General features: G+C 43.1%; 1 protein-coding gene across 2 annotated transcripts; it reads left to right on the top strand.

Annotated features, from left to right (window-relative positions):
- The first annotated feature begins 54,073 nt into the window (after positions 1–54,073).
- Positions 54,074–128,509, top strand: LOC126185814 (uncharacterized). Of its 2 annotated transcripts, XM_049928160.1 has the most exons (5): positions 54,127–54,207; positions 72,848–72,955; positions 102,711–102,856; positions 104,123–104,267; positions 128,059–128,509. In XM_049928160.1, the coding sequence occupies exons 3-5, from the start codon at positions 102,712–102,714 to the stop codon at positions 128,228–128,230; spliced, it is 462 nt and encodes a 153-aa protein (XP_049784117.1). In that variant the 5' UTR covers positions 54,127–54,207; positions 72,848–72,955; position 102,711; the 3' UTR covers positions 128,231–128,509. The 2 variants fall into 2 exon arrangements, with proteins under 2 accessions (XP_049784118.1, XP_049784117.1); XM_049928161.1 differs by lacking the exon at positions 72,848–72,955 and having other exon boundaries at positions 54,074–54,207.
- Positions 128,510–144,179: the final 15,670 nt, after the last annotated feature.

The following is a 144,179-nucleotide window of genomic DNA, read 5'->3' as shown; positions in this document are numbered from 1 at the left end:
CCAATTATGTCATGAAGATGAAATTCAATTATTATTCGGCAGATCCAGAATGGTTTAAATCTAGTGAGGCCCTCAAAGTTTTCGTTGTTGCTACGTTTACCAATAATTTAAGAAGCCGCATTCCCCGTATGTTTTTCTACTTATAGACCAGTAGTATGAGAGTGGAATTTTTGTTGACACGTCAACTGCATGTAGTGATATCACTTGTTTGTCTACGCAAGATCAGAGGTCTCACATGCCGTACCTTGCAGGTTTACACACTTAACCTGCCGCGAGAAAGCTACTGTACGTCGGTGACGTGCTCTCCGTCTGGGTCCACTCCGCCGCTGCTGCAGTAACCACCGCTGCTGCTGGTACGCTCTTTAGACGTATGGTAAGCTTCTGCAGATGTTTAAAATGTATTCTACCATCCTTCAAAAATATTTTATGAAAGTTGTATATAAATCATGTTCCCCAAAAATGAGACCCTGAGAAGTGCAAGTGATGTGGTCCATTTTATGAAACATTATTGAATTATAATGAAATGTTCTTAAATCTTATCTACTCTGACACGATCCATTACGTCTTACTTTTGTAACTCAAAATAAGTATGTCCTAAATTTTCAAGTATGGGGGTAAAGAGGTGCTAAATGAACCATTCCAATTTGTTGGGAACCAAAAGGATAATAAATATTTTACGCACGTTCAATTGTAATGGTGAGTATTTCATAGCTATAAGTTTTGTATGACAAAAGACGCAACGCTTCAAGACCTATTCTTCTTCATTGTAAATAGCGTTGTTTGAAATGTTGAAAACATAAAAAATTTAAAAAAATTGTTGGGCTATTTAATCGTAAATAGTGCTACGCGAATCCTTGTAAACTGTCATTCTATTAAGAATTGTAAACTTACATATTTTATGTAATATGGAAGGTTACCCTTTTTAACTGTCCCAGTAGTTGTTACATGCATTTTTCACAGCGGAATTGCTTACGACCAACAGCCTCCCACAAATATCGTGAAACCACTCCTTGAACTTACTACACTCGATCTATTCCCCTTTCTTCCCAGATCTAAGGTCGTAATATTTGATGTTAGATAAACAACAAGGTACGGTTTCTTTCTCTGTCTTAGCTTCAGGCAATGATGAAGATGAATCCTCTTGTGGATGTTGATTGTTTCTCTGCAACTTTCTCTTCCTTCTTGAAAGACTGAGATGAACTGATGAAGTAAGGTGGAATGCTATTTTTTCTCTCTCCGCTCAAGTGTGATAATCGTGGGTTTCGTTGGTGTTGGCAAGATGATGGGGATGATGTTTCCGAGCTCTGACTTTTCGAATTTCTTGAAGAATACAAGAATTTAAAGATTCTGATATTACTTCTGATTCTATGGAAGAGATGGGGACTTACTATTCAGGAATGTGGACGAAGGAAGGAATTTGTGTGAGGGTATTTTGCTGGGATTGAAAGGGAAAATTCTCCTGTAGTCAGATCCTTTCACAGCATTTCTTACGTCTTGAGGAGACGTGGAAAATGTTACCAAAAACAAGTTTTGTAACGGAGGCTTAGGGATTATTGTGCATAAATGAATTTCCTTCTTTGGTGGAGATAACGTTTTAATGTCTTGTACACAGTTCTGTCCAGCGGCTGCAGAATGTGCGTAGTATGTGATGGGAGAAACCCGAATTCACTGCGATATCACACACAGTATTCCAGCCACCGGGAAGAAAGATGTGAACCGCAACCGTCCGAATTTAAAAGACGTCTGCCTTGTGAACGATGCTCTCAGCAGTGCTGAAGGCAACTCAAAGAAAATCTCCGTTTATGCAGCCCGAATCTGGAATAGAACCTTGTGTAACTGGAGGGTTTCCAGATTGTATTCTTTACGCATTCGTTTGCCTTTAAAGATGATAAACGATGTACGCCCCAGTTTCATTACAAGCGACAACGACTGTTACATTTTCCCCCTTTCCAAACTTGTCAGTGTAAACAACTTCTCTTTTTCCTTTTTTCCCCCACGATTTTTTCAGGCCTATAGTTCATGGGAAATCTTATTTTCTGCACATTATATAAGCTTTTGGGTTTATTTTGTAAATCAGCTTCTTGTCAGACAAATATCAAAACATTGTGGAATTTTTAACTGCTTCCTCGAGCTTTAGAAAGTGCCTCAGGTTTCCTACGAAATGTGTTTTTTGTGTGGTTTCATGAAAGAAAGAAAGAAATCCTTACCAGCAATTTTTGTTACCCCTCCCCATTGCACACTGGTATACTGTTCTTCTAATGCTGAATGTCATAGTCTGAGACCACGGTTAGTTGTACTCTTTAATGTCTCGACCAAATAACACAGTTGGATGGCCCATTTTTCTTCTCGTCTGAGAACTCCCTTGATGGGTTTGCTTCTTTTCCAGTTGGAAAAAGAGTTTCTTACGTCCTTCTGTCGAGTGTCGTAAATGGCACATTACAAAGCCGAGCTGCAGCGGGCATTCTTAGACGCCTTTGTAAGACACTGGTTGTAGAGCGTGCCATCCAGTCTTCTGACCTTTGTAAACGTGAGTGGTTTCGTTCGCTTGTTCTTAACATCTGTAAAAAGAGAGAAAAATCAGAAATTATTGTTGTAATTATTAAATTAATATCTGTTGTTAATTACTATAAATTAAAATGTGACGGAAGTACACTGATCAGCCAGAACATATGACAACCTACCTAGCGGCCAGTATGTCCGTCACTGGCACACCGATAACAGCGGCGAAGCGTCGTAGCATGGAAGCAATGAGGCCTTGGCAGGTCGCTGGAAAGAGTTGGCGCTACATCTGCACACACAACTCACCCAATTTCCCTAAATACCGGGGAGGTGTGCCATGAACTCTGACATCACGTACACTCACACCCCAGACGTGTTCGATTGGGTTCAGATCTGGCGGTTTGAGGGGGGCCGGCACATCAACTGGAACTCGCCACTGTGTTCTTTGAACCACTCGATCACACTCCTGATCTTGTGACATGGTGCATTATTTTGCTGGAAAATGCCACTGCCGTCGGGTAATATGATCGTCACGAAGGGATGTACACGGTCTGCGACCACTGTACGGTAGTCCTCGGCCGTCGTGGTGCCTTGCATGAGCTTCCCTGGACCCACTGATGCCCACGTGAATCTCCCCCAGGACATAATGGAGCTGCCGCCACCTTGTCTCTGTCCCGCAGTGCAGGTGTCAAGGAGGTGTTCCCCTGGAAGACGACGGATTCGCATCCTCCTGTCAGCATGATGAAGAAGGTATCGGGATTCATCAGACCATGAAACGCTCTGACACTGCAACAACGTCCAGTGCCGATTGATATGTTCCAATTTCAGTCGTAGTTGCCGATGTCGTGGTGTTAACACCGGCACACGAAAGCGTTGTCGACTGCAGAGGCCCATAGTTAGGAGTGTTCGGTGCGCTGTGTGTTCAGACACACTTGTAATCTGCCGAGCATTAAAGTCTGATGTTAATTTCGTCACAGTTCGCCGCCTGCTCTGTTTTATCAGCCTGCCCAGCCTATGACGTCCGACACCTCTAATGAGAGGTGGCCCCCCGAACTCACGACGTCTGGACGTGGTTTCACTTTGGTTTACCCACGTGTTGAAGACTCTCCCCACGGCACTCTTCGAACATCCAGTACGTCGTGCAGTTGCCAACAGTTTGTGCGGTTTCCAACAAGTCGTACAGTTTCCGAAATGCTCATACCGAACCTCCAGGCCATCACTATCTGCCATCTGTCAAACTCAAATAAATAGCGCGCTTTTCCCACCCTACACAAGTACAGCACACTCACTGATACTACGTGCACCGTCTGACTAGCAGTGATTCTTCACCAGGTGACATTGCTATCGCCTGGGTGGGTTTATATCGATGTATGTCCGTGGTCATAATGTTCTGTCTGATCAGTGTACAATGATTAGCCTACATGGATAGTTCTATAAAGAATTAATAATACATTCCGATTCAGAAAGCTCTACGAAGACTGATTCACGTAGTTCCATTCGCTTATTATTTAGTAAATGTAAACAGTTGCTCTAATTTATAACAGATATCGCTAGTTCTTCTGTTGACCGGCCTTGTGGATCCTATGCAATTGGTGGCAGAAATATTTACAACAAGCACTCATGTATTTCAACAATAGATATTGCGACATAAGCGATACTGTCTTCTGTTTCCTTCTGGGTGACTGCTGTCTGGATTAAACACATGTGGAAAAATTTCCTTGCCGCTTGTTTATGGCTCATATAGCAACAGCCAAGTAACATAACGATGTCTGAGCTGCGTACGTGGGTTGAGCAGTAAAATATTTTTCTTGCTTTCTATCCTCTCATGATTCAGAAAGCCCCACCCAACTATAATACAAACAGACTTAGTCACTGTGACAACAGAAACTGGTTGCAGATATATGTACATTTCAATTCCTTGCAGCTGGGAAGCCTAATTGCAAATTCGTTCGTAGTTATTATTGCTGCACTCCATGTAAAGGGTATCCCTCCTAAGAGTCGTCCGCTGCATTTTTAATGGTGTTTGAATAAATACTGCAATTTCGTTTTTGCAGTGTGTAGCTGGAGTCAGCCCAAACGAGTACTGCTCATCACGTCTTTGATACGACGCCCTGTGTCGATCTGTTTCACGTTACAAGGAAAATTGATTTTGAAACGGACTTCAATGTACCTAATCCATAGTTCAGTCCGAAATTAGTCTGGTGGGGTATCAATTTTATCGATATTGGGACAGTAATAAACGAAGAGTGACCAGTACTCCAACACCAACAGCACTGCCCTGGCCCATCTGAGTGTTACTGCCATGCAGCAGCGCTACTCAGTCGCTGCTGCAGAATTGGTTACCCCAGCACCATAGCACCGCCCTGGCCCATGCTGACTCCTACAGCCATGGAGCAGCGCTGCTCAGTCGCTGCTGGAGCACGGGTTACTCTTCATATTCTACTGGGGAAAGAGGTGGGGAGGGGCGGGTGGGGGGGTGGGGGGGTGGCAGGAGCGTTTCCAGTTCCGTCATCTATTGTCAACAACAACAAAATATACCACTGCCAACGGTTTTTCACCCAATAAGACCACGAGGCAATAGTAAACAGTAAAAAACGATAATACTCTGTGAGAATTTCTATAGCTTTAGGCTACCAATACTGAAACCAGACAAAACAAATTGCATATTTCTGGTTTGGACGGTTAGATATACTTACAGTTTTCACATTGTGGTTTCAGAGTAGTGAGGAGACTCATATATATATATATATATATATGAAGCATCACTCAGTGACTCACACACACACACACACACACACATTAGCAAATGCAAGGCACATTGTTACGATTATTTTAGAGATCTTACTTTACTGTCTACAATTAAACCATGTTAATATTCGTTAACAATATGAACAATACGTCACAAACACACTTCATTCCAGAGCACTTGTATTTCTGTGACAAACAGAAGTCAGAATACTGGTCATTACTGTGAGTGACCAGTGGAAGTCCTTAGTGATTTCTTACTGTCTTTTTTAAAAAATTCCAGAAAATCGCTTGTTCTGTTTATACAGGTAGTCAGGGGTACCCGTGTATATATTTTTATTGGTGACTGAGAACTATTTGCTGAACAACATTATATCAGTATTTACTTCATTTGCGGACTAATAGTTATAGCTATAAGGAGTGGTATGTTTTTAGTTTCGTCAGTACCTCCAAGAAAAAGAGGCAACATTATTTTAATTAATGCTTTTTTCCCTTGTCGGCAGGTTAGGTGCTGAAGTGAGGACACATGGACACAAAACGGCTTATCTATTGGGACAGGTGTAGTCCATTTAGTGGTTCAGTTATGGCCATACAGAAGTGTGTTTGTCTGAAGACTGTTTGATGCAGAGGAAAACCAACCAACGACACTGATATGTGTACATGTTAAGGTACCACATACAAAAATATCTGCACTTATACCTGTTACACCCTGTGTATCATAAACTGAATTTTCAATTAGTGCCTGACAGAACACAGCAACAGTATTGGTGTTAGAGCTGAAACTTTCTTAGACTGAAGCCAGCTGATAGGTATACCTGCTTAAAGAAGGTCCCTCTAAGGACTCATCTTCAGAGGATGTAAGTTTCCAAGTAGAGAAGGAATTAGCACATTTCATCAAAACATAATGGTTAATTGAGATAAAGTTAGTGAACTGCTTATAGATGTTGACTGTGAAATTATTGGCATATCAGAGCACCACTTAAATAATTTGACAATTCAGAGGCTTCCTTTACCAGGATACAGATTAGCTGGCTGTTTTTCAAGGAGTTCATTTGGGGTGGGGGAGTGGCTATGTACGTAATAACCAGTAGTCCATTTGAGTCCATAGACATATCACAGTACTGCACTGAACAGATATTTGAATGTTGTGCAGGGGCAGTTGAATTTAGTGAAACTAAACTTCTAATTGTTGTTGTTTATAGGTCCCCTAACTCCGACTTGAAGCATTTCTGTTCAAGCTAGAGAGGGTTCTTGAATCACTTTGTAGGAAGTACCAGAAATTAATTATATGAGGTGACTTCAATATAAATTTTGTATATGATGGTGCAAGAAAAAGGATGTTGGTAGATCTCATAAATTCATATGATCTGATGCAGATAGTGTTTTTTCCAACTAGGGTGCAGGAGAACAGTAGCACAGACATAGACAATATTTTTATTCATTCTTCGTTACCAGATGGGCATTCTGTTAGTGAAAGGGTGAATGGCCTTTCAGACCATGACGCACAAATTTAACACTAAAAGGATTTAGTACTCAAACGTCACATTTAATTACAAACTATGTAGGAAAGTTATTCCAACAGCAATAGAGAGTTTTTTAAACCTTGTCAAGGAATAAGAGTGGCAAGATGTTTATAGTGCCGATAACATAGATGACAAATATAATGCGTACCTTAACACATTTCTCATGCTCTTTGAGAGTTGCTTTCCATTAGAACGTTCTAAACGTGGTACTAGCTGTGCAAGGCAGCCTGGGTTGCTGACTAGTGAGATAAGAATATCATGGAAACAAAGCAGGAATTATATCAAAATGTTAGAAGGAGTCACAAGCAAACTACAGTAGCCAATTACAAACAGTATTTTAAGGTGTTTAAAATGTTATTAGGAAGGCAGGGAGTATGTGATATGCAAATAGAATAGCTAATTCTCGTGATAAGATAAAAACCATATGGTCAGTTGTGAAGGAAGTGTTTGGTCAGCTGCATAAGGTGGACGATATAAAATCACTTCGCAGTAAAAATATTTATGTTACTGATAAATCAGATGTATGTACAGTATTTAACAATCATTTTCTGAGCATTGCTGGTGAATTAAATAAAAACTTAGCTTCCACAGGGAATCATATAATTTTCTTGGCAAATGCCTTTCCGAGACTGATATCTGAAATATTCCTCTGTGATACGTCCAAGAGGGAGATTGAGTTAATAATTAAATCACTGAAGACTAAGGACTCTCATGGTTATGATGGAGTGCCTAGCAGAATATTAAAGTACTGTGCTGCAAATGTTAGCCCTGTATTTAGCCATATTTGTAATTTTTCCTTTAGGAATGGTCAGTTTCCTGAGCGACTGAAGTACTCAGTAGTAAAGCCGCTTTGTAAAAAGAGGAGAAAGGGGTAATGTAGGTAATTTTAAACCTATTTCTATGCCATCAGTGTTTGCTAAAGTTATTGAAAAGACTGTGTATGTAAGGATAATTGATCATTTTATATCACACGATTTGCTATCAAATGTACAGTTCGGCTTTAGAAGTCGTTTAACAACTGAAAATGCTATATTCTCTTTTCTCTGTGAGGGACTGGATGGGTTAAAGAAAAGGTTTCGATCGCTAGGCTTACTTTTTGATTTAACTAAAGCATTTGATTGTGTTGATCACAAAATATTGCTCTAGAAGTTGGACCATTACGGAATACAGGGAGTAGCTCACAATTGGTTGACCTCTTACTTCAACAACAGACAGCAAAAAGTCATTATTCACAACATTGAGAATGGCTGTGATGTGGGGTCTGAGTGGGGTACAGTCAAGTGGGAGGTGGCCCAGGGATCGATGTTGGGGCCACCCCTGTCCCTTATTTATATAAATGATATGCCCTCTAGTATTATGGGCAACTCTAAAATATTTCTGTTTGCTGATGACACTTACTTGGTAGTAAAGGATGTTGTGTGCAACATTGGCTTGGTTTCAAATAGTGCAGTTCATGACCTACGTTCATGACTTGACACTGTAAGACTCAATTTTTACAGTTTGTAACTCACAATTCAACAAACCCTGACGTTTTAACTTCACAGGATAGTGAAACTGAACAGTTCAAATTTCTAGGTGTTCAGATACAGCAGATAGTAAGCTGTCGTGGAAAGCCCACGTCCAGGATCTTGTTCAAATACTTAATGTTGCCATTTTTACTATTCGAACGGTATCTGAAGTGAGTGATCGTTCGACGTGAAAATTAGTCTACTTTGCTTATTTTCATTCGCTTATGTGGTATGGTATTATATTTTGGGGTAACTCCTAAATTCTAAAAGGATATTTTTGACTCAGTTTAAGTTTACGAACCTCTTGTCGATCCCTGTTCATTAGTCTGGGTATTTTGACATATATATATATTCCTTACTGTCATTTCTTGTTAACAATATTAGCTTATTCCCAAGAGTAAGCAGCTTTCACACGGTTAATACTCGGCAGTAATCAAACCTGCATTTGGATCAGACTTCCTTAACTCTTGTGTAGAAAGGTGTGCAGTATACTGCTGCATCCATTTTCAATAAGCTACCACTCTAATTCAAAAATCTTAGCAGTAATCCACGCGCTTTCAAACCGAAACTGAAGAGTTTCCTCAGGGGACACTCCTTCTATTCTGTCGGGGTGTTCCTTGAAAAATTAAGCTGTTTCTTGTTGTATTGTCGATTGCGTTTAGTTAAGCTTATGGACTGTTTTTTTTCGGGTTCATAAACATTTATTTTTTATCTGTTATTACTTTTATGTTGTAATTTCATGTACCGACACGTTCCATGACCTTGGAGATTCTTTCCTCAATTTGGTCCTACGAAACTTGACGTGTAAATAAAAAAATAAAAATAAAAAATAAAAACCACTTCCCTAATATTCTTCAGAATTGCATTTTGTTGTTCATGTAGCGGTTTTGGTCTTATTAGGCCATCGGCGACCTGGCGATTTAACACTTAAAATTATTAACATCCATTTACACTGAAACTTTGTAGGTGATCTACTGCAAAAACTGATAACTTTAGAAGTCTGTATACAGACTATTATTTTGATGTCTTCCAAGATTGTACAATGTCGAGACATCTGTTTTGGTATATGTTTGTTAACACCTAAGTACTTGTTGCTAACATAAACTTTTATCCATACGTTCATATTGCACTTTTGCGATTTTGAGGATCTGTATGTTTTCCCACGTATATTGTACTGCAGTTTCTGTCTTGCTTGTATATTATACCTCAGTTTTTATTGCAGCTTGTTATTGGAGTTTCTCATCGTACCGTCTACATCCACAACTATGTTTGTACTCTGCAAGTCATCTTATGGTATGTCGCAGAGGGTATTTTGTGTAACACTGTCACTTTCTCCGTTTCCTGTTCCAGCCGAGAATTTTCCGTGGGGAAGAATGATTGTTGGTGAGCCTCCACATGAGCTGGAATCTCTAATTTTGGACTTTTTGTTATTTTCGCGAGGTATACCTTGGAAGAAGCTATGTACTGGTCGACACTTCTACGAATATACGCCTTTTTTCTAGTGCCTGCTACTGAAGTTGGCTGAGCACCTCTGCAGTGCTATGGTATTTATCAAATGTAACTATGATGAAATGCTCAGCTCTTCTGAGAAACTTCTGCGGTTTCGCTGTCAGTCCTATCTGGCAAGGATTTCAAACTTACAAGCAATACTGAAATGTTTTGCAAGCTTCTTCCTTTGTGGATGGGCAGAACTTTGAAAGGATTCTTCCACGTATCACTGTTTGGCACTCACATTTTAAATCGCTCCCTACACATAGTAGCAGATACTCAATGGGCGCCAGTGATTATTTTGCAGTTCTGTAATCGTACACCAATGGGCCTTTCTGCCTATTTATTAGTAATGAAATACATTATGTTGAGGGTCAATTGCCAGTCCCTACAAGAAGCGCCGATCCTCTGCAGGTCTTCTGCGTTTTGCTACAACTAACTAGTGTTGCGACTTTTTACAACAGCATCATTCGTGAGAAGTCTCATGGAACTTCCAACGTTTCCCACTAAGTCGTGGTTATACATATTGTCAAAAATAATGGACCTATAGCATTCCCTTTGGGTACATGAGCGATTGTGATGTGTGATGTTAAGCTTACCCGGAGAATCAACTGTTTGTATTGTTGTCGGGTGTCCAGCCGGATGCAGTCGTTTTCGTAACACTATGTTTCGACAATGTATCTCGCTGTCATCTTCAGGTGGTACCTGTAGAATGAGCATCTTTGCTACAGCCTGCCTCCTTTATAATCTTATCGCCTCCCCTTCACCCCTCCCTGCACTGCCTGCCGCACGCCGCGACAAGTGGAATAATGATCGAGATTTGTGGGAGTAGGGGGGGGGGGGGAGGGGGGGAGGACGCCGCTGGAAGCCGCTCGAACTCTGGTCCCACAGAACTCCAGTGGCCTGGCGTCGGACGCTGTGGTTCTGGTTGGCTGAGAGCTCGGTCCCAAGCCCCCTGGTGAGAGTGAACCAGTTTCTCTGCTGATCAGCCCATCAGCCACTCGTATTTCACTAGCCTGTTTCAGAACACAGTCCCAAAACGACGAGGACTGTTTCGGCATTCCGTTTCTTCATACTTCTTGGAGTGTCCTATAGCCATGCAGTGTCCTGCAACCGCGGTTTCAGTTGACTGCATAAGTTCGGTTCCTTGCATCTTTCTTCGATTGCCCGTACCGTCTCCCCGATAAACGCCTTACCGCATTCACATAGAATACAATAAACACGTGAGTTACGGAGCCCCAAGTAATCTTTCACCATACATAATACGACACACGTTTTCGGAGGGGGACGGAAAACACGTTTAATGTTACTTCGAATCATGATTCTGCTGGTTTTGTTCGATGCTTCACCGGTTTAGGGCAGGTACGTCATCGTATTTTCCTCCACGTCGTTTTCTGTCTGTTTGGCTTGTACTTTCTGCCTGAAAACACGTTGGATTTGTCTCTCGTCATATCCGTTCTTTTTGAAAAACGTGCTTGAGGACGTTAAGCTCCCTAGGTAAGCCTTCTTCGTCTGATATTGCGCAGGCCCTGTGTACCATAGTACATTGCACACCCTCACGCTGTGAAGGATGATGGCAGCTGGCAGAGTCACTCCATTGTCCAGTCACATTAATGAGACGACGTGTCAAAAGCCTGAATTGCCAACTTTTACAGTGCGGACCGCTGCGACACCTGCAGGAAGAGAGCCATGAGGTTTGGAAGGTAATGTTGGGGATGTGGAGCTATGGCGACTCCAGCCCCGTGGCCAGCTGCGCCAAGTTCCTCAGCTGAGGGTCCACGGCGCAAACAGCCCGATCGATGTGGTGCCGTAGATTTTCCATTGGGTTTAATCCGGGGAGTTTTGTGGCCAGGGGAGACTGGTAAACTCGAGCTGGTGCTCTTCGAACCAAGCATATACAGGGTGGTCCACTGATATGACCGGGCCAAATATCACGCGAAATTAGCCTCAAACGAAAAAACTACAAACAACGAAACTCGTCCAGCTTGAAGGGGGAAACCAGATGGCGCTATGGTTGGCCCGCTAGATGGCGCTGCCGTAGTTCAAACGGATATCAACTGCTTTTTTTTTAAAATAGGAACCACCATTTTTATTACATATTCGTGTAGAACGTAAAGAAATATGAATGTTTTAGTTGGACCACTTTTTTCGCTTTGTGATAGATGCCGCTGTAATAGTCACAAACGTATAAGTACGTGGTATCACGTAACATTCCTTCAGTGCGGACGGTGTTTGCTCCGTGATACATTACCCGTGTTAAAATGGACCGTTTACCAATTGCGGAAAGGGTCGATATCGTGTTGATGTATGGCTATTGTGATCAAAATGTCCAACGGGCGTGTGCTATGTATGCTGTTCGGTATCCTGGAGATCATCCAAGTGTCCGGACCGTTCGCCGGATAGTTACGTTATTTAAGGAAACAGGAACTGTCCAGCCACATGTGAAACGTCAACCACGACCTGCAAGAAATGGATGATGCCCAAGTAGGTGTTTTAGCTGCTGTCGCGGCTAATCCGCACATCAGTAGCAGACAACTGCGTGAGAATCGGGAATCTCAAAAACGTCGGTGTTGAGAATGCTACATCAACATCGATTGCACCCGTACCATATATCTATGCACCAGGAATTGCATGGCGACGACTTTGAACGTCCTGTACAGTTCTGCTACTGGCACAAGAGAAATTATGGGACGATGACAGATTTTTTGCACGCACTCTATTTCGCGACGATGCGTCATTCACCAACAGCGGTAACGTAAACCGGCATAATATGCACAATTAGGCAACGGAAAATCCACAATGGCTACGACAAGTGGAACATCAGCGACCTTGGCGGGTTAATGTATGGTACGGCATTATGGGAGGAAGGATAATTGGCCCCATTTTATCGATAGCAGTCTAAATGGTGCAATGTCTGCTGATTTCCTACGTAATGTTCTACCGATGTTACTGCAAGATGTTTCACTACATGACAGAATGGCGATGTGCTTCCAACATTATGGATGTCCGGCACATAGCTCGTTTGCGGTTGAAGCGGTATTGAATAGCATATTCCATGACAGGTGGATTGGTCGTCGAAGCACCATACCATGGCCCGCACGTTCACCGGATCTGACGTCCCCGGATTTCTTCCGTAAGGAAAGTTGAAGGATATTTGCTATCGTGATCCACCGACAGACAACATGCGTCAGCGCATTGTCAATGCATGTGCGAACTTTACGGAAGGCGAACTACTCGCTGTTGAGAGGAATGTCGTTACACGTATTGCCAAATGCATTCAGGTTGACGTAGATCATTTTGAGCATTTATTGCATTAACGTGGTATTTACAGTTAATCACGCTGTCACAGCATGCGTTCTCAGAAATGATAAGTTCACAAAGGTACATGTATCACGTTGGAACAATCGAAATAAAATGTTCAAACCTACCTACGTTCTGTATTTTAATTTTAAAAACCTACCTGTTACCAACTGTTCGTCTAAAATTGTGACTATTACAGCGCCATCTATCACAAAGCGAAAAAAGTGGTCCAACTAAAACATTCATATTTCTTTACGTACTAAACGAATATGTAATAAAAATGGGGGTTCCTATTTAAAAAAAACGCAGTTGATATCCGTTTGACCTATGGCAGTGCCATCTAGCGGGTCAACCATAACGCCATCTGGTTTCCCCCTTCAAGCTAGACAAGTTTCGTTCTTTTTAGTTTTTTCGTTTGACGCTTATTTCGTGATATATTTGGCCCGGTCACGATCAATGGACCACCCTGTACACTGCTAGCTATGACACGTTGCATTGGCGTCCTAGTAGATGCCACCGTGTAGAGGAAAAGCAACTTGCATGTAGGGGTGAACGTGATCCCCGAGGATAGGTCAGTACTTGTTTTTACCTATTGTGCCTTCCAGATTGACGAGATGACCCGGAGAATGCCACGAAATCATTCTCCAGACCATAACGCTCCCTTCTCCTGTCTGGACCCTGCCGATGGTTGTTGCAGAGTGTTTGCCTTCAGACGTTTGTATCCGATGGAGCATAAAACGTATTTCACCTGAAAAGGACACCTTTCGCCGCTCAATGGACGTCCAGTTGCAGTACTGGCATGCAAATTCCAGACTTCGTTTCCGATGAATAGCAGTATCGTGGTTGTATGAACAAGGCGTCAGCTGCATAGGCCACGCGCAGCAGGGTTGGTTGAGGAGACAGTGCTGGTAGCCTCTTGGTTCATATTGGTGGTCCGTTGTTCAGCAGTTGCCCGTCTATTCTCCAGTAAACATCTCCGCAACTGTCGTTCACCCCTGTCGTCTATGGGCCGTGGTGAACCACAGTTGTCTCGGTATCAGTTTTGGACAGCGCCATTTTGCCATTCACGGTACACTTCAACCACAGGGTCGGATGCAGCTTACAAACTTAGCCGTTTGCGAAATACTTCCACCCTTTGTCCGAAAGTCAGTGATCACTGCCTTTTTGATATCCGTTTCTGCATTACGACAACGACTGTACAGTTTTCCACGTCCATTAGACGCTTCATATACCCTCAGTAGTAGTGCTGACACCTGCCGTCTGTGAGAGGTTACTGCACTTTGATGTCGAACGTAGGCGGTGGGCCCATTACTGTGACTGGACCGTGAAGAGTGTTTATATTTGTGGCTGTATCCCATCTCATTAATTTGAGTATGTGCTTGTTATTACTTTTGGTCACACACTAGCGTATGGATCTAATGGGCGTATTTTATTCGTCTGCTACAGTGAGATAATTTCTTTTGGCTATTAAGCTATTAATTGTGATACTGTCTTGCCTTCTACTGTCATCGTCACACAATTTATGAAGTATTATTTTCTGCACAGTCACACATCGACTACTCCCTAACTGAGTGGTCAGCATGTCTGTCTGCTACGCTGGGTTCAATTCTCTGTACTGAGAAGGATGACTGGTCTGAAAGGGGGTTCACTAGAGATCATATTGGTAACTGATGCGTTATTTGATAGAGAAGTAGCGGATCCAAAGTCTAGAAAGCTGACATCGGCTGGTAGAACGGTGTGCAGAACCGATGCCCCTCCATACCATACCTGAATGACGCCATACGGTAGCTATCGACACTGCTTGGTCCTCTGGGCCTGATAGTGGAGATTTTTTTCCAGTGATTAGATTAGGTTCTTAATGTCGCTCCGGAAGCTTTACGGTCTGTGTGTGCGCGATCGACTCGGAGCCCATGACAGGATGCGGCGTCAGGGAGTATGTGGTACTTCTCCGTTCAGAAAGAGCCAGAACTGTACTATATTAAGTCACTACTGAAAAAAATATTTTGTCCGCTCCTGGAAGCGTGCTCTGATAGCCTAAGTGGTTAAGGGTACGGAAGGCGACAAGCAGGAAATCTGGGTTCGAGTCCTTGTCTCGCATAAATTTTCGTTTCTTCTCAAACATTGTACAGCAGTTAGGGAACCATAATGGCAGTTTGCGAGTTAATTCTCTATTGAATGCGTCTGCTGATCGTTAACGCAGCACTGCACTGCAGTACTACTTAAGGAAGAAGAAATTGAAATCCTGCAACTTGACACTTACTTCGAATTTTATACTTTAAAAAAAATAAAAAAAACCTCAAAAGTTGGTTCAACCTCTAAACTCCGTACATGGAAAAATAAAATTTACTATGGAGAGGGAGACAGAAAGTTGTTACCAGTCTTTAAACTTAGATGTAAGAGCGATGGTAGGGAACTATGCCTAATATCGCACCCATTTTTATTTTTGGGTGTAATTTTGATTACTTTTATTAAGTTGGTTTGTCAATTTTTTAGTAAGGTGGTTATTGCTGTCCTTTATCCGAAATTATTAAGTGAATATCTCATCTAATATATAATTTAAAAAAAAACACACCAAGTACATTTAGGCAGTTTGGAAAAAAGTATTCCTAATATAGCACCAGGTGTTCTCCTAATATCACCCTCTGCGATATTAGAGACACTAGCTCTAACCATTTTAAAAAAGAATTAAGGAATGAAAATAAACTAACTCAACATTTTAGAATGTTATTATACTTAATTACATGCACAATTACAGTTCTGTCAAGCAATTTCACATAGAAAAATGTCATACACTGCATACATTATAGAAAGTTGGAATTTATCCTTCCAAACAGAAATCACAAATAAGGGTTTTATAGTCAGTAGCAAGCACTGGCGGCCGAAGACTTCCGGCATAAGACGTCGCCCTCATTCTGCCAACGGCCTTGTCAAAGAGGGCGGAGGAGCAGACAGAGGTTCAGGGCACCCTCTTGCCCCAGGGGTGGGAAACTGCCCCTAAAGGCGGAAGAACCAGCAATGATCAACGGCATGAGGATGCAGAACGGAATGGAAGCCACTTCATTAAAGACAAGTAACGGGTATCCACAGGACATGTGGCCTGTAATTGAAGAAGTGCCATGATGCTCTCTCCATTGGCAAAGGATTCCGGAATAGTCCCCCATTCGGATCTCCGGGAGGGGAGAGGTTACCACGAGAAAAAGGTTGAATAATCAACGGAAGGATAACATGCTACGAGTAGGGGCGTGGAATGTCAGAAGCTTGAACGTGGTAGGGAAACTAGAAAATCTAAAAAGGGAAATGTAAAGGCTCAATCTAGATATAGTAGGGGTCAGTGGAGTGAAGTGGAAAGAAGACAAAGCTTTCTGGTCAGATGAGTATAGGGTAATATCAACAGCAGCGAAAATGGTATAACAGGTTCAAATGGCTCTGAGCACTACGGGACTTAACTTCTGAGGCCATAAGTCCCCTAGAACTTAGAACTACTTAAACCTAACTAACCTAAGGACATCACACACATCCATGCTCGAAGCAGGATTCGGACCTGCGACTGTAGCGGTTGCGCGGTTCCAGACTGTAGCGCCTAGAACCGCTCGGCCTCTCCGGTCGGCGGTATAACAGGAGTAGGATTCGTTATGAATAGGAAGCTAGGGCAGAGAGTGTGTTACTGTGAACAGTTCAGTGAGAGGGTTGATCTTATCAGAATCGACAGCAAACCAACACCGACAACGATAGTTCAGGTATACATGCCGATGTCGCAAGCTGAAGATGAAGAGACAGAGGAAGTGTATGAGGACATTGAAAGCGTAATGGAGTACGTAAAGGGGAATGAAAATCTAATAGTCATGGGGGACTGGAATTCAATTGTAGGGGAAGGAGTAGAAGAAAAGGTTACAGGAGAATATGGGCTTGGGACAAGGAATGAGAGAGGAGAAAGACTAATTGATTTCTGTAACAAGTTTCAGCAAGTAATAGAGAATACTTTGTTCAAGAATCACAAGAGGAGGAGGTATACTTGGAAAAGGCCGGGTGATGCGGGAAGATTTCAGTTAGATTATATCATCGTCAGACAGAGATTCCTTTTAGATTACATCATCGTCAGACAGAGATTCCGAAATCAGATCCTAGTTTGTAAGAGGTATCCAGAAGCAGATATAGACTCAGATCACAGTATAGTAGTGATGAAGAGTAGGCTGAAGTTTAAGATATTAGTCCGGAAGAATCAATACGCAAAGAAGTGGGATACTGGAGTAATAAGGAATGAAGAGTCATGCAAGTAGCAAGATTTACTAACGATTGTCTCTCTGCCGAGGATATAGAGCCAACTTGGCGTTTATCTTTCAAGGCAGTAACTTCCGTTGTCTTCGGCTGTAGAACTGTCAGACCAGTCTCATCACAATTGTAAAGTCTCTTAGAGTCAAAATTTATCTTTTCTAGAAGGGGTTCGTAAATGACAAAACACTGCTGAACATTTTCCCTGCTAAATTCTCTAATACGTTTCATTGATGTTTATTGAGGTTTTCTTAAACTAAGCTCTGGGTGTCGCCGCATAGATGGGTGGAGCCGTTTCCAGCCAGCAATAGTTGTCTCTTTATTAAAAGGGGTTCGTAAAGAATTTTTTTCTGTCAAATCAAAAGCCATTTTCTTTATATCTTTTGCAGTTAAACCATAAAATCTGGCCTCCATATCCAGGTAATATTTGACAAGGGTTTGCTCTAGCTCAATTTTATGCACAGGTTTTCTCCCAAGTTTAACTGACACTAACTTATTTAAATCAGTATCTCCAGAATAAATTTTATATTTCAAAGTTGATTTTGGAACGTCAAATTGCTTCGGTGCACGTCCCGGTCCCATCTCTCTATTACTAACAGCAATGATAGCACTTTTCATATTTTCCTTGGTCCACTGCTTTCTCTTTCTACGTGGAATCTGTGACAATACGTTATAACGTGTTGCAAATACAAATAGAGTGATGAAATGTTAGAAATGGTATACATAAAAAAGTGAGCATATTATCGCACAGTATGATATTAGAATGACAGTAGAGCTACGATATTAGGAGCAAACGAACAGTCCATTATGGCCCACTCTACTCTCAAAACTGATAATACGAACGACAATATGTCGATGTCTTGTTAAGCTATATTTTTCTGTGGTTCTGTTTCATGCTGCACTGTTTAAAAATTGCTTATCTCTTAAAAGAAACCTCGTGAAACGTCAAAAATTTTGTTGTGCACAAACTTTCTAAAAATTACATATACTGAACGCTGCTGCATGTTCAACCAAAGATGACACAGTACTGTACGGTTACTGTTGACCACGTGATGAACCTAATCCTGCCTGGTGGGAGCACTTACTATGTGTTATTTAGAAGGATACGATATTAGGATGAGGTGCGATAATAGGCAGGGGTCCCATACACTTGGACATTCGGTATTCCGGAAAATCCACTCATATAAACCTGTATTTGCAGGTAACCAGTTACCATCAAATAGAACAAACAATGGACGTTTCGAAGACCTTGATTCATAGAGCTCTTACCATCTCAGATGCCGACAAACTGTAGGCGAATTTAAACACCTCCAAACTCTATTCCTGGAAAAGGAATTTTCATCTCAGCACACATAGAGAGCCCTACAAACATACGAACGCCACAAGAAAGAGGCTGAGGCACTGAAGGCGACAGCGTATCTCCCACACATTCTAAATGTTTATGTGAAAAGAGGAATATTTAAACTTAGCTTTCTTTCTGCATCGAAAAACTTGGTGCTTCTAGGATCAGTCAACGACAGAGCTGCTCTAGGCAGGTGTTTACAAGGCTCCGTGTTAGTGCAGCGAATCATACACTGATAAGCGCGGGCCGGTGTGGCCGTGCGGTTTTAGGCGCTTCAGTCTGGAACCGCGTGTCCGCTACGGTCGCAGATTCGAATCCTGCCTCGGGCATGGATGTTTGTGATGTCCTTAGGTTAGTTAGGTTTAAGTAGTTCTACGTTCTAGGCGACTGATGACCTCAGATGTTAAGTCCCATAGTGCTCAGAGCCATTTGAACCAACTGATAAGCCAAAATGTTATGACCACTGTCCACCGCGGCGTTGAATGCCGCCTTGTGGTGGTGAGGGGAAGTGACTGGGTAGCATATGTATGTAAACAGAGCAAACGGGGACGGGGGATCACCCTAGCGAAAATACGGGCTGCAAATGGAGAAATCCATTGAGATAAGCGACTTTAACAAAGGGCAGATTATTTTTACGCAGAGCCTGTGAACGAGTATCTCGAAAACGGCGAATCTGGTAGAATGTTCACGTGCTACTGTCGTGAATATCTACGGAACGAGGTTGAAGGACAGTGAAACTACTACTAGTTGCTAAGTGGTTGGACATCCACGACCCTTCACAGAACGTGGGCCTCTGAGGCTTCTCTGCCTTGTGAAGCAGGGTAGATGGTGATCTGTGGCATCTCCGCCGAAAGAGCACAACGCTGATGCACGCAAAAGTGTGTCGCAGTACATCATTCTTCATACATTGTGGAATATGGAGCTCCTCAGCAGACCACATAGTGACCCAACGATATCCTCACTATTGCAGTGAACACAGGGCCGTGGAGATTCGACCGTCGACCAACGGAAACGTGTCGGCTCTTCGGGTGAATCATAGTGTTGTACAGTAGGTCTATGGTGGTCTCCACAAACGCCATAATCGAAGTGAACGGCGGCTCGAAACGTGCAGCGCGCCACGGACGCCAGCTGGTGGGAACAGTGTTGTTCTATAGGAGACACTCTCTTGTTCTAGCATGGGGCCTTTGATAGTGACCGAAGACACGCTGATAACTGCGAACCACCTGCATCCCTTCAAGCTTGTTGTCTTCCACGATGGCGATATCACCCTTCAGCGGTATAATTATCCGTGCCTCGGAGTCGGATCCGTGCTATAGCTATTTGAGGATCGTTGTAGTGAACTCACCTTCATGTATCGGCGGCCAAATTCGCCTGATGTAAGTCATATGGAATCTATGTGGGTCGCTATGGCGCGACATCAACATGTACACAAATCAACGGTCCGGTATTTAAGCGAATCACATGACCTATGCGTAGACATCTAATGCTACACACCTCCACAAATCTATCAACAAACTGGCAGTTCCCTCATATGCAGAATCAGTGATGTATTTTGTTACAAAGACGGACAAACAAGCTATTAAGAAGGTGATCATAATTTTTTGGCTACTCAGTGTATTTGGGGAAAACTACGCGCGGTGTTCAGGAGCGTATTGTGGAACACCATTGGCATATTCGCCTCCTACAACCCAGAAAATCCCCTATCGTAGAGTGCTGTTTCTACTGTTAGGTCGATAAACTACAATGAAACCAAATATGTGGTCCATACTTCAAACTTTTGGAACTGGAATTAATGAAAATAAGACAGATGTCGTTACAGTCGAGAAGACCTTTGCCAGATAATGCATGGCATCCTGTCGTAGAAAGACTTCGTGCTCTGCGTATCCGGTGACGTTATGTGATTTTCCTGTGTGAAGACGATCGACCTGACGTCGATGAGGCCAGCTTTCATATCACGGAGTGCGCTCACAACAGTGCACAGACTTGCAACAGGAGTGCACGTGCTCTAGCAACGCATGCGCAGTGTCAACTGCGAACAACCAGTGTGCGCCGGAGAGGTCTTAAATAGGAAGAGCTCGGTGTACTGTCGCTAGAGTATACCTGAAAATTTCCAGAACATTATGCACCGAAATATCGTGGCAACACGTTATTAACGTGGAACAAAATTCCGGTGCATCAGTTACAAATGGGGCTGATACTAGGTAACAGTAGTTCTGAAATGTTTATGATGGTCCTTTCATGATAAGATCGCTAAACTTTGTGAATGAAACTGTCTAAATCTACCTGGTTCTTAGAAGTAATAACATACAACGCCACTAGAGGACCGGATGTTCTTTCTTCGTTATCATTTTTCCACGTGAATTTGACGTTGGTGACAGGTAAGCTATTCAAGATTGCGAAACTCATTGAGATATATCGTCTCAGTGTCAAGAACGATAACTTATCGAGCTGATAATCATCCATTTATATCACGACTGAAAACTAAGGGACACTAGTGTAAAATCTGAAACAACTGCGAAGCACTGTTGGTCAGGTGTATGAAAGTAAGTAAATGAATTGTTGGGTAACATCGTTAAATATTTGCTGGCAATAGTTTAGAATAGCTGCCAAATAAGTAAATAATCTAGACAGTTTTTTTACATTTTATTCGTGCGAGGTTGAGTATTTGGCAAAGAGTGAGGACTGAGCTATTTTCATGTCGTTATATACACTCCTGGAAATGGAAAAAACAACACATTGACACCGGTGTGTCAGACCCACCATACTTGCTCCGGACACTGCGAGAGGGCTGTACAAGCAATGATCACACGCACGGCACAGCGGACACACCAGGAACCGCGGTGTTGGCCGTCGAATGGCGCTAGCTGCGCAGCATTTGTGCACCGCCGCCGTCAGTGTCAGCCAGTTTGCCGTTGCATACGGAGCTCCATCGCAGTCTTTAACACTGGTAGCATGCCGCGACAGCGTGGACGTGAACCGTATGTGCAGTTGACGGACTTTGAGCGAGGGCGTATAGTGGGCATGCAGGAGGCCGGGTGGACGTACCGCCGAATTGCTCAACACGTGGGGCGTGAGGTCTCCACAGTACATCGATGTTGTCGCCAGTGGTCGGCGGAAGGTGCACGTGCCCGTCGACCTGGGACCGGACCGCAGCGACGCACGGATGCACGCCAAGACCGTAGGATCCTACGCAGTGCCGTAGGGGACCGCACCGCCACTTCCCAGCAAATTAGGGACACTGTTGCTCCTGGGGTATCGGCGAGGACCATTCGCAACCGTCTCCATGAAGCTGGGCTACGGTCCCGCACACCGTTAGGCCGTCTTCCGCTCACGCCCCAACATCGTGCAGCCCGCCTCCAGTGGTGTCGCGACAGGCGTGAATGGAGGGACGATGGAGACGTGTCGTCTTCAGCGATGAGAGTCGCTTCTGCCTTGGTGCCAATGATGGTCGTATGCGTGTTTGGCGCCGTGCAGGTGAGCGCCACAATCAGGACTGCATACGACCGAGGCACACAGGGCCAACACCCGGCAACATGGTGTGGGGAGCGATCTCCTACACTGGCCGTACACCACTGGTGATCGTCGAGGGAAAACCGAATAGTGCACGGTACATCCAAACCGTCATCGAACCCATCGTTCTACCATTCCTAGACCGGCAAGGGAACTTGCTGTTCCAACAGGACAATGCACGTCCGCATGTATCCCGTGCCACCCAACGTGCTCTAGAAGGTGTAAGTCAACTACCCTGGCCAGCAAGATCTCCGGATCTGTCCCCCATTGAGCATGTTTGGGACTGGATGAAGCGTCGTCTCACGCGGTCTGCACGTCCAGCACGAACGCTGGTCCAACTGAGGCGCCAGGTGGAAATGGCATGGCAAGCCGTTCCACAGGACTACATCCAGCATCTCTACGATCGTCTCCATGGGAGAATAGCAGCCTGCATTGCTGCGAAAGGTGGATATACACTGTACTAGTGCCGACATTGTGCGTGCTCTGTTGCCTGTGTCTATGTGCCTGTGGTTCTGCCAGTGTGATCATGTGATGTATCTGACCCCAGGAATGTTTCAATAAAGTTTCCCCTTCCTGGGACAATGAATTCACGGTGTTCTTATTTCAATTTCGAGGAGTGTATTTAGCTATTGTAACGAGAACCGTAGTGTTTGACATCATCCTTCATTTTCCTTCATAATGAGTCATCCCCCAAAACTCTTTTTCAAAATTATAAATTGTTTCTGTCTTTCCAACAAAAAGTGGGATCCAAGGGCTAACGTACCCGTTTTTCTAGGCGTTGTTCTTTTATACAGTAAAGATTTTTCACTTAAAAGTGTATTTGGTTAGCAGTTTATGTCGTTAGTTTTGTGTATTGAACCGGGGACCTAGGAACGACGGAGAGGCTTCGTCCCGCCGTAGCCCTCGGTGGTTCTCAACCCCAACCCCACAACAGGCCACAGCAGTCCACCACCCACAACCGCCCCACACCGAACCCAGAGGTATTGTGCGACTCGGCTCCCAGGGGACGCCCCCTCCCCGGCCCCCCCCCACCCAAAAACGTCTCATACTAGACGAGTGTTACCCAAATGTTTGAACGGTAGAGTAATTATGGTGTAAGCGTACGGGCAGACTGTTTGGCTAATGGTTCAAATGGCTCTGAGCACTATTGGACTTAACATCTGAGGTCATCAGTCCCCTAGATCTTAGAACTACTTAAACCTAACTAACCTAAGGACTTCACACACATCCATGCCCGAGGCAGGATTCGAACCTGCGACCGTAGCGGTCGTGCGGTTCCAGACTGTAGCGCCTTTAACCGCTCGGCCACTCCGGCCGGCCGGCATCGTTCTAATAACTCGTAAATACTTCGGTATTCCGGAGAAGAATTACGGAATCTGTGTGACTGGCTAAATGCTTAATAATTGGGCTACAAAGACCGTTCCACGATTTCAATCGTAGCAGCTTCTGTACCATGAGGGAATATATGTAAAGGAAAAAAGTTACAGCTAAATAGATGACTTGTTAGTCAGTGAATAGGAATTGATGTCCAGAAACTCCCACAGCGTAAATATCCGAGCAGAGATGGGCAAACGCCACAGTGATTCGATTTACCCGATAATGAGTTATTAGAATCTATTCGTGCGGTTTATTCTAGTCGGTCACGAAGTATACGTTCTTTAATATACGTGCACTGTTGAACTTGACAGAGAAAGCGTTAATATTGACGAAACAAAAGATAACGTCACATTCTTGGCGTACAACGTCAGCATCATTTAAAACGATTCTTTGGTGTATAAATACATCTAGACGACAATACAGTAAAGCCGATGAGGCGTGTGTACATGGCACTTCACAAATGCCTAGTACTGTGATTTGAGACCCAATTCTGTAACTCCCTAGAACTTCTCGTTATCTTGTCAAGATGAACACATCGCAACAGTGCATCAACCAAGTTTAGATGCCTTAACTCCAGCTGTCTCGGTGTATCCTGAGACATCTATATTTTCACTCTCCATTACTCATGCTATAAATTAATTTTTGACCTGATAGTGTCACTGACTTGCCGAAAATGTAACACTGTTGAGATTTGTCGGGAACATCAGACACCTGACGAAGCACCGAATGATTTATATAAATGTTAGTGGGACGTGTCTCAGAACTTAAAGTCCCCTTCGACAAGGAGCTAACAATAAAAAACTATTCATCTGTGCCAATAGCATGAGTAATTCACGGTAAGGACCTGTCAGTGAAATTCTTTTAATCATCTAAATAATCCTGCTGCTATGGGGAGATAGGGGACGTGCTTGAGAAAGTGAGAGGGGTTTGTGTGGTTAGCACCCATGGGTAATGTCGCTGTTTACTCACAAAAAAAAAGTATTTGAAGTCTTATGGCACTTAACTGCTAAGGTCATCAGTCCCTAAGCTTACACATTACTTAACCTAAATTATCCTATGGACAAACACACACATCCATGCTCGAGGGAGGACTCGAACCTCCGCCGGGACCAGCCGCACAGTCCACGACTGCAGCGCCCCAGACCGCTTGACTAATCCAGCGCGGCGCTGTTTAGTCAAAACACCTCCTAAGCGTGCAGTAACTGTCACGAATAATGATTAGTACGAAACTAATGCACAATCATGCCTCTGTAGTACCCACCATGGTCAGTCGGCAGACTATACATATGTCTAAATCCCGTCAACACTGTTCCTTTCGTATTCTTAATTCATGATAGCTCCGCAATTCATTTTCATGTGTGTCATCATATTCTACTGTAACTACACATTGATATATAAGTTGTTTTTTTCTTTTGGAAACAGACACCGCTACAATTACACACCGTAATACACAGTAATAAGCATGCCTATATTTCAGAATGGAAAAGTGTAGAGACAGCGTGCCACAGCCAGAAAAGAACGGAGCAGCACCAACTGACAAAACCTCGTCAGGGTATCCAGCACAAGCTGGATATCCGTATGGTGGGGTACCAGCTGGAAACGTTGCTGCAGGATATCCTGCACAGCCTGGTATGTGCGAGCACCTGTATTTCACAAAAATGATCTTACTATCCTGTACTAACATAGCGATTTAAATCCTAAATTATCGGTTTCGGACGTCATCTGACAATAAATTATTTTCAAACCAAATAATTACCTGAGTGTCCATTACGAATGGAATGTCTACATCTACATCTACATCCATACTCCGCAAGCCACCTGACGGTGTGTGGCGGAGTGTACATTGAGTACTTCTATCGGTTCTCCCTTCTATTCCAGTTTCGTATTGTTCGTGGAAAGAAGGATTGTTGGTATGCCTCTGTATGGGCTCTAATCTCTATGATTTTATCCTCATGGTCTCTTCGCGAGAAATACGTAGGAGGGAGAAATATACTGCTTGACTCCTCGGTGAAGGTTTGTTCTCGAAACTTCAACAAAAGACCGTACCGAGCTACTGAGCGTCTCTCCTGCAGAGTCTTCCACTGCAGTTTATCTATCAATTCAGTAACGCTTTCGCGATTACTAAATGATCCTGTAACGAAGCGCGCTGCTCTCCGTTGGATCTTCTCTATCTCTTCTATCAACCCTATCTGGTACGGATCCCATACTGCTGAGCAGTATTCAAGCAGTGGGCGAACAAGCGTACTGTAACCTACTTCCTTTGTTTTCGGATTGCATTTCCTTAGGATTCTTCCAATGATTCTCAGTCTGGCATCTGCTTTACCGACAATCAACTTTATATGATCATTCCATTTTAAATCACTCCTAATGAGTACTCCCAGATAATTTATGGAATTAACTGCTTTCAGTTGCTGACCTTCAATATCGTAGCTAAATGATAAGGAATCTTTCTTTCTATGTATTCGCATCACATTACACTTGTCTACATTGAGATTCAATTGCCATTCCCTGCACCATGCGTCAATTCGCTGCAGATCCTCCTGCATTTCAGTACAATTTTCCATTGTTACAACCCCCTCGATATACCACAGCATCATCCGCAAAAAGCCTCAGTGAACTTCCGATGTCATCCACAAGGTCATTTATGTATATTGTGAATAGCAACGGTCCTACGACATTCCCCTGCTGCACACCTGAAATCACTCTTACTTCGGAAGACTTCTCTCCATTGAGAATGACATGCTGCGTTCTGTTATCTAAGAACTCTTCAATCCAATCACACAATTGGTCTGATAGTCCATATGCTCTTACTTTGTTCATTAAACGACTGTGAGGAACTGTATCGAACGCCTTGCGGAAGTCAAGAAACAAGGCATCTACCTGGGAACCTGTGTCTACGGCCCTCTGTGTCGCGTCGACTTATATGTCTGTTTAACTGTATGTACCTGTCAGTAAAGAGAAAAAGACTGACATTTCGCTGTGAAGATACGTTTTATCACATTACTGCTACATTATGTCCAAGGCTCTGTCTCATACACACATGTTATTTTGAAATGCTGTGAACTGTTTGGCTCTGATGAATAATATACGTAGTCTAGCATTCGTATAGCTGACGGTATGTAGTGTAATGATACAAAGTATTGAGGTATGATTGTGATGAGCCGCCCGGGGTGGCCGAGTGGTTCTAGGCGCTACAGTCTGATATCGCGCGACCGCTACGGTCGGAGGTTCGAATCCTGCCTTGGGCATGGATGTGTGTGGTGTCCTTAGGTTAGTTAGGTTTAAGTAGTTCTAAGTTCTAGGGGACTGATGACCTCAGAAATTGTGTCTTATAGTGCTCAGAGCCATTTGAACCCTTTTTTTTTTTATTGTGGTGAATTTCTTATTCCTCAGGCGTCTTTCAACATTTATCATTTGTATGAGATTTCACAGTGATATGTATTTATCCTGTTACAAACGCTTGAATCTTCATTTCCATTTTTGTTATTATTCCTGATGGTACACATTTACACTCCTGGAAATTGAAATAAGAACACCGTGAATTCATTGTCCCAGGAAGGGGAAACTTTATTGACACATTCCTGGTGTCAGATACATCACATGATCACACTGACAGAACCACAGGCACATAGACACAGCGAACAGAGCATGCACAATGTCGGCACTAGTACAGTGTATATCCACCTTTCGCAGCAATGCAGGCTGCTATTCTCCCATGGAGACCATCGTAGAGATGCTGGATGTAGTCCTGTGGAACGGCTTACCATGCCATTTCCACCTGGCGCCTCAGTTGGACCAGCGTTCGTGCTGGACGTGCAGACCGCGTGAGACGACGCTTCATCCAGTCCCAAACATGCTCAATGGGGGACAGATCCGGAGATCTTGCTGGCCAGGGTAGTTGACTTAAACGTTCTAGGGCACGTTGGGTGGCACGGGATACATGCGGACGTGCATTGTCCTGTTGGAACAGCAAGTTCCCTTGCCGGTCTAGGAATGGTAGAACGATGGGTTCGATGACGGTTTGGATGTACCGTGCACTATTCAGTGTCCCCTCGACGATCACCAGTGGTGTACGGCCAGTGTAGGAGATCGCTCCCCACACCATGATGCCGGGTGTTGGCCCTGTGTGCCTCGGTCGTATGCAGTCCTGATTGTGGCGCTCACCTGCACGGCGCCAAACACGCATACGACCATCATTGGCACCAAGGCAGAAGCGACTCTCATCGCTGAAGACGACACGTCTCCATTCGTCCCTCCATTCACGCCTGTCGCGACACAACTGGAGGCAGGCTGCACGATGTTGGGGCGTGAGCGGAAGACGGCCTAACGGTGTGCGGGACCGTAGCCCAGCTTCATGGAGACGGTTGCGAATGGTCCTCGCCGATACCCCAGGAGCAACAGTGTCCCTAATTTGCTGGGAAGTGGCGGTGTGGTCCCCTACGGCACTGCGTAGGATCCTACGGTCTTGGCGTGCATCCGTGCGTCGCTGCGGTCCGGTCCCAGGTCGACGAGCACGTGCACCTTCCGCCGACCACTGGCGACAACATCGATGTACTGTGGAGACCTCACGCCCCACGTGTTGAGCAATTCGGCGGTACGTCCAACCGGCCTCCCGCATGCCCACTATACGCCCTCGCTCAAAGTCCGTCAACTGCACATACGGTTCACGTCCACGCTGTCGCGGCATGCTACCAGTGTTAAAGACTGCGATGGAGCTCCGTATGCCACGGCAAACTGGCTGACACTGACGGCGGCGGTGCACAAATTCTGCGCAGCTAGCGCCATTCGACGGCCCACACCGCGGTTCCTGGTGTGTCCGCTGTGCCGTGCATGTGATCATTGCTTGTACAGCCCTCTCGCAGTGTCCGGAGCAAGTATGGTGGGTCTGACACACCGGTGTCAATGTGTTCTTTTTTCCATTTCCAGGAGTGTATTTTATTAGTTAATACGAATTTTTATCATCGTTAACAGTATCTAGCCTTACATCCAGTGGAGAAATGCAATGCAGTCCCAAACGAGATGTAATTGCAGATAATTTCCACTCATCTGGTATTCTTTCTGTCTCAGATTACGGCTAATGATAAGTAGTCTTGATATTGTTAGGGGAGATATGTACAACATTAACTTGCTGGAAATGCGGCAGGGCGGGTTAGGCTTGTGGCGTAAATGTTTGATCACTGTCTCTCGTCGTACTGTGCACTACACAGTTTCCACATACCTCAGTACGGCGTCTGATCGCCAGTCCGTTTCTCTGCATACGTAGATACTGTCCAGACGATCTTAGAAGCAGCGTTGAAGAGAAACACTGTCAATACTTACGTTTGCAAAGTCCGCGTAAACTCTGGTTTCATACTATTCTGTAATATCTTATAACAATTATCGGATGGAGGGCGATTGCTTCATCTCTCTAGAAAAATGTCAAAATTCTGCAACAAGTTCTTTTATTTCTTTAGGTTCAAAATAAAACTTGCCATCAGCTCGTATTTAATTAACGAATAATATCACTGTCCTGATCTCACAGTTCATACAACCCAGTACACACACAAGGCAGCCGCGAATGTACTTAGTCCAACCCGAATTATAACGCGATTTACAGTCATTACTATGCTACAATATACGAGTTCTACATTCGGTCCTTTTTCAGTGTATATCTAATAAAGAAATTGCTCGCCAAATATTCCATAGATGAACGTGAAACATGCTACGTGGAATTTTACAAAGTCTGAAAGTTCACACGCGGCTCTATTTCCAACAAAACAATTCAAAAACTTCCAGACTTCATAAAATTGTCTGTTAATGCAACTGCTATTACGGCCACACAATATGGACGCGAGAAACCAATTATTTCTTCATTTTACACATAAGAAAGACGGAAGCGTTCAACATGACCTGCACGTCCAATAGCTGACCAACGACTCCTCTTCAGTCTCCTTCTCTCCCAGTATAACTACTCAGCAGTGCGTGGGAACTGCTTAACTGTGATTGATTGATCAAAATGACCAGCCAGTCAGAACTATCCTTCGAGATTATTCTCGCACCAAAGCTGTACTACGCCAGTCACTATTCCCAGTTGCATTTACGTCATTTCAATATGCAAATATTAATATACTGTTTAACAAAACCAAACGAAAGGAAAACTAAACTTGAAATAAATTTAAAAACTACTGCAAACGGCCATTCTGGCTGCCTCCTTACAACGGCAAGTACACCTAGACATACGTCATCAGCAATGTGGGTAAAACACACACAGTTACGTAATGTGTAACATGAGATAATCTTGAATTTTTTCGTATGTCCCACAAACACACTCTCACTCATTCTCATTTACTCACACAACAACACATTAAATAAATACTGATCTTTTCTGAATTTTATATTACGAAAAATGCCAAATAGTTAACACTTTAATTATGAAACTCTAAACAAATTTAATATTTTTTTTTCCTAATGATGGGCAACGGTCATAATATATTTCTTTAAAGTAACTACCGCCATTAGACTGTTTTTTATTTGCAGTGTTACATTTACACGATCATGATTTCAGCTTCAAAGTGCCATTATCAAGTGTTTTCTGAAAGCACATTAGACAATAACAGTGAAATACATTACCAAATACATAAACAAATTGACCTAATGTGCTGTGAGCTTCAGAAATGTTTCCACATGATACTGAAAGACAAAATCTCATGAACACTAACTAACCTTAATCTTACAAGCGTCGGTTTGAGGTGTTTTAGGTAATTTTCTCTAACTCTGAAAGTATGCCAGCTAGAAAGCTGAGATTTTTACACAATCTTCTTTATAATAACAAAGAGCAGTATATTGACTGTTAACTAAACTGAATAATATTTAATATAGTTTATTTAGATTCTTAGGGGCGTGAATATTCTGTCGCTCGAATTGACACAGGTACCGCTTCCCACGGCTAGGCTAGCGACAGGTGCGAATGAGTCACGCTAAGATACAAGCAGGCTGTTTCTATCACCGCCAACGGCTCCAAAGCTACGAGCCATACTGCAAAGTAGTACAATAAATGCTACTGCGTATTGATTCGCGACGTTACAGCACTATATCTTTCTTCTGTTCCCTAGCATATCATCATCTGAAGCACGTGATATAATACCATGCCTACGTTCTAAAAGTACTTCTTCCTGTTTGCTAGGTACTGCAGTTTGCCCTGAAACGTCCCCTTAGAACAATAGTATACGAGACTGTGCTTAAACTGACACACAATGTTTTTAGCGCAACGCAATCTGACTATCAAAGATCCCTGCAAAAGAATGGCCCTGACTAACATTAACCTATACCTTTCACAAATCACTTACCTCACAAAAATCTTCATTACTCGAACTACTGCAATACAGCGAGCGCCACTACTGCCAACTAAATAAAAGATTCAAACTACGGAAGGCACTAACTACTGATAAGGATAGTTAGCAAATGAAAGATTTTAATAGAGAACAAACAATGTATTTACCTTAATAGTCATAATATATATATATATCAGTTCATGACAAATTACAAAACTCCGCCATCTCTCTCCTCACATCCACCACTGCTGGCGACTCACCTCCCACTGCGCAACGCTACGCGCTGTTCACATCCAGCTGCCGCTGCCCAACACTACAATGGCAGACAAAAATGCAAACTAGCCACAGGCTGCGCACAGCACAGCCAGTGATTTTCATACAGAGCGCTACGTAACGTTGCCAATAAGAAAACATAAACAGTCAACTTACATAAAGAAAACATAAACAGCCTACTTACATAGCCCCAGTGCTCCCCACAAAAAATTTTACAAAATATTTTTGGGCAGTGGCCAATAATGATTTGATAAAATTTTTCATAATTACAATAACAAAGATATCAAATGCACACACTTATTAATACAATGTTGGTCAAAAGCTAAAATTTTCTCACAGTCCATAAAGACAGTCCTGATCATTCATCACAGTAAAATTTCAGTGTTATTTTTTCTTTTTTTTTTTTTTTTCAAAGTCTGAGCAGTAAAAGAGGATGCACACGGAAGTAGTAGATTTCCATGCAGTCTTGAAGTAGTAGTGTTGTCCTTCCAATGGAAAGACAGTGCTGACTCTTGACATGCTGACAGGTAATGGGCCACAACAGAGCAAACCCACAGCAGAGTCATTCGACGTTTTGAAGAAGATTGGTAGGTAGGTCATCACAGAGTAGACCCACTGTAGTCCTGGTAGAGATTGTGGTATTGGTGGGCCACCAGATGTGAAGACCCACTGTAGTCCTTGTAGAGATGGTCAGCAGCCATCTGTTGTGACTGTGCGGGTGCACAATCACCATTGAAGAGTCTTGCAGTTAATATAGCAAGTCCATAACCACCGCTTGTGCACTCACATCCTTTTTGGAATTGTCCTTAGAACCAGCAATGCTGTTATCCAGCCCCTTGCTGAATTATCAACACACGTGCAAACACTAACAGTCCCTACTTCTCACATATTGTCCATATACTATGACCAACAGAAACGTGTGCAGTGAAATGTAACTTACAAGTTACTTAATTTGATGAACTGGTGTCAATATTATTATAAATTTACAACATAAGAATACAATTACAAAGGTACAAAATACATCATTAAAGAACATAACAATACAGATAACATTTGTAGTACAGGCTTTACAACAGAACAGAAATAAACATATACATCAGTGTTACAGGAATTATGACATAAGTAAATACATAAACGATCAGAATAATTTTTGAAACATCAACTTTACACATGAGCATTAAAACAAAACAGAATAAATAATGTATAAGCATCTTTACAAGGTAAATAACATATTATTAATGCCAATTATATTTGAGGATAACAGTATTCCTCATCATAGTGAATATAGCTTAGTATTAGAAGAAGAAAAAATTCTATGAAACTACACAGAGACAGGAAGAAAACAAATACACAAGGGTACACAAACACATAGTGGGATTACACAAAAGGAAAGGACAGGGTTCGTTTTCAGTGTAACATTTGGTACTGCAGTCCACCCCAAAACTTCATTCCATACATCTTTCCTCTTATTTCATCCTTTGTTTCCACCAAAAAATCCTATTCAAGCATGCTTTCTGTATTTATTTCATATATTTCTTACCTCATCATTTATTTCCAAGAAAATCCTACCTAAACCTGTTGTCCCTAAACCCTACTTTTTTTTGTTCATATCCTCTTTCAAAATTCTTTTTTTTTTTGTTTTTTGGCTTCACCATTTTCTTATAGCTTCTCAATGCATTTCTTCCAATTCATCATAGTTAGTTTCTTATATAGTCTACCCCTCTTAAGCTAACTTAAATCTACTGAGCTCAGATGCTAAACTAAGGGACGAGGCAATGCAGCAGTACATAACAAATTAACACAAACAGCAATGACAAAACAATGCCAATTTGCAAAGCAAGCAGCAGTAAATCTAAATTAACAGATAAAATGCAAAATTACACCTAATATGAGCCAATGTGCAGCAACAATAAAAATAAATCAGTAGTAAAACTAGCTTAACAGAGCAATACAAAGTGAAATTTAGTAGCACTATACCTGGCAAACAGCAGTAACTTATACCTAAACATGACATAGCTCAAGCAGAAAAAAATATTACAGTAAAATGGCCATGTCTAATACCTATGTCACATCTTAACACTATAGTGATGCATCACGAGAACTTACACTAACAGATAAGTTACCAAATCGTAAAGAAATTATTTATGCAATTCCTGTGAAGGGAAATGTCGATTTATGTGCCCTCGTTTTCTTGGAAGTAGATCATAAATTTCTTATAGACTGGATCTGTAGGCATAAAATAACTATATTAGTACATATATTAAATTTTATTTTAACCAATGCTGCAGTGCAGCTAGAAACTTGATATTAAACAAAATGTGTAAATAAATACATAAAGCAAGCCATATGGCATTTTTCTCAACTAGCAAGACAATAGCCGTGAAATGTTTCTCATTGTTTCATTAGGCATTTCAGTAAATATCATAAATTACGAGCTCCACAGTATGCTTTCAACAAGGAAATATCAATAGCGAGGACAATGGCCTCCCCTTTTTTTCTACCTGTGCTTCTGATGAGGCACTCACACTAATGGCTTGTTCTCCAGGTGTCTGACACAGCTGTGTGCCGACGACGCACGTGCAGGTGGTCACTTAACTTTCTTATGGAATTATTTACGACAGCAGTTTCCGCTACAGTGACAGTCTCATATAAAAATTTCACAGGTCGAGAATTTACGTTGCAAATGTGTAGAAACAAAATCCTATGAATATAACATTGTCCAAAAAATTTTAGCCGGCATTGTGATACATTTACGCATTTCCACACATTTCATAACTCTTAAAGTACGATTCTAGGTTTCCAACATCCTTTTTCACAAGTCAGCGTCCCTAACCACTATTCATTACTCCTTACCTTATTCGTCGACACGTCTTCAATATTGCATCATAACACATAAGTAGCATACTCAAATAACTCATATAGCATCAGCCTATTAATCATAAACATACCTCAGCAGCATAATACACATCGTCATCGTAATAATAACATCATAACACCTCAGTCAAATCTCAAAATCGTCGTAGCTTCCTCCAATAATTTCAAAACCTAAAAAAATTCTCTGCTCATGTCAAAAGTGTCATCTGCCTCAAACGTACTTTAAAATCATGCTCCCTTACCAAATACATCATTCAAAGCTCTCATAGTATCACAATGGTACCAAAAAAAGTCAACAGTTCACAAAGTACAGACAAAAATACAATTTCGTAAGTGTGAAGTTATACAACGGTGTAATTACATAAACATCTGTCACTGACGTAATAAAAAAGTTTGTCTCTCTCAGTTAAATGATCAGATAGCTGTGTAATTTGTGTTAGAGAAATATGGTACCGATGTGTAAAGTTGTATAAGCAGATACCATATTAGCTAGGGCTCCTTGTGCTTGCCAAACACATGGTACACAAAGTAAGCCTGTACCCCCTGAGGATTATTGTAATTATACCCTCAGTTGTTACAGATTACAGCAATGGAATGAAATGTATCACGGAAAACTTCCTTTGTGTTTCAAAAAATCTTTAAGAATAAATGTTTTAAGTACAAAATTAATCACTCAAATACGTGTCCTGTAGCGCTAAATATGCGTCTTGCTGTAAGATAATCTCTGTGGAAGTGTCGTAGTTATCGTCCTCCAAAAGCTAAGTTCTGCAGAAGCCAATGTACTTACCTCATGATAAACAAAGGTGAAACGCTTTGCGTATAGATATCTTACTTATTACGCTTATTGCCGTGATGAAGAAAGTACTGTGCTGTAACGTATTGTTGTGCTACGGAAAAGGCTGTCTCATTGTAGCTATACCACAAAAGTTACTATTAAACATGTTTTACTTTCCAGAAGAATTCAGAAAAACTGTGCAGATATGAAACAGAAACACCGCAAAAGCAACAATGTAAATTATGTCACACATTAGTAGTGTCGTAATATAACCGTGTAGCTGTCAAAGAAACCAAATACTAAGTCATCTTTAATCTCACAGAAAGTACTTTAAATCCCAAATGTATTTTCAAATAAACCAAAATGTTGCATTAAAATCTCATTTGCAGTACTGGTAAATGTTCTAATCGTGCAACTAACAAGCAAGAGTGTACACACACAATTACACTGTGTTGTCTGTTTGCAATAACAATGCATTCGTGATTTCTGTTTAAATAAGTTCTCTTGGTTCTTGACTGGATATTTAACTTCAAACATTGTTGCATGGTAACAGTTTCTAAGTGTGACAATGCATACTAGAAATGTGAAGCGAAACGTTTTATGGCAAAGACAAAGTTAAAAAGCAGATTATCTTTCAAGAAATGGTTTCACATGTGAAATGTGGTGTAGCCCTTTGCTCTTCCTAGTACGCAGTTTCAACTTTAACGCAATTATCATGTGGTATACGTCGGTAAAGAATACTGGAATTTTGCTTAAGGTTAGCGTCAATGTTATTTTTCCCTGAGCCAGCGGGCGCAAGTGGCTGCCTGCCGTGCGAGTCATTGTCTGTTTCTTTGTTGGCGTGCGTCGTTATTGGGATTTGGAGACCTAACTTCCACAAATTCACCGTGACGAGAGGGCTCTGCCCTGTTTAAGGCTCGCCAGTTCCGATGGAATTCAGGTCTGTCGTTTTGTCGGTAGTTCCTGTAGATTCTTTCTTGTCGGTTAAGTGGTGGAGAATTTCTCCCTGAATTATCACTGCACGGGGGACCGTTGCGTCTGAAGTTATTCTGTCTCCCATGATAATAATAGTTCTGGTTGCCATATTGTCTGTTTCTATGATTGTCTCTGTGATAGTCATTACCCCGGAGAGGTGATCTTTCCCTGTAATTATTACTACTCTGCCAATGGTTGTCATATGGGTGGTGTCTGTTTTGATCACGATTTGCGTTGTAAGAATAGCCTTGTCGTGTCCAGTTATTGTTTCTGTCGTCACGGAATTGTGACGTATGTGACCTGTAGTGATTGTTTTCCTGTTCTCGCATCTGGCGACTGTCTGTGTCAATTTCTAATTCTTGTAGGAGTCCCTGAAAAGCTTCAATGTCGTCTTTGCAACGTCCTGATAAAATAATATTTCTTAAATGTTCAGGCAATTTCATTAAGCAAATGCGGATGAGTTCTGAGGGGCTGTATGGGTTTGAAAGATACTGATTCTTATGCAACATGTCTTCAAAATATTTCATAAGACTGGAAAATTCAGATTGTTCGAAACGTTTCATCATTATGATGCTATGTTTTACTCGGTCTTGTGTAGCTTGAGACCAATACGCTGAGAGGAAGGCATGATAAAATTCTCCTTCATTGTGACAATCGTGAATGACCGATCGCATTCTTACAGCTGGTTCATTCTCCAAGTAGCCACACATAAATTCTAATCTGTGCTCCAATGACCAGTTGGGAGGAAATCAATGAGAGAATTGATGGAGCCACGCTTGTGGATGAATGTCGTTGGCAGAGTTCTTAAACGTTTTGAATTTACGTGTAGTAATGAACAGCTTATAATCAAAATCATCATGTCGGCGAGTCGCATGTCGGTCATTGTTACGTCGTTTCGGCGGTTCCATCTCAAAATTCGATGTACCTTGCCAATTTCTTTCATAATTTCCGAAGTGCCTTGTGTTATTAATTTGTGGCTGTTCCGTATTTCTATGTACCTCTTCCCGTATTGGAGCGCGAGTGTCCTCTGAAATACGTAATTCTTGTATTACCTGTGTCAACTGATCTTGTACTTCCCGGATTTCTCTTTGATGTTGCGTATCAATTTGATTCAGATTTTGTTTCAGTTTCCTAATTTGTTCGCTCTCTTCTGTGTCATTAAAGACTACCGGTTTTGCGTCATTCAGATTATCATCTACCTTCGTAGATAAATTATTTAGCTGATCCGAAAGTTCAACTACTTTCTCTGATAATGAACACATTTCCTCAGTGTGTTTTTCTGAACCAAGCTTCAGAGTGTCCATTTGTGTTAAAATCGAATCTACTGTGTCCTTTAAGTTTTCCTGAGTTTTTGCAAGTTGCGTAACCGAATCGGTAGATGCAACTGAGTCAATTTTAGCCCACAAGGTCTCATGATTTTCATGAACAATGGTTTGCAGTTCTTTTATGGCTGCTTCGTGATTCTGTAATGCATTTTCATGCCGCGAAAAAATAGGTTGAAAATGCTCACAAATTTGTGTTTTTACGTCATTACACACTTTCTGACATTTCGATTCAATGTTATGTAACTCAGCAGTTAAATCTTCACGTGTTTGTTCGAGAGTTTGTTCCAATGAGTCTAACTTTTGAAGCTTTTGCTGTGTTTGTCTTTGATTTTGTTCCATTGTGTGTAACTGTTGCTGTGTTTGTCTCTGGTGTTGTTCCATTGTGTCTAACTTTTGAAGCTTTTGCTGTGTTTGTCTCTGATTTTGTTCCATTTGTTGCATTAATTGCAATAATAATGTATTAGTGTCTGGAATCTGTTTCTCTATGCTTTTTGGCAGTGCATTTTCACCGGCAACATTCACATTTTGACAAGCAGAAAATGTGTCTTGACTCATTTGAGAAAACGGTGAGGACGCAAAACCTGAATCTACAGTATTTGCAAAATTGTGTCCTATCATTTCGGATTCCTGAGGCGAGCTGTTGCCGACCGATCGATCGATAATGCTTCCCTGTTCACTACCTGTTTGACTGTCTACACCATTATTTGCCGCCCGCTCCATCTCCCTATGCACAATTACCAAATTACTACTTGGAATGTCTGTTAATTCACTACACAGTGGTGCTGATAAGCTACGCTCGTCGTCACTATTATTTCTCAGTTTGTTTTGAAGCCTAGTGTTACATTTTTCACACGTCATTTTTGTCACAATATTTCACACGATAACACAGAAAAGCACAATTTGAAGAGCAAAAATAAGAGAACACATTAACATAGTACTGAAAATAATATCTAGTTAATTGCAGCTGCGAAATACTTGGTGCAAATCTACATGCATGCCACAACTGTTTTACTCTACAACAATGAAAGGCTGCAACTACAAAGGAGATTCTCTCTACAATTACGCGCTAGCAATAAACAAAATCTACACTAAATACACAAACTACAAGAAAAAATCAGAAGATTCCAGTGAGGTACCCTAGGCTAAGGGTCGACATATGAAACGTCCCCTTAGAACAATAGTATACGAGACTGTGCTTAAACTGACACACAATGTTTTTAGCGCAACGCAATCTGACTATCAAAGATCCCTGCAAAAGAATGGCCCTGACTAACATTAACCTATACCTTTCACAAATCACTTACCTCACAAAAATCTTCAGTACTCGAACTACTGCAATACAGCGAGCGCCACTACTGCCAACTAAAGATTCAAACTACGGAAGGCACTAACTACTGATAAGGATAGTTAGCAAATGAAAGATTTTAATAGAGAACAAACAATGTATTTACCTTAATAGTCATAATATATATATATATCAGTTCATGACAAATTACAAAACTCCGCCATCTCTCTCCTCACATCCACCACTGCTGGCGACTCACCTCCAACTGCGCAACGCTACGCGCTGTTCACATCCAGCTGCCGCTGCCCAACACTACAATGGCAGACAACAATGCAAACTAGCCACAGGCTGCACACAGCACAGCCAGTGATTTTCATACAGAGCGCTACGTAACGTTGCCTATAAGAAAACATAAACAGCCTACTTACATAAAGAAAACATAAACAGCCTACTTACAGCCCATCAGAGTTTGCAGCTCTTTCATGCTGTTATGTCCAAAGAATGTTGTATGAGGGACAGTGAAATGAAAACCCAACATCCGCGAAAACAGGTCCGTGGAAGGTTTCCATTCAAAAGTAGTCACCACACGCGTTAAGGCATTTATCCTTCTGGAAGCTGAAGATTATCAGTTCTTATTTTGTAGAACGTGGTCGGCTGCTGACGGATCCACTTCTGCACTTCCTCGTCCGACCGAAACTGACGTCCATGCACGTCTTCCTTCACGTCGCCAAGTATGTGAAGACCACACAGTGAAATATGCTGGTACTGCGGAGGATTTCGCAGTGTTTCCCAACCAAATCGCTGAAGCACAGTCTTCACCCATTTGTCAGTATGGGGGCGGGCGTCATTGTGTAACGGAATGACTGCGTTCGACAGCTTTCCTGTGCACTTTGGCTTTATAGCGCGTAGCAGTTTCTGCAAAGTGTCTTCGTAGCGTTGCGCATTGCTTGTGGTTCCACACTCGAACACACAGTCGAACGAGGAGGATACCATAACGCCCACCCCCACGCCGCCAATAGGAGGAAGGCTACGCTTCACCGATTTGCTTGGGAAACAGTGAGACATCCTCCATACTGCCCGTGTCTTTCACTGTGTGATTTAACATCTTTGGAGACCTGAAGATAGACGTGCGTGGACATCGGTTTCAGTCGGACAGGAAGTGCAAGAGTGCGTGCGGTTGTGGATCCGTCAGTGGCTGATCTACTTATACAAAATAGAAAGCAATCGTCTTGTCTCCCAGTGGGATAAATGTCTTAACGCGTATGGTGATTACTTTTGAATGGAACCATTCCATGGTCGCGTTGTAGCGGGTGTTCAGTTTCCATCTGACTGCCCCTTATAGTATTCTCTCTTCAAAACACAGCTGATAATATCAATACTCAAGTAACCATACACTTAAAAACTTAGATTTCTCATGGAAGTAAGCATCTACTGTGAGATACTCTTTCTAGTTCTCCTGTTATCTTTCTCTCAGAATTCATTATTTTTTATCAATTACTTTTTTCGCTTGATTGGCCTCTCTATATTGTTGTTCTACTATTCTCTCAGTATCGACTCGAACTGCAATGAAGTTGTTTTTGTTTATAAGCTTTTCTTGGAATGTTAGTGGGTCTCATCTCTTTCAGTCTTCTTTGGAATATTTAAGAAATTTACTTAGGTACAATCTTTGCAGTCGAAACATTAATAAAGGTGCACGCTAATAATAGAATAGTTCGGGAAAGTGACTCTCATTACAAAGCAATGGTATTTATACCATATACGAGATTCAACACAAGCTGCAAGATCAATGAGTGAAAAATTGAAAACTAATTACAGTGGTACATGCAGGAAAGTAAAGGAATAATGACGATTGTAGAGACTTACATCAAATGTGCAAACTCACCAAAGTTGAATGAGGGAGAATGTAATCGATTAGACACGGTAATAAAGTTGTGAATTGTTGCGAAACCTCGGAATTGTTGACCGTCCTGCAGCGCTTAGTGTGTGCCTGTGCTTCTAAAGCAAGAAGTATTTCTTCATCGCGTTTCTCAAATGTTCAAATGTGTGTGAAATCTTATGGGACTTAACTGCTAAGGTCATCAGTCCCTAAGCTTACACACTACTTAACCTAAATTATCCTAAGGACAAAAACATACATCCATGCCCGAGGGAGGACTCGAACCTCCACCGGGACCAGCCTCATCGCGTATCTCATTTCTTATTTTCTTCCTTAATTTACCCCCCCCCCCCCCTTTGACAGTAAGTTGGGAGACCACTGACTCATTTCCTCTGTATTCCTGTCCAGCCGGCGTGGTGATACTGCCGCTGACTGTGGGTCCAGACTCGTGCACTGTTGTATGTCCCACGTGTCACCAAACCGTACAGACAGACGTCAAGGTCGTGTCAACTACCAAGACGCACCTGTCTGCCGTCCTACTAGCCGCCTTTGGGTGAGTATGAGTTACCTGAAGGTAACATGGAAATAAAGTGTGTATGTAGCATGTGATTTAGTTTCTGATTAATGAGTGTAATAGCCGGCCGAAGTAGCCGTGCGGTTAAAGGCGCTGCAGTCTGGAACCGCATGACCGCTACGGTCGCAGGTTCGAATCCTGCCTCGGGCATGGATGTTTGTGATGTCCTTAGGTTAGTTAGGTTTAACTAGTTCTAAGTTCTAGGGGACTAATAACCTCAGCAGTTGAGTCTCATAGTGCTCAGAGCCAATGAGTGTAATAGCAGACCTAAGTGAACCCAGTCGAAGATCCCTCACGTTTTCTGTCTGCCTGTATGTACCTGTTACCTCTTAGATGATTTAATATTTGTTTTTCGTGTGTCCCAGATAATAAGAATAACCACACGATAAATTTGTGACTTGTTATTTGCAGTACGTATCTTGCTTCCAGCAAGAGCGTTAACATCTTTCATCCCTATTTTTATAGTCTGGCGTTATACGACCCTCATATCACTTCAAAATTCATATGTGATATCACTACACGTGAACGTTTTACTGTAGAACACACTTTTTACTGTGAACATGGTTTTATCATAAAATTTCCACTGTATGCTTTCTTTCCAACGATTTGTGCTTCCAATACACTGTTGTATTGGATGGATTTGGTGGAAGAGACCAAACAGCGAGGTCATCGGTCTCATCGGATTAGGGAAGGATGGGGAAGGAAGTCGGCCGCGCCATTTCAATGATAACATCCCGGCATTTGCCTGAAGCGATTTAGGGAAAAAACGTAAATCAGGATGTCCGGACGCGGGACTGAACCGTCGTTCTCCCGAATGCGAGTCCATTGTGCAAACCACTGAGCCACCTCACCCGGTCCCAATATGCTGTCTTTGATACTGGGCACTGATAATGGGCGAGGATTTGTACATCAACCATAGATATACAGGATATCCCAGGAGGAATGGTCGATATCCAGGTATACGACTGGGACGAGGATTCGAAGCAAAATGTCTAGTATAAATGGGCTGTAAAATGCATACGTTAAGCGCTGAGAGCACTTCTTCACCTTCGATGTTGTGAAACAAAGCTTTTCTTCTGTAAACTCTTTGCTTTGCATATTTTTGCCGCGCGGGGTAACCGCGCGGTCTTGGGCTTGTTGTCACGGTCTGCGCGACTCCTCCCGTCGGAGGTTCGAGTCCTCTCACGGGGATGGGTGTGTGTGTGTGTGTGTGTGTGTGTGTGTGTGTGTGTGTGTGTGTGTGTCGCCCTTAGCGTAAGCTAGTTTAAGTTAGAATAAGTAGTGGCACCGATGACCTCAGCAGTTTGGCCTCATAAAATCTTACCACAAATTTCCAAATTTTTTCAATATTTTAGGAGGAAGTAGTATGGACCAGGAAAGAGCTATGAGCACTTATTGTGTAGGAGAGATATGTTTTACAGTAGCGAAGATGAACAAATGCTCACTGCTCTTAAGGGTATTCAGTGCTTCGAATGACCGTTCCCGTGATTTCTCTGTATATTGACCATTCCCCCTGGGACAACCTGAATGGCATAAAAAATGCTGGCAAACATCCACGTGTTTACCTTTGCATTCTAAATTTAGTTCTCAAAACAATTAGGTCGTATTCTGAAAGAGTTACTCTGCCTTCACGGTTCAAGGTGACCTTCGACAGTCATTTTAACACACAGTTTTCTGAGTATGTGCATGTTACTTGAAGTAAATGTGAAAATTCTGCTAGAGATTTCGACATAAGGGTAAAACAAAAAGGTAGGTAGGCGTTAAAGCTGTTCACTTATTTTATTTGTCGTGATCAGAAAAATATACGAATCACCATTTTCAGACACGCACGAGAGAGATGCAGTTTAGTTCCGTCACCAACGTCCAAGATTATGTACCCAGCAGTTCTCGTGATTAGACTATGTGCTACACTATAGGAACTACAGTATACAGAGTGCTGGTCTCATACAATAGTTCGGATTATGTCTATGTTTAGTTCCTCTTACTCGTTGCTGTTGGCCGAGAACAGTACGATAAGCTACTGTGGTGGACCCCACCTTAATCCTCCCTTCTTCTCTACATTTAAACAAACAATACAAAGACAACAGACAACTGTAGAAGCCTCTACAGAGTCACACACACACACACACACACACACACACACACACACACACACACACACACGCACGCACACACACACGCACACACACAAACTTAAGCGACACACTCCGCTGAAGGAAAGGAGGGACACTTCCTTAGAACTGCTCTTATGTCGAATCACCCATAAAAATAACTCAAATGTTTATTAATAACCACAGTCCAGCAGAGTGACAGCAGCTCTCAATTTTCCCAACTGAGGATACCCATGGATTGTTACTTCTTATGTTAATGTATTAACGTAAAAGATAATTGAGTCAAAGACAGTCACTGTATACAATTAAAAAATTATTATAGTTGTTGTTATACAAAAGTTGTTGATGATAGCATCCTGCGCTTTGGATGTAAGCACAGAGTATCAAAATATAACACCTGCTTCATTGGCAGGGATCTCTGAAAAGTCGACTTTTCTCAGCGTAACAGTTTTGGTGTAAAAAAGAAGTGTATAATGCTTATCAGAAGCATGTGTTGGGCTTACACCATTCCTTTCAAATGTTCAAATTCCTAAGGGTCCAAACTGCTGAGGTCATCGGTCCCTAGACTTACACACTACTTAAACTAACTTATGCTAAGAGCGACACGCACACACACACAAACACGCACAAACACACACCCATGCCCGAGGGAGGACTCGAACCTCCGGCGGGAGGGCCCGCCCAATCAGTGACATGGCGCCTCTAACCATTCCTTTACTGTGCATCTTACATGAAACATTTACACTCAGACAACCAAAGTGTAGGCCATATAATATTACTTTATAACGGAAATCCAACTAACGCAGACAGTAAAAGAAGGAAAAGCATTAGCTATTCCATTTCATTTCCCGCCAATGAAATTAGAATATCAGAGTGCCTTTATATAAACCAAGAAGGGCCAACTAGCTATGTACGTATATTTCCACGTGTTCTCAATTTATTTATTTAATTTCATGTGTTTCTATCTCATGTGTACATATCTTTCATAACAAACGCGGTAATGTCTGATGGTAGAACGGTTGTTGAAGACAATTGTTTGTAAAGTTAGAAATTTTGTATGCATTAGGCGATCTTGCCTGACGACGTTTCCCCTCCATCTTATATTAAGAAATTTCTGTTTCAGATGCTGCTTATGCTGCTGGGCCCCGGACTATGTGGACAGCTTGAGAGCGAAGCACCACTACTGTCCGAACTGTAAGGCTTTCATAGCCGCTTACGACAGATAGCTGCCCTGTGAATCTAATTATTATATGCTTTGTTACCAGGAGACGATCTGATAATTTATGACTTCATGAACAAACTACCTCATAATGTCACCGTTAAGAAACGCTGTTATGTTAGGTAGAGACAGCAAAACACTGTATCACTTCAAAACATATCGAAGTAACGATGTGGAAACAAAATCTCAATGGAACTATGATGACAAAGTTCATCTCTATTGAGGTACATACAAATCTCAATGGAAGTATGATGATAAAGTTCATCTCTATTGAGGTACTAACTTAGCAACTGGTGATTGCTGATGTTTACGTGTAGGTCATTTCAATGGCTACTTTCAGCAACATGTGACAACCAGCAGTTGCTTCAGGTGTCATTCGCAGTGTAATAAAGTTTTTTCACAAATTTCTTATATTTCTTATGTGAACAAAGCAACAGTTTTTGATCTTTTTTAGATGTTACTAAACAAAATCAGTTGATTGTTAATATTGTTATACATTTATCACTAAGGATAAAAGCTGTCTTGGTACACAAATAAAATATGCTGATGTATTTATTATTATTGCTATTAAATATTGTGAAATACACTGAAAAAGATCTGCACTTTTGAACGTATATGATTGTACTTTAGAAAATAAGAAATCAGAATTGCCTTATCAGCGATTTTAAACGAAATCAGTTGTTATCGAAAATGGTCGGCCATTCTGTGCGCCATTCTTCTTAACGTAATACCATTGTTGCCATCCCGGTTGGTCGTGCCGTCTAACGCACGGCTTTCCGGGCGGGAAGTAGCGCCTGGTCCCCGGCACGAATCCGCCCCTCGGATTTGTGTCGAGGTCCGGTGAACTGGCCAGTCTGTGGACGGTTTTTAGGCGGTTTTCCATCTGCCTTGGCGAATGCGGGCTGGTTCCCCTTATTCCGCCTCAGTTACACTATGTCGGCGATTGCTAAGCAAACAAGTTCCCCACGTATGCGTACACCACCATTACTCTAGCACGCAAACATAAGGGCTGCACTCGTCTGGTGTGAGACGTTCCCTGGGGGGTCCACCGGGGGCCGAACCGCACAATTAACCCTTGGTTCGGTGTAGGGCACCGGAGGGGTTAAGTGGACTGCGGTAGTCGTCGTGGGGTTGTGGACCACTGCGGCTGCGGCGGGGACGGAGCCTCTCCGTCGTTTCTAGGTCCCCGGTTAACATACAAATCAATAGAATACAATACCATTGTTAGTTATCTGCAAGTACACACGGCCGGCCGGAGTAGCCGAGCGGCTCTGAGCAAACGTCGGCAATGGCCTAGTTGGCAGCAGGTCGGCATCGATGTCTCATCGAACGGCATGCAGCATCTGTGTGAGAAGTCCGTCTCGTAGAAGACTTTATCACACCACAGGTGAAAAGCGAAAGGGGAAGGTCATTTTGCGGTAGGGTAGATGTTATTTAACTGATGAAACATTCACATTATTTTCATTATATTTCCAGTCATTCCATGGTCATTAATTAATATGAATATCCATACAGGTGTATGGCAAAAATATAGAAACACCGCGAGAAATGCGTGCTTGAACATAAATTCAGGTGCTAGCCGATCCTACAGATGGCGCTGTTGTATTTGACCTCGAACGGCACCTGTGCAGACTGAGATTCATTGGAAGAATCCTAAGGAAATGTAATCCGAAAACAAATGAAGTAGGTTACAGTACGCTTGTTCGCCCACTGTTTGACTACTGCTCAGCAGTGTGGGATCCGTACCAGATAGGGTTGATCGAAGAGATAGAGAAGATCCAACGGAGAGCAGCGCGCTTCGTTACAGGATCATTAAGTAATCGCGAAAGCGTTACGGAGATGATAGATAAACTCCAGTGGAAGACTCTGCAGGAGAGACGCTCAGTAGCTCGGTTCGGGTTTTTGTTGAAGTTTCGAGAACATACCTTCACCGAGGAGTCAAGCAGTATATTTCTCCCTCCTACGTGTATCTCACGAAGAGACCATGAGGATGAAATCAGAGAGATTAGAGCCCACACAGAGGCATACCGACAATCCTTCTTTCCACGAACAATACGACACTGGAGTAGAAGGGAGGACCGATAGAGGTACTCAAGGTACCCTCCGCCACACACCGTCAGGTGGCTTGCGGAGTATGGATGTAAATGTATATGTAGATGCAATGTCCTCAATATGTTGCAAATGTCAAGTCGTGGTCACAACAGTGTTCTGCATAGTTGCGAGTGGATGTCGGAATTAAATGAATTCGAACGTGGGTAAATCGTTGGAGCTCGTGCGTTGGGTGTTCCCGTAACCAAAGTAGGTGAATTGTCATGTGTTTCAAGAGACACCGTATCGAAGATTTGGGCTGCATACAGGGAAATAGGAAGTACATCATCCGCTAAGTCACAAACGGACGAAAGCTTGCGTTGAGTGATCGTGATAGACGGTCACTGAAGACTATTGTGACGAAAAGTAAGTGGCCAACGGCTGCAGAAGACGCTGCAGAACTGAATGTCGCTCTCGTGAACCATGTCAGCACGGGTGGGAGCTCCATGAGATGGGAATTGCAGGGCGAGGTGGAATTCCAAAATGACTCATCAGTGCCGTGACATGAGAACGTGGTGCCCAAGCCATGAAGCCTGGACTATGGAGAACACAAGAAAGTCATTTGGTCGGACGAGTCTGGATTCGATTAGTTTTCAACTTCTGGTCTAGTTTACGTCCCAAGATTGAAACATGGCTGGGGTTCGGTGAAGATTTACGAAGCCACATATTGGCACTCCGTGGGCTCCTTGGTTCCTCTGTAAGGTCGCAACACTGCCAAAGATTATGTGAGCACTTTCGCCATCCCACGGTACAATGTTTGTTCTCCAATAGGGATGTTGTGTTGCAAAGGACAGGGCCCCTGTTCACACAGCTCGCATTGTCCAGAATTGGTTTTGTGAGCACGAAGATGAATTGTCGCATCTCCCCTGGTCACCAGAGACACCAGATCTCAATATTATTGAGCCTTTGTAGTATATTTTGGAGAGAAAGCTGAGAATTGCTATCCACCTCCACCATCGTTACGTGAAGTTGCCACTACTGAGCAGGGAGAATGGTACACGATTCCCTTGAAAACCGTAGAGGGCCTGTGTTTATCCATTCCGAGAGCTGGAAACTTTTTTGTACGCCAGCTGGTTTGCTACGTCGTATTAGTTATGGCAGAGTGTTGTGTTTTTCGTATTACCAATCTTCTGTCTAGCCGCTATATCTCACATTGACCCATGGCTAATTTTCTGTAGGACCCATGGAACCAAGCCCTACAGTGGATCTTATTAACAAACTGCGTTTGTGTCCCACCTAACGTTAAAGTACGCTACTGGCCATTAAAATTGCTACACCAAGAACAAATGCAGATGATAAACGGGTATTCATTGGACAAAAATATTATACTAGAACTGGCATGTGATTACATTTTCACGCAATTTGGGTGCATAGATCCTGAGAAACAGTGCCCAGAACAACCACCTCTGGCCGTAATAACGGCCTTGATACGCCTGGGCATTGAGTCAAACAGAGCTTGGATGGTGTGTACAGGTACAGCTGCCCATGAAGCTTCAACACTACACCACAGTTCATCAAGAGTAGTGACTGGCGTATTGTGACGAGCCAGTTGCTCGGCCACCATTGACCAGACGTTTTCAATTGGTGAGAGATCTGGAGAATGTGCTGGTCAGGGCAGCAGTCGAACATTTTCTGTATCCAGAAAGGCCCGTACAGGACCTACAAACATGCGGTCGTGCATTATCCTGCGGAAATGTAGGGTTTCACAGGGATCAAATGAAGGGTAGGGCCACGGGTCGTAACACATCTGAAATGTAACGTCCACTGCTCAAAGTGCCGTCAATGCGAAAAAGAGGTGACCGAGACGTGTAACCACTAGCACCCCATACCATCATGCCGGGTGATACGACAGTATGGCGATGACGAATACGCGCTTCCAATGTGCGTTCACCGCGATGTCGCCAATCACGGATGCGACCATCATGATGCTGTAAACAGAACCTGGATTCATACGAAAAAATGACGTTTTGCCATTCGTGCACCCAGGTTCATCGTTGAGTACACCATCGCAGGCGCTCCTTCCTGTCTGTGATGCAGCGTCAAGGGTAACCGCAGCCATGGCGTCCGAGCTGATAGTCCACGCTGCTGCAAACGTCGTCGAACTGTTCGTGCAGATGGTTGTTGTCTTGCAAACGTCCCCATCTGTTGACTCAGGTATCGAGACGTAGCTGCACGATCCGTTACAGCCATGCGGATAAGATGCCTGTCATCTCGACTGCTAGTGATACTAGGCCGTTGGGATCCAGCACGGTGTTCCGTATTACCCTCCTGAACCCACCGATTCCATATTGTGCTTACAGTTATTGGATCTCAACCAACGCGAGGAGCATGTTGCGATACGATGAACCGCAATGCGATAGGCTACAAGCCGACCTTCATCAAAGTCGGAAACGTGACGGTACGCATTTCTCCTTACCGAGGCATCACAACAACGTTTCACCAAGCAACGCCGGTCAACTGCTGTTTATGTATGAGAAATCGGTTGGAAACTTTCCTCATGTCATCACGTTGTAGGTGTCGCCACCGGCGCCAACCTTGTGTGAATGCTCTAAAAAGCTAATCATTTGCATAACACAGCATCTTTTTTCTGTCGGTTATATATCGCGTCTGTAGCACGTCATCTTCGTGGTGTAGCAATTTTAATGGCCAGTACTGTATAATAACCAAATTAAGTGCATAGTAAAAAATTAATTTGAATAATCTGTTTCTTAAAGACATTAAATGCTGTCATTTTAGGCCTAAGGCCACAAGTGTATTTTCAAGACATTTACATGAAAAATGTAATACACTGACAGAAAAAAATCGCAGTATCAAGATGGAGTTTCGTGACTTGAAAAAAAAAAGTTGGTAGGCGTGTTTCTACACTCCTGGAAATTGAAATAAGAACACCGTGAATTCATTGTCCCAGGAAGGGGAAACTTTATTGACACATTCCTGGGGTCAGATACATCACATGATCACACTGACAGAACCACAGGCACATAGATACAGGCAACAGACCATGCACAATGTCGGCACTAGTACAGTGTATACCCACCTTTCGCAGCAATGCAGGCTGCTATTCTCCCATGGAGACGATCGTAGAGATGCTGGATGTAGTCCTGTGGAACGGCTTGCCATGCCATTTCCACCTGGCGCCTCAGTTGGACCAGCGTTCGTGCTGGACGTGCAGACCGCGTGAGACGACGCTTCATCCAGTCCCAAACATGCTCAATGGGGGACAGATCCGGAGATCTTGCTGGCCAGGGTAGTTGACTTACACCTTCTAGAGCACGTTGGGTGGCACGGGATACATGCGGACGTGCATTGTCCTGTTGGAACAGCAAGTTCCCTTGCCGGTCTAGGAATGGTAGAACGATGGGTTCGATGACGGTTTGGATGTACCGTGCACTATTCAGTGTCCCCTCGACGATCACCAGTGGTGTACGGCCAGTGTAGGAGATCGCTCCCCACACCATGATGCCGGGTGTTGGCCCTGTGTGCCTCGGTCGTATGCAGTCCTGATTGTGGCGCTCACCTGCACGGCACCAAACACGCATACGACCATCATTGGCACCAAGGCAGAAGCGACTCTCATCGCTGAAGACGACACGTCTCCATTCGTCCCTCCATTCACGCCTGTCGCGACACCACTGGAGGCAGGCTGCACGATGTTGGAGCGTGAGCGGAAGACGGCCTAACGGTGTGCGGGACCGTAGCCCAGCTTCATGGAGACGGTTGCGAATGGTCCTCGCCGATACCCCAGGAGCAACAGTGTCCCTAATTTGCTGGGAAGTGGCGGTGCGGTCCCCTACGGCACTGCGTAGGATCCTACGGTCTTGGCGTGCATCCGTGCGTCGCTGCGGTCCGGTCCCAGGTCGACGGGCACGTGCACCTTCCGCCGACCACTGGCGACAACATCGATGTACTGTGAAGACCTCACGCCCCACGTGTTGAGCAATTCGGCGGTACGTCCACCCGGCCTCCCGCATGCCCACTATACGCCCTCGCTCAAAGTCCGTCAACTGCACATACGGTTCACGTCCACGCTGTCGCGGCATGCTACCAGTGTTAAAGACTGCGATGGAGCTTCGTATGCCACGGCAAACTGGCTGACACTGACGGCGGCGGTGCACAAATGCTGCGCAGCTAGCGCCATTCGACGGCCAACACCGCGGTTCCTGGTGTGTCCGCTGTGCCGTGCGTGTGATCATTGCTTGTACAGCCCTCTCGCAGTGTCCGGAGCAAGTATGGTGGGTCTGACACACCGGTGTCAATGTGTTCTTTTTTCCTTTTCCAGGAGTGTATATCTGAAATATGTTGTCTATTCAAATTTCGCGACATTTGCATAAGTGTGGCACTAGTAGCTTTGCTTTAAATACACGCTGTAAGGGTCTTGAGCATTAGTTACTTTTTAGACTGGACGTGGTGATTTCAGGTGTGCCGCAGGGGAGTGTCGTAGGACCGTTGCTATTCACAATATATATGTAAATGACCTTGTGGATAACATCGGAAGTTCACTGGGACTGTTTGCTGATGATGCTGTAGTATATCGAGAGGTTCTAAAAATAGAAAATTGTACTGAAGTACAGAACGATCTGCAACGAATTGACGCATGATGCAGGGAGTGGCAATTGAATCTCAATGTAGACAAGTGTAATGTGCTGCTAATACATAGGAAGAAAGACCCTTTATCATTTAGCTACAATATAGCAGGTCAGCAACTGGAAGCAGTTAATTCCATAAATTATATGGGAGTTGGCATTAGGAGTGATTTAAAATGAAATGACCGTATAAAATTAATCGTTGGTAAAGCAGATACCAGACTGAGATTCATTGGCAGAATCGTAAGGAAATGCAATCAGAAAGCAAAGGAAGTAGGTTAAAGTGCACTTGTTCGCCCACTGCTTGAATAGTGCTCACCGGTGTGGGATCCGTACCAGATAGGATTGATCGAAGAGATAGAGAAGATCCAACGGAGAGCAGCGCGCTTCGTTACAGGATCATTTAGTAATCGCGAAAGCGTTATTGGAGATCGTAGATAAACTCCAGTGGAAGACTCTGCGAGAGAGATGCTCAGTAGCTCGGTACGGGCTTTTGTTGAAGTTTCGAGAACATACCTTCACCGAAGAGTCGAGCAGTATATTGCTCCCTCCTACGTATAACTCGCGAAGAGACCATGAGGATAAAATCAGAGAGATTAGAGCCCACACAGAGGCATACCAACAATCCTTCTTTCCACGAACAATACGAGACTGGAACAGAAGGGAGAACCGACAGAGGTACTCAAGGTACCTTCCGCCACACACCTTCAGGTGGCTTGCGAAGTATGGATGTAGATGTAGATGCTAGTAATTGTACGCCTTTAAGGGGACGAAGACCCTACTATATACACCTCACTTTGTTTTTCAACTAGGTCGTGTAATAGGGCTACGAGAAGCTACACGTTTCTCTCGCGATACTGCAGAAAGACTTGGCAGGAATGTAGCTACTGTACATGATTGCAGGCAGCGGAGATCACGAGAATGTATGGTCAGAAGAAGGCCGAGCTCCTGACGGTCACGTGGCACTACCGAGAGAGGTGACCATCGCGTTCGTTGTATACCTCTGGTGCATGGTACTGCAACTGAAGCAGCAATTTGAGCAGCAGTTGCACCACAATGACACAAAGCAGTGTTACAAGTCGGTAACTTCATGGACAGCTCCGAGCCAGACGCCCTGTAGCATGCATTCCACTGATCCCAAACCACAGCCATTGGCGAAGTCAGGGGTGTCATTGAAGGGCAGGGTAGAGGTTTGTTCTGTCTGTTGATGGAAGCTGATTCTGCCTCTGTGCCAGTGATGGCTGTGTGTCGGTTATGAGGAGGCTAGCTTAGGGCATTCAGCCAACCCGTTTTCGTATGACAGAAAGAGCGCTCTTGCGCCTGTCTCACGCACCCTGACTTTACAACTCAGTGATTCGATCTGTTGTCCTAACATTCACGAGCAGTATTCCACGGGATGTTTTCCAACAGGATAACACTCGTCCACATACCGCTGTTGTAACTGAATGTGCTCCACTGAGTATCGATATGTTTCCTCGGCCTGCTTGATCACCAAATCTGTCTCCAATCGAGCACATATGGGACAACATCAGGTGGCTCCAGCGTCATCCACAACCAGCATTAATCGTCCCTGTATTGACCGACCAAGAGCAACAGGAATGGAACTCCATCCCACAATCTGACATCCGTCACCTTCACAACACAATGTACGCACATTTGCGGGCTTGCATTCCAATATTCTGAGGGTTACAGTGTAACCTCCCCACAAAAAAAAAATTAATTAAATGAATTTTAAATATTGTAACCTCTGAACAAAATTGGTTCCCATTTATAATCTCCGTGGAGAAATGCATTCGCATTTACTGTACCCACAAAATTCTTTTCTCATTTAATGTTAAGTTCGAAACAGAAAAATTCCTAAACACCAAAATAATAAAAAAAAATTCAGTAACCTGGTAAATTTTATGACGACAGCAGCGCTGCGTCTCGGCCCTGTATACTGAATAAAACAGCAAAAAATTCTTACCTCAATAAAAACTGCGAATATATTTGCTCTTAGATAAAAAATTTTTCGGCACAGCTTCGTGCAATGCTGGCCTATATTTTTTGTGATTCTTGAAAGGAATGACCATGCATTGGATATATTCGTTAAATGGAAATGAATGCTTTTTTTTAAAAAAAAATACTTTATATTATAAAAATTATTATTGGGGCATTTTTTAAAAGAAATTGGATGACAGTTAAAATACATTACTAGATACGCGCAAGGCTTCTTCTTTACCTTCTACAATAATACTCATCCTCCAGAGTCCCGACCAGAGCAGACTGCCGACACGCGCAGACTCCTGCCGCCTACTGCCGACTCACGCAGACTACTGTCGACTACTGCCGACTAGCGACAAGCAACAACTAACTACATACTGCTCTCTGGTCAGAGACTCTCCTAAGTCTTGCCCGTTGCAGGCAGCGCATACATCGCATACCTCTTACAACACAGTTATTAATGTACCAGCATTGCAATATTTTATCTTGCGCCTACATCAACATGTGATCATTCAAATGTGTTACCTAGACAAATGTCTTCCCGAAGCTTCATTACTCTACGTTAATTAATTTTTGGTGTTGCAATTTTTTTCTGTTAGCGTACATTGTAACTCGTCATGAAAGAATACCTGAAGATTATTTATAGCCCCTATCGCAGGTTCTCTTTGGTAAAATGTTTTTAATGGAACTGGTTCAAAAATGGTTCACATGGCTCTAAGCACTATGGGACTTAACATCTGAGGTCATCGGTCCCGTACACTTAGAACTACTGAAACCTAACTAACCTAAGGACATCACCCACATCCATGCCCGAGGCAGGATTCGAACTTGCGACCGTAGCAGCAGCGCGGTTCTGCACTGAAGCGCCCAGAACAGCTTTTTTTTTTTTTTAATCCATTTTGTTCGGTATTGTTCGTTGCGTTTCGTCTGGGCGGACTCACATGACACCCGTTCAAGTTGATCGTTGATTCCTTTACTCAGTTTTTTTTTTTAATTACGGATGGCAGCGCCTCTGTGACCCAACACGCTGAGCTACCGTGCCGGCAAACCGCTCGGTCGCAGCAGCCGGCATGGAACTGGTGTCATATACCACATCAACTGTTATTGCTTCTGAAATTCATAAGTTTATGAAGTATTCAAAAGAAGAACAGGCCAGTCGTGATATTAGGCAACGGCTGTGCCTCGATGTTTACACCGGTTCCCGCCTCATCATCGGAGCTAAGCAACGTTGGACGCAGTTACTAGTTGGCTAGCAGCCCGCCTCTGCACATGGCGGCGCAGCCGTCGCCAGACCATTTTGTTTTTGTTGTGTACCGGCAGTCGCGTTCGGCGGAGCGCACCGCATACGTAGCGGAGCTTGCGACGCTGTTCTTGTGTTCGTGTATTCCAGTAACTGTAAGTAAACATGGAAGGCAATAACCGTTCCAACACCGTGCGCATGGTGTTCGCTTCAGTAGGGATGCTGTGCTTTCATCGGTTTACGAGATTTCTGACTGGATAATAAATGGGCTTGGATTAACTGATAATGATACTTACGCTGTGTGGTGGTATTATTTATGAAATTGCTAGATTCTGATTCTTGCGAAAGGACTATGTCTGAAAGCGGACGCAGTCGAAAATTTAAGTATTGTGACGGGGGAGTGTGTGATTGAGGGTGTGCTGAAAAGTAATGGTTCCGAATTTTTTATGTGAAAACTCTTAACAGCCTTAAAATAAATCAATTAGTATTCTACATCTTTATTCTTCATGTCTACATATTTATTTCTCAACTTAGTCACCCTGGCACCCAACGCATTTCTCCCAACGAGATATCAGTTTTTTTTATACTGTCATTGTTGAACGTTTGACTTACTTTAATTGAGTCAAACTGTGGGTCCCTGATTCGTGCTTAACAAAACAAACTCTGTTTTTTGCCTTGTTTCACAAACCTATACACAATCTATTTTTAGGGTTATAAGCCCATTTTCAAATACATGCTTTGCCTGTTTTGCTTATCACCTTTGGAATCAGTAATGTATTTGAAAAAGAGCTTATAGCCCGAAACCTAGGTTGTGCGGTAACCATAATAAAATTTGCGAAACAAGGCAAAAACTGCGTTTGTTTACTTAATGTTTGGCTTAGTTGACAGAGCCACAACTGCATGGCTGCTTGCACCACTTCTTCATTATCAAAGGTGTTCTTTAACTATTGAAAACAGATGTAGAAAATCGGACGGTCGCCAATTCGGGATTGTATGGAGGATGATCGGTGACAGTGATGTCGCAGCGCTCGTGTGAGTTCTTGTGTTGTCATGCTGAAGGAGAAAGTGCTTATATGTCCACGTGACGAATAACTCTTCGGATTCGTGCTTTCAGTTTTCTAAGTGTCTCGCAGTACACCGACAGATTTACGTTACCAACTACCACGTTACACGCTAGAATTCGGAGCCCTTTCGCAGCAGAGGGTTGCAACTTGCGTCACCGAGGCGGGAAAGTCGACTGAGTAATATGAGTGACGTGTAATATCTTAACCGACCTTGAGAACAGAATAATAAATTCGGAGGAATTACTTTTCAGGATGCCCTCGTGTCTATTAAGAGCATGGTCAACTGTTCTTCTAAACCAGAGCCAAAGTTCTTTTACATACATCTCTCCACAGCTAAATGCCTTAGTTCTTTATAGAAATACTGAAATCACTACTGCCTCTTTATCCAATTAACTGTACATATAAATCCTTCCATTTGTTCTAGTCACCCTTGTGTGGACGGTTCGAAACTCTACTACAGTTTGACGTTTCTCGCTTACAATCACGGTTACGTGATCGTGCTAGTAGCGCCGCAGGAGACTTTGGTATTAATTGAGGATTTTTGGTAATTTGCCTTTTTGCTGCACGTAGTTGGTTGCTTGCGCACTGGAAATCAATTCTCAACTATCTGACTGCGAGTTTTAAAATATGCTCTCACATCTAACAACTGTTCCGCAGTGTTCCTGTGTGCAACAGACAACTTACCTCGTGTTGCCGCTACAACTGCGTGATCAGCAACAGGCTAAAATATTTCAAAAGCAATACTACGATCGATGGACTGATTGCAGCAACTACTGTCATATTTGTATACATAGAAATTCACTTTCGATTCCCCTCGACAACTGTTCGCTCTCTATTACTCGCGACAATAATATTTCAGACTCAGAGTTTTCACATGTACACACCAGAATCATAGACGTCCAACTTTCAACTATTCTCGTAATTCCGAATGGAATGAATACTCGCGCCCTGGTTTCTTATGGAACAGTATTTTCTATTACAAACGAAACATCGGTTAGCGGATTTAAACTGCAAGTTTACAATACGGAAGTGTTACCCTCGAGTTGAAATGACATATTCCTTCCCTTGTCATTGGCGGTTACAGCGCATTTGTTTCTTACTACGGCCAACCTGAGACACGCTCTTTGTGCAAAGCGAGGGACAATTTGAGGAAAAATTGCCTGAAGTGACGGTGCCCTGTGCAGCCTATTCTTGGAATTGCGTCACGTCGTCAGCATACCGGCGTTGTGTGACCCTGAGGCACAAACGCAGCAGTTGCAGCAGTCGAGGAAACGCAAACAACGGTCTCCAGGGCAAAGGGTGAACGCCCTGAAACCGCTGTCACCACTGAAATTGCAACAACCGCTCCTTTGCGAAATGATGTACAATAGCATGGTGCTGTAGATGCAGAAAATGTTGCCGTAGTTCAGTCGGAGTCCCGCACCCGGCTTGTAATCACACCTGACACCTCACGCAGTCCGTGAAGTTGGAACAGTGCCAGTGGCTCGGTTGTTTCAGCTTCCTCCCAGCTTTCTCAGAAATCTCTGTCCGTCACGTTGTCAGACGTCACTTTCTTTGAAAACGTTGGTGTCGGAGTGCTGGCGCGCACTGCCGGAGAGAACAACGAAGCTCCTCGACTACTGCTTCAGTGTAGAAGTACATGATTGATTGACAGTTCACACAGTACACAGTTTTTTTTTACAGGTGTTAAAATTATTGAATATAGAATTTAATGAAAAGTCCAGTAGTCACCTGTAGCCGTATTTATTCAAATCAGTTACAGACCACACAACTGGTTTCCTAACTTTTAAGTCGCATCTTCTGTCGTTTATCTCTAGAGAAAAGTTTTTTAAATTAACCCTTTCCTAATGAAGAATTAAAGTTATATGAGATATCTTAATGTACCAAATGAGTAGACTTAATCATGGAAGAAAATATTACGCATAAAGTTCGGATATTACAAATCGTGTTTATTAGATATGTATAAGCCCATTCTTTGTGGGGCGTATGTGATCCACACCTAATTTCCGAACTTGATGCATAATATTTTCTTCCATGTTTAAGTCTAGTCATTCAGTATTTTAATATATCTCAGATAACTTCAGTTCCTCATTATCAAAGGATTAATTTAAAAACAATTTCTCTGCAGATATACATCAGAAGGTGCAAGTTAAAAACTGAGAAACCAGTTGTATGGTCTATAACTGATTTGAATAAATACATCTACAGCGGACTATTAGACTTTTCATTCAGTTTTATATTAATTAATTTTAACTCTTCTATTAAAAAATTGTTTACTGCATGAATTTTCAATCAGTCATGTATACTGTTTTAGCTGTGGTTTGACCAGTTTGAAATTATCTGTAGAGAAAGATTCAGCAACTGCATTGCCCCGAAGCACCGCAATGGTCCGAAAGCTGAAGGAAGTTCTGAGTCAACAGGAAAAGGAACAGCTCCCAAAATCACTCGTTCATGAAAAAAAAAGATAATTAATGGAATCACGTTGAACTAGTAGGGAGTTAGGATCTGGTAGTAGTAACGTGCTGAGAGTGAATAAATTAATTTCAAGAAATACATAGGACTATCTTGCAAGCACCAAAAGAAGTAAAACTGATTCGCTGCAACGGGAAAACTTATGTTTACAAGGAACAGCAAACTGAAAACAAATTTTTAGATTCTGGTAAATGCACAAAACTTTTATCACAGATTTTAACACTAGTACCTGTACTAAATTGTAACTGGTAGCTGACACTGTACGAGCTATACACGTCTGTGAAGCAGACAGTGAAACATTAATTCAAAGTATTTAAAAGAGAACATTTTGTACACGTCTGTGAAAACGACAAGGTAGGATGTTGTACGATCAGTACTGCAACGAACAGATAAAGAAATCAAACGTTTAAAAAAGAAAGAAACTAAACACGTTTGTTGAGAAGAGAGAGCGGGATGTTTAAAAAAATATTTTAAACTAAAGCAAATGAGGCCTGTCCGTGAAGCGACGGAGCAGAATTCTGTAATAGAACTCAAACTTTTCGGTTACTAACAACAGCTTTCCTTTTAGAATCTCAAGCGGTTGCTGGATTCATAACAGATTCTAGAACATAAAGAATACAAATTAGATTCACACACCATGCGACTAGTCTCTTGAACACAACACTGACATGAGAACATGCAACACATGTCATTTTTGGGCCGCAAATAGTGAACCAAAGGAAGTACTTTAAATGAATGAAGCTTTTTCTAGATTAGAAAATAAACGCGCTAGTAGCGCGAATTGCAATTTAAAAAAAAATTGACTTGCTGCAAGTAGCCAGAAGAGACCGTTACGCTAGACGATGAACTTGCAAATAACGAAAAGTCTTTACTGCCTGATTTCGTGAACACAGTACGGGACCAGTATGTATACTAAAACTTATATATAGCAAGAGAAAGACCGTTCAGCCTCCTCCCCCCCCCCCCCACCCCCACCCAAAAAAAGAAACCACCACGGAAAAATGAACACAAGTGTTATATATAAGTGGAAGTTTTTAACTTCAGGAATGCAAAATACTTAACTTTAAAACTGCACGCACCATAACTGCAACGCGAGAATTACATTTAAATGAGCATTACGCTAAATGACGTTCAGCTTGCTGATCCACGGCCACTAGAATGATCGGGAAAGAACAGCAAACGACACTTAATGGTTACAGAGTTCAAGTTATTCTCGCTAACCGTCCAAATATGGAGCAAATCGTACCATGGCTCCTGCAGAAGTTAGTCTCGCTAACCGTCAAAAAACAAGACAACGCCCGCCAAATATGGAACACACCATACCACAGCTCCTGTATTAGATCGAAGTCAATCATATATGAGGTACGCTACCACGCCCACCAGCCAAGGCAGCAGGGAACTCCCCAAAACGAACTGAAGCGTGTGGCCTCGTCATCTCGCAGACAGAGCAAGGCGTCAGTTCTCCAGAAGGTGAAGGTGCGGATCGTGAGGTAAAAACCAGCGATTCCAGCCAATCGAGTAGCACACTATGACACTTCGGCCCAAGTCACTATTCTAGGGTCGGCTCCGTCCAACGGCCAACTCCCGCCGACCTCCTGCCAACGGCCCCATGAGCAGACCCTCCCCCATGCAGCCAGATGTGTGCCAACTTACGCGTACATCATCCTCGCGTTGCTGCAAAAACTTCACCACAGGAGATACCCGATAATCCGTAACTTAGCAACGCAGTCAGAGAGGTTCAACGAGTACCAGAATTGATATCAGGCCGCACCGGCGGCTAACACATGAACACACCGCTCACCTCACGATCCAAGCACCGGAAACTGGCACTTCCCTCATCCCTCTCCCCTCCACGCCGCTGACTGTGAAATTCAGGTGGACGCACAGTCGGTTACATAGACAGACACAAGGATGGAAGAACGGACGCCACAGACCATCCCATCGAGCGATTGGCCGTAGGATGTGAAAACGTAAAATGACTTCGTTCAAATTTTTGAAGTCAGTGCACCATTCTCTCCAATTGCGGGCAGGCGCCCAGTGTCTCACTAACAACGATTAATATAAATAGGATCACTTCGAGGATAAAACTTACTGTTTTGATTTTTTTACACTATGTTCAGTCTGATACTGTTTCTCCAAGAGGCTTCTACTAAGGATGTGCAATATACCGGATGATCAAAAAGTCAGTATAAATTTGAAAACTTAAGAAACCACGGAATAATGTAGATAGAGAGGTAAAAATTGACATACATGCTTGGAATGACATGGGGTTTTATTAGAACCAAAAAAAAAAAGAAAAAAAACAAAGGTCACAAAATGTCCGACAGTTGCGCGTCGTTTGGTGATGATCGTGTGCTCAGCCGCCACTTTCGTCAGGTCCCCAGACCTCAGTCCATGCAATTATTGGGTTTGGGGTTACCTGAAGTCTCAAGTGTATCGTGATCGACCGACATCTCTAGGGATGCTGAAAGCCAAAATTCGACGCCAATACCACACCATAACTCCGGACATGCTTTACAGTGCTCTCCACAACATTATTCCTCCACTACAGCTATTGTTGAGGAATGATGGTGGACATATTGAGCATTTCCTGTAAAGAACATCATCTTTGCTTTGTCTTACTTTGTTATGGTAATTATTGCTATTCTGATCAGATGAAGAGCCATCTGTCGGACATTTTTTGAACTTTTGTATTTTTTTGGTTCTAATAAAACACCATGTTATTCCAAACATTTGTGTCAATTTGTACCTCTCTATCTACATTATTCCGTGATTTATTCAGTTTTCAAATTTATACTGACTTTTTGATCACCCGGTTCATCAGGCACTGTCAATTTTAAATGTCGATGTAGAATCCAAGTGTGGCACATCTGTTTCAATTGAAACTCCTTTGAAAAATTAATAATGACTGTGCTGGTAAACTTCGACGTTATTTGTTTTTCAAACAGCTGAGCAAAACTCAACGCACTCAGATAGTTTTCTCTTTACTTATTCTGATCATCACAAATCTGACACAGAATATTTTAGCGCAACGCAATCTGACTTTCAGTAATCTCTACAAAAGAATGGCCCTGACTAACAATAACTTATACCTTTCAGGAATCACTCACCTCACAAAAATCTTCGTGACTCGAACTACTACAATATAGCGAGCGCCAATACTGCCACCTAAATTAAAGTTTCTAACTACGGAAGGCACTAACTACTGATAGGCATAGTTAGCAAATGAAAGATTTTGATAAAGAACAAACAATGTATTTACCTTAACAACGTTCAAAAGTCATAATATATATATAATTTTGTGACATCCAAGTAAACAAATTTCCTTTTTCTGACGGACACACGTCCAGATCGTCTGCTCATAGCAACCTCTCAAAACTCTGGCATCTCTCTCTCCACCGCTGGCGGCTCACCTCGAACTGCCCAACGCTACGCGCTGTTCACATCCAACTGCCCAACACTACACAAGCGAATATTCCAACAGTGAGTACAACCAGCCACAGACTGCACACAGAGCAGTCAGCGATTTTCATACAGAGCACTACGTGGCGTTACCAACATAAAAACCTAAACAGCCTACTTACACAATTAAGAAGAAATAAGAGATTTGTTACGTCTCTACCACACCCAGTGGGAGCGACGTGGCATGCACTGTGAACGATCGGTTTATCAATGTCTACTCTTCATCCGACACTCCTGAAAAGCGCTTTAGAAGCGTTTCTTTTCACTGTGAACTTTGTCACGTGGATACGATCTACCTCTTACCCTTGGCGAGGATTTAAATCATCTCACACAAAGTAGGACGCCAGTTTGAAATTAATGAAGACGTCAGTCTGTAACCGGTGTTTGCATTAAATTTGCTGGAATGCGAACACCGAGTGTCTTCCGTTCGTCCTTGGTGAGCCAAGGACCATCCTATGTCGCTTTCTGATGTGCGCTAATGACTGGAAAGAACACCGTTTTCCGAGGATTGATGCAGGCACCCGATGGTGGATGAGTGTGGACAAGAAAATGGCGAGGTCGTCGGCATTATGCCCGACAGAAGCATCGTGTCTCTCCGATTTGCAAACAACTCATGCTTATATGAGAGGTTCCATGGGGGTGAGAGAAAGCATCATGGAGAGAGGACACACTTTTAAGAAGTATCGGTTCAGAGAAGAGGCTGCTAATTGATGCGCGCGAGCTTGAGTTGCGCAATATATTGAAGATTGTACCCGGAAATTTTGTAGGTAAACCCAATTTTTGCATAAATTCCCGTAGATAAATACGGTTCAGCCCGTCAAACGCCTTTTCTAAGTCAATGGAAAAGATACTCAGTGCCGTTTTTATATCTGTGGCAAAACTAGCAGTCGCGACATGACAAGGCATTATGAATATTTCGAGGAGAACAGCGCAACGCTCCAGATCATTAATGATTCTTTTCTATTATTCGGAGGAGGACGCGAAATAGGAGGGCTGAAATAGCATAAGCGTCCCTTGCTGCTTCTGATCACGCTCAAATTTCGCCGAATGGTTTTGAACGATCTCTAGTGGTTCCAGCCTGTGCACGAAATTGCAATCATGTTGCGCACCGGAGGGGTGCGATGACTTTCAATGGGGATGGAGCCACGCAATGTCCTTAGGGTATTGAAACGTGCGAGTGTGGCAGGAGTGTCAAAAGTTGTCAAGAGTGTCGCCATGTTGCTCATCGCACTGCCAACTGTCGTTTTCGTCCGCGAAATGTGTGGGAATCAATGCACGAGAGAAAAGAGCAGTTTCATTGACGCGCTTTATGCCATCCCATGAGATCTTTCCGTGCCGGTTCCCAGCGGCTGTTTTTCTGGACTGTTTTCCTCGGCCACTCGTAAGAAAACAGCGTTATTGTTTGTTCACAGAGGCACCAAAAGAAGAGGTGAAATGTGGGTAAGAGGAACTGTGATGACCTTCCCATAGGGTAACATGAACATGGTGGCGTTTGTACATAATTGTGTTGAAATTTGGTGGCAATGCGACATAATATTCCGCTTTACACGTCACAAGAACTCCTGAGGAGTGGCATTTTTTCACCAGTATCGACGTCTTGCTCATTGAAACGTCGTCGTGTCTGAGAGTGGCGTCGCAGGGCGTCACGCTTTTGCATCATTACATAGGAATGTTCTAGGCACATTTGAGTGAAATTTAAAACTTATTCGTCCGAATGGGAGACAGTAAGTGGGTTTCGAAAAAATTATCCCTTCCCATCCGCAGTGTACTATATAGAGAGTAAGAGCGATCCTATCACACCTCTCCGGACATTCCCGACGCTATGTATTTTCCTGATGATCACTCGTTGATACTACTTTAAAAGTCTTCGAGGCAATCACACATCTGGAAAAGTAAACTGTTTGGTGGGACCCACATCAACAGTCTGCAGTGGGGCACAGTGTAGAACGGTTTCCGGAAATCGAAGAATATGGAATCTGCCTGTTGCCCTGCAAACATGGTTTGTAGGCTACCATATGAAGAAACAGCAAGCTGAATTTCGCAGGAGCGATGCTTTCTAAATCCATGATGATTTGTGAACAGAAGCTTCTCCGTCTCAACGAAATTTATTATATTCGAACTCAGAATGTGTTAAGGACTGCAGCAAACCGATTTGAACGATATTGATCTGCAGTTATGCAGGTCTCTTCTTTTACCTTCCTTATATGCAGAAGTCACCTGCACCTTTTTTCCAGTATCTTGGGACTTTGCACTGGATGAGAGATTCGCTATAATTTCAAGCTAAGTAAGAGGCTGCTGCCACAGAGTACTCTCTATAAAACCGAACTGGGATTCGATCTGTACCTCGAGACTTATTTACTTTTATGCAGATGCCAAGAGCAGAAGATATTGGAACCATGTCACAAAAGATTACAAGATCCCACCCAGTAGTTTTCTCTACTCATTGTTCCAATGCCTCTCATCTCAGTTTGTCTTAGTAAACAGCACTGACACGAAATCGTGGAAAAATAATACGCGCCACCTTCGGACCTCACTTAAACATCTCTGGCAATTAACTTTGCGGAAATGGAGTCAGTATATGACGAGTATGCCCTGGTGAATGCAGTATGCTTAGCCTGTGCTGCGCAAAACACTGGAAGACTACAGAAATGCAGGCACATTCTGGGCAAGCTGTATGCAAAACAATTTATCAGCGTTGTTTGGAGGATTCAGTCACTTCACAGCCAGGCGCTCTAACCATATTCCTCAAATAAAAAAAGTGAAAAGCCGCTTGTTAGCAGTTAAAAAGAGCATAGTTAGGAAGGTCTATCGCAGCCGGTCAGGCCTATGGCCACATGGCAAATGAGGAGCCGTAACTGTTCCATCAGATGAAGGAGTGCAAAGTAGGGATGGGAAAAACCTGCCGGGTAAAACCGATACTGGTTTTTTAGTTCTGAATAACCAGTCTGGTGTCATTTACAACAGTTCTTTTTTAATATCTATGGGATATTCCGTCGGTTCTTGGAGGAACATGGACACATTAATACACTGTGTGATCAAAAGTATCCGGACACCTGGATGAAAATTACTTAGAAGTTCGTGGCGTCCTCCATCGGTAGTGCTGGAATTCAGTATGGTGTTGGCCCACCCTTAGCCTTGATGACAGCTTCCACTTCCGCAAGCATACGTTCAGTCAGGTGCTGGAAGGTTTCTTGGGGAATGGCAGTCCATTCTTCGTGGAGTGCTGCACTGAGTGGAGATATCGATGTCGGTTGGTGAGGCCTGGCACGAAGTCGGTTTCCAAAACTTCCCAAGTGTGTTCTATAGGATTCAGGTCAGGACTATGTCCAAGCCAGTCTATTACAGATATGTTATTGTCATGTAACTATTCCGCCACAGACCAGGCATTATGAACAGGTGCTCGGTCGTGTTGGACGATGCAATCGCCATCCCCGAATTGCTCTTCAACAGTAGGAAGAAAGAAGGTGCTTAAAACATAAATCTAGGCCTTTGCTGTGATAGTGCCACACAAAACCACAAGGGGTGCAAGCCCCCTCCATTAAAAACACGACCACACCATAACACCACTGTCCCCGAATTTTACTGTTGGCACTACACACTCTGGCAGATGACGTTCACCGGCCATTCGTCGTACGCACACCCTGCCATCGGATGGGCACGTTGTGTACCGTGATTCGTCGCTCCACACAACGTTTTTCCACTGTTCAATCGACCAATCTTTACGCTCCTTACACCAAGCGAGGCGTCGTTTGGCATTTACCGGCCTGATGTGTTGCTTATGAGCAGCCGCTCGACCATGAAATCCAAGTTTTCTCACCTCCCGCCTAACTGTTATAGTACTTGCAGTGGATCCTGACGCAGTCTGAAATTCCTGTGTGATGGTCTGGATAGATGTCTGCCTATTACACATTACGACCATTTTCGAGTGTCGGCGGTCTCTGTCAGTCAACAGATGAGGTCGGCCTGTACGCTTTTGTGCTGTACGTGTCCCTTCACGTTTCCACTTCACCATCACATCGAAAATAGTGAACCTAAGGATGTTTAGGAATGTGGAAATCTCGCATAAGACGTGTGACACAAGTGACAACCAATCACCCGACCACGTTCAAAGTCCGTGAGTTCCGCGCGGAGCTCCCCATTCTGCTCTCTCACGATGTCTAATGATTACTGAGGTCGCTGATGTGGAGTATCTGGCAGTAGGTGGCAGCACAATGCATCTAATATGAAAAACGTATGTTTTTGGGGGTGTCCGCATACTTTTGATCACATAGTGTAACTGTAATATACGATATTAATGTTCCACAATTTTTTATTTAACAGTTCATTATAAACTGGCTTTCGTCTTCTTATGCCATCGTCAGATAAATTAATAATAAACATATAGTCCACATAACTTCAGTGAAAATCCATAGCTATAGGAAGATTATTGAACAAAAATATGTGACATTTTATGACTGTATCGATACAAAGCAAAAGGCTAATGTAATACCTGAAGAGACTGAACAAATAGATCTCATATTTACTACATGCATGCACGAGCCAAGCGAGTAATCGAGCAGGCCGCTACGTCATATGGACGAAAAGACCGAAAAAATAGGGGATGAGGGGCGAGAAAGAAGTCTGTGGAGCGTGCGTGTGGAGCAATTATAACAAGCGTATTGTCTAACGGGGAATCATAATTGGCTGTTGCTGCTTTAATAAGAGTGAGTAACGGAACTGTGTTTGGCCATTAACGACTAGGTCAGGATCCTTTGACTGGCGTTTATTAATGGCCAGAATTTCTAGTAATGTAACTTTTCTGCCTTTAATTCCTGCATGGAAAACATCAAATTACACATCATATGATTGACGTTCGTTTTGAGCGTGTTCAGCAAAGGCAGAATCTTTCTTTCGCAGTCTCCAACTTCTTTCACGCTCAGTAAGTCTAGTAGTTATAGCTCTACCTGACTGAGCTACATATAAATTATCACACAGGTTTCAGGAAATTCTATAAATTCCACTCTGTTCAAAAGGCGGGAACAGTATTCCTTGCGTAAAAAGTTGGCAAGAACCTGTGAAGTCCTATCGACATATAACATGGGGGCGCATTTGTTATTGAGGTTTTTTGCTGTCTGAGGTGGATATAGAAGTGCTGTTATCCTTTGCCTCTTCTTTTTGCTGAGTGTTTTTTCCATTATGGTTGGACTATAACCATTGTTGTATGTTATTTCTTTAATTATTTTCAACTCTTTTTCAAAATATGGTTTCGTTTGTGGTATAGACAGTAAGTAGTGCACCATGGAGTGGAAGGCTGTAGGTTTGTGTTATGGGATGCTGGGAACTGGCTGGTATTACGGTGTCTGTTGAAGTTACTTGCCTCTATATCTTAAATAAATGCTGTTGTTTAGTGATGTCAATGGTGGGGGTCTAAAAATTTGATAGAATCTCCTCCAAACTCCATTGTAAATTTGATTTTACTGGTTTGTGAATTCAAATGTTGAGAAAATTTGATTAATTGTCTTGTGGTACCTGTCAACAAGCACAGCACAGTACTGTACATCATTCACGTACCTAGCCCAGTACTGTGTTTTAGAGCTTAGAAGTTCTTTATCTAGAAATATTTGCTCAACATAATCCATAAACGTTTCAGTTAATAAGGGGCTCTGTGGGGGCCCCATTACTAACCCATCTGGCACATTGTATGGAGCCTGTCGAAAATGGAAATAATTTTGCTTTAATCATGTTTCGGTTGCCATCCTTATATCTTATGTCTCCACTGGATTTGTTCTGGATTTATGTAGCATAACAGGATTCCTTTAGCCACCTCAGACAACACAAAACTACACTGGTAACAAATGGGCCTCCACCCTGCATGTAGGGAGGAATCCAGGTTCTCGCCAGGAAATTAAAATCCAGGAAATGTATTCCAACTTTCTACACTAGAAATACTGTTGCCTACCTGCTGGTCAACAGTAAAGAGAAGATTCTACCTTTAGAACAGAATGGAATTTATAGAATTTCCTGCAATCGGTGTGGCAAATTACATGTACCTCAGTCAGGTAGAGCTATAACTACTAGCCTGATTGAGCATGAAAGCAGTTGGAGACTGAAAAAGATTCCACCTTCGCTGAACATGTTCAAAATGAATGTCATTCACATGATGTGAAATGCGTTGTTGTCCATTAAGCAAATGAAGGCAGAAAACTTACATTATTAGAAATTATGTCCATTAATAAACATCGGTCAAAGAATCCTGACCTGGTGGTTAATGACCAAAGACAGATCCATCACTCACCCTTATTAAAGTGGCAGGAGCCAGTTATTATTTTTCTCACCGTTAGATAACAAGCTTGTTATAACTGTTCCACAGCCACATTCCATGGACTTCTTTCTCGCCCATCTCGGCTCCAACCACCACACTTTTTTTCGGTCTGTTATCTCATTCACTAGTTTGTCCATATGGCACAGTAATCTGGGTCATTACTCACTTGCACAACATTTTTGACTTGTTCATTCATGTGGTTTTAGTACTTAAATATATTGTAATATATGACTTACTTGTTCAGAGTCTCTTCAGATATTACATTATCCTCATGTTTTCTATTGATGTAGTCATAAAAGTCACATATCTTCGTATATCTATCTTTGTACAGCTGTGAATTTTCACTGAGGTCGTGTGGACTATCTGTTTAGAATTAAGCTATCTGACGATGGCCTAAGAAACTATTGTCGGTTTATAACGAACTATTAAATATATAATTGTGGAACATTAAAAGTTTATTCAAGTTATTAACAGGGTTTTTCATTTTTTACTAATAACTGGGTAAAAAAATGTATATAAATTTCCCATAGCAGCAGTGGAATAATTATCTTCACCTGAAAACAGACACTTATTCTTGGCGCAGAGGAGACGAAATACCAATTAATTTTCGAAGATGCTTGAAACACCGTACTTCATTTCTTCAGAAGGATTCAATTTTCCATCTCAGAATTTAAGATATTTCTTCTTGTTACCGAAAAAAGTCTACTAATTTTATTTTTATTTAATACAGCCTTATCCAAATTCCAACCACAGTAATAACTGTATTACACTACCATCAAACCAGAGCTTTTAACCAGTTCCTTACATTTAAGATATTACATTATGCTTTTGTTTTGTATCGATGTAGTCATAAAAGTCACATATCTTCCCACTACAATCTTTGTACAGCTATAAATTTTCACTGAGGTCGCGTGGACTATCTGTTTAGAATTAAGTTATCTGACGATGGCCTAAGAAGCCATAGCCGGTTTATAACGAACTATTAAATATATAATTGTGGAAAATTGAAACTGTTTATTCAAGTTATTAACAGTCCTTTTCATTTTTTACTAATAACTGGGTAAAAACATGTATATCAGTTTCCCATAGCAGCAGTGCTAAAATTTTTGTTTTTTAATGAAACTTTTTTTTAAAACGACTAATGTTTACGTAAAATTTCCATTGCTTTGAAATATTGGTTGCCATTGAAAATGGGAAAAACGATCAGTCCTAATTTAGTGACAATGTCGGCAGTCAGTTACGTGCCACGGTTATGTGACGTAAGACCTGGTACAGCATTGCTGAGACGATAATTTCCTTTTGCAGTGTGGCGTGGGCTGCTAGACGGTAGGCCCCTACCTGGTCAGCACAATAGCTTCTCGCTGTTGTCGCCGGACATCGATGTATTGTTGAATGGCATCGTCCTTGGTCTGGAAGCATTTTACGATGTGCGGTAGCAATGAAGTACAGCGCTCTATTTGCTTTAAAAGATTAAAAACAGGAAGTTGCATAACAAACTAGCGACATATGAGAAGCAAGCAACGATAATGTTCCTTGGAAGATAAGGTAAATCCGGTTGACATACGTATAAACTTGGGGTAACTGAAGCCTTAACTTTTGGATTCTTGAGGTTGAGAAACTGATAGCGTTCGAAAGCAACGATCCAGGAACGTCTTCAGCTTGTGGCCTTTATTCTCGGCATCACCGCGCGCCTCTCTTTCACCTGTATCATTTTTGCTGCGGATACCAAGACCGATTTCACTTCATTAATTCATTCGTTAAAGTAACATAAAAAATATATAAAGTAGCTGATCTGATGCATGGGCCTACGTAAAATGCCTTTATCTGCTGATAGCTTTTGGAAACGGCCAACGTATCACGATAAATACGTTTCTCATCTCAGTTTCCACCCTTCAGAATCGACTATTCGTAACGCCCAGATAGTGGTACGATCTTGATTACAACATCATTTTTGAGGAGTTTCGAAAAAATAGAATCAGTGGGATAAAAATGGCTATTTTTTTTTTAGTAATCAACTCCTCGTCACTTTTAGAGAAAAGTAACCAAGGAGGGATGGATTAACTTTTCTTTTATTTATTTATTTTATTCGATATTTTGATGCTACGTATCTTGAAACATATAATGTAAAAGTAGGGGGGAGTGTCGCGCGGGATTAGCCGAGCGGTCTCAGGCGCTGCGGTCATGGACTGTGCGGCTGGTCCCGGCGGAGGTTCGAGTCCTCCATCGGGCTTGGGTGTGTGTGTTTGTCCCTAGGATAATTTAGGTTAAGTAGTGTGTAAGCTTAGGGACTGATGACCTTAGCAGTCAAGTCCCATAAGATTTCACACACATTTGAACATTTTTGAGTACGGGGGAGTCCTAGAATTTTTCAATCTCTGATCGATGTGAATATTTGTTCCTGGAAATACCAATAATAAAAACCGAAAATCGCTTATTTCAGAAACCGCTTATTTTGGGCGGTTTTAACAGTCAGATTGAAATGGAAACGAAAAAAAATGTATGTTGACGGAAACTGGTTGTTTCGCCGACAACCGCCTCCTTAGTAGAAAACAGCGCAGCAAAGGACTATTGTCGACGTCGAAACGGGGTGCTGATTTATGCGGGAGATTCAGGCCGAGGTGCGCCGCCATTTTTCGCTATTATATCGGATGGCTGACACTGACGACATGGCATTATCGGAATTTTCACAAATGATCTCCCACCTTCTTACGAGAAACGACCAACAGCATGTTAGTGATCTCTTTGCTCCAGATGACGTGAAAGACATCTTAAAAAGTTTTTCAAGGCACAAATCACGGGGTAATGATGGCTTGCTAGTCGAATTTTATCACACCTATTTGGATGTTACAGGCAGTATAACAAGACACATGAAACGCAATTATAAATGGTGGCACAATCCCTCCTGACACACGAGTCATTACACTCCTAAACGGTGATTGTAAAATAACTGCTAAATGTATATCGAGAGCGAACTTTTTAATTGAACGATCTCACTGTTAGATCATTAGTCTATCAACCAAAAGAAAGAAATGGCTTAAAAAACATTTTTGACAAAGAAATTTGTCTAGCTGAGCAAGATCGGGTTACAGGATTTATTTGTAGGCATCCTACGGTGTCTATCTTCAATCAAAAAAGTACATCTGGTTCACGAGCGATGGGATTCGATAAAGTAGCAATAACATTAATTTCGTATTAATTATTAAAACTGACTGTACATTTTCCAAAATGGAATTAAAACATTTTCTTGTGGTTAATGGTGTTTTTGGAGGGGGAAGAGGAGTAGGCGATTCGAGTTTAACGTCCCGTAGACAGTGAGATCATTAGAGACGGAACAGCAGCTTCGATTACGGGAGGATGGGGAAGGAAATCGGCCGTGCCGTTTTCACAGGAACCATCCCGGCATTTGCCTGGAGACAATTAGGGAAATCACAGGAAACCTAAATTGTGGTGGCCGGACGTGGATTTGAACCGTCATTCTCTACAATGCGGGTCTGGTGTGCTAACCACTGCACCACCTCGCCCGTATGATTTTGCCGAATATTTGTTATTAATTAAACATTTTTTTCTTAGTTTAAGAGGATATTCCTAATAATTTCAACGTTTATACTATAATTTCACGAAAGGCATCTTATCGCATTTCTCTCCGTGGGTAGGGCAGAACGGAAAATATGCAAGCACTTCTTTGAGAAAACGTAAAAAATACATAACATACAGTTTTTGTGACATTCAAGTAAGCTACATTAGGTTACAGTACTAAGTGATTGTTCATACTTCATTTGACAATGTTTTCTTATGTTCACTTAGCTGACAAAAATGGTTTAACGTTAAATATCCCCCCCCCCCCGCCGAGTTCTTCTAACAAGGGTTAAGAGGAATAGAAAAGAACGTTCCGACTCGAGGACACAACAAACATCCTTGTTTTTTACCTTTCGACATAAGGACGACCTGGTGTAGAAGCATCTACCAAACCACACCAACGAAACAAAGTTGCACCGAACCAGTCTCACATCTACCAGTTAGTGGGACTTACGCCAGGAGGACAACACTTACGACCAGAAGCTGGTGTTGGACACCACTCAGTGGGCGTGTTTGTTGTGATTAATCGGACGATTCCCGGGCGTTCCAGCTCGGATGTAGCCCTACTGACAGATTACTGGTGTCCACCCACAAAACATCTGGCGACTGCGTACATTATCGGCCACATGGTGCATGCTGCATGCCTTGGTCGAGGTATGCATCAGAGCATCAGCAGTATCTAGCGCGCATATGGACTGGAAACTCTATCGCTCAACAACATCGTAACTCTGCAGATATAGCGAACTTTTTGAATGTCACTCTGTAATGGGCGTATTCTAAGAGAAGCAAATTGATCATGTGACAACTACAATACCAACGACAAAACCAGTAATCAGCATGAATTTAATTTTTTTCTGTGTGTCTCAGGTCTGTTTTTATAGTTTTAATTCAGAAATCTGTTTTAGTTTCATTGTACATCAGGAAGATGACTCATTTGGTAGCTACTGAAGAAGTGACATTCAGTTGGATTATTCTCTTTCTGTAATTTTCTCTATGAACAGAGATAGTTTTTTCCGTTTCCATTATTCATTTTTTGCAATAATTATTTTCACATGAAAACAGACACACTCATTCTTCGTACCGAGGAGGCGAAATACCAATTGATTTTCGCAAGGTGCTTGAAACACCACATTTCATTTCTTCAGAAGGATTCATTTTTCCATCTCAGAATTCAAAATATTTATTCTTGTTATCAAGAAAAAGTCTTATAATTTTATTTTAATTTAATACAGCGTTCTGCAGTTTTCAGCGACAGTCATAATTGTGTTACACTACCATCAAACCACGGCTTTTAACGAGTTCCTTACATTTGGAAAACGCGTGCGTAGTCCATAGACTGCGTTTACAATCACTCTTTACCTTGTAACAGTTTCTTCGTTTCAAAAAAAAATTGTGTAGCATATACTGGAGGAGAATGAGAAAGGTGTCTCAATGAGACTTTGCATAGTGGAAAGAGAGAGGTATAGTTCGGTACCTCTAGACTGACATGGAGTAATAAAGGAAGAATGTAGATAAACAGGAGATCGGAGCCGAAGAAAGATTCACTGGGAATCGGGATAGTGCGTGTCGTCAGTCCTGTACAACGGTTTATCGCAGCTTCAAAGTACTGGCTCCCAAAAATTAGCCCTGATTCCTCACTATTGTTACATCCGCTAACAAGTGATTACCAGGCAAAGTAAGTAACTATATTCCAACTCCAACTATATTCCAACTCTTTGGTTGTTACCTTCATTTGTACATCAAACCGATATATCTTTAAATATGCAGGGTGTTGGGGAATAAGTGCATACTGTGGATACTACCGAAAAATCCATCTGAGGAGCAATAATTATAACTGCTACGAATAATATATTTTACGGTGGTTAATAGTTCCAATTATACATGGCACAAGCAAGCCATTAATGTTTATTTTCCCCTTAGCAGCAGGTCAGGACCTGGCGTGTGGATACGTGGACGCAAAATGGATAGTCCACGCTGACAGGTGTAGCCCACTTTGCGTCGCAGTTACAACTGTGCAGAAAATATCAGGTAACGAATTATGCAGTATGTTTGCGAAAGGACTTAGACCCACAGAAAAAACAACTAACACACTGAAGTACGTACATATTTAAGGTACCAATTATCACAAATCTGTCCCTCTACTTGTAACTCCCTGCATCTTTATAACAGTCCTAACTTCTCGCACTCCATAACCTTACGGAATTTACATTGTATTAATAAACACCATTATCAGCAAATAAGTACTCTCCGCACCTTCGACAGATTCAAATCCGGAATTGCCCACTTTGAAAATCTAAACCAGGGTAAATTTCCTAAAATTATGGAAAAAGCTTACTCTACTAGGATGGGCATTTTAATAGCGCTTCATTGAGTCCCCTAGCTTCAGTAATATCGGTAGCCACTTACTGGCCCAAAATAAAATCTAAAATTTTTTGTAGGCCTTTTGCCTCCTTCCTTCTATTTCAAATTCTTCCGATTTTCTTCTCTGTATTCTAATCACAAGTAGCACAACGAGATCTGTCATTTCCATAGCAGCACAGTAATTAATTTTGTATTTTGTAAAATCTACTAATCTCATCTCTAAGTTATTTCTGTCTCTGTCCACATAAAAGTACACACACTTTACTAAAAAGCTATTCACACAGTCCTCAAATACATTCGTTACACTTTCTGTTTTAGTCTCCTTATTATCATAATCAGTATTACTAGACTCAATATTGATTATATCTCTGCACATATTTCTTTCGGTTTATACTGCACATCAAAGGTGTTCAGAGAGTAGTCTATCCTTTCACATTTAGTTACACTTTGCACTTCCTCATCTAAGGATTGAGTTTGAAAATGAATAGTTACATAGTTTCTCAAAGGATGGAAATGGAACTTCCCTATCATGATATTTGAACGCACTTCCTTTAACGTGAATGTAGTAGGATGTGGGACATATTGTGTTACAAATAGTGAAGCTGCGAATACTCCACGTAACACAAATTAATCACTAGAAACTAGCAGTCTTAAAATCACAGTGAAAGACTGACAGATCTGCAGTCGGCCATGACAGGGAGGAAAACCGAGCGCACCACTTCGGAAAAATGGTGAATTGGTTAGGATTTTAGTACAACAACGTGCAACACATCAATTTAAGGAGGAAGTCCCGCTGAATATTTTAAGACAGTAAAAAAAATCGATATTTTCATGAAAATACGATTCTACGTCCCCTCAACCGGCTGGAATATACTCCACTCAGAAATCACAATTACAGCTTCAGGACATGCTTGTATTTAAACATAAGCTGTAAACCCTGGGTCGGGCCTTCTTACACAGTGACGGAAGTATACTTACGTAATTACGTTCCAGATGATTGCTATTTTGTGCACTGGAAACTCGGGATGACCACTTCTTGAAATGTGGCTAATTGCGCAATTCTGGCAGCAGTCAACAGGTCTTGCAGTGTTTTACAAGTATATCCTGGTAGCGAACGATGCTTCACAATCTGAACCGAAAACAACGCCTTACGATATATATACAGGGTGGTCCATTGATCGTGACCGGGCCACATATCTCACAAAATAAGCGTCAAACGGAAAAACTACAAAGAACGAAACTTGTTTAGCTTGAAGGGGGAAACCAGATGGCGCTATGGTTGGCCCACTAGATGACACTGTCATAGGACAAACGGATATCAACTGCGTTTTTTTTAAAGTAGGAACACCCATTTTTATTACATATTCGTGCAGTACGTAAGGAAATATGAATGTTTTAATTGGACTACTTTTTTAGCTTTGTGATAGATGGCGCTGTAATAGTCACAAACATATGGCTCACAATTTTAGACGAACAGTTGGTAAAAGGTAGGTTTTTTAAATTAAAATACAGAACGTAGGTACTTTTGAGCTTTTTATTTCGGTTGTTCCAATGTGACATATGTACCTTTGCGAACTTATCATTTCTGAGAACGCATGCTGTTACAGTGCGATCACCTGTAAATACCACATTAATGCAATAAATGCTCAAAATGATGTCCGTCAACCTCAATGCATTTGGCAATGCGTGTAACGACATTCCTCTCAACTGCGAGTAGTCCACCTACCGTAATGTTCGCACATGCATTGACAATGCGCTGACGCATGTTGTCAGGCGTTGTCGGTGAATCACGATAGCAAATATCCTTCAACTTTCCCCACAGAAAGAAATCCGGGGACGTCAGATCCGGTGAACGTGCGGACCATGGTATGGTGCTTCGACGACCAATCCACCTGTCATGAAATATGCTATTCAGTACTGCTTCAACCGCACGCGAGCTATGTGCCGGACATCCATCATGTTGGAAGTACATCGCCATTCTGTCATGCAGTGAAACATCTTGTAGTAACATCGGCAGAACATTACGTAGGAAATCAGCATACATTGCACCATTTAGATTGCCATCGATAAAATGGAGGCCAATTATCCTTCCTCCCATAATGCCATACCATACATTAACCCGCCAAGGTCGCTGATGTTCCACTTGTCGCAGCCATCGTGGATATTCCGATGCCCAATAGTGCTTATTATGCCGGTTTACGTTACCGCTGTTGGTGAATGACGCTTCGACGCTAAATAGAGCGCGTGCAAAAAATCTGTCATCGTCCCGTAATTTCTCTTGTGCCCAGTGGCAGAACTGTACACGACGTTCAAAGTCGTCGCCATGCAATTCTTGGTGCATAGAAATATGGTACGGGTGCAATCGATGTTGATGTAGCATTCTCAACACCGACGTTTGTGAGATTCCCGATTCTCGCGCAATTTGTCTGCTACTGATGTGCGGATTAGCCGCGACAGCAGCTAAAACACCTACTTGGGCATCATCATTTGATGCAGGTCGTGACTGACGTTTCACATGAGGCTGAACACTTCCTGTTTCCTTAAATAACGTAACTATCCGGCGAACGGTTCGGACACTTGGATGATGTCGTCCAGGATACCGAGCAGCATACATAGCACACGCCCGTTGGGCATTATGATTACAATAGCCATACATCAACACGAAATCGACCTTTCCACAATTGGTATACGGTCCATTTTTACACGGATAATGTATCACTAAGCAAATACCGTCCGCACTGGCGGGATGTTAAGTGATACCACGTACTTATAATTTGTGACTATTACAGGGCCATCTATCACAAAGCGAAAAAAGTGGTCCTACTAAAACATTCATATTTCTTTACGCACTACACGAATATGTAATAAAAAATGGGGGGTTCCTATTGAAAAAAAAAACGCAGTTGATATCCGTTTGACCTATGGCAGCGCCATCTAGCGGGCCAACCATAGCGCCATCTGGTTTCCCCCTTCAAGCTAGACGAGTTTCGTTCTTTGTAGTTTTTTCGATTGATGCTTATTTCGTGAGATACTTGGCCCGGTCACTATCAATGGACCACCCTAGACCACCCTGTATATATAAGCTCATCGTAAATTTGATGTTATTCCATTCCAACACGAGTTTAGTTTTTATTTAATTTAAATTTCATACAAGCAGCTGTGCGTAATATCGCATTTGGACATTTGAACATCTGAACCGTCTATTAATCATTAGCAGAAGATGTCGTTAGTTAGCTGCAAGTAGTCTATGTAGTTGTAGGTGGACGTTTAAACAGCGAGTAGATGACATTCATTACTATTAAATGCTTTACTGAATGACTTAAAACCTTTGTTCTACGTAACAGCATATAGTGATAAGCAATCTGTGCAGATATAATAGGATGCTACACAATACATGGCTGTGTATTAGAATTATTTGTACTCAACATAATTATTCATGAATGATCTCTATGATGTTGTAAGAATACGTAGCCTTACGTTATTCATTTAGAATAATAACCGATTAAAATTTATTAGTATTAATACTGATTTTTTCTTTGAATCAAACTGTAATAAAAAGGTACGTCTTAGTCCACAGTTCAACAGAACTTATAACTTTGCCTTTCGTGAACCTCGCATCACGAACGTAGATATATCTTAATTAAATATAAAATACAGCAAACATCTATCACTCAAAGTTTATTAATCCTGGCGCTGCAGTCATGGACTGTGCGGCTGGTCCCGGCGGAGGTTCGAGTCCTCCCTCGGGCATGGATGTGTGTGTTTGTCCTTAGGATAATTTAGGTTAAGTAGTGTGAAAGCTTAGAGACTGATAACCTTAGCAGTTAAGTCCCATAAGATTTCACACACATTTGATCATTTTTATAAATCCTGAGCTGACCTACGGCTTAACGAATTTCCTTTACTTGCGATACACTATAATATGTAATGGCATAGATTGTCCTTAGCTTGTGAATTAATAGCGACCACTTTAAACTTAAGAGATAACTGAAAACTAAGCAAGCGATGCAATTTCTACCGACACCGTTAATCTCTGTTTCGTTTCGGTATAAAATAAGTATTTTCTTTCTTATTTATTTTCTATTAGATTTTTCTGTGAAATATTTTTTGAGATACTACTCACCTATAAGGATAATGTTTCTTTCTTCAGTTATTTTTATTTTTTATGAAATTTTATTCAAATAATATCATCAAGTCAGTCGTAATACTAAATCATTGAATCTCTGAACTTTGTTTCTCTCGGGTAACGCTCGTTCCACAACACTTCCTGCAAACCACGCGCAATATTAAATCAAATTACATATCCATAACAAGTGATTTTTCTTAGTGCAACACTCACTGTGAAATATTTCTATCATCCAAAAAATTAATAAAGCCCAGTCTTTACTGTTAAACACCCGGATCTCCATTACTTGTCATTTAGTGATACACAGTGGGAGCCACTAGACAGTATTTCACTGATGGAAAATTGAACAGTTAAACCAATCAATTATTTTAGCCTTGAAGTATTTAGACTGTACCACCACTATAAGTTCCACTACTCCTCTGCAACTGTCCATGCTATAGCTTAATGTATTGCAACTGTCAGCATCTCACCAACACTGAGAATGCCCGTATGTGAACTTGAATGCCCAGTACAATTCGGGCAGGATAAATGCCGTAAGACCAACGTTAAACCATTTTCGCACCAGTTGCAGAAACAAACGTAAAGCGATACCGTTACTTTTAACAATTAAGTCATTATTTCAGATTGCCGTCGATTCTTCTTCTCGCGGCCGGTTGCTACTATTGCGAGATATTTGCTGCTAAAACAGCTACTGCTGCTCCCGCCACCTGTTGGCATCTTTGCCGTTCGAAACATGATCATAGTTCTTGGCGCTCTACAATATTTTTGAATAATCCTGTATAAGCAGCATTACAATAATGAACCATGAATATTCAACTTATTTATCGTAAATTCAACTACTGCACCAATGGATTAAGACGACAAAAATACGACGACGACGACAACAAAACTTCCTTTGACCAGTCAAACAGCCTCCTGCCGAAGCGGGCATTTTCCCTTTTCTGTTTCGACGGTACCAATACTTGCTGTCCTATGTGATCGTCATTCGACAATTTCCTGATCATTCAACGTATCCTAACCTTTCTGCATATGATGGGCGCTGACCTACTGACACGCACCCTCGGGTGGGATTACCAGTTGCAATGTGCCTCGCAGCCCTCTGCCAGGACCTCCGCCTGGGTTGGTAACCATGCCACAAATTAGTACCGATCTGTTTAAAGGTCCTAAGGCAGCGGTGGTCAAACTGCGGACCGAGGGCCGCAGGCGACCCGAATCAATTATTCGTCCGGTTGGCGGTTCTCAGCCGCATTTCACAGCGTCAGCCTGAAAATTTCGTTGAATGGTCACAGAAAATCAAGAAACAAAAATGTGTGGTCAAATGTGTGTGAAATCTTATGGGACTTAACTGCTAAGGTCATCAGTCCCTAAGTTACACGCTACTTAACCTAAATTATCCTAAGGACAAACACACACACACCCATGCCCGAGGGAGGACTCGAACCTCCGTCGGGATCAGCCGCACTGTCCATGACTGCAGCGCCGCAGACCGCTCGGCTAATCTCGCACGGAAAATCAATAAACAAGAGTTACAAACAAGATACCTTTACTGGCCGTCAGAATTGTCACCATTAGATGGAACACAGTTCTGGCATCGGCTGTAAAGCTCTTGGAAACCGTTAGGAAACGCTAATTATGGAGTCGCTCGAAACATCGTGGTAACGGACAACATCTCTTAAGTGTAAGGCTTTCAGAGCTAATTTAAGGCGCAGAAATGAAAAGAAATCTGCCGGCGCCAAATCTGGAGAATTGTGAGGGTGTTAAAGAACCGTCACATTTCGTTCAGCGAGAAAGTTGGGCACACAGACGTGGTGACCATGGTGCTACACGCGATTCCACGAGAAGCGTTGCTGACAGTTTCCAACAGCTTTACAACTAATACCAGAAGTTTGTTCTGGTGGTCGCTTTGAAGGCCAGTAAGGTTATTTTTTTGTAACTGTTGTTTCGTTTATTTTCCGAGGTCATTTACCCGAACTCTTCAGTCGCTCCTCGTACAGTAATATGTACCTAGCAACCGGCAGACAAATTCAGTGTCTACTAAAGTTAAGAGATTCTTAAGAGCATAGTTTTCCTGCTCAGTAACAAAGAAGTACACAGACTGTAATATATTAAGATGTGCTCAGTTGTAGTTAATGTGGACGAGTTTGGTCGTGAGCTAAGTACACAGTAAGCTGAGGGGCAGAGGAGTCAGTAGTGCGTCCAGTGCAGGGTTGGAGTACGTGGCAGTGGGAATGTTTTGCTGTTTGTTCTCCTGTACTGATGACTCACAGGCGTGCGTACCTCGTACTGATCAACTGCCATGGAATAAATTTCAAATGAAAGTAACATGGATTCGTGAAAGCGCGTTGCAGAGACGGTCATCTTCAAATGCGGTTCGCATTTCTGGCAAGGAATATGAAGTTAAATTACGTCTTTTGTAATACAATGTAATTAGCAGAAGACAAATGACATTCTAAACGTTTAGTAAAATTTTGTGATATGTCTCATATTGCATAAAGCACTGAAATGTAAATACAATTACTGTTATTAATCATTCATCCGCTCACACAGACAACGCTTCGTCAGGCTTATAGCGTCAAAACTTTGGGATCGCCGGTGGCAGCAGCAATCTGGAACACAGAACAGTCGATAGGAAGTGTTGTGAATGGTGCAGATTTTTAACGATCAGTACTTGGGGACCAGCGGCCAACTTTTTGCGTCCTTACTATAGGCAGTCTATTCGAAGCTCATAACATACTGTTTTATGTAGGTTACCAATCAAAAATAAGATCGGGAAGTCGGTAGATATGCGGCTCGAAATGCCGCCCCACAGGGTCAATATTCGCTCTTGAGCAAAAAAAGTTTGACGACCATTGACCTATAAGTCTCTGTATCTTCATCTTTTTTGCGATGGTCGCGGGACTCGGTTGTTCGATTGAGGATGTCAAATTAAATACCTTTCAGCCGTCAATTTTCAACCTTATTTTATTAGGCAACCAATTTCAGCGGTTTATGATGTTTGAAGTGGTTGCTGTAGCAAGTAGACTTCTACTAAGACCAGTGTTGCTGGCCCCTGCTTCGATCACAAGCGAGGTAGATTATTCCTACACGTCGGTCAGCGGCCTGATGATGGTGTAATAAAGCGCTGAAACTGGTTGCCTAATAAAATAAAGTTGAAAGTAGACGGCTGAAAGGCGTTTAATTTGACATTGTCCTAAAATGTCAGTCGTCCCATGACCTTTCGGCGACTGTTCCTCTCAGTTATTTCGGAGTACCAGTGTGCTGCCGTCTTTTACACTGACGGCTCTAAAACCACTGGTGAGCTATGCTTTTACATCTGCGAGCGACATTAGTGCCTTTACGACAGAGCTGATACCCATTAAGAGTCCTCTGTCGTATTAAACACGCCTGTGGGACCGCGTTTTGATATGTAGTGATTGTTTGAGCAGTCTCCAGGTCACTGACCGACGTTACTCTTCACCCTGTGATATCTGCTATTCATGACCTTCTCTTTGAAAGACTGACTGCTCGGTTGTCTTTCTCAGGTCCCAAGTCGCAAAATCATGTAGATATCCCAGGCAATGAACTGGCCAACCACTTGGCTAGAGAAGCGATTACTCGGCCCCTGGTGCGGATTTGCGGGTGCATCTAAGGCCGACTACACTGGTATCTAAAATTAAAGCAACAAACTGCTATTTCCCTATCCTGTATCTAATTAACGATATAATCATACCAACTGTCAACCAGATGTCCGTACGAATGTGTCATGCATGGAAGATGCCATTCTGGTCAACGGATAACCATGCCAATGATGACGTCAGGGTACCTATGAAACAGATACTGTTCGCTGGGTAGCTCGACATCCGCAATCACTGTGTACATAGACGCAGACGGTGCACAGTGGCGCAGAGAAGATACGTACCAGATTCTCTGCAGTGGAGGGCAATAGAAAGAAAGGAAGCGGGACAGTCGCAAACTGATTAGCCCCGATGGCTTAATGTGGATCGTTCTGTTGTTTCTCGGATGTGGCGAGAGTTTATAGAGACCGAAGCTGTATCCCAAAGACCAGGCCACGTCCTACCATGTGTGACTTCAGAAGTGAGACCGTTATCCGGCTGTACCGACACGACAATACCGCCTCAGTACTACACGGCAACTGGCATGTGAGATCGCAGCATCTACTGGACGTGTTGTATCGAGACAAATGGTGCGCAGAAGGCTTTGGCAGCTGTATGTCTATCTCTGACGCGTATTCACAGAAGGGAACGTTTAGATTGGAGTCATCGACATGCTACCTGGATGGTCGAAGAGCAGGCCGATGTTGTTCTCACAGATGAGTCCCGATTTACTCTGGAGAGTGATTCTCGATGAATGGAAAGTGCAACATGATCTCGGTACACAAACATTGTGGAAAGAAACCGAAATAGAGGAGGATCCCTAATGGTGTCAACAGGGATTAGGTTTACCAATCGAACCCCTCTTCATGAAACTCTACGGGTGAATCAGCAAGGTTTAGCTGCTGTCACGTACAAGACGAGATCTTGGGACCTCAAAAAAATGGCTCTGAGCACTATGGGACTTAACATCTATGGTCATCAGTCCCCTAGAACTTAGAACTACTTAAACCTAACTAACCTAAGGACAGCACACAACACCCAGCCATCACGAGGCAGAGAAAATCCCTGACCCCGCCGGGAATCGAACCCGGGAACCCGGGCGTGGTAAGCGAGAACGCTACCGCACGACCACGAGATGCGGGCATTGGGATCTCATTTTCGGTTGTTGTGAGGTGCTGAGGGTCCAGACTTCGTTCTGATGGACGATAATGCTCGACCTCATAGAGCACGGGTGGTTGATATTTTCTTGGAAGATATTGCACGCATGGCGTGGCCTGCTCGTTCTCCCGATTTGAATCCCATAGAGCTTCTTTGTCATGCATTAGGGAGACGGTTTGCGTAACGTCAGAACCCACCAACCCAAGACTGCGAGCAGCTCTGCAGGAAGAATGGGCGTTGTTGCCTCAACAAGAGATTGATGACATCATTCACAACGTGGCCCGCTGTTGTAAGGTCTGTATTGGTGCCACAGGTGGTTACATCGCATACTGAGCACATTAAGCAGTTGTCGGACTGAGTGTGCAAATCCATGAAGTAAAAAAAAACGAAGAACGTTTTTGCCTACCGTAATGCATGTTGCAGTTGTTTACGTTCTGTATGCTTTACATTATTTATAGTTCACTATCGGCTGTTTATACTGTTTTGTGGCAAAATAAACACAACCTACACAACCTTGCAAAATTTCCGTTTGTTGCTTAAATTTGGACACCAGTGTAGTTCCGAGGCGGGGAACGGCGTGGTTAGGTTTTTGGGACATCTCCTGCAACATGCCGGGTCAGAGGGACCCCTCTATCCTGAATCCTTTGCCTTCTCTTCTGTGTTCCCTTATTTCCTTGTTTTAATTGTTTTAGGTGCTGTGCCTCTATTATTGGCACATGCTACTTTCCCTTTTAGGAGTAGCACTCTGTTGATTAGTGGGCGCTATCCACCTCTTTAACGCTTTGCCTGTGACGGTTCGTGGATGGGGCGGTTATAGGAGGGCTTGCCCCGCTTCACATGGTTCAAATGGCTCTGAGCACTATGGGATTTAACATCTGAGGTATCAGTCCCCTAGAACTTAGAACTACTTATGAAACGTCCCCTCTGAAAAATTATACAGGACTGTGCTTAAACTGACACACAATATTTTTAGCGCAACGCAATCTGACTTCCAATAATCCCTACAAAAGAATGGCCCTGACTAACATTAACCTGTACCTTTCACAAATCACTTACCTCACAAAAATCGTCATTACTCGAACTACTGCAATGCAGCGAGCGCCACTACTGCCAGCTAAATAAAAGATTCAAACTACTGAAGGCACTAACTACTAATAGGGATAGTTAGCAAATGAAAGATTTTAGTAGAGAACAAACAATGTATTTACCTTAATATCATCAAAAGTCATAATATATGTAATTTCAAAACTCCGCCATTTCCTTCCACACATCTACCACTGCTGGCGGCTCACCTCCAACTGCGCAACACTACGCGCTGTTCACATCCAGCTGCCGCTGCCCAACACTACAGTGACAGACAACAATGCAAACCAGCCACAGACTGCACACAGCACAGCCAGTGATTTTCAGAGCGCTACGTGGCGTTACCAATATAAGAACCTAAACAGCCTACTTACATACTTAAACCTAACTAACCTAAGAACATCACGCAAATCCATGCCCGAGGCAGTATTCGAACCTGCGACCATAGCAGCAGCGCGGTTCCGGACTGAAGCGCCTAGAACCGCTCGGCCACAACGGCCGACTCCCTTCAAATGCATAGCCTCGAGGACGCCCATGTGCGGCCTCAACTGCCTCATTACCTAGTTTCATTACTGACGGTCCAACTAATTTCCATTACGTGTTTAGCCTTTTCCTTTTACTTTCTTCCATCTCTTGAGTAGAATGAATTCTTTATTCTGTAGTTTCTTCGCCCTTATTCGGGTTGGCGGCCATCAGATGCAGGTGGAACTGAGCCCTGAGAGAGCAGTTGTCTGCTCTAACCTATCCATATATATGGTTATTAAAAAAAAAAGAACGAATTTCAGTTGTTTATTGCAGACAAACTACTGGACAGAGAAAAGTTCGATGTTTTATGTTCGCATAGACACTACACCATACACTCAACATGAGCACCATGCTTTTCTCGAGAAACATGGAAACAGTAGTCCTCTTCTCGAACTCGGGACCTTTGCCTTTCGCGGGCAAGTGCTCTACCAACTGAGCTACCGAAGCACGACTCACGCCCGGTACTCACAGCTTTACTTCTGCCAGTATCTCGTCTCCTACCTTCCAAACTTTACAGAAGCTCTCCTGCGAACCTTGCAGAACTAGCACTCCTGAAAGAAAGGATATTGCGGAGACATGGCTTAGGTTCGCAGGAGAGCTTCTGTAAAGTTTGGAAGGTAGGAGACGAGATACTGGCAGAAGTAAAGCTGTGAGTACCGGGCGTGAGTCGTGCTTCAGTAGCTCAGATGGTAGAGCACTTGCCCGCGAACAGCAAAGGTCCCGAGTTCGAGTCTCGGTCGGGCACACGGTTTAATCTGCCAGGAAGTTTCATATCAGCACACACTCCGCTGCAGAGTGAAAATCTCATTCTGGGAAGTAGTCCTCTTCATTCCACATACGAATCAACAGGTCCTTGTTTACCGAATCGACAGCTTGAACAGTTCGATTTCTCAGCTCTTGAAGAGTAGCTGCCATAGGTGAGAGAAAGAATCTGCCTTTTATGCACCCCACAGAAAAAAATCGCATGGTGGGAAGACTGGCGACTTGTGACGCCAAAAGCTACTAACAAGCCCCTGCAGTCCACTTTTTCCAACCGATCGTCGTAGGCTGGTGTTGTTAAGATAACGCCGCACCTCATGGTGAAAGGGAGGCGGGGCGCCGTTGTGCAGAAAAATGAAATCATTGGAAGCTTTATCAACATTCCTGGCGGACATCACCACCTCCAGATGAACGATACCTTGAGCGAGGGATTAATGACCTTGCCGTTTAGTCACTTAACCTAACCAACTAACACGCTCATGAATCATCAGCTTTCATTGAATAGATAAAAATAGAGAAAAAGTAGTGAATGGCATTACAGGCTGCAGCTACCATTCAGCAGAAATTTAACGTCATTGCAGTAGTCTTAAGTCATTGTCGATACTCTAAGTTGCACGAAAGAAAGTCTAAGATAACGTAAATGGGCTTGTGGAAACTAGCTAAATCCGCATGGTTCTCAGAAATAATGTGTTGTCCATGCTGCGATAATAGAGTCAGTGATATCAGGACTGCATATCCTTTTTTGCGTTAGTGATAGGTACTCCACTCAAAGTTTAGCGACTCTTTGAGATACACGACTTCAACAAGCAAGTGTACGGTATATAATATACGACTGTTGTTTTGAGGGTTTCCGGATGTGTGGTTGCTTTTAAGTTATCTGGATTTGTAGATCGTCTAACGAAAAACGAACTTATCTGTCGCAACACCCTATCAGTCTTAGTACAAAATGTTAATTAGTTTATATAAATGCAGGCCGGATTTAAAATGCGTTGATGTTGTTGTTGTTGTTGGGGTCTTCAGTCCAGAGACTGGTTTGACGCAGCTCTCCATGCTACTCTACCATGTGCAAGATTCTTCATCTCTCAGTACCTACTGCAACCTACAACCTTCTGAATCTGTTTACTGTATTCATCTCTTGGTCTCCCTCTACGATTTTTACCCTCCAAGCTGCCCTCCAATACTAAGTGATTCCTTGATGCCTCAGAATATGCCCTACCAAACGATCCCTTCTTCTAGTCAAGTTGTGCCACAAATTTCTCTTCTCTCCAATTCTATTCAATACCTCCTCATTAGTTATGTGATCTACCCATCTAATCTTCAGCATTCATCTGTAGCACCACATTTCCAAAGCTTCTATTCTGTTCTTGTCTAAACTATTTATCATCCATGTTTCACATCCATACATGGCTACACTCCATACAAATACTTTCAGAAACGACTTCCTGACACTTAAATCTATACTCGATGTTAACAAATTTCTCTTCTTCAGAAATGCTTTTCTTGCCATTGCCAGTCTACATTTTATATCCTCACTACTTCGACCATCATCAGTTATTTGGCACCCCAAGTAGCAAAACTCAATTACTACTTTAAGTGTCTCATTTCCTAATCTAATTCCCGCAGCGTCACACGATTTAATTCGACTACGTTCCATTACCCTCGTTTTGCTTTTCTTGATGTTCATCTTATATCCTCCTTTCAAGACACTGTCCATTCCGTTCAGCTGCTCTTCCACGTACTTTGCTGTCTCTAACAGAATTACAGTGTCATCGGCGAACCTCAAAGCTTTTATTCTTCTTTCCATGCATTTTAATTCCTAGTTCGAACCTTTCTTTTGTTTCCTTTACTGGTTGCTCAATATACAGATTGGATAACATCGGGGATAGGCTACAGCCCTGTCTCACTTCCTTCCCAACCACTGCTTCCCTTTCATGCCCCTCGACTCTTATAACTGTCATCTGGTTTCTGTACAAATTGTAAGTAGCCTTTCGCTCCCTGTATTTTATCCCTGCCACATTCAGAATTTGAAAGAGAGTATTCCAGTCAATATTGTCAAAAGCTTTGTCTAAGTCTATAAATGCTAGAAACGTAGGTTTGCCTTTTCTTAATCTATTTTCTAAGACAAGTCGTAGGGTCAGTATTGCCTCATGTGTTCCAACATTTCTACGGAAACCAAACTGATCTTCCCCAAGGTCGGCTTCTACCAGTTTTTCCATTCGTCTGTAAAGAATTCGTGTTAGTATTTTGCAGCCGTGGCTTATTAAACTGATAGTTCGGCAATTTTCACATCTGTCAACACCTGCTTTCTTTGGGATAAAAATGCAAATAATGTTCGCAATGTAAACATTAATGAGGTTTACTGATAGCCTGTTGTAGTTGAATTTACAGATTCGAGCAACTCAACACATCATTACGATTCAGTAGTTCCAGTAACCTCACAAAGATTATTATAAGGCCAAGCGCTTGGGTTCAGAATCAACTTTCCGCACCAGATAACCTGCACGGAATTATTACAAGACCCAACACTTACTAAAATATTCTACCAATTTTCCCCGAAAGTCTTGCAAGCCTTTCGCCACCAGCGAACGAGATTTTCTGAAGTAACTTAACTCGTACATAAAATAATTCCGAACACTTCACACTGCAGCTTTCTCGCACCTCGTAGATACGTTCGTCTTCTCTGCTCCGGCCCTTGAGACCACGACTGCCCGCATCTACACTCCTGGAAATTGAAATAAGAACACCGTGAATTCATTGTCCCAGGAAGGGGAAACTTTATTGACACATTCCTGGGGTCAGATACATCACATGATCACACTGACAGAACCACAAGAACCACAGGCACATAGACACAGGCAACAGAGCATGCACAATGTCGACACTAGTACAGTGTATATCCACCTTTCGCAGCAATGCAGGCTGCTATTCTCCCATGGAGACGATCGTAGAGATGCTGGATGTAGTCCTGTGGAACGGCTTGCCATGCCATTTCCACCTGGCGCCTCAGTTGGACCAGCGTTCGTGCTGGACGTGTAGACCGCGTGAGACGACGCTTCATCCAGTCCCAAACATGCTCAATGGGGGACAGATCCGGAGATCTTGCTGGCCAGGGTAGTTGACTTACACCTTCTAGAGCACGTTGGTTGGCACGGGATACATGCGGACGTGCATTGTCCTTTTGGAACAGCAAGTTCCCTTGCCGGTGTAGGAATGGTAGAACGATGGGTTCGATGACGGTTTGGATGTACCGTGCACTATTCAGTGTCCCCTCGACGATCACCAGTGGTGTACGGCCAGTGTAGGAGATCGCTCCCCACACCATGATGCCGGGTGTTGGCCCTGTGTGCCTCGGTCGTATGCAGTCCTGATTGTGGCGCTCACCTGCACTTCGCCAAACACGCATACGACCATCATTGGCACCAAGGCAGAAGCGACTCTCATCGCTGAAGACGACACGTCTCCATTCGTCCCTCCATTCACGCCTGTCGCGACACCACTGGAGGCGGGCTGCACGATGTTGGGGCGTGAGCGGAAGACGGCCTAACGGTGTGCGGGACCGTAGCCCAGCTTCATGGAGACGGTTGCGAATGGTCCTCGCCGATACCCCAGGAGCAACAGTGTCCCTAATTTGCTGGGAAGTGGCGGTGCGGTCCCCTACGGCACTGCGTAGGATCCTACGGTCTTGGCGTGCATCCATGCGTCGCTGCGGTCCGGTCCCAGGTCGACGGGCACGTTCACCTTCCGCCGACCACTAGCGACAACATCGATGTACTGTGGAGACCTCACGCCCCACGTGTTGAGCAATTCGGCGGTACGTCCACCCGGCCTCCCGCATGCCCACTATACGCCCTCGCTCAAAGTCCGTCAACTGCACATACGGTTCACGTCCACGCTGTCGCGGCATGCTACCAGTGTTAAAGACTGCGATGGAGCTCCGTATGCCACGCCAAACTGGCTGACACTGACGGCGGTGGTGCACAAATGCTGCGCAGCTAGCGCCATTCGACGGCCAACACCGCGGTTCCTGGTGTGTCCGCTGTGCCGTGCGTGTGATCATTGCTTGTACAGCCCTCTCGCAGTGTCCGGAGGAAGTATGGTGGGTCTGACACACCGGTGTCAATGTGTTCTTTTTTCCATTTCCAGGAGTGTATATAAGCCCTCGGTCTGTCGTTGCCAAAATTCTCATACAGGTTTTCCTGTATTTCTTGACACATATCTTGTAGTAAACATGTATAGAACAAACCAAATCAGACGGAAATTAACACTTTTTTCTATAACGTCCTTAGTTTTCTGCAAAGTTTTTAGTTGTCTTGTAAATTGTGGTTTTGTCAGTACAAAAGTTGATTTAAAGTATTATGCTGTTTAATAATAACGAACATGTAGAAATCGTTAGCGTTGTAGATGAATATCTTAGCTTCATTAATTATGCTGCCGCAACTGCTTGTATCAATTCATTTTTATTTTTGTAAGTACTTTATGTCTTTATAGCTCCGAATACGTTTTTCAGCATGCAGTTAAAATTATACACTGATGAGCCAAACATGATGACCACCTGCTTAATAGCTTATTTGTCCGTCCTTGGGGAACGAAATACATCACTGATTCTGCGTGTCAGGGATCTGAGAGTTTATTGGTAGATCTATGTCTATGCACAGGTCATGTAACGGGTCGCTGATTTGCGTACTCGGTGATAGCGCCCGATTTTGGATTCAGTACGATTTACATCAGGCGAATTTGGTCGCTGAGACATTAGCGCGAGTTCACTACAATGCTCCTCAAACCTCTGTAGCACAGTTCTGGCTCCAAGACACGGACGATGACGTCGCCATCGGGGAAGACACCAAGCATGAAGGGATGCAGGTGGTTCGCAGCTTTCAGAGTGTCTTAGATTACTACCACAGGTCCCATGCAAGCGCAGGAGATTGTCTTCCACAGCATGATTCTGCTCCCACCAGCCTGCGTCCGTGGCCTTCTTCATGTTTCGACCCGCTGTCCCCCTCGATGACGGAGTTTGTGGAGACGACTATCGACCTAGAATAGCTAAAACGAGATTCACTCCACGTTTCCACTGATCGACGGTCGAATCCCGATGGTCCCGTGGCCCACTGCGAACGTAGCTGATGATGTCGTTGTGTCAATAAGTGAGAACGTAGGGATGGTTTGCTGCTGAGCTCAGTGATGTACGATGAACGATGTGCTCCTCCGACACATTTGTGCGTGGACCAGCATTGTGCTCTTTCGGTAGAGATGCCACAGATCACTACATAGTGATCCTACTTTACAGAGCAGATAAGCCCTCGAACTTCCATGTTCTGTGAAGAGCCGTGGGCGTCCAGTCATTTACAGCCTAATTGTGGTTTGTAACGTCCCTTTAGAAAAACTGTAAATAACTGTGCTGGTAAACCTCTTACGTTATTTGGTTTTCAAACAGCTCAGCAAAACTGAACGTACTCAGACATTTCTCTCTTTACTTATTCTGATTATCACTAAACTGACACACAATATTTTTGTTTTTAGCGCAACGCAATCTGACTTTGAATAATCTCTACAAAAGAATGGCCCTGACTAACAATAACCTATACCTTTCATGAATCACTTACCTCACAAAAATCTTCGTTACTGTAACTACTGAAATACAGCGAGCGCCAATACTGCCAGCTAAATAAAAGATTCTAACTACTGAAGGCACTAACTACTGATAGGCGTAGTTAGCAAATGAAAGATTTTGATAGAGAACAAACAATTTATTTACCTTAATAGTGTTCAAATGTCATTATATATATATATATCAGTTCATGATATCCAGTCTTACAAATTTCCTTTTTCTGACGGACACACGTCCAAATCGCCCGCTCTCAAAACTCTGCCATCTCTATCCCCACATCCACCACTGTTGGCGGCTCACCTCGAACTGCCCAACGCTACACGCTGTTCACATCCAACTGCCCAACACTACACAAGCGAATATTCCAACAATGAGTCCAACCAGCCACAGACTGCACACAGCACAGTCAGTGATTTTCATACAGAGCGCTCCGTGGCGTTACCGACATAAAAACCTAAACAGCCTACTTACAAGTTTAACTGTTCTTTTGTCTGTTTCCGTAGATATTCACGACAGTAGCTAGTGAACATTCGATCACATTCGCCGTTTTCGAGATCGTCGTTCATAGGTTCTGCGTAATAATAATCTGCCCTTTGTCAAAGTCACTTATCTCCATGGATTGCACAAGCCCAGATCTTCGCTAGTGTGGTTCCCCGTCAGTGTCTGCTCCGCTTACATATTATTGCTACTGCTTGACGTCCCCCCAGCGCCACCAGGGGGCAACCAACATCGTTGTGGGCAGTGGTCATAATATTTTGGCTGATCAGTGTATAACATTTACAAAACCTCAATTTCTATGTTCCGATAAGGTTCCTCGACCTCTATTTGTTGACATATAGTTTACCATAGCTACCCAAGAAGATCGAAAGATATTCATTCTTAAAACTCCGTTTTATTTACAAAACTTAGATAAGAAATAACTCAGAAACTACTGGTCTGCTGGAGGGCACTTTTACATATACCGTTTCGTATTGTATCCCCTTCCTGTGGATGTACTTGGTTATTTTATAGCGTTCTTCGATCGGGTTTTACAGGATATTAGTCTATTAAGTGAGTGTAGTAGGACAGAGGGGGATGAAAGGGGGTATGTGAGTCCAACCAGATACCTTCAGATCAATGTGACTAGCTATAACATTGATCTGATAACGTTCGGAACTGCTAGCAACCACAATTTCATGCAGTTGTAGATAATCGTCATTAGCGGATTCCTGTTTGCTTACCTTCTAGACTTTTTTAATGTTTTGTTGAAATTTTCTTTGATATTGACGTTTCTTGGAGCAGCGTTTTTACTAAAAAACATTACGCTATAAGATATAGGTAAGTAATTAAGTCGGTTAAACAAGTTTGTCAGCGTATTTCAATGTTTGTGTGATAAACATAATGTGAATGCTAACTTTCCAACGCCAAGGTTTTTTCACTTTTGCACTGTGTGACAAACCGGGTGCACCAGGTAGGCCAAAACTGGGTCGAGCAAGAAAAGAAAAGAGCCGCAAGGCAGAACACCACAAGAGGAAGTACCACTGCAAGATGGCGTACCTCAAGCCATTGTGATCCAGGACAAAGTTTATCAATCTTCTACAACAGAAAAATTTCAAGAACCACAAGATTAATTGGTTGCTGGTATTGGGATTTTGGAAATGACATCAGACGTATTGGTTGCGATTGATTTAACTTCTGGTAGTCCACCGCCATTATATGTATCACCATAACTTCTAATGACTGCTCCAAAGATTGCTTTCGTAGAAAGTACAAAAGAAATCACCAATACCGGAAGGACAAAACTGTAAAACTGATCTCGTCTCCATAAAAAGAAATTATTTGGAAGCTGAAGAGAAAGCAGAAAAGAAGAAGAAGAAGAAAAGTTAAACTCAGTGCTATTAATAACGTTTATTATTATTATTATTATTATTATTATTAGGAATAATTACTGAAACTTTGCATGTATTAGTCTAATATTTTGAAAATTTGAACATTTTTGTCATAAACCAGTTTTGGTACTTAAAATAGATTTATGGTATCCCTTGGTAGTATTTTGAAGGGTTAATGTACGCTTTCATGTATTTTTTGCAGTAGAATAAAACTTTTTCCTTTTTTTCATGTTTTTCTATTCGTTTAAGTGGGTACCCATTTTAATCCTCGGGTGTCGTTACTCGTCTGCTCAAATAAGTGATGCGGGTTTCGACACCAGCTCCTGGCGATTGCTGCTACCATGGCGCAGTCCATCTCTGAGTGTAACCCATCACTAACTTTGTTACACCTTACGCGTTCCAGTGTTACGTCATCCTCAAAGGATTAGATATGTAACACCGTGTCTTACTGAGCAACATATAGCAAACATGAATCTGTCCAACGTATATAAATACAGCGTCTTGTCGCTCTTAATGTTGTGACATGCAGATACAGGCTTTGCACTTGCATCGCTTAACATTGTTGGGTAGATTCAATTTTGATACTATTTGGTCCATAAGTCATTGTATGTTAAATATTTGATCCTTTTAAAATGACTTAACGCCGAAACGTGTAAGGTGTAACAAAGTCAACAAAAACCCTCGTAAGACAAAAGTCTTATTATATTAGAACTAAATGACAAAACATCTCATAAAGCAATTGTGCAACTTACATCATTATATTAAGTTTCTGTTAAATGATTCCCTAAGTTTAAAAGTTTGTTTTCGTACAGATTTTCTTTCATAAGGCCTTCATTTATTATTTCTTCCTTCATAAAAGGTTAACGATTTGAGGATCAATGAGTACAGTATTTGCGGGATGCCGAGCTATTTAGAATTATAAAAGATGTATTTTGACTTAAAAAACTACATTATTTTGTATTAAATTTTATCATTTAAGCATGGTGATAATTGGTTTGCTCAAAGGATCAAACAACATGGTTTGAGGATTATAATAATTCATGAATAGTTCACAATACTAGTGTGTCATAAGAGGGCATGTCTGACTGGTAAAATGTCTGACTGCACAAACTACAATGTAGTGTACTACGATTAGGAAAAGAAACTACTATTGGTGCTATGAAATACTGTAGGATAAGGAGAAAGATAATGCTAGACAGCTGAATATTTCGTCCATACGGGGCGGGACTATGAGGGCTACGGCTGTTGATCAATACAAATAAAACAGTCTCTGCGTCAGTCACTTGTTTACTTTGCTACTACGCGTTTCTAATGTTCACACCACTAGCTTCAGGTGGAGAATTGTTTATTTACATGGCTGGTGTTGGTGAAGAGTACAGACGTCTTTGCACAGTCGCAGATCAAGGGCAATTTAGGTTGTTTTGCGTCCTTGCTAACGATAAAAATTGTTGATTAAGAAAAAGGCACTTTCGAAGTTTAATAAAAATGAATCTGTGACAGCCAATTGTGCTTACCAGTCCGGTAAGGCTGCCAGTTGCCTGTCCTCTCCACTGCACACCACCCTGGGTATAAAATTCTACAGAAACTCAACAAGATCTTACAGGATACCGTTATGTTCGAAAATAACTTCTCAGTAAGAAATAGCCTCTCATTTTCCAGCGATCTCAAAGACGTACACGGTATTAACAAACGCCAAATGATCTCTCTAAATGTAACAAACCTGCATACTAACATCCCATTCATGATACTTTAGCTGTTCTTAAACAAAACCTAATAAATTACAAGAAGCTCTCCCCAGCAAAAATCACAGAATTCATTAACCTTCTGGAACTGGAACTGAAATATAATTACTTCTTTTTCAATGAAAAAATCTACAAACAAACAAATAGGCTAGCTATGGGTGCCAGCATATCAGGAACTATAGCTGAAATATTCCTCCACCACCCTTTCACAAAAAAAGACAACATGCATTCAAAACGTTCAGCTCTGCAGAAGATATGCAGTCGATACATTTTTGATCATTGGTGGGGAAAACAAAGATGATGTCCTAGACATGCATAAGAATATTAAATTCATCTGTGAACAAGAAATAAATAACAACATTAACTTCCTCGATTTAAGCATCTGAAAACAAGATAACAAATATGTCTTCCAAATTTACAGGAAACCAACCGCCACAGACATAAACATAGATGCTTCCTCCTGCCACCCCAACATGCACAAATTAGCAGCGTCAGTTCAATGATCAATAGAGCTCTAAAAATTTCATTGAGTGAAGAGAGCCTCCAGAATGAAATACAAATCACAGATGTAGCTAACGGCTATAACCCCACGCTAGTAGACGATGTAGTTAACAAATAAAAAAGTGAACAAAATAACCACCAAGAACCAAGAAAATACACCAATAACATGTATCCTCTTCCTCAGTAACATCTCACAGAAAATATCTTGAAGTGACACAAAATATGAATTGCATTCCAAACAAACAGTAAAACATACCAAAGACTTCTTCACAATTTAAAAAACAGTCAAGATAAATTTTTGTCCTCTGGCATATATAAAATTACACGTGGTAAATGCCCAGCTCAGTACATAGGTCAAATAGGCCGTAACTTTCACGTCAGATTCAAAGAACACGTCAACGCCGTCTGATGCAACACACTACACAAATCTCCAATAGCCTCCCATACAAAAGATTCAGGACATCCATTGACAAAGTAGAAAGTATCCTTGAAGTACTACTTACACTGAACAAAGGACACAGAATGTCTCTATATCAAGAACTAGAAATCTATACACACAGAAAAAATCTTGGGAACAACTACTCAATGATAATAGTGAAACAGGCTCAATCAACTTTCTCAAAAACTCTGACTAAATACTTAAAGCATTCTCATAATTTACAGCTTCAGCGCACAGTAATTAATGTTGTCATTCTCTTTCATCCCTCAATAAGTTCAACCTACAATATATATGTATGATTTGTTGTAATATTTTTATATACAAGAAATTAATATAATAATTGAAGTCTGCGCATATCTTTATCCTAGAGCAGACCATTAACACATTTTAAAACAAGAGAAAAAACATAGTTATGAACGTAATTGTAACTGAATTCCGAACATGAGAATTCTAATGTAGCCCATACATATATTTGAAAAAGAAAAACGTATCCAATGTAAATAAACATATCTGTAACATGTACAATTTCTTTGAAATGACAGTGTAAATGTGATTTTCATTGGAGGGGACATACGTCAGACAACAGTATGTAGACGTTTAATATCTCTACCGTCCCTGTAAGTACAATTCACTGTCAGAAATTCATGTTTTTAACCTCTAAAGTGCCTTTTCTGAAACAACAGTTTTTATCATTAGCAAAAGACGCAAAATAACCTACACTGCCCTTGGTCTGCGACTGTGAAAATACGTCTGTACTCTTCCCCAACACCAGCCATGTAAATAAACAACTCTCCACCTAAAGATGATGGTGAGAACCATCGAAACGCGTAGTGGTAAAATAAATAAGTTACTGGCGCAAAAGCTGTTTTATTTGTAATGCTAGACAGCTTATTACTTACTTGCGGGTAAATGCAGTAGCAGCCGGTGATAATTTGCAAATGTGCTACAGCACACTGTACATGTCACACTAAATCATGCCATTTCTCTTTGACTGCAAATCATAAATTGCACTAAAATTATGCTATTCCTCTTTGAATACGAGCTGGTAATCACACCTAAATTTCACCAGATCGCTTCTAATGCATGATGGTATTCAAATAACACGGACAAAAACAAGTTTTGTAGCGCTCTCTCCGTGGTAAATAGAGTCCAGTATCGAGAGCTGAAATTACAATCACCGTGCTACGATGGCCTCAGAGAGGGGATACAGCATTCTGTTTCCGACTGCGTATGCTCTCATGTGACATCATCCTTGCTGGCATTGAGGGTGCTATGTTGCTCACAGCACCAATGAATACATTTCTTTGAACATTGGATGTACAGTATTGTGCAAGTATGAAGTATAAGGGATTTTAGTGGCTTAGCTGATATGTCGATAGCATAGGCCAGTGCCTAAGTACAGCGAATGACAATTTGACAGGTCGAGCTCGATTCCAATTGCTATTATTTTTGTTTTTCCTTTTTTTGGTCCTCGTAATGTTAAACTATTAACTATAAAACTTAAACCTTGGACTGCTACAAACATGTTACTTACATTTCGTGCTGACAGCAACTTTGGTGTCACTTACTGCTCACCTAATGCTGCTGATTGTACCGGGAGGTGGTGTTCTATTGAGCGAAAGAACTTTATTTTTGCACATCTTACAGTACGATATCTTCGCACGATAAATGACTGCATTTCTTTTTGTTATCCGTCATACACTGCTCATCATAAGAATACACCAGATGTAAACTGTTACGCCATGTATTCTTCCGCGTTTACTTGAATCTCATTGGATTTAGTCTCACGTGGTGCGAAAGCCAAGCTGTGACCAGTACAGCCAAGTATGATCATAAGGATACGTTTTATGTTGTGCTACATGCACATAGACTGGGCGATAATGCGAGACAACAATTTTACCGGCGCATTAGACTTGGACAACACCAGCTGGCTGGGCAGCGGTCCAAAGCCGTCAAGGTAGTTCAGCGAGTTCGAAAATGGCTCTGAGCACTATGGGACTTAACATCTGAGCTCATCAGTCCCCTAGAACTTACAACTACTTAAACCTAACCAACCTAAGGACATCACACACACCCATGCCAGAGGCAGGATTCGAACCTGCGACGTAGCGGCCGCGCGGTTCGACTGAAGCGCCCAGAACCGCTCGGCCGCACCGGCCGGCTCAGCGAGTTCGGTCAGAGATTTGCCCGCCCTCTGTAATTAAAAAACTGAGTGAAGCGATCAACAACGAACTTTATGGCACGTCATGTGACGTCCGCTACGAGCAAAAATAACGCCAAAAAACAAAAAACAAAAACTGCAGTTATGTGAGTAGTTTCAGTTCAGAAGCAAGAATAGACAAACAAAGAAACACTGTAGTTTCAAATGTCACTTAATTTTTAAAGAGAATGAAATAATATTCGGCGAAACTCCAGCACTACAGTGCGCTTCTTAGGTGACCAGACGGAAAGCATAACATGCTCTCGTTCTCACCTGACATAATATTCCAATAGTATTTGAAACGTCCCCTTTGAACAATTTTACATGTGAAACGTCCACTTAGAACAATTATACAAGCCTGTGCTTAACCTGACACACAATATTATTTAGCGCAACGCAATCTGACTTTCAATAACCCCTACAAAACAATGGCCCTGACTAACTTTAACCTATACCTTTTACAAATCACTTACCTCACAAAAATCTTCGCTACTCAAGCTACTGCAAAACAGCGAGCGCCACTACTGCCAGCTAAATAAAAGATTCAAACCACTGAGGGTACTAACTACTGATAGGGATAGTTAGCAAATGAAAGATATTAATAGAGAACAAACAATGTATTTACCTTAATATTCATAATTGACATTCAGTCTTACAGATTATCAAAACTCCGCCATCTCTCTCCCCACGTCCACCACTGCTGGCGGCTCACCTCCAACTGCCCAGCGCTACGCGCTGTTCGCATCCAGCTATAGCAGTTCATGACAATAATGGCAGACAACAATGCAAACTAGCCACATACTGCACACAGCACAGCCAGTGATTTTCATACAGAGTGCTATGTAACGTTGCCAATAAAAAACATAAACAGCGAAGATTTTTGTGAGGTAAGTGATTTGTAAAAGGTATAGGTTAAAGTTAGTCAGGGCCATTGTTTTGTAGGGGTTATTGAAAGTCAGATTGCGTTGCGCTAAATAATATTGTGTGTCAGGTTAAGCACAGGCTTGTATAATTGTTCTAAGTGGACGTTTCACATGTAAAATTGTTCAAAGGGGACGTTTCATATTCCAATTACAAACAAGACTGATGAAAATTCCTAACTTAAATACAGGGTAATTCTGCTGAGCGAGCTATGTGTGATGCAAAAGTATAGTGCAGGGATTTCACCCTACTGTTGAATACTGAAGCCACTGAAGGTATTAATTACAGTCAGCCGTCTGGTAATCTCTTATCTCTTTCTTTATCCAAATCCGAGAAATACAATTCAGTTCTGGAACTGTCATCTGCTACGTTTAACGAGTCGATCAACAACAGAATCCACGAAGCCAAACAGGCGCCGCATTTTCTCCTCTTCTCTTATGATGTGTCTTTCTATATTCCGCCAGCGTTCGGCAGTGACATTTTGAAAAGCTGCGTGCGTTACTTACAGTACGTATGGCAGCTTAACTGTCTTGTTATTTCTCGCACCAAATCCGTTAACGTGGCCCCCTGTAAGTTCTGTTGGGTTCGTGTTGTAACGGTATAGTGGCAAATGTAGAAACGTAGCATTTTTGTGGGGTGCTCGATACTGTGAAAATGATTGTTTTTTATGTTTCTACGACACTTACGTATATAAATGGTATAAAACAATGGACATAGCCCTCTTTGCCTTAAAAAATGAAACTGTTACGTTATATTAAGTCAAGCAACGTTTGTTAACAGCCTTTCATAAAATGCAGAAAATTAAGAATTGATGTTTGAAATGAAAATAGGAATGTAATTAGAAACAAGAAGATGTGCATTATTCATAAAAAATGATGATGAATTTTATAATTGCGAGCGGTAGGTATTTCAAGTTGAAGGAGGAAAAAGAGTGACGCTGGCGAAATTTGAACCAGCGAATCAAAAATTGCAGACTGTTGTCAGTCAACTACGTTACCATTTCCGCTGTACACATGATCCGCATTAATGTGTCAATTTTATGTAACACAGTCCGTCGGAAAACTTCAAAGTCGATTATCTCAATAAATTTCTGAAAAACATTGAGAACAACGTATTTCTCTGCACTTTTTAACCGTGTTTCACATTCCTGTTTACTACGGAACAGCAAACAAGCTCATCCATTTTCATATGCATATTAACAGTGCGACAACCGGAGCATAACAGTGCAGAGGCTGTGACTGTACACGATTTTTGAAATAAAAACCAAATAGCTAAAGCGTAATTAAGAAAAACGTTGATGGCTGTTAATTTGAATTCTTAAAGTTGCATTTAACGTAACTTAGTAATAATATATCTAATAAGTAGGACCTACTTCCAAGAGTGTAACAACACCAGTGTAAGTGTACTATGGCTTCTGACCAATCACCGCGTTTGTGATTGTTTGCATCAGGGTTACTCTTATGATGAACAGAGTATAGTTACTGTGCTGCGTAAGATTAAGTGGAGTATGGCAAGAAATTTTCAAGGCTTTACAGAGGTGAAAACGCATTGTGTAATCTTTTCTTGTGGTTGAATTTAGCCTACACGTTGCTGTGTATGGAATTTAGATAAGATATCGAAATTTAATTTAACACTGAGAACAGAGCGGCATATCATTTCGTTCTCCAGCTATTGGGCTTTATGCCCGACAGTCGACTGTGCATTTCCATCCCTGTACATCGGGAATCATGTGGTTAAACAATCGTCATATTTCATAAACGGTTCAAGATATCGAAACGAGGTATTTACAGATGATAATACGCAAATAATGTGATAAACACCCGAAACTTTTATATTCAGTGAGATATGGAAGTAACTCGTCCGCAGCAGTGAAAGGGTCAGCACGATCAATACCACATAAGTTCTCTAAAGATCTCCAAATGGAGTGTGTAGGATCTTCTAGCAGCCGTTCACGTATGAGTCCCATAGACCAGTTGTCAAGTGCACCAACCGCGAAGTTCATTAGCTCGGGTCTGATACCTGCGCCTTTGTTGTCTTCATCTTATTTCTTTCCTTATGATGTTAAACGATTTAGTGCAAAATTTAAATATATTTAAACCGTTAACTTAAATAAATAAAATTTATATAGTCAATTCAGTTAGTTAGTCAAATGGCTATAAGCCACCACACTATAGCATTTTGGTACAAATCTACATGGCCAGCTGGAGTGGCCGAAAGATTATAGGCGCTTCAGTCTGGAACCGCGCGACCGCTACGGTCGCAGGTTCGAATCCTGCCTCGGTCATGGATGTGTGTGATGGCCTTAGGTTAGTTATGTTTAAGTAGTTCTAAGTTCTAGGGGACTGATGACCTCAGATGTTGAGTCCCATAGTGCTCAGAGCCATTTAAACCATTCGAAATCTACATGAGTGCCACTGGGTAAATGCTTACACGTAAGAGCAGAGATCCCAGAAGCATCCAACGTATAGTGCATATGACTACTTAGATTCCAGTGTGCGAGTACAAGAAGCAATGCTACAGTGATGTCATTTATTTGAAACTGAGGCTGTGCAAGCTATTCTTACGATGTAATGTAGTCAATCAAATAGTGCTATTTTTCTGACAAATATTTATTCAGTTTTGAACTTGACAGGCAAAGCGTTAATACTGGTGGAGTAGAAAACAACCCTACTCTTACGTTGTGTAATAATCTAGTGGTGGATAACTGATATGGTGCGCAGGTTCTAACAACCTTACCACAACAAAGGTCAAAATTTTAATAACGATTGTGGTGTTGCTCACGCTGCTAAATGCTGCATTTTCGGGCAACAACTAAGTTATTATGTGGCAGGTGTTATTAGAGCACAGTTAATAATGTCATTTCATGTAATAATGAAAAAACTAGGCACTCATCTTTTTCTGTTTCCCACGCTGGTCTCGTATTATCATGGCTCAATCTTTGAAAATGTAGGTGATTATGATTCCAAGCTCGGATGCAAAGAGGCCTAGGTTTTAATTCTGCTATATTCAAAAGTTATGTAGATGCGTTTCACAAAACACTTTTCAAGATTTAAACTTTTGCTGGACAATGGTGATGTAAAAAAAGAAAAATAAAAAAAAATCAGCACTCCGAAATTAAGTTACACTTCCTTTTAATTGCAATATCACGTGACGCACTAACATCACTTCACAATACAAAACATACTTAAAAACATCTTCCTCACAGTCACTGTTAAAGCTCACATTTTATAAGCTGACTACTTTAAGCGTCTTTCCAACATGACGTCCAAGACTTGACTTTCTCCAGGTCCGACTCTCTAACAACTCAACAACTAACTAATAATCGCTTACGCACCCAAACATCAGAGTTACAACTACGTCAAAGGTCATAGTGACAAAAGAAATAATACACATAAGATCATTGCAATATAAACATATCGATGTATCAAAAATGAAATCAAATCTGAATGTTGTCTCATAAATACGTTAACTACTTTGCAGAAACACAGTAGAATACAGCTGGTATCGAGAGGTTCAGGTGAGGTGCCGTAATGGTTGCGTAATTCAAGTACCATTACAAGGTATAGGAGAACGAGGCTGACCTCCACATTATCCAACGTGACGACGTGCAGTGAACAATACAATAATACGGAAGAGACTTGCAAGCACCGCGCTTCGCATTTGCTGCGTACTATGACTTGAGGATCCGGGTTTGTGACCACCCACAATCTCTTATGTTATTGTCATCATAAACACATCACAATAAGATTTCATCGAAGTTCTGCAGCCGGCCGAGGTGGCCGAGCGGTTCTAGGCGCTGCAGTCTGGAACCGCGCCACCGCTACGGTTGCAGGTTCGAATCCTGCCTCGGGCATGGATGTGTGTGATGTCCTTAGGTTAGTTAGGTTTAAGTAGTAGTTCTAAGTTCTAGGGGACTGATGACCTCAGCAGTTAAGTCTTATGGTGCTCAGAGCCATTTGAACCGTTTTTGAAGTTGTGCAGCTCCAACTTCTGCCGTTACCATGTGCCCTGAGACGTATATATCATTATTCACTCGCCTCTATTCAAGTAGCTAAATTACGGTACAATATATGAGGGATATTCTTTTTTGTTATTTGGCACAGTTGATGATGACTGAACAATTTTAGACCGGAAACATCAGGTTCAGATCAGACCAGACTGAGAATGACGTATACATATATATTCTGACGCGTTGAGGAGTCTGATGTGATTAAGAACATGAATTGAATAACGTAGACAGACTGTCTCTACGTATGGTCGTAATAAACCATGCGACAGGCGCCTACTGCTATAGATGTTTTGTGCCATGTAGTGGTAAGCCGGCCGCGATAGTCGAGCAGTTCTAGGCACTTCAGTCCGGAACCGCACGACTGCTACGGTCGCAGGTTCGAATCCTGCCTCGGGCATGGATGTGTGTTATGTCCTTAGGTTAGTTAGGTTTAAGTAGTTCTAAGTTCTACGGGACTGATGACCTCTGATGTCAAGAGCCAATTGAACCATAAAGTGTTATCACAGATATGTTCCTTTCTATATATACGTATTGGTGTGGCACATGATCTTGAACTGTGTATGAAAAGGTGTCGGCCCTCGTGTGTATATTTAGGACTTCGTACAGAAACAACCGTTCAGTCACAGAATCTCCCAAACTCACTGTAGCTGCCTTTAGTAATGTGGTGGCAGTAATATAGGATTGCGTCGCTGTAGCACATACCTGCATTTAACACCAGCCCAAACCACATATTCCTAACTCAAGCTGGCTCCAGCACTATTTCTTTGGTAATACCATACTAAGTTTGTTTCTGCAATTCGTTTTCAAGTGTCGCTATTTTCAGTGGTGTTGTAACTGTGTTGTGAGCAACTGTTAAATATCACAGTGGGTCCGTAAGCAAACTTTTGTTTCAGAATGGGAAAATCAGAGGACAGTATGCCACAGCCAGCATCAAAGGACACAGCAGCAACTGGTTATGATACGGCAGGAGATCCAGTTATAAAGCCATACAGTGAGGCACCAACTGGAAACGCCACTGCAGAAGATCCTCTAATACCCGGTACGACTGAACAACTCTGTATTTGTCGGTATTAGGCCAAGTCTGTTTGGTATTCTAACGTAAAAAGATGCACATTACTCATTTCCAATGCAATTGTCACATTATGTTAAAAATTCTGTGTCATGCATATCTTTCGTTCTGAATTACTTTGGATTATCACAAGAACTGTAATTCTTTGACTACCACTCAAAGCCGTCGGCTCTGGTGAATAATGTACGTGTTGCGAGATTCGTATATGTGATGACCTGTGCCCTTATAATTCAAAGCCTTGGTCCCCTCAATGTAAAGACTTTCAATGAGCAGTAACTGAGATGACGAACTTCGTGTGCTGTAGATTTTTATTCCCAGACATCATATTCACCATTTGCCTACAAACTCAAACTGGCATTTCTTCACTTTCTTACGCATCTATCTAGCGTCTTTTCATCTTATTTTTATAGTCTGTCATAGTATGAGATACTTTATACAATTGATACTAATCTTCAGAGTGAAATTTTCACTCTGCAGCGGAGTGTGCGCTGATATTAAACTTCCTGGCAGTTTAAAACTGTGTGCCGGACCGATACTCGATTTCGGGCCCTTGCCTTTCGCGGGCAAATAAACCATGTCTGTTCAGTCGTCTGCAGACTGTGTGTCCGGAGACAACGCTTCCAGTGGCTGCGTTAAGGTTCCGAGCAAGGCTACCTGCACTGCTCTATGGCCGTCCGCGCTCACTGATGGTGAGATATCGGTCTTCTTGTGGTGATGTACACTGTGAACGTCCTATACTGTAGCGCCAGTACACGTTTCCTGTCTGCTGCAACCGTTGCCATAATCTTGAGATCACACTTTGTGGCACACGGAGGGCCCTTGCTACGACCTGCTATGTTTGACCAGCCTCCAGTCGCCGTAGTATTCTACCCGTCAAAACGCCATCAATATGTGTTCTTTGAGCCATTTTCAACATAGTCACCATTAGCACGTCTGAAAACGTCTGCACACTTACTCGCTGCAACGTTCTCTGACATGCACCAACACACCTCTGTGTATGTGGACCGCTGCCAGCGCCACCGTGCGACGACCACAGGTCAGATGCACCGCATAGTCATACCCCGAGGTGTTTTAACCCGCAAACCGCCCACCAGATCTTTGTTTGACCATATATCAGCATTATCCTTGATTTATGAGCATGAGTGTAGGATGAAATTATGTTTACTATGCCCTTGGACTACCTTTTATGTCAGTTTTGGGAGACCACAGAGTGACTGTTCTGTATTCCCTGTGCAGGCGGCATGATGAAGGTGCCACTGGCGCTGGGGCCTGAGTCGTGCACCGTCGTATGTCCAGCGTGTTACCAAACCATCCAGACAGACGTGGAGGTCAAAACAACATCCGAGCTAAACGTACTTCCTATCCTATGCGATCTCATTTCGTGAGTATGATTTAAATCTCATTAACATGTAAATTAGTTGTAGATGTAGACGTGATTCAGTTACTGTGTGGTCTAAGTGCAACGCTGGATCTAAACGCTCCCATTTCAACATCCATTCTCGACATTTCTATCTAGAGTATTCCGTATCTTCTACCTACTGAGTAATGTAATACTGAGTTTGCATCTGTTTCTGTCAACAAGATCAACTGTACTCAATTACCAATAGCTTCTCGTTAGTACTTTATTTCTTGCCGTGATGCCTTTTACTGTTTGGGGCCCCCTACTTCTACGGCATTAATTAAAACTTTAATATCTTTTGGTGACCGTATTGGTGTAACAAATTTTGAAACTGCTCCCCAGTTTTTCATGACGTCATCACGAGCAACAGCCATAGAACCTATCCTATACTTTACTATAGTCATTATCTTAAGCTCGGCGGTTTCCTTGACATCACCCTAAAATAACCGATACATTGCGGCACTGGCCTCCCCCTTCTTTGTTTCTGCTTTCTCAGGACACAGACAACACGAAGACATCGCAATACTAATTAAAAAGCTAGATGCTGCCTTAGATGCGTTGGACGTCATAAAAACACCAGAAAATAAGTATGAACTGCAGTACATAACTACTACAATGTTGACTACTTGAGCATATCTAGCGACTCCTCTTTCATTTGAGCGTGCTACATAATTAATTTTTTTTTTAGTTATCAGTCTTCTGAGGAGTGGCGACCCACAGTGAATTCCTCCCCTGCGTTAACCTTTTCATCTCAGAGGAGTACCTGCACCGTGAGTCCTCAGTTATTTTCTGGATGTATCCCAATCTCTGGCCTCCACTACAATTTTTACTCTCTACAGTTCTCTCTAGTACCATAGAAATTATTCCCTGACATGTCCTATCAACCTGTCCTTTTTTCTTGTCCATGTTTTCCATATGTTCTTGAACCGTGAATTTACTTTCGAAACTTTCTCTTAAGAATTTACTTTATTTACTAGCGATTCATCAACAACATTAACACATTTAATCACACTATGTGAGCGTGGAAGTAGTTGCCAGGGAGTAACTGATGAAATCAAAATGAAATTGCTTTTTTTTTAGAAACAGATTTAAAATTATAAGCAGAAAGCACTCTCTAAATATCAACTTACAAGTTATTCAGAGGCAGAAAGAAACAAATTTTTGAGTGTATGAGCTTTTGGGCTGAGAACCTTGCCACTCCATTTTGACACGGCCGTAGTCACGACCGCTGACAACAACAAGACTACGCAGGTGCAAATCTGCAACACACCAGATTACCTTAAAGTAAAAGTTTTAAAAATTCACACAAGCAAGCAAACTATGCACCCCGTAGGATTAAAAGATTAACTTTCCACCGAAGGTGCAACTTGATTTTAACTTGTAAGAAAAGTCTTACGGTGGAAGGGTGGCAACTTTATATACTAAAATGACCATTTAAAAAAAAGCCCATGAAATGCAATCTTAAATAAAATTATACAAGGTTAGCCAAACATGCTCTACAGAACACATATACCCCCTCTCAAGATGATACGCAAGATCAAGTATATTTCAGGAATTAGGCCGTTGCACTTGAAGCAATAAATTCGTTAACACACCGAACCCGACAAACATGGCAGAAGCAGCTATTAACGTACGGCAGATTGATGGGGAGATTACCGAACAACCGAACCGCAGGTTGTTCTAACCCATCCCTACTCCACAAGGGAAAAAACGGACCACCCAATTCATAAATAGCCACCTTCCCGTGGGTGGGCAAACGGAGAAGAATGGTGGGACGACCCCAAAACAAAGCGGCTGGTGAACTCACCAAGAAAACAAGTTGAATTTAACAAGTAAATGAAACAACATATCACCAATCGCTTAACTTCTAACAAACGGCGATTTCTGGCGAAGACCTGGCGCAGCACTCCCAAAACGCTCTCCCGAACCGTCCGCTGCCAGCCGCTTCAACGGACGCAGGAATGCGCGCCGATCTCCCGTCTCGCGGCGTCGCAGCTCGCACCGACGCTCAAGGCGGACAATTCATCTTGTGTCTCAGTGCGCGACCGACCAACCGATCCATCCAACCGCCAATGATCGTTGCCTGAGCAACTCGAGCAGACTGGCGGCCTAACGCGCAGACTCAGATGCAGGAACTCAGCCCCGACAGGGCGACGACTTGTTCTCTCACTGCGCCACAAATTCGGACGAGAGATAGACTAGCAAGCTGAGGACGAGAGACTGACCCCAGACTGACTCCAGACTCACCCAGACTGACCAACTGGCGAGCTCATAGCGCCCCTTAAATGCATGTGAACAGGCAACCTTTCCCCTTTCCCACCAGAGGAAGACACCAAAGCTTCGATTGCCACAGCGGCGCCACCGCCAGGAATAGAGGGCGACTGCTTCACACAACGCGCTGCGGCGCTCTCTCCAAAACAGCAACTTTTACCACGGCTCAGTTACTTTCTTCGTTGATTCTGTGGAGAACCTCTCCATTCCTCATCTTGTAAGTTCACCTGATTTTCAATATCTTCTGGAGCACCACATCTCAAACGCGTCGATTCTCTCGTGTTCCCACTGTCCACGATTCACTACCATAAAATTCTCTGCTCCAAACATAGATTCACAGAAATTTCTTCCTAAAACTATGACCTATGTTTGATACCAGTGAAGTTCTCTTGGCCATAAATGGCCTCATTGCCTGTTCTAGTCTGCTTTTATGTCATCCTCGCTTCGTCCGTAATGGCCTGTTTTGCTTCCAAGGTAGAAGAATTCCCCCACTGTCGTCGACTTCACGATCACTAATGTTGGTCTTACTGTTCTCGTTTCTCAACTTCTCATTACTTTCGTCTTTCTTTGATTTACCCTCCACCCACATTTTGTACTCATTAGACTGTTCATTCCATTCAACATTTCTTGTAATTATTCTTCATTTTTGTTGTGGACTGACAAGACAGCCAGTCCACAGTGACGGGTAACCGAAAGGCACGCGTTTACACAAGCCGGCTGGCGTTAGGTCTGAAACAGGATACGTAATGAATGCTATAAAGAAAAGTACGTAGCTGCAGGAATACTTAACTTTAATCCATCATTTGTATACAGCATTCTGGACGATACAAGTGAGACTCTCTCTAGAAATGGTTAATGGCGCCTTGCTAGGTCGTAGCCATGGACTTAGCTGAAGGCTATTCTAACTATCTCTCGGCTAATGAGAGAAAGGCTTCGTCAGTGTAGTCGCTAGCAAAGTCGTCGTACAACTGGGACGAGTCCTAGTACGTCTCTCTAGACCTGCCGTGTGGTGGCGCTCGGTCTGCAATTACTGACAGTGGCGACACGCGGGTCCGACATGTACTAATGGACCGCGGCCGATTTAAAGCTACCACCTAGCTAGTGTGGTGTCTGGCGGTGACACCACAATTTTCACTTCACTGCCTCTCTGGCGCCTTTACCTTTACTAAAGCCATTGTAATCATCATCTAACAGGCCCTCGATTTTCTTTTCCATTTTTGTGTACATTTCTCGTCAACATTTAAAATGCATGAGTTTTTAAGCTGATTGTGTGATAGTTCGCAAGTCTATTTGCCCTTGGTATGTTCGAAATTGTGTGCCTGATATTTTTCCGAAAGTCTGTCTCTTATATTCTGTAGATCAAGTCGTTAGGCTATCATTTCCTCCCATGATTTTAGAAATTACGATGGGACATCATCTATCCATTCTGCTTTCTCATGTCTTCCAGAGACATTTAAATTCTAGTACTGCATGCCCTATGTCTTCTTTAACGAGTGCAATTTCTTTTCCTATCACAGTCATCAGACGAGGCCTTTAATGTACTCTTTGCACCTATCTGCTCTCTCCTTTGCGTTTAACAGTGGAACTCCCATTTCATTAGCGATCTAGTTTTTAGTTTCACCGAAGACTGTTTTGCTTTTGTATGTGCTGAGTCATTCCTCCCAACGGTCATTTCTTTTTCGATTTCTTCACGTTTTCCCTGCAACTATTTCGCCTTTGCTGCCCTGAACTTCTTATTTATTTCATTCTTAGGGAATTGATGTTGCTGTATTCCTATCTTGCCCTGATCATTTTCGACGATCATTTGGAGTATTTCTTCCGTTACCTAAGGTTTCTTCGCAGTTACCTTTCTTGTACCGATATAAGACTGCCCATAATCTGTGATTGCCCTTTTTAGAGTCGCTCACTCTTCTTCAAGTTCACTGATTACTGAGCTATTCATTATCGCAGTATCCACATCTTTAGCGAATTTCAGAAGAGTCTCACCGTTCCTCTGTACTTAAGTCTCCCACAGTAGGGAAGGGGGGGTATATACGGGCCCTGATAACGACCTTATCGCATCCGGTGTCATGTCAGAAATCCAGTATCGGGTTACACATTTAGGCTCCTTGCTTCCCCCACTCGCTTTCCCCCAGGCAATCACCGGAAACTGATCAAGGTTACCCAGGGGAACCACTCAGGCAATTGTGCTACTTATATCCATGATCACGTAACATAAAAATGTTGGCATCCGCCTCTCCTCCCCTCTGGACCAGTTAGGATCATGAATACCCTCCACATCTTTATCTTTTGTAACTGGGACATATGTGTGATAGGGGTTACTCTGCAGCTGGATATCATAGCTAGGGGATCAGGCTGTATCTATTTGTTAACAACAAATTACGTTAATAAAAGACTACCTTGTACGTTGTATTGTACTTTATCAAACCCATGCTGGTAGGTAATTTCGGCCGTGTGCCGTTATCAAGCTCATTTTCTGTATTACATATCTTGCTCGTCACGTTCTTTTACGTCAGGCTGCTGCACGTAGGGCATGCTACGATGGAGTACGACTTCTGATTTTATGTATGTTAGATAAAAAAATATGATGAGCACGATACATGACACAGGGCCGGCCGTGGTGGCCGAGCGGTTCTAGGCACTACAGTCTGGCACCGCGCGATTGCTACGGTCGCAGGTTCGAATCCTGCCTCGGGCATGGATGTGTGTGATGTCCTTAGGCTAGTTAGGTTCAAGTAGTTCTAAGTTCTAGAGGACTGATGGCCTCAGACGTTACGTCCCATAGTGCTCAGAGCCATTTGAACCACGACACAGGAAATGTGCTTGATACTGGCTCACGGCCGAAATTAACTACAACACGCCTTTAATAAGACACAACACGGCCGTATTTGTAAATACCAATATTACATGACACCACCAGAGACCACGTCCAGGCCCAGACAGGTCTGTAAGTACTCTCATTTTTGTGTATTTTTCCCATATTTTTTGTAGTTTCCCCAGTTTTAAGTAATTTCCGCCATTTTTCCTATTTTATAACCGGAGACACTCTGGAGCATAGGGAGAGGTTATCTCTATGTGTTTATAACAAATTACCTCATTCCAGGTCTGTTCGTTACAACAAACATTATGAGGTACGCGTGGCCTACGGATACAATCTTTCGTTAAAAATCAAAATGAGCTTGGTCGAGTGTTCGAACTCCCTGTGCTTAAAATTTGAATAAAATTCATCAGTAATGGCAGAAGAGTGTCGGCTTAAGAATTCACCCTCATCCCGCCAACGGCCTTGTCAGAGACGGCGGACAGAGGTTGAGGACACTCAGCTATCCTTGGGGTAGGAAACTGCACCTAAAGGTGGAAGTATCAGCAATGGTCAACTCGTGAGGATGAAGAAAGCAATGGAAACCACTGAATTAAAGACACATAATGTGCATCCGCAGGACTTGTGGTCTGTAACTGAGAAAGATGTCATGATAATCTTTACATTGGCAAATGATTCCGGAATAGCCCCCTTTCGCTTCTCCGGGAGGGAACTGCCAAGGGGGAGGCGACCACAAGAAAAAGACTGAGTAACCAACGAAAGGATAACGTTCTACGTGTCGGCTATGGAACGTCAGAAGTTAGAACGGGATAGGGAAGCTATAACATCTGAAACAGGGAATGCTAGATATAGTAGGCGACAGCGACGTTAAATGGAAAGAAGACAAGGATTCCTGTGCAGATGAGTATGAGATAAAATCAACAATAGCTGAAAATGGTATAACGAAAGTAGGATTCGTTGTGAATAGGAAGATAGGACAGAGAGTGAGTTACTGTGCACAGTTCAGTGATACGGTTGTTCTTATCAGCATCGATAGCGAACCAACACCAACAACAAAAGTTTGAGCGGAGGATGAGGAGGTAGAGGATATACAGGGTTATTACAAATGATTGAAGCGATTTCACAGCTCTACAATAACTTTATTATTTGAGATATTTTCAAAACGCTTTGCACACACATACAAAAACTGAAAAAGTTTTTTTTGACATTCACAAATGTTCGGTATGTGATCCTTTAGTGATTCGGCAGACATCAAGCCGATAATCAAGTTCCTCCCACACTCGGCGCAGCATGTCCCCATCAATGAGTTCGAAAGCATCGTTGATGCGAGCTCGCAGTTCAGGCACGTTTCTTGGTAGAGGAGGTTTAAACACTGAATCTTTCACATAACCCCACAGAAAGAAATCGCGTGGGGTTAAGTCGGGAGAGCGTGGAGGCCATGACATGAATTGCTGATCATGATCTCCACCACGACCGATCCATCGGTTTTCCAATCTCCTGTTTAAGAAATGCCAAACATCATGATGGAAGTGCGGTGGAGCACCATCCTGTTGAAAGATGAAGTCGGCGCTGTCGGTCTCCAGTTGTGGAATGAGCCAATTTTCCGCGGGCTACGCGTGAAACTTGCCCGCACGCGTTCAACCGTTTCTTCGCTCACTGCAGGCCGACCCGTTGATTTCCCCTTACAGAGGCATCCAGAAGCTTTAAACTGCGCATACCATCACCGAATGGAGTTAGCAGTTGGTGAACCTTTGTTGAACTTCGTCCTGAAGTGTCGTTGCGCTGTTATGACTGACTGATGTGAGTGCATTTCAAGCACGACATACGCTTTCTCGGCTCCTGTCGCGATTTTGTCTCACTGCGCTCTCGAGCGCTCTGACGGCAGAAACCTGAAGTGCGGCTTCAGCCGAACAAAACTTTATGAGTTTTTCTACGTATCTGTAGTGTGTCGTGACCATATGTCACTGAATGGAGCTACAGTGAATTTATGAAATCGCTTCAATCATTTGTAATAGCCCTGTATATGACAATATTGAACGGGTAATTCAGTAGGTAAAGGGAGATGAAAATGTAATCGACACAGGGGACTGGAATGCGGTTGTAAGGGAAGGAGTAGAAGAAAAGGTTACGGGAGAACATGGGCTTGCTAGTACGATTGAGAGAGGAGAAATACTAACAGAGTTCTGCAATAAATTTCAGCTACTAATAGTGAATACTCTGTTCAAGAACCACACACATCATGTGCCTTTTGCACAGCCCTACTAACCTGACTTCCACTGCGTGATGTATTCTACTTCAGGGCCTCTGAACCTCTTCTCTGTAGCCAAGTGTGTACCGACATCACCCAAGAGAACAGTTACTGCTGTTTTATCTCCTTCTGTCAGTATATAATCTAGCGTGTTCCAAAATTGGTTCGTTTCCGCTTTGTCTGTTCTGCTTTTATTGTTTGTGGGTGCATTTGCAGTTATCTCTGTATCGGTTTTGTCTCCTATCTTCATCGTCATCTCCTTCTCGCCCTCCCACTCAGTAACACAAGCCAAGCTGTATATGTCTACCAAAAGTGCTGTGCCAGATATAAAAGCCTGTAGCTTAACCCTATAATATGTGTTACCTTTAATATTGCACATTTTTCTGACTCCAGTGTGTTCCCATCCGTGAATCTTGTTTCTGGCAATGTCAGGACACCAATTTCATACTCGTTTATGCTGTCCAGCTTTGCCACATCGATATAAAAAATTCTATTTGTGTGTACCAATCATTTTTCAGCTATGAATGCTTTGCATCTTCAGTGGTCTACAATACAAAGAAAATAATTTACATATACATTTTTGATATGAGATATGTAGTGAGTCTTAGTAGCTCAGTTAGATCTATTTCTGTTTGCTACTCTATGGCTATGTTTTTTATAGTTACATTTGTTTATGTCCTATTCATGCCTCAATTTATTGTCCTGTATGCGCTCCCTCCATCTCTCTCTCTCCCTCTCTCTCTCTCTCTCCCTCTCTCTCTCTCCCTCCCTCCCTCCCTCCATTATACCATAAGATTGCAATGACTCTTTTATCCCAGTGTGATGGTTATTTTCCTTTATTAGATGCTCTGAATATGTGGAATGGCAACATTTGGCTTCAGTGCCCTTGTATGTTCTTTGTGCAGCCCAATATATTTAGAGTTGCAGCTGTTACATATTAATTCATATAGTTCTGAACTGTTGCATTTATCTTTCTCTGTTTTCAGAGTGTTTACTTTCTTCTGTATTGTTGTTTTTATCTCTACGGATGGGTTAATTCAATGTTTTTTGAAGATGCTAATAATCTTCAGACTGAGATGGTTGTGGTATGTGTCTTTTGTGTTGAGGGATCTGTTATCTGGCGTGAAAGTGCATTGTGTTATTGTTATGTCTTGGCATATCTGGACTGTTTTCAGTTCTGCTGTCTTCTTTAATGGCATTACATAGTTTGTCTACCATGTTGCTGTTGTATCCATTGTTTCGTGCTATGGTGATGAATATAATTAGTTGTTCTTGATTGTTCTTTTTGCTTAGAGGTATTCTGCCCAGTTTGCATCCTTTTTGAAGCTGTGTCTGCTGTTATATTATGTGATTTTGAGGTCAAAGAATTATATTGTCCATTGTGTTTCCAGGATGGTACATGGTATTTAGTTTTGTAGTTAAGTACATTTGTGCAAATTCTGTAGTGCAAAACGTGGGAATACTCTTGAAATTATAACAGATCTCCCACGAATATCATCTTTACGTATTTTCTGGCTGGTTCTCAGTACTGGTGCTCATGAACTTTTTGTACGAAGTTATTATACGAAGTTATTGTATGTTTTTGACATCTTTCAATATGTTTTTCATTCTTGTTTCAAGATTTCAATCAAATTTTCGTTCCCCAGTACTATTTTTGTAATATCTCTTTTTATTATTCATGTATTCCTGTTTATCCATGAGCACTACGGTATTACTTTTGTAGGAAATGTTCCTATATCCTGATTGTTTTCATTTATTGACTTAAATGTGAGTGCTTCTTTGTTATCTTTCTTTTTGTTTCTGTGGGTTTTCCTTGTTTTTTGATGATACCGTTTACTTGTTTTGTTATCAGTTTGCATTAATCCTAGTTTTATCTCCTTGTGCTACAATATGTTCTTTTTCCATTATGATGTCCTGATGTCTGCATTTTTTAATTCAGTCTCATTAATGTTGTATTTGTGATTGTAGTGTGTGTATGTATGTGTGTGTTTTCTCCTGCAGTTGTTTCCTCATGACTGTATTTAATTCTGTCTTTCGTGTATTCAGTTGTTCTGTCGATACTTTCTTAGCTATCTGTTCTCCTTTATCTGTCATCTGTCACAGGATTATTCAGGTAAATCTCTACCTACAGGTACGAACGTAACAGGTTTTTGTTTAGCTCAAGTTTTTTTGCATATTGCTGCCAGATTTCATTATTTAACCAAGATCGTTGTGCTGTTAACTTGGATTCTTGTTCTGCTTGAAAATCACAACATTAATGTAATTTCAAAGCACTTGCTATTGTTCACAACTTCTGTTGAATTTCATATTATTTCTTGTCCTGTGGAACTGGATGAGGGCCATCTTATATGTGATGTAGGCCTGTAAATTTTAAGAGTTATGTCGAGGACTTGTTTTAGTTTGCTAGCTTTCGTCATGGTATGTAAATGGTTTTTAATTTAAAGATCCCTTTTTGGGCTTATCTCTAACGTCTGATTCATTCTGGATGCTGTGCTACTCGGGAATTCAGTCTCTCCCTTCTATGGTGAGGCTGGCTTCCTAGAATCAGATAGCCTGTTTGTGCCACCCAGAGTCTATGGAGGATTAAGTACCCTTGGGGTAAATTACTGTTTATTATGTGCTCCATGGCTACTTCCCAAATCAAAGCATTAATTGAGCTACTACAGTGGCAGTAGTGGGATTACAACTGAGGTAGTGAGATCTATAGGATATATAGCGGTCAGTCCTGCAAAGGTGAACTTCTCTGACTCTTCTGGAACTCTTCTGAAACACACACACATCACGTTTGTTCCTGTCACAGCCCATACAATGTATGGATTTTAACTTCAGTTTCAGTCTGAAGAGAAAGCCTCTTCTCTGCCTTTGGGATTATCACCTCCTTCCGCCATAGAAGGCGTTGATTTCCTTCATTTGTCACCCTCCTAGACATGTCTCTTTACTGGGAAATATTGTCCAGAGCCAGACAAACTCAGGTTTTTCAACAAAGTATTATTCTTCCAGAGACCGACTACATGACATATATGTTTGTAATTACCTGCGTGTACATTATTTCGTTTAATAAAAAATTGGGAAAAGACGTTGATGCACATTTGCACATGCACTGGTCAGCCGGAACATAATGACAACCTGCATAATAACCATTATGTCCACCTTTTGCATGGATAACAGCAGCGTCACTTCATGGCATGGAAGAAATGAGGCCTTGGAGAGAACTGGCAGCACATCTGCACGCAAGACTCACCTAATTCCCGTAAATTCCTGTGAGGGGGGCGATAAGATCTCATCCCACGTTCAATTGCCTTTCGTATGTGTTCGTATTTGATCCGGTTTAATTCGGGTGATTTGGGGGGTCAGCACATCTATTGAAACTCTCCAATGCGTTCCTCGAACCACTCCATCACACTCCTGATCTTGTGACATAACGCATTATCTTGCTGAAAAATGTCACTGTCTTTGGCAAATGTGATCCAAATGAAGAGGTGTACGTAGTCTGCAAACAGTGTACGATAGTCTTTGGCCATCATGGTGCCTTGCATGAGCTCCACTGGATCTATGGATGCCCATATGAATGTTCCTCAGAGCATAATGAAGCAGCCGAAAGTAGTATGACGAAATACGTGACATTGCTGCCAAATTTATTCAAGATGGTGGATCCAAGATGGCAGTGTTAGATGCAGCAACGTCGTAATGGCGATAAGTTCAAATATTGGCAGGAAAAAAGGTCAATTGGGCCTCCTCCACTAACCTAACTCCCTCCCCTCACGTCCCCAAGAAAATGGTGGGAAAATTTTGACGTGAAATAACGGCGGGAAAAAAGGTCAGTTGGGCTACCTTCACTAAACTAAGTAATCCAACGACCATCTCTTCCTAGGAATTGGTGGGAAAAGGACTGTCTATGCTGGACTGCTGGATTTTGCATGCATTGTTTATTTATACAATTTGGGGACGCTGATGTACAGACACGTTCACTACGCGTAAAACTGGCAAAATAATGCATGTGTAACGCTCTGCAGGCACGTTAACAACGCTTAAGCAGCCGAAATAATGCAGTGCACAAACACTCATTGCATATAAAAATGTAATAAAGATCTATTCCCTACAGGGGTCCTTGATTGCGTAACGCGCTGATAACGGACTTAGACTCTACAGGCAGCAGCGGGCTGGTGTTATGCCGAACGCGCGCTGTAGTAACACTAGCAGCGCGCGTACCCTGGTGCGCCTGCCTAGCGCCGAGCGAAGTCGGGCGGCTTGCGTCACCGTACTTGTTGTACTTGCTGAGAATGTAACAGTAACTGGAGACATTGCTTTGTACTATAATTATTAATAAAATGTGATCCTTGACGTCTGTAACCGCTAGACGTACATCGCGAACCGGGGCTCAAGGATGCAACAGTTTGAAAAAAATTCGAAAACATAGTGCTGCACTGCCCGCTGAGCGCCTAGCGAGTCGGTGACTCACGGGATAACTCCCGCCTGCTGCTGCCTGCAGAGTCTAAGTCCGTTATCAGCGCATTACGTAATCAAGGTCAACCACACTCTATATAAGCGGGCAGTGCACGCCAGCTGAACCGTTCCGCTGGGAGCTTTGTCTGCAACAGCATTGAAGCACTATGCCTCGTCGACGTGTGTATCGTCAACGCCGCCACCGCATTCCAGTCTACAAACATATTATAAGCCTCGAAAATAAACTTGGAGGCAACGTAATACCTCAAGCAGTAATCTTAAATGGACCTACACTCCTGGAAATTGAAATAAGAACACCGTGAATTCATTGTCCCAGGAAGGGGAAACTTTATTGACACATTCCTGGGGTCAGATACATCACATGACCACACTGACAGAACCACAGGCACATAGACACAGGCAACAGAGCATGCACAATGTCGGCACTAGTACAGTGTATATCCACCTTTCGCAGCAATGCAGGCTGCTATTCTCCCATGGAGACGATGGTAGAGATGCTGGATGTAGTCCTGTGGAACGGTTTGCCATGCCATTTCCACCTGGCGCGTCAGTTGGACCATCATTCGCGCTGGACGTGCAGACCGTGTGAGACGACGCTTCATCCAGTCCCAAACATTCTCAATGGGGGACAGATCCGGAGATCTTGCTGGCCAGGGTAGTTGACTTACACCTTCTAGAGCACGTTGGGTGGCACGGGATACATGCGGACGTGCATTGTCCTGTTGGAACAGCAAGTTCTCTTGCGGTCTAGGAATGGTAGAACGATGGGTTCGATGACGGTTTGGATGTACCGTGCACTATTCAGTGTCCCCTCGACGATCACCAGTGGTGTACGGCCAGTGTAGGAGATCGCTCCCCACACCATGACGCCGGGTGTTGGCCCTGTGTGCCTCGGTCGTATGCAGTCCTGATTGTGGCGCTCACCTGCACGCCGCCAAACACGCATACGACCATCATTGGCACCAAGGCAGAAGCGACTCTCATCGCTGAAGACGACACGTCTCCATTCGTCCCTCCATTCACGCCTGTCGCGACACCACTGGAGGCGGGCTGCACGATGTTGGGGCGTGAGCGGAAGACGGCCTGACGGTGTGCGGGACCGTAGCCCAGCTTCATGGAGACGGTTGCGAATGGTCCTCGCCGATACCCCAGGAGCAACAGTGTCCCTAATTTGCTGGGAAGTGGCGGGGCGGTCCCCTACGGCACTGCGTAGGATCCTAAGGTCTTGGCGTGCATCCGTGCGTCGCTGCGGTCCGGTCCCAGGCACGTGCACCTTCCGCCGACCACTGGCGACAACATCGATGTACTGTGGAGACCTCACGCCCCACGTGTTGAGCAATTCGGCGGTACGTCCACCCGGCCTCCCGCATGCCCACTATACGCCCTCGCTCAAAGTCCGTCAACTGCACATACGGTTCACGTCCACGCTGTCGCGGCATGCTACCAGTGTTAAAGACTGCGATGGAGCTCCGTATGCCACGGCAAACTGGCTGACACTGCCGGCGGCGGTGCACAAATGCTGCGCAGCTAGCGCCATTCGACGGCCAACACCGCGGTTCCTGGTGTGTCCGCTGTGCCGTGCGTGTGATCATTGCTTGTACAGCCCTCTCGCAGTGTCCGGAGCAAGTATGGTGGGTCTGACACACCGGTGTCAATGTGTTCTTTTTTCCATTTCCAGGAGTGTATATACTTCCGAGGCTGCAGGGTTAATTTTACTCTGGATGTCGCTACTGGAAATTCTGGTAGTGGTTGGTTTACCCTAGCCATTGTTCGTTGTGTAAACGCCTCACATCCTGGACTCGAATCCTTAGCGGAATGATGACCAGATGTGTCGGGTGCGCATGCCGGTCCAACATGTCCCACATGCGAAACGCCTCTGAGCGCATGCTGTTTACCTAGCCACTGTCACTGGTGTGCTGGCACATCGCCTTTTTACCTGTGGGTACAGCGCCAGTCTAATTGCCAAGCGGAATGTTTGCCTAGTGACCCACCCTCGCAGGCACAGCTAAAAGGTTTTCACTGTTGTACTGACGTCTCAAGTCTATGTAAGTCTCCCTCTAGACGCACCATAGAAATCTATTGCAATGCTTCCAGAAAATGTTTATGAAAATATCCCAGACTAACACAGGATGTATTCTTCCTAGCAATCCTAATGGGACAGCCCATGTGTAACTCTTCCTCGAAATTGTAAAGTGCTGCTTTCAACATATATATCTGAAACGGTAAACGTTCGCTCCTGTTTTTACCGTTAAAAACACTTCATTATGTCTGTGTATGCTTGTGAAAACACCGTTAATCATAAAAGCATTCTTGTTGTTCGGAAAGAGAGCACTCTCTAGGCACAGCCAAAAAAATCGGGACAATAATGCAAACAGAATGCGTAAAGAAAAAAAAAATAGTTGGACTTTTTTGTGTCCTACAGGTGCTGGTCTGGAGATGTCCTAACGCCACAGTGGCAGACGAGGGACAGCATCCCACCAGAGATAGATAGTCTGTTTCAACTTGTCATTGAACACTTGAACATCTGGTTGGTCTCAGAACTTTCCATAGGTATCTTTCCCCCATCTTGTTGAACCAATCTCTGAAAGATCCTTTGTCCCAGCACAAAGAATGTCTTGTGAACTAATGGATCATACTGATAGACTATTACTGAATTTACCCACCAAACTGCTGCTACTGCTGCTGCTGCCAGTATGGGAGCACTGTCTGCAATCTTTTTTCTTGAGACAAGACTTTCAGCAGCAAAACTATTTTGTGCTGATCGCCATATTGCACTGACAGTTAAAGGCTGCAGAAGTGGTCTACAGATCATTAAATATGGAAAGACATTCCGTCAATTACACTACTCTGCTACTGCCGAGGAAAGCTTGAATATTTCAGCTTGAAGCTGATCTCCAACCTGGCGGTATCACCACATGTAATATCGATGCAGTACACACAAAAAATGGATCAAATGGCTCTGAGCACTATTGAACTTCTGACGTTATCAGTCCACTAGAACTTAGAACTGCTTAAACCTGACTAACCTAAGGACATCACAGACATCCATGCCCGAGGCACGATTCGAACCTGCGACCGTAGCAGTCGCAGGGTTCTGAACTGAAGCGCCTAGTACACACACAATTCTTATCTAGCTCCATACCAAATCACCATTTCTGCATCCTGCATATAACTGTCGACCTCCAGCCAGCCGTATATATACCATGAAGACAGACAGCATAAGCACAAGCACCATATGTACTCTTCGCAGCAGTATATACTTCCCGCGAGGTTGGATGGTCATCCAGTGCAGCCAACGGTCCCAAGTCATCTGCCCCCAAACAGACACATGTCCTATGCATGACCAGAGCACCCTCAGCAGACCAAGGTCACTCTCCGAACTGTTGTACAAAGGCTGGGTCAGTTCTCGTTGGCACAAAGGCGTTACTGCTTCTGACCCCCACCTGCTGACTTGCTTGCTTTTTATACGCATCTCCAGACTCTGGGATTATAAGAACATGTGTATCTTCATGTAGTTCACCACAATATCATACCATTTACGCGATACTTCTCGATATCAAGCACATAGAAATATCACTTGCACAGCAGTATCGCTTTCACAGTATAATTGCGAAGTTACAGACTGCAAATTATTTCTCTAGAAACCTGAAACCTTTGCGAGGTGTAGCAAGGTGGGACGTGTTGTAAACCATGGAGAACGAGAACATATCTCCTCTGCGAAGACCTTTACGTGAAAACGTGAAAAAAAATTGTGAAAACTGATAATTCCTCTCACGAATACCGATGACGGTGATATAACAGATTCCAAGCCATCCTCATAATGTACGAAGACAACCAAGGTGTTTCTCATGCCTATAGAACCAGCAAACGCGTCTTTCACCTGTCCTTCACCTGCTAGATGCACACAATACACACCACAGTTGATGTTCTTCAACCAAATAACCAAATAATGCCCTAGCGCAAACAGACGTGCATACTGAATCTTCTCAAATTTCCATGGAGTGCACACGCCACAGCGAAGGCTCTCCAACACAAACTGAGTATTAATTCGTTATTCAGCCGTCTAGAGGGCGATATGGTTAGGTCAGCTACATTCCTGTACCCCACTCGCCCTCTCCATTTGGCCTGCTCCTGCCGTAATCCAGAAATGTGATTAGTTATCGTCACAGCCACCGCCGCTGCATGCCTAGCACCCCCAGACAGAATCGTCCTAGGAAACTGACGAAATATACACTACTGGCCATTAAAATTGCTACACCACGAATATGACGTGCTACAGACGCGAATTTAACCGACAGGAAGAAGATGCTGTGATATGCAAATGATTAGCTTTTCAGTGTATTCACACAAGGTTGGCGCCGGTGGCGACATCTACAACGTGCTGACATGAGGAAAGTTTCCAACCGATTTCTCATACACAAACAGCAGTTGACCGGCGTTGCGTGGTGAAACGTTGTTGTGATGCCTCGTGTAAGGAGGAAAAATGCGTACCATCACGTTTCCGACTTTGATAAAGGTCGGGTTGTAGCCTATCGCGATTGCGGTTTATCGTATCGCAACATTTCTGCTCGCGTTGGTCGAGATCCAATGACTGTTAGCAGAATACGGAATCGGTGGGTTCAGGACGGTAATACGGAACGCCGTGCTGGATCCCAACGGCCTCGTATCACTAGCAGTCGAGATGACAGGCATCTTATCTGCATGGCTGTAACGGATCGTGCAGCCACGTTTCGACCCGTGAGTCAACAGATGGTGACATTTGCAAGACAACAACCATCTGCACGAACAGTTCGACGACGTTTGCAGCAGCATGGACTATCAGCTCGCAGACCATGGCTGCTGTTACCCTTGACGCTGCATCACAGACAGGAGCGCCTGCGATGTTGTACTCAACGACGAACCGGGGTGCTCGAATGGTAAAACATATTTCGGACGAATCCAGGTTCTGTTTACAGCATCATGATGGTCGCAACCGTGTTTGGTGACATCGCGGTGAACGCACATTGGAAGCGTGTATTCGTCATCGACATACTGGCGTCTCACCAGGTGTGATGGTATGAGGTGCTATTGGTTACACGTCTCGGTCACCTCTTGTCGCACCGACGGCACTTTGAACAGTGGACGTTACATTTCCGATGTGTTACGACCCGTGGCTCTACCTTTCATTCGATGCCTGCGAAACCCTACATTTCAGCAGGATAATGCACGACCGCATGTTGCAGGTCCCGTACGGGTTTTTCTGGATACAGAAAATGTTCGACTGCTGCCCTGGCCAGCACATTCTCCAGATCTCTCACCAATTGAAAACGTCTGGTCAATGGTGGCCGAGCAACTGGCTCATCACAATACGCCAGTCACTACTATTGATGAACTATGGTGTCGTGTTGAAACTGCATGGGCAGCTGTACCTGTACACGCCATCCAACTCTATTTGACTCAATGCCCAGGCGTATCAAGGTCGTTATTACGGTCAGAGGTGGTTGTTGTGGGTACTGATTTCTCAGGATGTAAGCACCCAAATCGCGTGAAAATGTAATCATATGTCAGTTCTAGTATAATATAATTGTCGAATTAACACCCGTTTATCATCTGCATTTGTTCATGGTGTAGCAATTTTAATGACCAGTAGTGGATTTTTGATCGCTGTACTTACAATTAAATATTGCGATTTCAGTCTCAATCGGATGACTTTCAACAACGCGTGAAGTATTGGAAATACCCCCTCTAGACGACTGTGGCTCTGGAAACGGAAATATCTGTACCAGTCATATGACTTGACATAATTTTCCAAGTAAAAAAACAAAATCTTTCATTCCCTTTGCGGCTATCGCAGTATTCCACGTCAAATCCATATCTTCCCTTACGACAGGGTATATCCATTTTCTTTGCACAGGTCGGAACACACAGACATACATCATAAGCCTGATGGTATGTATTTTCCGTCGGAACGAAAAGTGATGTCATGATGGCGTGGTTAGAAGTGACATAAAATCGACAGAATTACGAAAAAGTACGGAAAATACGCGTAAATTGACGAAAAACACATTAAATGCGGGAAGTTGAGGAAGTACTTGCATGTCTTTCTGTTGGCGCAGAACAACTCTTGTACATGGGAACGAGTATGCGACAGGAAAAGGAAAACGGGAAAACGTTGACATGGAAGCACCGGTAACGAGAGAAAGAGTCGTTTTTTTTTCGTTTTGGCAGCGTTCTGCTGTATGTATTTTGAGGTAATAGTGGTACACACGAGTTGACTGCTGTCTCTGATGCTTTGCTGGGAAAAAAATGACAATAGCAGAGCAGTGTAATTGAGGAAGTGTCTTTCTATATTCAATGATCTTTAGTCCACTTTTGCAGGCTTTAACTGCCAGTGCAATATGGTGATCAGCACAAAATAGTTTTGCTGCTGAAAGTCTTGTCTCAAGAAAGAAAACTGCAGACAGTGCTCCCATACCGGTAGCAACAGCAGTTTGCTGGGTAAATTCAGTAAGAGTCAATCAGAATACTCCATTTGTTATGCAAAGCCATCGGAGCCTCTACAGGCTGGTTAAAACAAGATGGGGGAACGGTATCTATGGAACGTTCTGAGAGTAACGTGATGTCTTCTTTGTACAAGTGTTCTAAAACAAGTTGAAACAGACTTTCCATCTATGGTGGGATGCTGTCCCTCATCCGCATTAGGACATCTCCAGACCAGCAGCTGTAGGACACCGAAAATTCCAGCTATTTTTTTCTCTTCTTTAGGAGAGTGCTTCGAATTCTCTTTCCAAATAACAATAACGCTTTTTTGATTAACGGTGTTTTCGCAAGCATGCACAGATGTGATGAAGGCTTTTAACGGTGAGAATAGGAGCGAATGTTTAACGTTCCTGAGACATATGTTGAAAGCAGGACTTTACAAGTTCCAGAAAGAGTAACATGTGACGGATGGGCTGTCCCATTAGGATTACTAAGAAGAACGCATTCTGTTATTCAGGGATATTTGCGTAAACATTTTCTGAATGCATTGCAGCAGATTTCTATAGGATGTCCAGAGGGAGATTTACATAGACGTGAGACGTCAGTATAAAAGTGACAATCTTTTAACTGCACCTGTGAGGATGGGTCGCTAGACAAACTTCTCACTGTTTCGCTGATAGCAACCCCCAGAAGTTGTCACCCATCCACAAAACTCAACCCCAACTCAAACAAGCATTGTCAGTCAATCATTATGTGGTAACAAACAGCGCACCAATGCACGGATGGGATGGAAAAGACACCATCACTGTACTGTAATAATAAGCAACACAACTGATAGCTCAAACAATCTTAGCAATTTTACAGTAACTTCATCAACGGCCAGTGATGTGACAGCATGTTTCGCCAGTTTCATAGCAAAACCGCCCCTTCTCTATTTTGCGACTATCACTGCGAATGTAGACAGATGTCCATTCACTTTTAATTCTCGAACACACAAACCATCAAAGTATACCAGAAAGCACTCTACATAGTTCTAACACCTCGAGCATAGTGCTTAATTTACGATCTATCTCTCCGCGTATGAGAGTCACAGAGCATCGTCACTGTCTAAGGTTAAAATTAGAGAATGAAAGACCCTCCTCACACTGTTATTGACCAGCCCGCCCTGCAACAGCGTCACCAAATTAATATGCAACCGATCACAAGAAGACCGCTACACTCCACGTCTCATGAATGAATCGAGCTTTCTGAGTCCTAATCCATCCAAGTGCACGAGATTTATCGAAATGCGCCCATGTCGAGGACCTTAGCACTCCTTATCGATGTATAGTAACAGATTTCAAAGTGTTGTGATGTAACAGCAGACGGTTAAGAAGAGTATGAAATGAATAATTTTTATGCACAATGGGCCCTCAGACAGGTGGAGTTCGATGCATTTTTACGTAAATCAACCAAGCTATCAATTCTAAAGTATTGTTCTAGAGTCTAGGATCGGTACCTGAAAGGTATTTAAGAGATAACATAAACACACACACTCCTAAGGCTACAACATTCTGCCGGTTCTCTAGACATAAGAAACATTTTAGTTGACCTTGTACATTATGGCGATGATTTGGAATCTACTACATCACCAACATCGGTATTCGACAGTGGAAATATCAGTTTCCTCTATTTGTTTTGTGTGGGCGAATAAATGTCTTTGCAGACATGACAAGTTTCTATTTATTCAGTGGTTTATAGCGTGCCCCACCTAGCTAAGGTTTTGGGTTTGTAAAGAACTAATTTCCAGTCTATATATTGGGAATCATGTTGCACTAGCGATCGGTAGGATGCTGCCTAGTGCTTGATATCGAGAAGTACCGAGAAAATGATATAATATTATGGTGAACCAAGCGAAAAAATACATGTGTTCTTGTAATCCCCGAATTTGGCGATGTGTGTAGAAAAGCGAGAAAGCAAGGAAGCAGGTTCGGAGTAGAAACAGTAACATGTTTGTGCCGAGGGGAAACAATCCCAAATTTGTAGAACAGTTCTGAGAGCGACATCAGTCCGCTGTGCATGTGCTAGTCGCACATGGGGGGTGGATGACTTGTGATCATCGGCTGCGGGAAAATATGTAGTGCTGAGAGGAGTATATATATTGTACTGTCCATCTTCGTGGTATATGTATGAATGCTGTAAAAGGTATGATGTTGTTTGGTGCAGGATACGAATTGTATGATTATTACACCGACATGGTATACGGTGATATATTGCTGGGTTGGAGATATGTTTCACGTTCTAATATTCAAGCTCATCTCCTCAGTGGGAGAGCAGTGTAACCAAGTAAGAGTCTTTCTGTATTTGACAATTTGTATGGTAGTTTGTAAGATTTAATTGCCAGTGCAATATGACGATCTGTGTAAAATAACTGCTGAAAGTCTCGTCTGCAGAAGGAAAAAAGGAGGATGGTGCTTCCAAACCAGCAGCATCAGTAATTCGGCGGGTAAATTCGATAAGAGCCAATCATAATGCTCGATTCATTCACATCCTTTGTGCTGGGATATAGGAGCCTCTACATAGCAGAGGGAGCGTTTGTGTGTGTTGAAAGCAGGAAGGGTAACACGTGATGGACCAGATACCACATTAGGTCCATGAGGAAGACTGCATTCGAAGTTATTCTGCGCTATTTTTGTAAACAGTTTCTGTTAGGGCAAGAATTTCCGTGCATACAATCTAAGCCATCAAGAAAGCGAGTGTTAACTATTTCTGGGCCACTATACAATTTCCATGAGGTCGACTCGATTCTTATTTTTACATAGTCATGTGATATCAGTATAAGATTGAGAACCTTGTTAGATGCACTTGCGAGGGTTTGTAGCTACACGCGCGCACTTCGTGGCATTGCATTAGTCACGCTGGGCAGTTAAGCATGGTTAGATGCACCTCTCATGTTGCGCTAGTAACGATGCACTCTGTGCTACTCTGTCATCAATGGTAAAGACACTTGCTGCCCAGAGGCATCTCGCGTATTAGACTGGCATGACCGTGCCTTGGAGTTCCATGACACTGGTATATCACTGACTGTATACTTGAAACTAGAAATAACTGTCACCTGCGTCTGCTGGGCGCGTCGCGTCTGTCTGTGACGGCACGCGCGCCCCTGGAGCGTCTGCGCTCCTGCCAGCTCACGTCAGCAACGGTGCCTATGTGAACACATTTTGAGAGGAATTTGTCCAGTATCAAGTATGAAAGGGATGTCACCGCCTCATGCTTGAGGGCAACTCTGCGTGGTTTGACAGCTGACAGGCGCGTCAATTTGATGGGGCTGCCCGTAGTCTCCTGTGTGGTCTAGTGTACTAGGGGTGGCAGGGGGTGCTTGTGCGTGTTGATTGTGTGTCTGTTGCATTATTTTGCGAGCGGATTTATAGTCTGTGCTATGCATTATTTGGACAGTTCACGAGTTGATTTCGTTTCTGCACTGCACATCAGTGTACTGCATTATTTAGCAGTAGTTTGCATGTCTGTGCTGAGATTATTTCGGTAAATTAGGCGTTGTTTACATGTCTGATGACCGTTATTTAGAGGTAGGTTACAGGTCTGCAGACTGTGTATTATGACACCAAGAACATCAGGGCGAGTGTTTTGTGTCAGTGTGATAAATATACTCCATCCCTAAATAAAATGTTCCAAAATAAATAGAGTACACTCCTTCCTTACTCTTCCCAGCAGCCCAGCGCAGGCTGCATCATTTTAGCGCCATTTTCCCCCTTCAGACCACTATCTTGGATTACGTCACGGGAGTGATGACAGTTCCCTTCCGGTGGGCAATACTGTATACTAGGTCAGTTGGACTCTAGATTTCGTGGTCGAGAGGCTGCCTGCAAAATAAAGACTAATGTCCAGCACAGTCAGAGTCCTTTTTCCCGCCACCCCCCCCCCCTCCCCCACCATCTTGGATTACATCACGAAATGGACGACAGCGCTCTCTGGTGGTGGTACTGTTTACTAGGTGTAGATCTCGTGGTGAACACATTGTTTGTCGCCATCTTGGATAGTGGTACTTGTTTCATCAGCTGACGACATGGCTGCCATCTTTAATTACGTCACAGAATGTGCAACAGTGCCCTCTTGTGGCAGTACTGTGTACTAGGTCAGTTGGAGTATGGACCTTGTGGTGGTACTACCTCTAATTGTTTAAATAAAGACTGGTGTATGATTTTGACAGTTGCTGCACAGGATTAGCCAAGAGGGTCTAAGGTGCTGCAGATATGGACTGTGCAGCTGGTCCCAGCGGAGGTTCGAGTCCTCCCTCGGGCATGGGTGTGTGTGTTTGTCCTTAGGATAATTTAGGTTAAGTAGTGTGTAAGCTTAGGGACTGATGACCTTAGCAGTTAAGTCCCATAAGATTTTCGCACACATCTGAACATTTTTTTATTTTGACAGTTGACGATTAGCAAGCATGTTTGCAAAGTCTTTTAGATGGATTATTATTTTGACAATTTACGAGTTGTTTGGCTCTCTGAATGTAAATGTATTGCATTATTTACAAGTGGTTTGCATGTCTGTAAATTATGCAATGCGTTATTGTGACAGTTTACAATTAGCAAGCACGTGTGTAGAGCATTATACATGAGTTATTTAGGAGTAGTTTGCAGGTCTGTGTGCTGTGTGGCATGTCAGAGCGTGTGTTCTGTATCAATGTGATAAATATACTCCATCCCTAAATAAGTTGTTCCAAATAAATAAAGTACACTCCTTCCTCTCTCCAGCAGCCCAGTGCAGGCTGAGTCCTTTTCTCACCAATCCCTAGGAAGAGGTGGCAGTCGGGTGACTTGGTTAGTGGAGGTGAGCTTTGTTTCCTGCAATATTCTTAGGTTGGTAGAGAAACTCCAAGTGACCTTTCTTTGCCACCAAAATTCAAACTTGGCGCCAGTTCCTAGGACAAGGTGACAGTCAGGTGATGTAGGTTAGTGGAGGTAGTCCAAGTGTCCTATATTTCGCGCTATTTTCTTAGCTTAGTAGAGATATGTGAATTGACCTTTCTTTTCCTCCAACATTCAATCTTGGTGCCAGTTCCTAGGAGGAGGTGGCGGTCGGGACACTTAGGTTAGTGGGGGTAGTCTATGTGACCTATCTTCTCGTGATTTTCTTAGGTTAGTAGAGGTAACCGTAGTGTGATGCATTATCCTGTTGGAATTTGAACTTCCCGCCATTTTTCTGGGGGTGGAGATGGGAGGGGGGGTTAGGTTAGAGAAGGTAGCCGAAATGACCTATCTTCCCACCAAAATTCAAACTTCCCGCTAAAAGCCTCCATCTTGGATGACGTGTTCGTTGCCATCTTGGATGACGTCATCTCGCCATCTTGGATAACGGTACTTTGCCGTAGAATCACCCTTGCCCCAATACTGTCGTGTAATAATCGCTGTATATCCTGGCGACTGACTGCTTAACCAGAATGCATGCCACAAACAGCAGGGAGTTATCCCTCATGACATTTCACCTCACAATTTAAGATTTTTCTTTTATCTTAGGTGCTGCTGCTGTTGCTGTATGCTGTTTCTATGGTTTGAAAGCGACCATCATGACCACTCCATCGACTCCTGCTGTTGCCCCGACTGTGAGGGCAGCTATAAGGATACCCATGAAGTGAGGCAACACTACTGCCCCAGCTGTAAAGCTTTCATTGGGGCTTACGAGAAATAGCTGTCCAATGAGTCCACTTGTTCAATACTCTGTTGCTGTGAGCTGAACTAACCAGCTCGAGTATAAACTCCGTCCACGGCACCCACAAAAAAATACACTCCACCTATGTGATGCTTTGAACTAACAGTAAAGATTTACTTCATTTTATAACCATCAAATCGCCGAAGTGCCAAAAATGTTGTTAGTACAGTTGCAGATTTTCTTTTTCTAAGTTTATCAATACGTGTTCCACTGTGTAATGCAAGACAAGAAAATAAAAGATGGAAAATGTCATTTGAATTACAGTGTTTGAATATTTACGTACTTTTCTATCGCTTGGTGAGCTGTGGGATGCAGAGACTGCCTTAAACCTGCTGGCCTACTTAAGGCTTCACCAGTGGAGCCAAGAAGCTGTTCGACATCTGCTGTCACGAGGGGGAGCCACTGTTGGTGCTTGCCCAATTGCTGCAGTGGACACTGATGCCGTCGGCCCCTGTCGCCTAATTGGGGACCACAGGTCGACATCTGCACGACAACGAATACCTCAGATTGGGCTGGAGGGCGAGTCACCTGGGTGCATGTGTTCGCCGTCAAGCAGAGGACTTCGTAGGTCAGCCTGCAGAGCTACTGGTTGGCTATAGGCCGCGCCGTCCACGACACCTGGAGGGCACCGACCGGTCATGAGATGAAGGCTGTCACACGAGTCGTCCTCTGTGCATCAGTAGTGCTGGGTAGGCGTGTGCCCGCTGCTACTGCTGACAGGGCCCACACTCCACAAGGCTGACTGAGCAACCAGCGCCCTGCGAAGGCAATTCTGTGGTTGTGAATAGTGAATATGTCTCTATGAAATAATGTTTTCTTGACGCATAAGAGCGTGCACAGATCGTCCTCACTGCACCTTGCTTGGCACAGCTCGAACGACAGTCTGTTTCAAGACTATAATATGTTTTGCAAATTTTGTAAACAGCCGCTCAGGTTTAAAATGCTAAATTTTAGGTGAATTTATTGATTTTATTAATCATTTTCTCATACAATACGTTTGGGTTTTCGTAATCGTTATTCATCAAAAGAAAATGGTATCTGTTGCACATAATACTTGGAAATGGTTTTACACAACTGGCCATTAAAATTGCTACACCACGAAGATGACGTGCTACAGACGCGAAATTTAGCCGACAGGAAGAAGATGCTGTGATATGCAAATGAATAGCTTTTCAGAGCGTTCACACAAGGTTGGAGCCGGTGGCGACAACTACAACGTGCTGACATGAGGAAAGTTTCCAGCCGATTTCTCATACGCAAACAGCAGTTGACCGGCGTTGCCTGGTGAAACGTTGTTGTGATGCCTCATGTAAGGAGGAGAAATGCGTACCATCACGTTTCCGAATTTGATAAAGGTCGGGTTGTAGCCTATCGCGATTGCGGTTTATCGTATCGCGACATTGCTGCTCGCGTTGGTCGAGATCCAATGACTGTTAGCAGAATATGGAATCGGTGGTTTCAGGAGGGTAATACGGAACGCCGTGCTGGATCCCAACGGCCTCGTATCACTAGCAGTCGAGATGACAGGCATCTTATCTGCATGGCTGTTGCGGATCGTGCAGCCACGTCACGACCCGTGAGTCAACAGATGGTGACGTTTGCAAGACAACAACCATCTGCACGAACAGTTCGACGACGTTTGCAGCAGCATGGACTATCAGCTCGCAGACCATGGCTGCGGTTACCCTTGACGCTGCATCACAGACAGGAGCACGTGCGATGGTGTACTCAACGAAGAACCTGGGTGCACGAGTGGTAAAACGTCATTTTTTCGGATGAATCGAGGTTCTGTTTACAGCATCATGATGGTCGCCTCCGTGTTTGGTGACATCGCGGTGAACGCACATTGGAAGTTTGTATTCGTCATCGCCATACTGGCGTATCACCCGGCTTGATGGTATGAGGTGCCATTGGTTACACGTCTCGGTCACCTCTTGTTCCCATTGACGGCACTTTGAACAGTGGACGTTACATTTCAGATGTGTTACGACCCGTGGCTCTACACTTCATTCGATCCCTGCAAAATTTCAGCAGGATAATGAACGACCGCATGTTGCAGGTCCTGTACGGGCCTTTCTATATGCAGAAAATAATCGTCTGCTACCCTGGCCAGCACATTCTCCAGATCTCTCACCAATTGGAAACGTCTGGTTAATGGTGGCCGAGCAACTTGCTCGTCACAATACGCCAGTCACTACTATTGATGAACTGTGGTATCGTGCTGAAGCTGCATGGGCAGCTGTACCTGTACACGCCATCCAAGCTTTGTTTGACTCAATGCCCAGGCGTATCAAGGCCGTTATTAAGGCCAGAGGTGGTTGTTGTGGATACTGATTTCTGTGGATCTATACACCCAAATTTTCTTGAAAATGTAATCACATGCCACTTCTAGTAAAATATATTTGTCCAGTGAATACCCGTTTATCATCTGCATTTCTTCTTGGTGTAGCAATTTTTATGGTCAGTAGTGTAATTATCCCAGACGACAAATCAAGCAGCAAGTGAATGTATTGAAAGCTATCCCTGAAACTCTGTTCCATTCCATAAATGTTAACCAAGCGCATATAAACCTTCGTTGGCCTCCTTCGGCAGGTTACGTCATGTGCAGCAGGCCGCCAGCGAGTCGTCATCAAACGTCACCCAGCAGCTCCAGAACAACAACTCATCTAAGACTGTTCCATCAAAGCAGGCTGCAGTTCCTGGACAAGCTGCATGAGTCAACGGTCGTGCGATCTTTGCATGCTTTCATCAGAACCAAGTATTTTGCGTCATTTTGTGAACTGTAATTTGCAGATGGCATTTTACAACAAAATACGTGAAAAATTCTCTGCGTGAACCCTACAGTTGTTTCTTAACTGAGGTACACATCTTTATTGGTATTATCTATAAATACACACACACACACACACACACACACACATATATATATATATATATATATATATATATATATATATATATATATATATATATATATATACAGGGTGGTTGGGTGGTCCATTGATCACGACCGGGCCAAATATCTCACGAAATAAGCGTCAAACGAAAAAACTATAAAAAAACGAAACTTGTCTAGCTTGAAGGGGGAACCAGATGGAGCTATGGTTGGCCCGCTAGATGGCGCTGCCATAGGTCAAACGGATATCAATTGCATTTTTACATATTCGTGTAGTATGTAAAGAAATATTAAAGTTTTACTTGGATCACATTTTTCGCTTTGTGATAGATGGCGCTGTAATAGTCACAAACACATGGCACATAATTTTTGACGAACAGTTTTAACAGGTAGGTTTTTAAATTAAAATACAGAACGTAGGTACGTTTGAACGTTTAATTTCGGTTGTTCCAATGTGATACATGTACCTTTGTAAACTTATCATTTCTGAGAATGCATGCTGTTACAGCGTGATTACATGTAAATACCACATTAATGCAATAAATGCTCAAAATGATGTCCGTCAACCTCAGTGCATTTGGCAATACGTGTAAACACATTCCTCTCAACAACCAGTAGTTCGCCTTCCATAATGTTCGCACATGCATTGACAATGCGCTGACGCATGTTGTCAGGTGTTGTCGGTGGATCACGATAGCAAATATCTTTCAACTTTCCCCACAGAGAGGAATCCGGGACATCAGATCCGGTAAACGTGCGGGCCATGGTAGGGTGCTTCGACGACCAATCCACCTGTCATGAAATATGCTATACAATACCGCTTCAACAGCACGCAAGCTATGTGCCGGACATCCATCATGTTGGAAGTACATCTGTGGTGACACCGCCAGACACCACACTTGCTAGGTGGTAGCCTTTAAATCGGCCCCGGTCTGTTAGTATACGTCGGACCCGCGTGTCGCCACTGCCAGTGATTGCAGACCTTGCGCCGCCACACGGCAGGTCTAGTCTAGAGAGACTCCCTAGCACTCGCCTAGTTGTACAGCCGACTTTGCTAGCGATGGTTCACTGTCTACATACGCTCTCATTTGCAGAGACGACAGTTTAGCATAGCCTTCAGCTACATCATTTGCTACGACCTAGCAAGGCGCCATATTCAGTGTCTATAATTACGATCTTCAAGAATGTATTCTGAACAGATAATATTGTGAATCATGTACCGTCAAGAGCGACGTTCATCATTAATGGATTAAAGTTAAGTATCAAACTAATTACGTCCACTTTCTGAATTCTCATTCCTTGTCATGTTCCAGACCTCACGTCAGTATAGTTCTTTCCCCCTCACGCCAGCCTGCGTGAGCTAAAACGCGTGCATTTCGGCCTCCACTCGTAACACGGTGTTGGCTCTTCTGCTAACACAAAACATCGCCATTCTGTCATGCAGTAAAACATCTTGTAGTAACATCGTTAGAACATTACGTAAGAAGATAGCATACATTGCACCATTTAGATTGCCATCGATAAAATGGGGGCCAATTATCCTTCCTCCCACAATGCCGCACCATACATTAACACGCGAAGGTCGCTGATGTTCCACTTGTCGCAGCCATCATGGATTTTCCATTGCCCAATAGTGCATATTATGCCGGTTGATGTTACCGCTGTTGGTGAAAGACGCTTCGTCGCTAAATAGAACGTGTGCAAAAAATCTGTCATCGTCCCGTAATTTCTCTTGTGCCCAGTGGCACAACTGTACACAACGTTCAAAGTCGTCGCCATGCAATTCCTGGTGCATAGAAATATGGTACGGCTGCAATCGATGTTGATGTAGCATTCTCAACACCGGCGTTTTTGAGATTCCCCATTCTCGCGCAATTCGTCTGCTACTGATGTGCGGCGTCATCGTTTGTTTCAGGTCGCGGATGACGTTTCACATGTGGCTGAACAATTTCTGTTTCCTTAAATAACGTAATTATCCGGCGAACGGTCCGGACACTTGGACGATGTCGTCCAGGATACCGAGCAGCATACATAGCACACGCCCGTTGGTCATTAGGATCACAATAGCCATACATCAACACGAAATCGACCTTTTCTGCAATTAGTAAACGGTCCATTTTAATACGGGTAATGCATCATGAAACAAGTACCGTCAGCACTGGCGGAATGGTACCGCTGTTGGTGAAACCACGTACTTACAGGTTTCTGACTATTACAGCGCCATGTAACACAAAGCAAAAAAAGTGGTCCAACTAAAACATTAATATTTCTTTACGTACTACACGAATAAGTAATAAAAATGGGGGTTCCTATTTAAAAAACGCAACTGACATCCGTTTGACCTATGACAGCTCCATCTAGCGGGCCAACCAAAGCGCCATCTTGTTTCCCCCTTCAAGCTATACAAGTTCGGTTCTTTGTAATTTTTTCGTTTGATGCTTATTTCGTGAGATATTTGGCGCGACCACTATTAATGGACCACCCTGTATATACCGGGTGATCAAAAAGTCAGTATAAATTTGAAAACTTAATAAAATACGGAATAATGTGGACAGAGAGATAAAAATTGACACACATGCTTGGAATGACATGGGGTTTTATTAGAACCAAAATGCGGGATGGCGCTCCACCCCATATTGCCAGACGCGTGAATGATCTCTTGCGCGCTCAGCCGCCACTTTCGTCATTCTTGGCCTCCCAGGTCCCCAGACCTCAGTCCGTGCGATTATTGGCTTTGGGGTTACCTGAAGTCGCAAGTGTATCGTGATCGACCGACATTTCTAGGGATGCTGAAAGACAACATCCGGCGCCAATGCCTCACCATAACTCCGGACATGCTTTTCAGTGCTGTTCACAACATAATTCCTCGACTACAGCTATTGTTGAGGAATAATGGTGGATATATTGAGCATTTCCCGTGAAGAACATCATCTTTGCTTTGTCTTACCTTGTTATGCTAATTATTGCAATTCTGATCAGATGAAGCGGCATCGGTCGGACATTTTTTGCACTTTTGTATTTTTTTGGTTCTAGTAAAACCCCAGGTCATTCCAAGCATGTGTGTCAATTTGTACCTCTCTATCTACATTATTCCGTGATTTGTTCAGTTTTTAAATTTATACTGACTTTTTGATCACCCGGTATATACTGGGTGTTACAAAAAGGTACGGCCAAACGTTCAGGAACCATTCCTCCCACACAAATAAAGAAAAGATGTTATGTGGACATGTGTCCGGAAACGCTTAATTTCCATGTTGGAGCTCATTTTTAGTTTCGTCAGTATGTACTGTACTCCTTCGATTCACCGCCATGATTTCATACGGGATACTCTACCTGTGCTGCTAGAACATGTGCCTTTACAAGTACGACACAACATGTGGTTCATGCACGGTGGAGCTCCTGCACATTTCAGTCGAAGTGTTCGTACGCTTCTCAACAACAGATTCGGTGACCGATGGTTTGGTAGAGGCGGACCAATTCCATGGTCTCCACGCTCTCCTGACCTCAACCTTCTTGACTTTCATTTATGGGGGTATTTGAAAGCTCTTGTTTACGCAACACCGGTACCAAATGTAGAGACTCTTCGTGCTCGTATTGTGGACGGCCGTGATACAATACGCCATTCTCCAGGGCTGCATCAGCGCATCAGGGATTCCATGCGACGGAGGGTGGATGCATGTATCCTCGCTAACGGAGGACATTTTGAACATTTCCTGTAACAAAGTGTTTGAAGTCACGCTGCTACGTTCTGTTGCTGTGTGTTTCCATTCCATGATTAATGTGATTTGAAGAGAAGTAATAAAATGAGCTCTAACATGGAAAGGAAGCGTTTCCGACACATGTCCACATAACATATTTTCTTTCTTTGTGTGTGAGGAATGTTTCCTGAAAGTTTGGCCGTACCTTTTTGTAACACCCTGTATACAGGGCGAGTCACCTAACATTACCGCTGGATATATTTCGTAAACCACATCAAATACTGACGAACCGATTCCACAGACCGAACGTGAGGAGAGGGGCTAGTGTAATTGGTTAATACAAACCATACAAAAATGCATGGAAGTATGTTTTTTAACACAAACCTACGTTTTTTTAAATGGAACCCCGTTAGTTTTGTTAGCACATCTGAACATATAAACAAATACGTAATCAGTGCAGTTTGTTGCATTGTAAAATGTTAATTACATCCGGAGGTATTGTAACCTAAAGTTGACGCTTGAGTACCACTCCTCCGCTGTTCGATCGTGTGTATCGGAGAGCACCGAATTACGTAGGGATCCAAAGGGAACGGTGATGGATCTCAGGTACAGAAGAGACTGGAACAGCACATTACGTCCACATACTAACACCTTTTTATTGGTCTTTTTCACTGACGCACATGTACATTACCATGAGGGGTGAGGTACACGTACACACGTGGTTTCCGTTTTCAATTACGGAGTGGAATAGAGTGTGTCCCGACATGTCAGGTCAATAGATGTTCAATGTGGTGGCCATCATCTGCTGCACACAATTGCAATCTCTGACGTAATGAATGTCGTACACGCCGCAGTACATCTGGTGTAATGTCGCCGCAGGCTGCCACAATACGTTGTTTCATATCCTCTGGGGTTGTAGGCACATCACGGTACACATTCTGCTTTAACGTACCCCACAGAAAGAAGTCCAGAGGTGTAAGATCAGGAGAACGGGCTGGCCAATTTATGCGTCCTCCACGTCCTATGAAACGCCTGTCGAACATCCTGTCAAGGGTCAGCCTAGTGTTAATTGCGGGATGTGCAGGTGCACCATCATGCTGATACCACATACGTCGACGCGTTTCCAGTGGGACATTTTCGAGCAACGTTGGCAGATCATTCTGTAGAAACGCGATGTATGTTGCAGTTGTTTGGGCCCCTGCAATGAAGTGAGGACCAATGAGGTGGTCGCCAATTATTCCGCACCATACATTTACAGTCCACGGTCGCTGTCGCTCTACCTGTCTGAGCCAGCGAGGATTGTCCACGGACCAGTAATGCATGTTCCGTAGATTCACTGCCCCGTGGTTCGTGAAACCCGCTTCATCGGTAAACAGGTAGAACTGCAACGCATTCTCTGTTAATGCCCATTGACAGAATTGCACTCGATGATTAAAGTCATCACCATGTAATTGCTGATGTAACGACACATGAAACGGGTGGAAGCGGTGACGATGCAGTATGCGCATGACACTACTTTGACTCAGTCCACCGGCTCTCGCAATGTCCCGTGTACTCATGCGTGGGTTCATGGCAACAGCAGCTAACACACCAACTGCACCCGCTTCTCCTGTGACGGGCCTGTTACGGACCTGTTTGAGTGCTACGACCACACCTGTTGCATACAGTTGGCGGTTTTGCAATGTGCGGCACGTTGGATGCTCTCTGTCCGGGTACCGTTCTGCATACATCCCGCAGGCTTCAGCTGCATTTCGTCGACACTCGCCATAGATGAGTATCATCTCCGCCTTTTCAGAGTTCGAATGCACCATGGTCACAGTTCCTACAACACTACACTATCACAGACGTCTGGTAACACGGTGTACTGCAGTTGGTCTGCGTGCGGAGACGAATGCAGAATAACAATAGCAGCAAGCGCTACATGCGGACACTGCGACAGATAGACCAAACCACAACAGTGCACTAGAGCCACACTCGTAAACACGGTCGTCATCATAAACATGTCCCTGTAGATGCTGCTCGCCGACCGTGGCCCGTGTTTGTTACAACACGCAACTGAACGTCGGAGGTTTCAAGCGTCAACTTTAGGTTACAATATCTCCGGAAGTAATTAACATTTTACAATGCAACAAACGGCACTGATTACGTATTTGTTTATATGTTCAGATGTGCTAACAAAACTAACAAGGTTCCATTTAAAAAAACGTAGGTTTGTGTTAAAAAACATACGTCCGTGCATTTTTGTATGGTTTGTATTAACCAATTACACTAGCCCCTCTCCTCACGTTCGGTCTGTGGAATCGGTTCGTCAGTATTTGATGTGGTTTACGAAATATATCCAGCGGTAACGTTAGGTGACTCACCCTGTATACAGAGTGTTACAGAAAGGTACGGCCAAACATTCAGAAACATTCCTCACACACAAAGAAAGAAAACATGTTATGTCGACATGTGTCCGGAAACGCTTACTTTCCATGTTAGAGATCATTTTATTACTTCTCTTCAAATCACATTAATCATAGAATGGAAACACGCAGCAACAGAAAGTACCAGCGTGACATCAAACACTTTGTTACAGGAAATGTTCACAATGTCCTCAGTTAGCGAGGAGACATGCATCCACCCCCCGCCGCATGGAATCCCTGATGCGCTGAAGCAGCCCTGAAGAATGGCGTATTGTATCGCAGCCGTCCACAATACGAGCACGAAGAGTCTCTGCATTTGGTACCGGGGTTGCGTAGACAAGAGCTTTCAAATGTCCCCATGAATGAAAATCAAGAGGGTTGAGGTCAGGAGAGCGTGGTGGCCATGGAATTGGTCCGCCTCTACCAATACATCGGTCACCGAATCTGTCGTTGAGAAGCGTACGAACACTTCGACTGAAATGTGCAGGAGCTCCATCGTGCATGAACCACATGTTGTGTCGTACTTGTAAAGGCACATGTTCTAGCAGCACAGGTAGAGTATCCCGTATGAAATCATGATAACGTGCTCCATTGAGCGTAGGTGGAAGAAAATGGGGCCCAATCAAGACATCACCAACAATGCCTGCCCAAACGTTCACAGAAAATCTGTGTTGATGACGTGATTGCACAATTGCGTGCGGATTTTCGTCAGCCCACTCATGTTGATTGTGAAAAATTTACAATTTGATCACGTTGGAATGAAGCCTCATCCGTAAAGAGAACATTTGTACTGAAATGAGGATTGACACATTGTTGGATGAACCATTCGCAGAAGTGTACCCGTGGAGGCCAATCAGCTGCTGATAGTGCCTGCACACGCTGTACATGGTACGGAAACAACTGGTTCGCCCATAGCACTCTCCATACAATGACGGGGTCAACGTTACCTTGTGCAGCAGCAACTTCTCTGACGCTGACATTAGGGTTATCGTCAACTGCACGAAGAATTGCCTCGTCTATTGCAGGTGTCCTCGTCGTTCTAGGTCTTCCCCAGTCGCGAGTCATAGGCTGGAATGTTCCGTGCTCCCTAAGGCGCCGATCAATTGCTTCGAACGTCTTCCTGTCGGGACACCTTCGTTCTGGAAATCTGTCTCGATACAAACGTACCGCGCCACGGCTATTGCCCCGTGCTAATCCATACATCAAATGGGCATCTGCCAACTCCGCATTTGTAAACATTGAACTGACTGCAAAACCACGTTCGTGATGAACACTAACCTGTTGATGCTACGTACTGATGTGCTTGATGCTAGTACTGTAGAGCAATGAGTCGCATGTCAGCATAAGCACCGAAGTCAACATTACCTTCCTTCAATTGTACCAACTGGCGGTGAATCGAGGAAGTACAGTACATACTGACGAAACTAAAATGAGCTCTAACATGGAAATTAAGCGTTTCCGGACACATGTCCACATAACATCTTTTCTTTATTTGTGTGTGAGGAATGTTTCCTGAAAGTTTGGCCCTACCTTTTTGTAACACCCTGTATATAATACTACTATATTGAATTTATCGGTTTGTGGCTACTTCACGTCGTTAAATGGTGAAACTGGTTTCCTTTCCGTGCAGCTTGCAGGCAAGGGCCCGCTACACAAGTCACTGCCTGATGTTGCCTAAAGCATCAAAGTGAACTCCTACTACAGATATGTTATGACCTTGTGTTCACTATAACGGTGGAGTAGATCAAATTTGATGATCGAGTACGGACAGAAGGCAGTAGCACAACTCTACGTAAGTAATAGTCTACTGCAAACTCAGTTACAGACACAAAACTATATTAATAATGAAGCTCAGATGATTGAACATGGAGGCGAAGAACTACATGGCAAAAATTTTGGACAGAGCACAGTTATTACTGGAGCGGAAGACACTGCTCAGACAATGATGAAAACCACACATACAAACAATCAGAATACGCTTTCAAAATGAAGAAGTGTAACACAGGACTGAGCGCGAAAAAAAGGGAAATGTCTTCTGTTGGTACATGGTTTGCCTATTACCTTAGCTTTGCAAGGGGGGGGGGGGGGGTTAGTGCTCCAAATGCTATCTCAGCTACGAATAGCCATCGTAATTCCGGAGGATCTCATTTTCCCAACTAGCCAGCAACAAGATTATAGTTTTGAGCAATTGACGCGTTTGGAAGCCCGATAACATTTTATTCAAGATTATTTTTGTTCGTGCAGTTAACTGCCAATCTTTTACTGATCTCGTGTTGCCTGTAACAATCAGTTTAACACTATCAACACTGAGGCAGAATTCTTTGTTGTGGCGGCTAGTTGAAACTTCAGGTTTCGAAGAAAACAGCCAACTGAGCACAGAGTCCTATTTCTCGTAGCCAACCTATCTGCGCAGGCTACTTGGTTTCTTTAGGTTGCCAGAGACTGACTTGCTGTAATGACCAGTACCGCTTTTCTGGCTCTTCGTTGATGTTTCAGTTTGCAAAGAACTGTTCAAATTTAGCATAAAGGGCTCCCCCCCCCCCCCCCCCCCGCAGTATAATGCCACTTCCATTTTATTGGCAGGTCTGTGAGAAAATGTGGAGGAGTATGGCAACAGCTGCTGCTAGTTGGCGAGTGTACGGTTTCATTATTTCAGTTACAATAACAGAGCTGGGAGCTGGTGAGTTAGTGCGAGACCGCTCAAGCTAGCTGCGCGAAACCTCCCAGCACTGGTAAGGAAATTTCTCCACCAATAGGTATCAGTGATGTTGCCGTGAACATGACTAGGGGGTGGCGGAGTGGCATAACAGGTGCGCTGCTACCGAGTATAAATAGCTCGCATTTTCGTAGCAGATTGATTTTCGGCCAAGTAGTAGTCTACTAGAATGTGTGTGTGTGGGGGGGGGGGGGGATGCCAGACTAGAGGACCACGCAGAGCCGCCAGCAGCAGTCACGAGTTCGAATCTCCGTCGCAGTATCAGCTTGCAGTACTAAGTTCAGCCTCCGGACTTAGTGCCACAGTGCAGCGCGTCTTCTGGGATCGCTGCAGTAGCAGCTACAGTCTTGCCCAGGAGACGGCGTGTCGCATCCGATGCACTGCAGCCGTCTTCTACCAGCAACGTGGGCGCGCTCTCGCGCTTCGCACTAAGGACCACTGGGGCGCTGTCATCCACAGCAGAGATGGCCACCGCAGCAAGGCAGCCGATCGTCTTCACGCTACGGCTGTTGATAAAATATCGGTATATCGACAGTTTTTCCAAAAAAGTATCTATATATATCGGCAATATTTTTCCCCGGATAATATCAATATATCGATATCAAAATGGCAATATCGAGTGCCGATATTTTTAGTTTATATTTTTCCACAATTTTCGTAAATACAACCTCTGACAATACAGTTCGGTGAAAAGTCCTGTAACATTAACGTAGATGAACGATAAACTACACTTACCTTACTCTCCATCCAAATAGTCACCTCCCATAACTACCCGATACATGTCCCGGAAACTTTGCACGAAGTCTTCCTTTTGGATGGTGTTCAAAAGGCGCCTCATGGTTCGTTGGATGTCAGGAACATCCTCAAATCTCTTTCCTTTCAAATTTGAGTCGAGGGAATAAAAGTAGGAAGAAGTCTGGAGGATTGAGATCCGGCGAATATGGTCGATGTTCAAGTTGCACCACACCCTTCTTTTGCCAGGAACTGTTTGCCAATATTGGCTGTATGTGGGCGAGGTTGTCGTGAACTAACAACCAGGAACCTTGTTGAGCATACGGGGGTCGTACCCTGCGTAGACATTGCATGAAACGGGTCAAATTTCAACGTACCGCGCAGCGTTCAGCGTCGTTCCCGCAGGTAGAAATTCCTCGTGGATAATGCCTTGATTATTGAAAAAGGTGAAGAGCATCGTTTCGATGCGTGATTTTGTTTTGGAGAACGCCATTCCATGCTTCGCCATTTCGTTTCAGGGTCGTACCGTAGACACCAGGTTTCATACTCGGTCACAAAATTTAAGAAGTTGGGTGTCGCATCCACCGTTTCGACAAAATCCTCTGAAGCGTCTAAAAATGTGCCTGTTTCTGATCGTCAGTCAAGTGATGTGGCACAAGACGACAACACATTTTCCTCTCCCCTAACTCCTGGGCAAGGATTTGTCGCGCGGATTTACGTTTCATCTGCAGTTCACCCGCTGTCATGCGCCCAGTTAATCGACTGTCGTTCGTGATTAATGTCCTCACTCTCCTAATGTTTTCGTCACTGACGGCGGTCGCCGGTCGTGCGCTACAGGGATTGTCAGAAACGCGTTCCCGGTCTCCTCAAAAACGGGCCAACCACTCATGCACCCACTTCATGGACAGTGCTTTATCCCCATAAACACGTACCAGCATTGCATGCATTTCTTTTGGTGGCTTGCCAAGCTTAAAACAAAAATTTAAATTGATCCTTTAATCGTTCATTGTCCTGTTCTCAGTTCAGAACCAACGCACTAAACTAGCACTTCGTCGAACAGGTCTAACACTTAACTCACTCGATGCTTAAGTGAACTACGGTGGGCCGCGCGGGATAGCCGCGTGGTCTAAGGGCACCTAGTCACGGTTCGAGTCCTCCCTCGAGCATGGATGTGTGTGTGGTCCATAGTGTAACTTAGATTAAGTAGTGTCTAAGCTTAGGGACCGATGACCTAAGTAGTTTGGTCCCATAAGACCTTACCACAAATTTCCAATTTTCCAACTACGGTGGCGGTAGGTCGTCAACACGTCCGCTTTGCAGGTTCAGCGTTGTGAGTCGCCAGCGTTGCCCAATCGACCGTTCTGACTTCATTAGCGAACTTCATTGTCAGAAGTTGTATTTGAAGTTGTCCTTTTGGAATTTTAATGGAACATAATTTTACACGAAATGAATACCCTTAGCTGCATAAAGGCGTTGATATGAGTCAACGGGGACAGTTGCAAATGTGTGCCCCGATCGGGACTCGAAGCCGGGATCTCCTGCTTACATGGCAGACGCTCTATCGATCTGAGCCACCGAGGACACAGACAATAACGCGACTGCAGGGACTTATCTCTGGCACGCCTCCCGTGAGACCCACATTCACAACTTATTGTCCCGCACTATATTCATAGTGCCCCTGCCCAACATACTCGCGGCTTTACCGCCGATTCCCGTAAGAGTTCGGGCACTGTTTGTGCATCCGCACATAAGAAGATGGTGAAATGGCCTGTGAGCCTTATACATATATATATATATATATATATATATGGTGTTACAAAAAGGTACGGCCAAATTTACAGGAAACATTCCTCACACACAAAAAAAGAAAAGATGTTATGTGGACATGTGTCCGGAAACACTTACTTTCCGTGTTAGAGCTCATTTCAGTTTCGTCAGTATGTACTGTACTTCCTCGATTCACCGCCAATTGGTCCAATTGAAGGAAGGTAATGTTGACTTCGGTGCTTGTGTTGACATGCGACTCATTGCTCTACAATACTAGCATCAAGCACATCAGTACGTAGCATCAACAGGTTAGTGTTCATCACGAACGTGGTTTTGCAGTCAGTACAATGTTTAGAAATGCGGAGTTGGCAGATGCCCATTTGACGTATGGATTAGGACGGGGCAATAGCCGTGGCGCGGTACGTTTGTATCGAGACAGATTTCCGGAACGAAGGTGTCCCGACAGGAAGACGTTCGAGGCAATTGATCGGCGTCTTAGGGAGCACGGAACATTCCAGCCTATGACTCGCTACTGGGGAAGACCTAGAACGATGAAGATACCTGCAATGGACGAGGCAATTCTTCATGCAGTTGACGATAACCCTAATGTCAGCGTCAGAGAAGTTACTGTTGTACAAGGTAACGTTGACCTCGTCACTGTATGGAGAGTGCTACGGGAGAACCAGTTGTTTCCGTACCATGTACAGCGTGTGCAGGCACTATCAGCAACTGATTGGCCTCCAAGGGGACACTTCTGCGAATGGTTCATCCAGCAATGTGTCAATCCTTATTTCAGTGCAAATGTTCTCTTTACGGATGAGGCTTTATTCCAACGTGATCAAATTGTAAATTTTCACAATCAACATGTGTGGGTTGACGAGAATCCGCACGCAATTGTGCAATCACGTCATCAACACAGATTTTCTGTGAACGTTTGGGCAGGCATTGTTGGTGATGTCTTGATTGGGCCCCATGTTCTTCCACCTACGCTCAGTGGAGCACGTTATCATGATTTCATACGGGATACTCTACCTGCGCTGCTAGAAAATGTGCCTTTACAAGTACGACACAACATGTGGTTCACGCATGATGGAGCTCCTGCACATTTCAGTCGAAGTGTTCGTACGCTTCTCAACAACAGATTCGGTGACCGATGGATTGGTAGAGGCGGACCAATTCCATGGCCTCCATGCTCTCCTGACCTCAACCCTCTTGTCTTTCATTCATGGGGGCATTTGAAAGCTCTTGTCTACGCAACACCGGTACCAAATGTAGAGACCCTTCGTGCTCGTCTTGTGGACGGCTGTGATGCAATACGCCATTCTCCAGGGCTGCATCAGCTCATCAGGGATTCCATGCGACGGAGGATAGATGCATGCATCCTCGCAAACGGAGGACATTTTGAACATTTCCTGTAACAAAGTGTTTGATGTCACGCTGGTACGTTCTGTTGCTGTGTGTTTTCATTCCATGATTAATGTGATTTGAAGAGAAGTAATAAAATGAGCTGTAACATGGAAATTAAGCGTTTCCGGACACATGTCCACATAACATATTTTCTTTCTTTGTGTGTGAGGAATGGTCCCTGAAAGTATGAAAATTCGGCCGTACCTTTTTGTATATATATATATATATATATATATATATATATATATATATATATATATATAATTAATTTTGCTTCGTACTTTTTGAACTTTCATCACGTCCAGTC

Source organism: Schistocerca cancellata, chromosome 1, assembly GCF_023864275.1.
Source record: "Schistocerca cancellata isolate TAMUIC-IGC-003103 chromosome 1, iqSchCanc2.1, whole genome shotgun sequence".
Classification (NCBI taxonomy): Eukaryota; Metazoa; Arthropoda; class Insecta; order Orthoptera; family Acrididae; genus Schistocerca; species Schistocerca cancellata.
The sequence above is the reverse complement of the archived record's forward strand: the minus strand, read 5'-3'. Positions and strand labels throughout refer to the sequence as shown.

Coding starts and splice junctions, on each gene's coding strand:
- LOC126185814 (XM_049928161.1), top strand. CDS start 102,712: ATGGGAAAATCAGAGGACAGTATGCCACAGCCAGCATCAAAGGACACA. Junction 102,857..104,122: donor AGAAGATCCTCTAATACCCG/GTACGACTGAAC, acceptor TTCCCTGTGCAG/GCGGCATGATGAAGGTGCCA. Junction 104,268..128,058: donor ATCCTATGCGATCTCATTTC/GTGAGTATGATT, acceptor CTTTTATCTTAG/GTGCTGCTGCTGTTGCTGTA.